Below are 108,917 nucleotides of genomic sequence, written 5' to 3'. Positions count from 1 at the left end.
TTCATCCCTGAGCCCTTTGGACTCCTCCTGGAAACCTCCCTGGCCTGCTGAGTTATTCCTCTTCGTGCTGCCAGCTTGTGCAAACCTCCTTCTATTTAGTTCATTTTGGGTGAATTCTTTAGATTTTTTTATCTTTTTTTTTTTCCCCCCCAATCACAAAGCAACGTGTAAACAACTCCATAGTAACCACTGTAGTACATGAGTCATTTAGCTTTTCTGCCACAGGACATACTCAGTTGTTCTAGCCTACTGTTGTGTTTCCAGATTAAAGGAGGGTTTAGTTGTTGAGACAGTTACTCACAGTTTCCTACTGAGTGTACCGATGTTCATTCTGGCCCTTTTTTGATGGTTTGTATGACTTCTCCCCCGTTAGGTAGATCCTCCACCCCTGCGGGACCTTCCACGCTTGTCATCTGTCCCCTCTGCTGTAAGGTTTAAAACTCCGTGTAAGTTTCTTTTAGCTAATAGCTGCTTTATATTTTGCTTTTGTTGGAGCCCTCCCTCACATCTGGACCCAGTTTCAGAAGGAATTTGAATCACCCACCAAAACTGCCTCTGGTCTCGGGAACTTCCCACACCCGCTTCCCAGCATCCGAGAGCCCACTGGGCTGGAGGTGCCCAAACCCTCCTGCGGGCAGAGGTCCCGACCCAAAACCTCACCTAAAATCCCTGTGGATGAGGAAAAAACTAAACACCCTTTTGCACAGCTCTTGGGTATGTGAGCCCTTGATTTCTCATGTTATAAATTGCAGGGTCATGCCCAGAAGTTTGGTTTAATTAGGATCTGGACTGGAGAGAGGAGGGGATGGGGACTTTGCTTGGATCCTGCTCCGTCCCCAGCTCAGAGACCAGGTCATCGTAGGCGGGGTCTGGCCGGTGGCTGGGGCAGGAGAGCGGCACAGATCTGGTTGCAGGTTGGGGGATCTGGCACTGACACCTGGGGTGCGGTGCCTTCATCGGGCATCACAAGCCACGCTCGGGTTGATCCCCCAGAGCTCTGCTGCAGGTGCTGCGAGCGGGACGCCCCAAATCCCGCTGCTCCCAGCTGCTGCAAGAGCAACCTCAGCAGAACAGGAGGAAAACGCAGGATCTGTAACAACCCTGTGGGTTTTTTCTCTCTGTTTGCGGTGGGGTGGGGAGTGCAGCATCCCCTGGGGTGCTACCAGACCGGGCAGCCTTTAGGGGACATTAAACCAGCCTTCTTGTTAGCACCTGGTCAGCGATCCCCTGGACATAACCTCTTAATCCCCCATGGCCTTTGTGTTGAAGGGCAGCATCAGCAAACATCTGGAGCAGCTCAGCTGGGCTGACCCTGCCATCGGGTCCCTCCAGCCCAGACAGCCTCCGCGCGACGCAGACTTCAGTCCATCCCTCTCCCGTCTAAACCCACATGGCGGCAGAGGGAGCTCTTATGCTTTTTTTTTTTTTTTAAATTAATTAATTAAATAAATAAATAAAAAAACCCAGAGCAAAGAAAGTTTTCTGGAAGGGCTTGTCGGAAACGCCTCCGAGGATCAATCCTGCAATGTGAGAAGCGCCAGGAGCAACCTGCCAGCCCAGCGCCTCCCGTGCGAGCGTGGGACCGCGGTGGGAAGGGTGTCACCTCCCCGGGCATCGCCCCTGGCCGCCCATCCTCCCGCCCCTCGCAGAGGGGTGACAAAGAGGAAAACAATAACCGAAACCACCTCTCCTTCCGTTAGTGCTCCCTCTGAGCTTTCTGGGGCCGAGCGGGGATATAACAGGAACATGATTTCACCACCCTGATGTTACAGGGTGGTGTGAGCAACCGCTTGAGTTGGAAAAAATAAGTAAAAAGCAAATTTATTCCCAGCTGGGTGTGTGTGTGGGACCAGCTGGCTGGGTTGTCTCCTCAAACAGACCTCAGGACCGTCCCGATTCTGGGGGGTAAACTCTGACTTAAAGAAATGCTTCCTAGGAAGCGATTCAGCCCTGCGCCTGGCAGCAGGTGCCTGTGTGTTGGGGGGCACATCGCACCCCGCTGCACCCCTGTGGGTCCAGCGCCCCTCCCCGGGGCGTGGGCTGTGTGTTCCCCGGAGCGGTGCCGTGGTGTGCACTGGGTTTGGGGCGTAGGGATGGACATCCCCGCCAGGTCCCGCTCCTGGTTCGTTAGCTTGGAGCACAGCCTCTTGCTCCAGATCCCAGGGGTCATCCTATTTGCAAGCACCTTGGTGAGGATTTGAATTGGGGCCCCTAAAGCTGGGCAGAGCTGCTCCACATCCACCAGCGTTCAGCGCTCTGGCACCTGCTGAGGTTAGCAAAACTAAACCAAGACGGTTTAGTTTCCCTTCAGAAACCAGAAGGGAATTTTACCATCGGTTTTAGTGGGAGCTGCCAGGTTTAATTTTTGGACACCACGATAAAAATCGTGTCTGCTGCTTCCAGGCTCAACCACCTATCGTCGATGCTTTGAAGCAGCAGCTAAATGCTTTCCAGGCCATTCAAATGATGACATTTTGGGATGATAGGACACAGGGGACAGGACAACCTGGCACTAGTGGCTGCCAGGTCACAGCCCCCAGACCAGGAAGGTGCAGCAGCGTCACGCGGGTGCACTTAACCTGGTCCAGTATAAAGCAAAACAGATCAACCCCCATCTTTTTTGTGGTGGATTCAGCTTTCCTTTGCATGGGCGGGGATGGGGAAGGTGATCCCGTGATCCGTGAACGGGCGGTGCTGAGAGGTAGTGAAGAGCCGGGGCAGCACCTCTCACCCCTCACAGCCCATGCCATGTGCCAGCCCCCTGCTGCGGTGACACTGTGGGGTGCAACGTTGCTCCCCAGCACGTCTGTCCCAGCTGAATGGCTTTCCTCAGCTGACAACCATGGGGCTGCAGTGCCTTTCTGCAGCACAGCCCTGAGCCCGGATCCCCGGAGCACTTGGGAAGGTCATTGGGAAGGTCCTTGGGAAGGACCCGGCTCCCTCAGGTCCTTCCCAAGCCTCCCACTCGCAGCACTGGGTCTGGCTGGTTTTGGTGGTGGGTGAGGAATAGCTGTCACCTGCTCAGTGACATTTCAGTGCAGAGCCACGCTTTCAAATCCCCCACCCCTCATCAGGTCTGCATATCCCCCTGCCATGGCCGGTTCCTACCCACCAACTCCCAAATCCATCATGACCTGGTTTTGCAGTTGCTCCTCATCCCTCGTGCTCCAGGCAAACGGTTCGGCCCCTCTATTCGGGTGGTCTCACCGAGAGACGTCAAGTACAAACATCCCCAGTGTAATTTTTGGCAGCGTCAAAGTTTCTGGCTTCAGATATATCAACAGGACTTGTCATTACATTTAGCTGCTTTCCCCTACCCTCGCTCCCACAAGACCTTGAAGTGCTCTTACATGATTTTAGGATATCCACTAAACAACCAACCTGTTATCCAGGCCTCGGATTTCATTTTTATGAGGTGGGACCGCAGTTTGCACACTGCAGCCTCGCCTGGTTGACATCCTCATCCATGCAGAGCCCCGCAGCACCCTCATCCCCATCCTCATCCTCCACCAGTGTGGCAAACCCTGTGACCCACGCGTGTCTCGTGGCTGCTGCTCGCTCAGGCGTGGGGCCACACGTAGATGTGTGTGTGCAACGCAGGGATTGAGCTTGGTAGGGTTTGGGGGTTTATATTTTTCTTAAGTAGCAAGAAATGATTTCCTCTCCCCTGTGACCTTTTGCCATCCCCTCACATGGACGGCTGTGGATACCAGCACTGATGAAAACAGCGGTACCCTGCCCTCCTCCCACCACTACAGCAACCGGGGTGAACCCTGAATTCTTGGTCTTCCACCCCAAGTTTGAGGTCTCTTTTTTTAGCAGGCATGACACTACATCAGCTGCAGAGGACTTTGCAAGCTTTCCATCCAATTTATGTCAGCGCCACAGGCAGCTTGCTGCCTGTCCCACAGCTCGCTGGCCTTGCTGGGTATTAACGGTACTGGGTGTTTGCACTGATGTTACGTGGAGCCTCGGGTAAGGGACTGGAGCCACCCAGGAGACGTGGTGGGTGAGCAGGGAAGGAGTTGCAATCTCTGGGCTGGGCTGATGCACTTGCTGGCATAGATCTAAGGTGGCTGGAGAGCAGCCTGGGACCTTCTCCGTCCAAAATCCCCATGGGCTGGGATCCCCACTGTCACGTCTTCGCCAGCACCTTTACCACCAGGTGATGACCATCAGGGACAGCCCCCAACTTACAGCTGCTTCAGCTGCTGCAGACACCGAGGTGGAAACTGCAGAGGAGGCTGAGACCCGGAGCTCAACGGACATGTCCTACAGGACAACCTGCAGGGCCATAGGACAACACTGGCAAAAGAAAGAAAATTAATTCCCTTCTCAAAGCTAAAGGAAGGCTGCCCCGTGCCCAAATTTTCAGTGTTTATTGGCACTGTGGTGATGCCTACCAGCTCCAGCCCCAGCCCTGTACAGTGCACGTGGGCACCTCACAAACACTGGAAGTAAAGATGGCTCATGGCCAGAGCAGATAGTGATTCTTGATTGCTTGGACAGGAGGAAGGAGCCCTGCAAGGATTGCAGTTCACAGGAACTTCTTTTTGCAATATTGGTTTGTATCCACATTAAAAATTCAGACTCTCTCTCCCCAGGGCTATTCTTCTTCTTGGAAATAGGTGACTTCATGGCTTGACAGGGATCAGGGGGGCTTTTTCTCCAAAAGAGACGACGACTAGAGAGCTCCGGCATGTCTCACCTGACTGCCTTCCCCAAAACACACAGCAGCAGCACGTATTCTCTGCTTGCAGCCCGATTCCCCCTGGGGAGGGAATAGTGCAGTGGCCAGTTATCCTGCTTTTTACCCTCAACTGAGTGAGATCCTTTCATACAGGAAAATCAGAGCCCCATACCAGAGCCAAACACACCATGTTATTGAGCCCTTGAAATTAAAAGCATCTCAAGCATAAAACTCACCTAGCTGAACTATAAATCAAGCCTCTGCTTTCAGGCAAACCAAGCTTGCATACTTATGAATCACCCCCTCCTTGCTTAATCATTTTGTATTAAGGACAGCTTAAAATGAATGTCCTCAAGTCAAGAAGTCCCTTAAAAATGAGAGTCCAAATGACTAAGGGAGGATTTTACATCTGCATCCAAGTTTGCAAGCAAATATGGGCATTTGTAGGAAGAGCAGTCATCCTCCAAATATTTCTGGAAAAAAAAAAAAAAAAAGCCCAGGCGGGGAATGACTAATGGGAGCGGGCAGGAACAGGCTGATCCGTGCAAGCGCCCGGGCGAGGAGCCTGCAAGGAGTTTGGCTGTAGGTGCCTGGCTCCACCTTGACGTATGCTAATCTGGTTGGGTGAAGGCAGATTTCTCTGGAAATAAAAATTTCCCTGCTTTCCGGTGGCCCTTTGCCAACCGAAGACCTCGGAGAGGAAAGCGTGCAGCAGCCCAGCGCTGCGGCAGTGCTTCGGCTCAAAGGGTTTGTGCTGCGCTGGGGACCGCGACAGTTGGTGGGATTGCAAACGGAGGGTGTCCTCTGCTTCTAAAACACCAAGTCTGCCTCTTTTCTCCTGCTGAGAAAGTCCTTATAAAATATTGGCCGTGCTCAGGACACTCCTGCAGCAGTAAGCAGGAGAAATTCAACTTTCTGCACTTTCTCTGCAGCGAGGTGTTCAGGGGCTGGGATCTCCGTGGGGTTTGGGGACGGGGGAGCTGGCACCCCAGGGCAGTCCCGTAGGGCAGGCGCGAGCAGAGCGCGTCTGACTGTATTCCTCCGTGAGAGCAGGAGAGAGACATTTCATGTCAGAGCAGCACAACACGCCTGCGGCTAACCTGGCGGGTTGCAAAGCCCTTGACGTATCGATGCACGGGAGGGACATGCACCCAGTCCAGATGGAGATTTGCTGGCTCAGAAACTCCTCTTTGCAGGCAGTGCTTGGGTGAACCCGCTGGTGGCAGAGGGCAGGGCTGCCCAGCAATTTGCTCGTGTCTCATGCACGCACCACGCCAAAGCAGGATGTGCCAAACACAGGCCATGGTGACCGGCTGCCCCGCTCCGGCAGCGGCTCGGCCCCGTGCTCGCTCCTCTCCCTGCGGACGCACCCGCCTGGCTGGAGCTTGCTCCGTACGTAATTGCTCCCAGGGAAAGATGGTTTGGGGATAGGTCCGCATCTCTGCCTTGGGTGCTGAAGTTTGGAAGGTGGAGTACACATCGTCCAGGGGATATGTGCCCATTTGGGGCTGGGAGAGCCAGGCAGAGGGCACCCCACAGAACAGGGCTCTGGTGCTACTGTCCCCCCACAGCAGGAGCTTCCCGGCGGCGTGCAGACCCTCGCAGCACTTGATAAAAGCCACTTTCTTCATCTCCTCCTGGCTTTTGTGGCAACTGTAATACCTGACGCCCACAGATAGACACCCTCAGGCATGCAAGGACACAGCAACAGCCCCGAACACACCAGGACAGGGAAGCCCGAGCAGGTGGCACAGGCGTCCGCATGGCACCCGCTGCCCAGACGCCTGCTGTTGGACGCGCACGGATGCACAGAGGCACAACTGGGCGCTGAAAAGCATCCCAGCGTGGATCCCCGCTGGGGTACAGGGCGTGCACCCCACACCCAACACACCCTCCCTGCGTCGGGGCGCGCTCACACGCATGTGCGCGCACACACGTGTACACACACACACACACACGTGCGTTCTCCACAGCAGCACAGTTATTTTTTCGCTCGGCCGTGGCTGCTGTGAATTTTTGAACCAAAGGCAAGGCCTGGGCTCTAGGCTGTCAGCGGATCCTCGGGGAGGTCTAACAGCCTCCAGCTGCAGAGGATGAGCTCAGCACCAGCCGGGCCGAGTGAGCCTCCACCTTTTGCGAGCCCTGGAAGCCAGGATGGAGGTTGCTGTCGTTCTCATCGGGCAGTTTTTCAACTTCAAATGACCTTCACTCCGTTCCTCGCCCGCTCAGACCCTGGGTGCTGCCAAGTGAGAGGGGTTTCGTGGCCATGCCCTGGGCAGCTCTCATGGGTTTGGTATGGATTTCATGGATTTTTGAACTTCAGCAACTGCTGAACTTTGGCTCAGTGCTACCCAAAGGTGCGGAGGCACTGGGATCTTATAAGCCCCAGCTGGGGTGGATAATTGCAGTGCGCAGGCACAGCCCACCTCTGCCTCCTGAGCATCCTCCTCCCGGCCTGGGAGCACCCTCAGACCCAGATGTGAACTCCGCAGCTCAGGTCTCTCCTAGTCTAAATATGTATTCGAAGGAAATTCCAGCTCAGACCCCTCCTGGCAAAGCTCTCTGGCTCTGCTCTTGTGGTTTCAGCACACAGGACCTCTGACTTACAGCTGCAAATATCTTGTAGTTATACAAAAGGAAGCGGCACAGCTAATGTGCATGGGAATTATCCCATGTCCTAAAACTTTGCCGGGCCTGGAAGCCATCTGTGTGACCCTTCCCGGGGTCGGAGGTGAGACATTCCATTTTTCCTGTGTCATTCGGAATAAAAAGCAAAATATTGGCTGGTGCTCGCAGCCCTGCGAGATGCTAAGTACGTGTGTCAGGACGCTGCGAGCTATTTTCTTTAAACATGATTTAGCAATGCGAAAGTGTGTCCAGCGAGCAGCCGCCTGTCCTGCAAACACATGGCTGGGGGATGTGTCACGGTCCTTCAAGGAAAGGGCAAAAGAAAATGAGCACAACTGAAGGGCCGAAACCTTGCAAGTCTGTAGGATGCAGCAGCTGCAAGGGGAAATAGTAACGATCTCAGTGTCTGGAGAGAATTTAAAATGCAGGACGTGGATACAAAACTATTGAAGTGCTGGCTGGACGCTTAACTGCAGTAAGATGTGCAATTTATTGCAATTCATGACATATACTCGCTGGTCCTTGAACAGTATCAGTCATTAGCAACTGGAGTGGCCGGTTTAAATTAACTGATTTAGAATTTAATCTTTTAATTTAAAACAACCCATTGCAGGTGAAGTCAAGCCCACCTAATTTTGACCCTATGGACCGCCCATGAGCATCTCTCGGGACACCCACCCATGGGGGAGACCCGAGGAGTCACAGCAGCCCAGGAGCAGACAGATTTGAGATGTCCAACTTGGGGCAAGACAAACCGCCTCCCAAAGAGCCTGTTTCTCCCCAGTTAGAATAAAATAGAGTAGAATATTACTTCTAATATTTAATTACTCGAGACGGAGCTGCGCGTCTCCTCGCCGCACCTCTCCTTCCCATCAACACAACATAAACCAGGGCACGTCCCGACTTTCCAAGAAAGGTCCTGCCTCTGCTCCCTGCGGTGGGCTTTTTGGGGGAAGAGCTGGCTGGTTGCATGCTTCCACATTGAGGAAGGTCATCATGGGCTCGTTGTGCTGGACCAGCGCCAAAGACACCGAGCTGGAGCCTTTTATCCTGGGTGCTGCCCAAACGTGGGGCAAAAGGGCAGACTTTGCCTTGTACAAGACAAGACAAGAAGTTGACATGACCATGGGTGGAAGCAGTAAGGCCGTGCCAACCGTCACGGGTGATAAAGCTCCTCACCCGTGCTGATGGGCGCTGGGGTCCTTGTTTAAGCCTCCCAAACCTTCTCCCGACCCATCCTTTGGAGATGGCACTGCCAAGATGGGGTGGCGAGTCCCAGACTGGCACTTTCCTCCCGCAAATAAAAAAGTCCAAGCCATGAATCGGGAGAAGGGAGGTGGTTCTGGGCCAGCCTCGTGCTGGGATGTTTCCTACGGGGAATAAATGAGGCAGCGCAAGGAGGAGAGGAGGAAATCACCCTGGAGAGGCGGCTTGTTTACCGCAGCTCATGCTGGTCCCAGACAGGAAAAATGGCCCTTCATTTCCCTCGTCCCCTGGCACACCAGGAGGTTGTTTTGATGTGTCAGGAGAGGTGCTGGGGGCTGTCTGAAGCGCTCATTGAGAGACGCGCGTTTCCATCGCTCCCACCCCACTGAGCAGCCGGGGGTGACTCAGATTTCCTGGAGATGCTCTTATCTCGTCCTGCCCAGCGCTCACTCGGCAGCGAGGGTGAAATAGCAGCCCCTGGAAAGGCTGCCCTCTGCCCTTTCACAGGGTGCTGGAGGTTTCCTGGTTCTGCAGCTCCCACACCTGCCGAGAGCTGGAAAACCCCGGCAGCCGCCGTCGGAGCCCCGGCTCCCCGGGAGGGCTGGGGGCTGCTGCGGCACACCCAGGGCTGCACTGCCCGGTGGGTGGTCAGAGGCTCGGTGCAGGTCTGCGTCCCCAGCTCAGCTTCACCGAGCAAGGAAAGGTCACGTTGAGTTGGGCATGGCTAAATAATCCTACACAGTCCTCGGCAAACCCCTCTGAAAGCTACGGGGCACTTACATGAGTGTGTCATGACACGGACTGCTCTGGCATCACTTTTAACCAAAGTCAAATTAAGACAGAGCTGGGTGTGCAGGGCAGGCACTGGGCAGCTGTCGTGGCTCTGGCAGGGCCGTACTGTTTTGCTGTTCACCTTTGCATTCATGACATTAACCTGTTCTTAGTTCCTGATTCCAGGTTTCCACCCTTTGCTTTTTAATGGCCCGATTAGCAAAATACTCGCCTTGGAGCCCGCAGCCGCCAGCCTCACCCGGTGTCACTTCTTGCCGTGGCGCACGGTGGCCATGGCCACCCGGCACCGCTCTTGCCTGGACACCGCGTTTGCTGCCTTCGAAGGTTGTCTTTTCCTTTGGGGAAAAAAAGGCTGAAGGAAGAGAGAAAAAAATTTAACTTTTTGTCCCAAACAACCAAAACGTGGTGTATTTATTTTTCCCAGCAGTTTTGTTTGTTCTTCTGAATCTCGGTGGGGTTTGAAGATACGGGGGAGGGGAATAGGATAGTTTGGGTGGCTGATGAGAGACAACTGGATGTGCAAGAACAAATTCAGGTCTCCGGTACTACCTGGCAGCATCTGAAAGTCTTTCGTATCTGGTTTCTTATCTGAAATGTACTGGGAATCTTGATGCAATTTCAGCTCTCTGCATCACACAGCTGATGGGCTCCTTGGCCTCTGCAATATCTCCAAATCCCTCATCTTCCTCTCCAGCCTCTAAACGATGTGTTTTCTCCCATATCCGTATTCTCGCTTCGGTATCAGCCTCCCACCCATGTCTACGTGCTGCTCTGCAAAGTTCATCTACAGTAAAATGTGGAAATCAAACCTTTGGCTGAGCCAAGTGGCATTTGCATGCTTTTATCGGAAAGTCTGGGCTTAGTGCATTTTCAGACGGACTTGTCCAGCTGCTGCGTGTGATATATAACTTCTGGGATTTCATCCTCTCGAAGTCCCCTGTCTGCAGGGAAAGCTGTGATTTTGCCACACAGAAGAGAGGCAGCAAGTAGAAAACCAGACATGCTTACTACACCATTATAAGAGCTTTGTTTCCATAATTTTAGGGTTTTTTTCCATATATGCAAAAAAGGCCTTTAATAATGCATAAGTTACTGAAAGTGTGACTTAGCGGCTCGATATGCACACACACAGAGAGCACTTCCAAATGTAATGTTTGATACATTCATGAAGGTCCCAATTCCAACAGAAATTCCAGATACAGCAGTAAGGCAAGACATAGTTCAGATTCGTAAGAGGCAGGTTTGGGCCGGCTTTGGCTCATCGAGCTGGACAGGCCTCCAGATGCTCTCTGGATGGTCTGAGCACCAGGAGTTGGGTTCTCCGGAGCTCTCCAGATGCTCTTGGCCAGCAGACCAGCACGATGACCATGTCTGGCTTTTCCATCGGATCCAGCTGCTCCTTCGCTGCACGCGTGGAAATGATGAAGTCAATCTAGCATGGAGTCAAGGAAACGATCCCACCTCTTTCTAACAAGATCTCATATAATTATCCTTCCACTTAAGATGACTGAGGCTTAGGATGAAAGTTTATTTGATCTTTTCCTTCCCTTCCTCACCCAGTCATCCCACAGCTGACCGGGGTCGTGCCTCCTTCTTTTGCCAAACGGGGTGGCAGGAGGATTTGGGGCGAGGGAGGCAGAAGAGATGCTGCCAAAATGCGGGGCAGGGAGGTGCCTGGCGGTGATGGTGCAGAGTGGTCGGGGGTGCTCGCTCGCTCCACGGCAAGGCCATTTCCCTGCCCTGTTTACCAAGTGTTACGTTACCGTCCAAACCCTCCACGCCCGCAAATCCTGCTAAGCCGGATGGCGATTTCTAACAGGCTCTTTTGGGGAAGAACGGTAAAATATAGCAGGTAAACAGACACGGCTTGGTGCCTTTCCCGCTTGGGTCCAAGCAAAGCAAAGGCCCTTTCCTGCCTTGTGCCCCAGCCTGGGTCGGAGAGGGTCCCTTGGGATTCCCGTCCGTGTGAGTAATAACGCTGGCTCACACGGCGGCTCATATTTTCTTGAGCGCCGGCGAGACTTGGCAGGGCAGCCGTAAATGCTCGGGCTGGTGAAAGGCTCTGTACATCTGCACCGGGATCGGGGCTGCTTTGCTGGCTGGGATGGATGGGCGGCTGGGAGGGCGCGCGGAGCCGCCGCGGGATGCTGGCTCCTCCTCGGCTCGGTGCAACGTGCGGCAGGATGCTGCTATTGCCGCTCGTCTCCTACATCTCCCAGCTCCTCTTCAAGAGCTGAGGAACAGGTCACAGTTTTTAAGCAGCACTCGAAGTATGTGGTTGGGGGTATTGGTGTAAACTGTCCGGCTGTAAGAGCAGTGTGTCTGCAGCTGCCAGGGGGAGCGGCTCCATCGCACCTCATTGCCCTGCAGAAGAGGTGGGAAGGTGTCTCGGGGCTATATTTTTGGGTCTACTTTGAGGTTAGACCGTTTTGTGTCTACTTTGAGGTTAGATATGGCTTTTCCCTGCTTTTTCTCAAAATGATATTGCTGTCCTGCATCTCCCTTGCACGACCCAGGCTACCAGTGAGGTGCTGGTGGAGCCGTGGAGGGTTTCCAGGCCTCCACCGATAGGTAGTTGCCTGTAAAAGGTGGATCTTCCTTCCAAGTCTTCCATTTGCAGTCTGGAGGGCAGAAATTACTTCCGATGCCTCCTCCTGCCTAGGAAAAAAAGTTTCCATCGCGCTGTGGAAATCCCTGCGCCCCAGCTGCTCTCGTGTCACCAGAGCTCCTGGATGGGCAAAGGCTGGAGGGGGACCTGCACCTCCCCGCGGGCTCATGCTTCGGCCACGCTGAGCGGAGAAGCCCTTCACCTGCCTGCACGTCTGCCTTCACTTAAACCACGCTGCTCTTTCCTACGTGCACATCTGCAGTGTCTTCTCTTGGGCACAGGAGGTGATGCTGGAGGTCTGAGATGGAGGTGCAACTACACAGTGAACACCACACTCCGTCCTGCAGCCTCCTTGCTCCCAATTAATCAAAGTAGATACTGAAGACCATTATCATTATATTATTACCCTCATTATTTTCTCATTTTCTTGGATGTTGGGTTTGGTCTCTGTGTTAACAAATGACTACAGGGAGGACGGCAGGACCCTGGGCTGACAGGAGAGCTCAGGCTGTAGGTGGCCTCACTGTATGTCACGATCTGTGGCAACTGCCAGAATTTTGCATTCTGCTTCATGGCTCTTTTTTAATCCGTGGCCAGTTCTTTTCTTTCCTCCCTGTAATGTGACCAGTGTGACATCTGGGCTCCCCGTGCCGTCACTTGTTGGCTTTCCCTGCCACCTGGAGCCCTGCCACGGTCTCCCTGTTCTCCGGCCACTGCGCTCCTGCCCGGGAAGGGGTGACGGTTTCTTACCAGTCACAAGGACGTCAGGAAATCATCCGCCGTGTTGCTCCAAATACTCCCAGTGCACTGGAGACAAGCACCATCCAGACAGGGCAAGGCGTGTGAGAAATGAGTAAAAAAAAAACCCCACCACATACAAAATTTTGTCTTGACCTGGCAGTGTCACCGCTCGGGGGCAGCTTCGGTGTCTCTGATGCCACGTGTGCACGTTCATGTGCTGGGGAGACCTTCAAATGTGGGACTCCAGCCTTGCCCTGTGACCGGAGACCTTCTTTTTGTCAACCCAGCCCAGAGGGGCCTTTTAACCAGACGGAGGAGGAGGAGGAGGAAGGTGGGTGATGGCTGGAAGGGATTTTTTAGGACTATGAATGTCATCAGCTGGACTCCTTTGACTTGCAGCTTTCTCTGATCATGAGACACGATGTCCAGGCTTCAACCACGGCTTCAGTATCGACCCTTTCTAAAGAACTAGGCTGCCTCAGCTCCCTGCCTCAGTTTCCCCAAACAGGGCTACAAGTGTATCTACCTTGCACGAGTATTTTCACAAGGACAGTGTCGTGCTGTACACATTGCCACCGTGCTTTCCCTCTGTCCGGTAAGTCTGGACCACACCAGCATCCCAGCACACCCGCTTTCCTTGCCTGGTGAGACTGCTCGGACACGATGCTGAGCCCGAGAGGTGAGCGGGGAGCCAGCCTGCACGATGAGTGACTTGGAGGCACCTCTACAGGCATTTCCCCACCGGGTCCCTCTCGCTGTGCACAGAATTAGCACCTCTGACTATAAACAATAAATCCTGGAAATTGTTATGTCTCCCTTGCGCATCGCAAAGGCATCTGGAAAGGGCCACAGCCCAGGTGAGAAAGGGTCAGGCTGCGTGACGGATCCGGCTTTGGGGGGACAGGGGTTTAGCGTAAATGATGTGGCAGAGTTTGGCCAGGACAGGCCGGATCTGTGTCACACCAGCAGTGGCTTTGGCTTCCTGCCCTGCCGGAGGCCAGCCCGGAGCCGTAACGAACCGGACTGCCTTCTTGCTGATTTTTTCAGACCAAGGCTGGAGCGCCTCTTCCCAGGGCAGGGGGGGCTGCCAGAGGAAGCGATTATTCATTTCCAGGAACATTTGAACCAGAGAAAGCTCCTGGAAGCCTCCTTAGTGCTTGATGTCAATGTGTTTCCTCAGTACCGTGACTCCTGCATCCGAAGGGGCCGGCGAGCCCTTCTGCATCACTGCCTGGTGCCGCCGGGGCTGCCTGGGCAGCTCCAGGCTGGGCTGATCCCTGGAATAGCACGGGATAACGTCACTCTCCAAAAGTGGCCAGAGGCAGGCGGCTGCAGAGCTGCATGACACCACTCCCACAAGGATGGGCTCTCCCAGGGCAGGGACTGGTCGAGCTAGAGACGATTTCAGGGAGTGTAGATAAGTAACCTGGGTGGACATGTCTTCTCTGAACTCCTCTGCTCCCCCTTACACCAGCACAAACTCTCAGCAGCCGCAGTACCTGTGCCAAGGTGTGTCACAGTTTAACTGCACACTGAAAAAAACCCTCTTTTTGCTTACTCTGGACCTGCATCCTCCTACTTTCATTAATACAACTTTGCAGGACTGAGACCTGGTTTTGTCTGCCGTCACATCTCCCCTCCATGGGCTCCCTTGGTTGCTCCTAATGAGAGCTGTTTCCTTCAGCCACCCCTCTGCTACCGCCTGGCTGGGATGGGGCACCAGTGTCCATGGTGCAGGTGACTCATGGCTTTTTCAGATGCAATAACATCGTCTGATCCTCTGATTCCTTTTCCTCCCCTTTCCCTTTCTCCCCTGGTTTGGGGGAAGCTGGGTGCACCCACCAGCCCTCCTTCTCTCTGTCCCTGCTCCTCCCAGTACAGGGCTGGGACACGTTGGGGCTGGGACAGCAGAAGAAGTGACCTCAGCACTGAAACTCCTGGCTCTGCAGGCAGGGCTCTGCCTGTTGTGTGTTTTCCAAATGTCTCTTTATTTATGATGCTCCGTGACAACAATTACTGTCAGTACCAAAGAGGCTGGGTTGCAGGAGTGCCCGGGTTCCCTACTGCTGGCTGGGGAGAGGGATGAATGTGCCAGAACGTGCCCAGGCGCAGCCACTGGGGATGGGGATGGCTCGCTTAGCCCCAAAACACTGCCCGTCCTGCAAGAGGGGCTGCTCTGGAGCGGCGACCGGCCCAAATCCCTACTCCCGGGGTTGTTTTGGGTGGAATTGCTGGGTTTGGTTGAATTTGCTGGTTTCTGCCTGCTGTCTTTGTGCGCATCCTCCCCATCTCGCCCCACCTCCTACCTCAGTGCCTTCCAGCTCCCACCCTCTGCCTTCCCTGCAGATGTTCCCCTCCTGCTATCTGACTGCAGTCCTCAAGATTACGATTATTAAAATCTGCTGCTAAATAAGATGAAGATGTGCTGTGCCTCCTCCCTAGCCGGCCAAGCCTTCACCCTTCGCTTGAGGACACAGAGGGGCCACACCGCTTCCTTCGGGAGCCCAGGGGTGACCCCTGAGGGAGGGGATGCTGGCAGGGAGGAGGCAGGATCTGTGTGCTGGGCGCAGGATGAGCCCCGGCACCACCAGCTCCTGCCCCATGGGAGAGCTCCGGGGCAGGCAGGGGGGGAGCTGGCAATGCCTGCACAGCTCTGCCTGCGCGGGTGGTCAATCCACCCCTCCCCTTCGTGGACAGGCAGCCCTCTGAGGCTCTCGTGGCACGAGATGCACCATTACACACTTTCCAAACCCGTCTGCTTCTTGCCAGAGGTATTACTCAACCCAGACATACCATGAGCGTCCAAATCCCTTTCCCATGTGCAATCGGGTACGGAATTACACCCGGCTTCCCGCAGGGAGTCCTCACCCACCTGCTGCAGGTGAAAATCAACTGCCTTCAACTGAGCTCTGCGTTTCAGTTAGAAAACATCTATTTTGTGCTTAAAGGCATTTGCAGTGGGGACTGACCTGCTGGGACATCACCGACAGCGTGTGGGGCTGCAGGGGGAAGCGGTCCCCTTCCCGTCCCCTCCCCATCCCCCATCCGCCAGGCAGGGACCGGGAGAGGGGAAGCACAGCAGCTCTGGGCTCAGAGCACACAAATTCATGGCACTGCAGTGGGGAAGGAGGATTAGGGACGGGCTGAAACCCCTGTAACTCCCTGGTGATTGGGCTCTTGCCCAGCCTCCTCCCACAGACTGTCTCTTCTTCTGCAGTTTATCATAAGAAGCAAACTGGAAGCTCTGGGAGGAATGACAAGCTCCCCAAAGCTTTGTGTAAAAGATATCTATGAGGTCAGCCTGTTCTTCCTTCTGCTATTGCAAAACTTTTTCCACTGTGGCTCTTCAGTATAATGCGCAGATGCAGAATTTGTAATGAAATCCACCTCCTGCTTCAGCAGGCTGGAGCTCCCGGTGCCTGGCTGGATATTTTTAAAATATAGGGAGGTAAAAGCAGAATATTTAGAAGTCCTGTGGGTCTGTCAGTTGATACGCAGACAGCAGCAAGCTATGTGCATGCAGGTGATGCTCTGCGGCTGTGCCAGTGCGTGGTACTGCTTGGTGCCCTCAGTGCCCAGTTTGCTGGGGTTGCAAAGACACATTAAAAGCACCAGCTGAGCCGGCATTCAATGGTTAAGAGCAGCAGCCAGCTTTTAAAGGACCTGCCACCAGCTCCCTGTGCCTACGGAGTCAAAGTGCTATCCCAGTGTCAAAACGTAGCAGGGAAGTGTATCAGCTTTGCTTCTCTGTGCATGTTCTTCTGGTTATAGTGGTTTTCCTACACCACCGTCAGCAAATGCCCTTGTGTACCCAATCCTTTCACCTTCTTCTACTACATTTGGCTGTCAGTAAAATAAGAATAATATCCCCTTCTCTCACTTGCTGCTTGATACCTGTACTTAGATTATAAATTCCCTGCGTGGGAGCTGTCTAGCTGCACGTGGTTAATTTGATAAAAATCATGTGTGAATACAAAAGCCGCAGGCAGCACCCACCCAAGTCCCCGTAGCGCCCGTCCCCGACCCCTCGGCCATTGCAGGGGCCGAGCGCGGGTGTCACAAAGCGGGTGCCGAGCAGCATCGCCCTGCCCACCACCGCCGGCAGCTACCTGGGGAGAGGGCAAGGGGAAGGGGCTGCCCCCACGACCCCCTGCCACGTCCCTCGCGGTCACGCCGTGGTGTAACCTGCCGGTGAGAAGTTGTAAGGGGGAATTAAAGACGCTTTCTCTGGTGGGACAGAGGATGGGGGGGAGGCTCAGCCGGAGCCAGGTGAGCTCTCACCAGCGCTTCTGCCTGTGAAAGTGGCAGTGATGCCCAGCTGGGCGCCTGATGCTGCTTCCTAACGCATCTCTGCGTGGGATGCGGCTTCCCCAGATGAGGCTGAATAAAAAAAAAAAAAATAAAAAAAAAAAAAGCAAGTCCCCCTCCCTTCCCTGGGGTCGGGCTCAGTGCAGGCCCTGGCTGTCACCTGCAGCAAGGGATGCTCAGCAGCAAACTCATCCCGGGGACAGCGGTGATGCCCAGCAGCATCGCAGCAAGTGACAGCACGCCGTCCAAATCGAGCAGACACCAGCAGCTTCACCGGCTGCTGGTGAAGGGATTTTACGCTGGGAGTCACAGCCTCTCTCCCTGGCACAGACACGACCCAAGACAAATCAGGAGATGTTAGCAACTGTAGCAGCATTTCCCAGCAGCAATCCTTCCCCAGCTAAAGGCAGGCTTTGATGCTGCCGGTAACCAAGAGCTGCTGGGAGGACAAAAGGTATTTAAAGTGGTTTTCTTCCTGTAAAATAAAATTGTAAAATTTCTTCCCTTTTTTTTTTTTTAATTAAAGGTCATGAAATCGACTGCCAGCCAAAGCGCCTAGGGTTCATGGAATATCTGAGCCAAAATTTGCTTTTTATTCTGGTGTCTAATGAGCAGGTTCTGGTTAACGCTGGGTTTAATGGGAATCCCAAATTTCTGTGAGCCAAAGGAATGAGCTGGGTCAGTGCCTCATGGAGCAGCATCAGTCCCTGGGCACGGGCTCAGAAAATGAGACCGGTTTGGGTTTTTAGGGTTTCTTTTTTTGTTTCGAATCTCAGAGGTATTTCTGGCTGTACCATATCTGATGAACCAAGCCTGTTTGGTCTGAGCGGCTTAACAAGTTCCTGCTATTAATGAAACTTCCCAATCTGTCAGCAAAATAGCGTGTTTGCTGGATGGGGCGAGGGATTTAATTCCAGCTCTTTGGACACCCAGGCAGGTGCGATAACCACTGCGATAACCACTGGATAGACTCATCTGCGTTATCCGTGGGGCAACAGGTACCATAGGCTGGGGAGCGGCTCCAGCGTGTGCATGGGGCCAGCTGTTGTTTTAGGCATTTAACCGGTGTTTCTTTCAGAGGGCTGGATGTGGGTATTGTGTTCACGTTGTGGGAAGGATGATATCCATTGAACTGCGTGTGCAACGTAGGCTGCAGGGACAGAGTCACGGAGGGAGCAGCACCGAAGCGACCAGGACGAATGTTTCTAGCCAAGATATGTAGTTTCTGGAGAGTTGGTGTGGGAGGAGGATGGTGATATGGTATCACCACTGTCACAGGAGTGCGTGTAGGACTTGTGTCAACTGCCCAGAAAAATGCACGCCCTTGTGGGTAGGTAGCTGGGGGACAAAGAAACATTTGGAGAGACAGATGAGCCTGTACAAGGGCCATGCACAGGACAACAGGAATGACTGGAGACATCTAGGCTGATTTTAGGCTTGTTTCCTAAGGAAATGAGCTCTGTGTAAGTGCAGAGTGCCTGCCTCTCCCCCAGCAGCTTTTAAACCAGCTGGCTGATTCAGCTGAAACTCGTCAAAGAAGGAGAAATTCCCCATGAGGTTTAAAATCCCCCTCCCAGGGCGTGCAATGTGGTGGCTGAGGCAGGGCTCAGCTGGTGGCACTGATTGAGGAGGTGGCTTTGGGGGTTAAAAGCAGCTCCACCACCCGGGCTAAATTTCCATCTCTCATTTAAATGGGTGCTCGAGGGGCTTTATGCAGTAATAAGCACCTAGCAATGGCCAGATTTGCTTCTGAGCGTGTCCTGGGCTCGGGTGGCTGCCCCAGCTCAAGCAGGAGCTGCCCTGCTCCTCGCTTGGCTGCTGCATCCAGGTACTGGGGGCTGGGAAAGTGGTGGCAGGGCAGGAGAGGCAGGGCTGGGGACTGGGAGCTGTAAAAATGGGCATGGCTGAGGCTGGGACTGGAAGGGCAGAGCAGGGAACAGGGAAGGAGCCCTAGAGAGGGGAGCGATGAGCTGAGGCTGGGGGAATCGGCAGCGCGGGGAGAGAGTGGGTATTGAAAGGGGAAAATGAGGACTGACTGCAAACCCTGCCTGTATCTGCTGTGCAGCTCCCAGCTTTTGCAATGGGTGAGACTGGGCTTTTGCAGAGGAGTCCCGTGCTTTGCACATTTGTTTTTTTTTGGTGAAGCAAAACCAAGTGCCTTGAGTAAGGGAGAGGGTTGTGGAAAAGCGTGTGCATCAGTGGAGCTGGAGCTCAGCTGGCCTGTGTATGCACAACACTGGGAGGATGGGGGCTTAAACTTACCTCCTCAACTCTAATTCTGGTGTTTTCTTTAAAATGTGTGACTTTGCAACCTGCCTAATGCTATTCAAAAGCAGTGAGCTCTGTGTGAAGTGTCTAATACCCAAAGCCAGATTCAAATCCTTTCAGTCAGGCTCGCACTGACTGACTTCAGGGGCTTTCAGAGCAATCTGAAGCCGGATGGTGTGCGAGGCAGCAGAGAACGGCCGTGCTGTAACATCTCTATAGTAACACAGTGTTTGTTGGCAGCAGAGCAGCTTCCCGCAATCTACTGCTGGCCTGGGTGTTCCTGAGAAAAAAAATAGGGAAAAAAAATGTTTTGGCCACTTAGCATCATGTGACACTATTTTTTTTTTTGTTTGTTTTGTACCCACACCATATATGCAGTGAGAAAAATGGATGCTTTTTTAAAGGAAATCCTGGAGCCTTCAGAGCAGGACACATTTGACCACTTGACGCGGATGGAAACACCTTCTATCAACACCTTCAGGAGCCTGTGCGCAGGTAAGGGCTGCTCAGGGCTGGGCTGGGGGTGCCCTGTGCCGGGGTGATGGGCAGGCTCCTGCTGGCTGCTGACGAGGGCAGGGTTGAAGTGGAGAAAGCCGGAGGATGCCCGCCGTGTGCACCTCCAGTACGGGCATTTCCCTCGTGCTGGTTTCCTGCAAAAACTTTGGGGTTTCTTATTTACAAGCTTAAATATCCACTGGGTTGAAATTTAAACTTGACTGCGGAAATACTAGTGAAGCTACACCTTGACGTCTGTAGCTGGCCGTGTGCTGGGAACTTGTGCTATGTTGTACTAAATTTGAATGTTCAATGTTATGTTTGAACTTGGTTAGTTCTGCTGGGTGCTCTGGGGTCAGTGCTCGCTGCGTGTGTCCTCCAGGACTGGGGGAAACTTTCAGTTCACCCTGGATCCTTGCAGCTCACTTCAGGTGAAGTCAGGAGTTACCTCCTTAGGAAACATGTGATGCGTTCTCTGAAATACCTGAAAATACTAGGATTTTGTTATGGGCAGCTCAGCAAAAAACAGTGAGACTCATTTAAGCTGCTTGTGGCAGGTTGCTTCCCCAGATGTAAATTCCCTCCCCGCTGATCCCCAGCAATTGAGTGTGACTAGTGGCTAATTGCAGCCATTACTGGCTCCGTTCAGGCTGGCTGTTTAAGCTTCGCTGCCTGTGCGATGTCAAGCTGAGGGTGGGGGCCAGGGTGGATGTATTTGCAGCAGGTAACATAAAAATGATTTTCTGCGTAGCTTGGTGTGGTACATGTAGCGTGAACATGGTGATCATTATATTTGACTTTGTGTGTTTTAACCAGCCTCTGCAGAGGCATAAGAGCATACCTGTGGGTGTGTAACGTGCACACTTGCATGTAGGAAGCAAACAAGTTAAGTGATGTTGGAGCCTATAGGATAATTCTTGCTGTTTTGCATTTACCCTCAGTCTTTTCTACCTTCTTGCAGTTATGTATTTACATGGACCTGGTACATCCCTACCTGCTCTTGTGACTTTTACCTGGGGGTGAGAATGTGCCGTAGCACAGCCTCTGTGACTGCACGTCGGGCTGTAGGTTGTAATGTGTGGGTAGAGGAGAGGTGCTTGCGTAGCTAAGAGGGTGCCTGATGCTGCAGGTGGTTCTCGCTGTGCCACAGCCTTGTAGTGTGATCTTGATAGACCGGTGGCTCTCTAGCTGTCGGGACCTTCCTATAATGTTTTCTGCCATCTCTCTGGGTAGTGAATCCCTTGTGTATGCGTCATCTCCCACTGTGTGTGTTCAGCCCCCACATGCCAAGTGCAAAAGCAGCACCACCATCCTGGGCTGCCCTGCTTGTTTTCCAAGCAGGGGTTTGCACCACGAGGGCATTTCCAGCTGCAGAGGTTGATATTTTGGATTAAAAAGCTAGGTGCTATTTTCTCTGCCTGCAGGCTAATGGGTATGTAATAGCTCTGTATAGCTGTACTCCCTCATTAATTTACAAATAGCCAGGGTATTTTTTTGTACGGGTCTTTCAAATAAAGTTTCAAAATTATACAAACAAAAAACCTATGAAATAGGAGGATAAATGGTGCTTAGATGGCCTGTGATTGTCATCTTGGTGTAGGACTGGGAGCTGGCTTGCTGTCCTGATCAAGACACACAGGCATCAAGCTTCTCTGTGCCACCTTTGTAAAGCGGGAGCAGCAGTATTTCCGCATGTGTGCGCTGTGTGGATAGATATACTGAGGGAGACATTGCCCAAGGAGCAATAGTCGGCTCTCGGGTACCTGTTGGTGGCTTACGTGGGCTGCAGGTGACAATGTACCCCGGTGGTGTGCTGTGCTGAGATCCCACCTTGCCCGCTGGCAAGGCTTGTCACCTCTGGGACACTGCTGTGGTCCTTGCATCCCCCCGCGCACCCCTTGCAGCAGTCCAGGCCACCGGCGATGGTGCAGGAAGCCCCAAGGATGCCGAAGCCCGTGTGGCTGCTACTGAGCTGAAGCCACTGCAACTGGCTGATTGCGCGATCCCTGCCTGGTGGTTTGGGTGTCCCTGCCTTGCTTCACTGGGCTGTGAGAAACTTGGCATCCTGATGGGGCTCAATCGTTCTTCATCAGTACAAGTGTGGGACTTGACAACCCCGTGGGATCCCCCAGGCTGGGGCTCAGGGAGGGTTCAGGCTGTCCTGAAGCCAAACAACTTGCCGAGGTGCGGTCCTGCTCCACACATCTTGAGGTGGGTGGGACTGGCTCCCTGCTGACCACTTATTTCCCCTGGTTCCTCCAGCCCTGTCCATGCATCAGCCTGCAGATGTTTCTGCTGCCACCCAGGTGGAAGAGTTATAACAACACCGTCTGCCGTGCTCAGGCTGTGGATTGTAGAAATGCTGCTGTGGGGAAGGGATGCTCCTTATGGCTCTGCTAGTTTTTACTTGGTGAGGTTGAGCTGCTTTACAGCCCTGCTTTAAGGGTGGGGATCACTGCTGCTCCACTTGTAGCTTTGATTTTGTAGACTTGCTTCTTCCCAAGGGATGAGGTGTGTTTCTTGGGGAGCTGCTTTTTACTCCACCAAGTTTTGCTGGCGTCACTGGTCAGCAGTGTTGGAGGAGACAAATGGCATGTGCTGTATGGAGGCAGACAGGCAGATGTGTATGTTATGCACTTGGAGCCCTGCCCAGGGGAACATAGAAAGCAGATGTTGGATTGGTGACCTGCTGGGGAAGCCATGGACCCTCGCTTCCTCCTGTACCTCTGCGGTCTGGCTTTGACAGAGCTGGAGTTAGTAGCTGTGGAGTTCAGCACAGCCCTTGGCTGGTTCGGCTGAAAGGAGTGTCTGTTCACTTAGAAGGTTGTATAGGAGAAAACCAGACAGGAGTCGTGTTAAATAGGAATTGAAGCATGATCAAGAAATTGAGATGCTCTGACTTCTGCTCCCCATTCTTAACTTAGAGCAGCCTCCAGGCTACCTTGTCCTGGGGTGACCATGGGTCGGCTGGAGGTAGCTGGGGTGTTGGGTGCTCCTCTGATAGTCTGTCCTGCCCATCCAGACCCAGCCCCGCTCACTCATTAGACACCACTTGGGGCCAACGTTGGTTATCTGGATTTAGGAGCTAGGCTCTGGTCTTTCTCCATCTACCTGACAGAGCTGGATAAAAGCTGAGGGTTTAGGCCAAATCTTCAGATCTAATTGAACATCAGAGCCAAAGAAAGACCCAAATGGCTGAGATCCTTGGCTGGGCTCCACAAACTTTCTGGACTTCCACTAGCAAAAGAGCAGGAGATATCTGACTCTTTTCCTTTGTATTGTCCTCGGCTGCGTCACCTAACGCTTGCTCACTAGACCATGATAACTGAGCAGTAAGGGTAGTATCTTGCTCAGGACTATGAAAGAGGGTCCTAATTAAACTCTCTACAGGGCCCTGCAGCAGTCTGGGCTGCCGTGTGCACCTGGGTGTGCTGGCAGTGTTCCTGTGGCTGTGCACGGTGTATAACGGCTGCTCTGCAACACAGGACAGCAGTGCCTGCTTTTGCTGCTGCCCTGAGCATCCCCGGTGTGCTTGTGCTGGGGCAAATAAGCAGGGCTGGCCCCAGGGTGTGCCAAAACGGGAGCGCAGCCTGTACACACTACCAAGTGCAGGGAAATAGTGCTGGGCTTCTTGGGTCTGGACTGCCTTCACTTGCTGACTTCAGGGCATGAATATAACTGGAGGAGGAGCTGGTAAAACTGGTCAGAGGAACCTTTCCCTCCCCAGAACACAAGGTCTAGCGATTCCAAGTGTGCTGGGGCCTTGGGCATGTTTACAGCCCAGCTGGGTTGGTGCTGGTGTGGGGTGGCGAGGGTCCCCACGCTGGCTCTGAACACTGCTGCCTGTGTCTGCCTCGGTGGGGTGTGACATTCCCCAGCTCTGGCTCCTGGCTGCAGCTTGGATGTGGCAAAGGAATGGTTTGATGCAGAATAGGGAGGTGTCTGTGTGAGCCTGCTGGCTTTCTGCAGCCTGAAGTTTCTTTGCTCCTAAAAAAAAAAAATAAATAAAGGAATTAATTTTATTCTGTCTTGCCCATAGGCTCTGCTTACTGTTAAATTTACAAAGGGGTTTGATAATGCATGGCTGGAGAGAGGAGACAAAAACAATTGCTACAGGGGAGGCATGATCAGTTTTGCTGAGAAGGAAAGCTTCATAGTACTGGTGTAATTTTTTTTTCCTTTTGGAGTGAGGAACAGCACTATTGTGAAATACAGTCTGGAGAGGATGTTCTGAGGAACTTGTGCCTTTCTTGCTCTAAGCCATATGTGCAGCTGGAACAACTTCAGCCCTGGCTGACTTTCAGGGCAGATTAGGAAAACTAATTGCATCCAAATGCCCTGATTTGGCCCCTCTGAATATGCGGTATCTGAAGTCCAGTGGGTGATTTTGGGGAGCTAAATGCCTCCTGTATAAGGTTGAGTCCCACAGGTTGTGGACTGGATGTGCCTGAGGGTTTGGAAGGGAATTGACTCTGGAAGCCCAGTGTCTCAGAGGGGGCTTAACTTTTTGCTAAGGAAACTCCAACCCAGGGCGTGTCATGGTTGGCAACACAAATCTCTGGATGCTTTTGGAAATAGTGGTCTGTAGTTTCATTTGAGGGCGCCTCTTTTTTTGCAGTCAACCTGCTTTATAAAGTGTTTATGCAAAACATCCCTTTCCTACCAGCTCAGGGAAAGGGCAGCCCTGTGGGGCAGTAGCTATAGCAACTCCTTGGTTTTGTTTTTGGCTTTTACCCTCTTACTTTGCACCTCTCGAAGACCGAGTCTCACTTTCATTTTCTATGAAATGGAGATAATGGCAGAAGTGCTCCCTAGCAAGCAGAGGATGTTGTAAGGCTGAACAGAGCACTGTGGAGGGCTGAGCTGTTCTCCAGGGACGGCTACGCAGGAATTCAAAGTAATATTTTCTTGATCACAAATTAGGAAAAAGAATGCTGTAAGTGATGAATTCAGTGGTGAGCACTCACATTTCTGAAGAAACTTGTGTTACTCGTGTCCCGGCTTCTTTGGCGTTGGTTTTCCTTGCAAATCATATCAAATGCTTCCTTGCAGAAATGTGAGGAATGCAGGAGACTCGCAAGCAAATACCTTGGGGATACTTGTAGAAAAGCAGTACACAATTTTTTAACTGTGGATGACTGATGTGGAGGCTTCAATGTGAGAGCACGTGTGTCCTGCTGGGACCTCTGTCCCAGCTGAGCAGCTGCCTGGTGGCCCCTGTCACACCAGATGGGTCCAGGGCTGAGTCCTGCTGATGGAGCAGCCTGTCTGCAGCAACTCATCTGCAGAAAGGGATTAATGGTTTCCCTGGCGGTTGCTCTATAAATCACCACAAAGCTCTTCAGATCATTTCAGATGTGTTCCTTATACTTATTCTGCACTGCTGGCCAGCTCTAACAGTGCATCCTCCAAGCCTGTGTGTATGTCGGGGGAGTGTGTGAGCACACTTAGCTCTATCCCTGACCTCCTTCTCACCCAGATTAATCTCATGACCTTCAGACTTAAATCTTTTTTCCCCTTATCCATGTAATTCCACAGCATTCAGAAAGTTGCTGCCATCTAAAGGGCACAAAAATGTTGCTCTACAGCTACAAAACTGTGGAGGTGGTGTGCACTGAGTCAGTGTGTCCTGGTTCACAGATGCCTGTGAAGGTCTCTTTGGGATTAGATATGTTCTTCATGCTCTTCTGAGCAAAACCTGTGCCTAATCTCCAGCTTGTGGTTAAAAGCAATGCTGAGTGGCATTGAATTAGTAACCAACTGCCTAAAAGCTTAACCACATGTCACTAAAGTGGTTGGGGGTTTAGTCATTGGCTTTGCGGAACGCCAAGACTGAGTGTGCTTTGGGTTTGTTCATGGGGATCGGAGCTGTGAAGGGTGGTCCTCGGAGCAGGGCTCCAAGTGAGTCTTAGTCAAAGGCAGCACTGGTCTCTGTAGGAGAGCAGGGGATCCACTGATTACAGCAAAGTCTGTATTTGTGGAAAGTCATCAGATTTCTACAGCTTTGTGTGCATAGTTACCAAGCCAAAGGCAAGAGAAAGGCAAGAAGCACAAGCAGACCTTGTGTCCTGAGAAAGCATTTGGTTTGGCTTTTCATGGCTTGTTTGTAGGGCTCGGTGAGGGCTGCTTTCCCTTTCGATGAGATGTGGTCTAAAAATGGAGAGAATTTCCTGTGCTGTGTGAAACTGTTCGTTGACAGAAAGTTTCCATGTCTGCCATCTGGGATAAGGGTCACACAAGTGATGACATTAGTGCTCTGACTCTTTCCTTGTTGTCAAAGCTGTTCACAGCTTCATTTGTTGAAACCGACTTCCCAGCTCCGGATCGTAAAGGAAAAGTTCGGTTAGAGAAAGGCTGCTCAAACACAAAAGCCAGTTCTCTTGGGAGGGTCCTTCTGCTATGCTCCTGTGACGTTATTGATGGATATATGGGCCTGTATTTTGCCTTTTAAGATGGATAAATAAATTGTTCCGTGGTGTGCCGCATCCATCAGCGGCTGCTCAGGCCAGAGGCTTGCTAGCAAGTAGGAAAATGAAGTCATCAAGAGGCTGCTTCAAGTGACCTCAATCACTCGGTTCATTCCAGGAGGCTCCCAAAAAGACAAAACGCACCATAACTTAGCAACCACAACTACTTGAGGGATTTTCTTTCCTGGACTTGTAAAACCTTTATCCTCACGTGCAGACTGCTTCTCCAACAGAAGCACTGCAGGCTCTGGTGGGGGGAAAGCTGTGGTGGGGTGTATGGGGGAAACGAAAACAGAAGCAAGAATCTGCTGCAGCTAAACCACTCCAGAAAGTCATTTGAGTAAATAAATGTGACAATCCATGTGGATAAACTAAGCAACCCATGTGCAAGAGAGGTCTCGCTGCTTATATGCACTGGCCCCTTCCTGAGCTATATTTGGTGGCGGGTCCGTCCAGGGTTTCCTTTTATGCCCTTGCCTTTTGTTCTGCTTGTTTGTTGTTTAGGAGCGAGGGACTGGGGACCTCCGTCTCGGGTCGTCCTGGGTTTCCTGGGGCGGGCCGGGGGGATGTTCTCTTCCCCTGCAAGATTAATTGTACGAAGCCGGTATTTCTGTTCTCAAGGCTAATTTGGCTGGATACTGAACATTCCCGCCTCGCATTTTTTGGCGTGGCAGGCGGGCGTCACAGTCTTGCAGCATCTTCCTGCTAAGAGCAGATGCTATTTCAGCGCCTGGCTCACGTTGCACACCGCATCCAGAACAGCTTGTGGACAGAAAGGCGCGTGCACACACTCTGCTCCTCCTGAACGGCATCTCCGGGGAATGTGGGGCGCGTCGTGGATGTGTGCTGGGCTTTCATAACATGCATGTTTAAGGTAGTTGGGTGGCAAGATGAGCTTGTCCATCCACTCCTGCTCCATTTCAAAGGGCCAGGTTGCTCATGAAGGGCTGGGGTTTGCAACCCTGGGTCCAGCAAAGCCAAAAGCAGGGCTTGAACATCACTGGAGCCAGGATTTTTGCGTACAAAGTAATACTGCTGGCTTGGAGTTGTGGAGATATTTGGACAATGACATGTCCTGTGGGTCTCCAGCTGGAGTGAAGTGCCGCTCAGCGGGAGGCAGTCTGGGGCCATGCAAAACCCCAGCCAGGAGCAAAGGCACGTTGGGGCGAGCATGGGCTGATGTGGCATGCCATGCTCGAGGCATGGTGTCACTTCTCAGGCTGGCAGGGCAGCCCGATCGCTAATCAGTGGAGCTGGCTGGGAAATGTTTTCCTGTGCTAAGGAGAATTTCATGACAAAGTGAAAACAAACTGTGCAGATTTTCCATTTTGAGAGATCATTTTAACTGAAAGGCAAAGTCTTCTGTTCTCTTGCCTGATCAGGTTTTTGATGCAAAGTGGATATTTTCCAGTTGGAGTTTTTAATCTTGTCAAAAAGTCAACAAAGCTGAAAAGCAGATTGATTCCAGCAAAATAGTTTCTAGCTGAAGCTTTTTTCCTCCCAACTCATTTTCAGCCAGCTCAACTCATTATTGCTGTTGAGATTGGATGTTGCCTGATCTGAATGCCTTTGTACAAAAATCTTTTTTCCGTGATTAAAGAGTGGGATGTTAGTTAAAGCAGAAAAAACATAAAGCAGAAGAGTCTCTGTCCTCAGTTATTCAAAACCTGACTAGACAACCCTCAGCAACCTGCTGCAGCTGACTGCTGTGAGGAGGCAGGTTGGAGTAGATGATCTCCAGAGGTGCCTCCAGCCTCAGCAGTTCTGTGAACCACTGCAAATAAAGCAATGTGCTTTAAGACTCAGGGGCTGCCCTGTGAAAGGGAAGTATTGGAAACCACAGAGGCTTGACCTCTTGCTCAGTGAAATTCCTTCTGGCCACCTTGCAAGCACAGCTCCTTCCTGGTATTTCCAAAAGTCTGGAGAAAGTGGACTGTCTTATGGCAAGGTCAGATGTGCTGCAGGGGTTGGGGTCTGCTGGCTGCATGTAGTGTTGCTCCAAAGAGCTTCCAGGCTGGCGAGGCAGGGGAGAAAGGAGAAGGGATGCATGAAAGCTTTGCCTCCTGCTTCTAGCCACGGAGGTGTGGAGGAGCTGATTTTCCTGGCTGTTTCAGTCTTGCAGGAAATCCATGGGAGAGTAGCTCCATCCCTTGGTCTTCACCTGCTGGAAACTCCACAGCTACATGAGGTTCCTTCCTCTCCGAGATGAGTTTATATCCCAAAGCCTTGGCCAGCAGGAGGAAGGTTGCTTGCAGCTGGTCTGCATGCTGCAGCTCAGCTCACCTCCTGGCTGCCAGACTGGCCCTGTTGGTGTAGGACCACAGAGCATTTCATGCTGCCGCCTTCAGTGCCATGTCCTGGTTGTGTGGCAACAGCAGCCAGCACCACCGCTGGGCTGTTGCTGACTGACATAGAATCATTGAGGCTGGAAAAGACCTCTAAGATCATTGAGTCCAACCGTCGACCCAACACCACCATGTCCACTAAACCATGTCCCTAAGTGCCTCATCTACTCGTCTTTTAAATACCTCCAGGGATGGGGACTCCACCACTTCCCTGGGCAGCCTGTTCCAATGTTTAACCACTCTTTCAGTAAAGAAATTTTTCCTTACACCAATCTAAACCTCCCCTGGCGCAACTTGAGGCCATTTCCTCTCGTCCATGGATGGAAGCGTTCCCTTAAGGGAAAGGTGGCCTCTCCCACACTCCCTCTGGGAGTGAGCAGGTATCCCCTGGCTCTCAGACCAAGCTGCTAGGTGAGAAAGATGCTTTCTGTGTTAACTTTTGATCTGATCTTCTCTGTTCGGCATGCAAATGAGAAACCATTCACAGTCAGAAATGGGGATGTCCATTCAAATGGATATTGGAGAGGGTTTTTCTAGCAGCCACTCACAAGCTGTTAGTGGGGACTTGCCAGGGCAATATTTGAGTTGCTGCTGAACAGTTCAGTGTGAACCATTTGTGCTGTCCTCATCAAGCTCCCTTTGAGTGCTCCAGCCAGCACAGGGAGCTCCTCTGGGGTTATCAAGCTGAACTTGGAGTCTGGGTCCAAGCCACCCTGGGAGTCTTGCACCATCCTTTCTAGATTGCTACCCACGTGTGCTGTCCTTTACACTTGTGTTTTGCTGAGTCACGGTATAGTATATCTCGGCAAGGGGGAGATGTGTGGCTTCCCTGAGTAATCTGCTTCCTCTCTGTGAGATGCTGTTGGGACTACAGATAGCAAAATAGGGAGGAAGGTGCAGGGAGGGGGAGAAAGGGGGAGCCCAGACCTTCCTTCTTGTTCCTGTGGGGTGCTGGAACAGTCACAAGCCCAGCAATGCTCAAGTTAACATTACGGCTGTTTCACATGACAAAAAGGCACCACTAAACGGCTGGGTGGACCCCTTGGCATTGCTAGATACTCCTGTGGTGTGCTTCACAGATGTGGAATACGCATGATCTCATCCGGGAGTTTTTTCACAGGAAAGATCGTCTGAATTTAATTGGCCAGATAGAGCTAACTGTGGTTGTGGCATTAGATAACCGAGCGAGCATCAGTAGAAATGACTCTTCAGCAGTTAATGTTGGCTGCCAGCAGGGTCTTACCTATCAAGTTAAGTTTACTGCAGAGGGTAATAGCACAGTAATTAAGGTAAAACAAATATTAGCTTGAAGCTGTGCCTGTAACTTGAATCGCATAGCTCTACTTTTGATGTGAGGCTTGATTGGAAAACCTTATGTTTAATTTGTGTTGCATTAGTCTGATGGCAGCTGGTTTTGTGGGCTGAGTGTGAGCCAGATCTTCTGCTGTCATAAAGCTCTGGCTCCACTAATGCAGCGCTAATTTATGCTGGGTGAGGATCTGGGCCAAGTCTCCTTGCTGTGTTGCTTTAACCTGTATTGTTCAAGCATTTGCTGGGGTGTTGTTTGAGGACAACCAAATAGTAAGGAGACTGTGAGGAGGGAGAAAATACTTTTTTTTTTCTTCCTCTGGGTCAGTGTTTTTTTTTTTCTGTTATAGACAGGCCTGTCTGCAAACAAGGCCAGATCTGTGCCTGGATTTGAGTTTTTGTTGTGCTTCAGCATTTCCCTGGACCTGATTCTGTGTTAAATGTGGGAGAAAATGCCTGGGGCAGAGAAAATGCCTGCCTTCACCGTAGTCAAAATGTACTGGGTTGTCACATAGGATACAGATGCAGAGATGCTCTGGGTGGGCAGCTCTCCTAGGGAAGCAGGTAGAAAGGACCTCTGGGAGCAGCAGTGCATGCCCTGGGGCTTGCCGCTCTCCTGCGCAGCAGCAGTTTCATCACTCCTGAGAAACACAGACTGATGTCGGCTCTAGTTTATGCCTGAGACTCTCCCTATGCAGCCTGCCTGCTTGTGTGACAGCCTCTTCAGCCTTGGCAGAGCCCGGCTGCACAAGACCACAAGCAAGCCTGAGGTTTGCAAATATCCTTCTAAGCACGGGTCTGAGCTGTTTCCCTGGATGAGAGTGGACTTTAGGGGAACATCCTAGTCTTCAACCCCATCTCAGCTTTAAGCTCAGCCTCCAGATTCAGAGCATTAGCCCTGAGGCCGTCTCACCCCCATGGCACATCCTGGGCTTCAACTCAGCTATGGGTAGTACACATGGTATAGCTTTTCCGGAGGCAGCGAGTGGCTTGGTGCAATGTGGATTTGATGCATGACCCCATTCACATGCTGTTGGATGATGAAACTAAGTGGGCTGCTACAGAGTATTTTGGCCATGGTGATTGAGATCCCAGCCTGGAGAGCAACCTGGGAGGTGCTGATCCTCTACCTGGATTTTGGTTTTTGGCTTGCCTTGTCTCAAGTTTTGCCTGGGGCTTCATACCCGTGGAAAGAGAGCAAGTGGTGTGTTGTGAGGGGGAAGCCCTTGCTGAGAAAATCCTCTTTCCCTCGTGTTTAAGTCCTTAACCTGAGTGCAGTGCCTTCGCAGCACTCTTCTGCTGTGGGAATAATGTGAACTTTTGACTCTTTCTGACTAATACTTAAAGCTGCTATCCCTCTCTGCCTGTGCTGCCAGCTTGGTTTCTCTCCCTTCATTTTTGTGACTTCATCTGATCCCAAATCCAGTCCTTGCTGCGTGCAGAGTAACCGTGGTGTGTTTTAACCACAAGCACTGTGTTTTTTACTGCTTGTATGAGTGCTGGAGGTGTTGCTGTGGCAGGATGCCTGGGAGGGCGTTGCAGGTGACTGCATGTTGCAGCCTCCCTGAAGCAAACTAACTCCATATACTTGTGCTCCTTGTGCAAGAGGAGCCCTGCGATGTGGCTGTGACAGCAGGAAGCTCAGCGTTTGCTGCCTAAATATTGACCTGCTTCCTTGGGGAAGGTTTGAAGGAGTCTGCACTGCTAGCTCAGAGCTGCTGGGGTCTTGTACACAAGCTGTGTTCAGAGCAGGCACCCTTGGTGGGACAGGACCCTGTTTGTGCTCTACTCTGGTTACAAGACTTGGAGTGTCACCATTGAGGTGCACGTAAGCCCTGCAGAAGAGACTGGGTGTGACTGCTGGAGAAATCTGGATGGAAAATGTTGCATTGAACTGGTCATCTTGCAGTGAAAAATGACCATCCTTTCAGGGACTGAATGATCCTGGCTGATGTCTTAGGAAAACTGTGGTCATTACTTGTACTTTGGTAGCACTAAGACTCTGGTAGCACTAAGACTCTACTTAGCTCTGATATTCCCCACTGTCAGACACCTGAAGTAGAAACAACAGGGTGATGCTGGATGAAGAAAGCTTGTAATGACTTCTATCAGCTTGTTGCTGATTAAGCAAGAGTGAAATTTGGGGCTGGGGAGCTGGGAGGTGAACAGCTTTCTCTGGAAAGCTTTCCAAAGCATGGCCTCTGGATGTCAGAAATAAGGCACCCCTTGAGAGTGGTCACAGGGTGGCCTTACTCTTCAGTGTGCACCTTGCCACCACGTGTCCTGGTGCTCTCCCTGCTCTGGCGCTTCTGGGTTGCCAGCCAGAGCACTTGAGAAGGTGCCATGGCATTCCTGGGGGATTAATTTGGAGACAACGTGAGAAAGTATAACCCCGCATGACTCGAAAGCCACAAACACCAGGATTTATGGTGGGGTTTCCAGCAAACCTACCACAGGAGTGTCCCATGCCTGTGTTATAACATGTTGGTGGAGGAAAGAAGTGCAGGAAAACTATGAAAGCTCCAACTCTGTATGTTCTGTACATAGGGAATAGCATCTCTGACTTCTCTGGCAAGATTTATATGGGTGAAATTACATGTGTGATTAAGCTTTTTGGAAGATCCAGCTCACAACAAGGTTTGCTGCATTGCTTAGTCAGTGTGAACTGTGGGAGTCTTGCAAGAGTCATTAAAACAGAAGCTGCACTAAAATAACTCCCCAGGCCAGCTCATTTCCAGGCAAAATCATGCTGAGTCAGTGTAGCTCAAACTATATGGTCTCTACAAATGTATTTATTCATGAACACATGAGGCATCCTGGCTCTTAGTCTTTAGAGTAGAGCATCCCGTAGGTCTTCCACGGGGGTTGCTCTAGCTGTGACTCGAGGTGTATGGCTCTACTGCAGTGGGTTTATTTTTATTACCAGGGTGTTTACAAACATGACAATTGAAGTGGGGGGTATGTGAGACCCCAATGTATAGGATAACACTGGGGTGCTTTTAACACAGCTTGGGTTAAGTGGAAACACTGATAGCAAGCCCCCAGACTGCTGGGGTTGGGCTCGATCAGGTGAGATATGAGGGGTGGCAGGTGGGGAAATGCAGCTTGGGAGGATGCTTGTGCTGGGCCAGATTTGTCACTGTGGCCTCAGGAAATGGCCTGCCTGATCTTGCTGTGGGGTGGTGATGGTGGTGGCTCTTCCCTGGTAGAGTAGGGTGGTGTGGGAGGGTGAGGAGCCTCCCTTGAGGCAGCCCACCTCAGTGCTGAGTTGCCAGCTGGAGTTTTTTCCTAGGTCAAGCCCACTGCATTTGTCCAACCAGCAGTGGAAAGACTAGAGGGAAGCCTGGATGGAGAGGAAAACACTGAGGAGCCTCTGTTTCTGTAGAGGTTTCGAAGATGCTTATGGCCATCAGTGCTTTCGGAGCTCCGGAGCAGCACTCGCTGCTATCTCAGCAGTAGCTATCTCTGCTTCGCAGTGGTCAGAGTTAACTTTTTTGAGCCAACAGCTGTTCCAGGCAGCTCCTCTGGAAGGTGCAGTAGGAGGTCAGAGATGCGGGGACGTGATGCTGGCTGCGTCCCTTCCCTGCCACAAACAGCTGTGACTTAATGTTGGGTACTGGGTGGGTTGTTGTATGCTTCTGACTTCTGTTCTACCTCTTAGTGGAAATCTGTATCACGTTTTTGTCTTTGAAAACAAATTTCATAGGTTTTCTTTAAAAGTTGCTTTTTGGGAAGCAAAAAATTAGACTTGCACAAACATGCTTGTATGACAAACTTATTTGTAAATGTGCTCATGAATATTTATGTACATACACACAAAGTTTTGATAACGCTGCTAATTGTTCTGAAAGTCTATTTCTGGTAAAGGCTTCTGTGGGCAAAAAATATTGCCTGGCTTTCCTGTTTGGTCACTGAGGTTCAGTGTGCAATGGCAACATTCCCAAACAGGCACTGTGCATATTCATGAAACTTCATAGAGCTTGCTGTTCCATCCATTTGCATTGTGATAATTAGGTTGTGCATCGGTCTAATCAGCCGTGGATGCTGCTGCGTGGTAGCCTGATGTTACAGCGTGCAAAAGATGAATCTGAATTCCTTGCACCCGTTCCTCACAGCCCTGTGCTTTGTACAGTTTGCACAAGCAAGAAATTAGTGTGTGCTGTATTGCAGGGGTATTGGATTGTGGATAGGGATAGATACTCAAAGCCTGCGGGACGGCAGTATCTGGCCCCCTTCCCTAGTGTGTAGCTTATCCTGAAATAGGCGTTGAAGGCAAATAAAACAGAAGGAGGTTATTCACTCTTTTGGGGCTATAAAGGGTTAACTGCTGCCTGAGCACATAGAGCAGTGTTCTGGAAGTTGAGCAATCTGGGATTTATTAGGGAAACTCAAACTGGGAATTAAGAGAGCTCCAACCAGTAGGGAAGCTTTCTTGGAGGTTTGAAGTGAGTTTTCTTCAAGCTAAGCACTGATTTGAAGTGGCAATGCCCAGAATTTCTTGCAGGGGCCTCCGGGAAGCGGAGGGCAAACAGGCTGATCTGTTTGAACCGTCCCACCAGCTCAGCATGTAACTTTTATTGCTCTGTTGTGTCTCCCTTGCCCGGGCTGACAAAGTGCCCATTGTTCGCCCCGGCACCGCTTCCTCCTCCGCACCCTGTGGAAACTGCAGCCGCTGACTGATGGTGATCTTGTTCCCAGTGGACAAGGCGGTTAAGTCCTCCCTGAGGATGCACAGTGCCCCAAAGGGATCAGAGGCGTAAAATTGGCTGGGGAGATGGCTTATGGCCAGATGTTGGGGACCAGAAAGGGCTCCTCTTCCTTCCCAGTGGAGGTGGCTTTTCTCTACATCTGAGCTTGTTTTCAGAGGTGATCGAGAGTTAAAAGTGAATGGGTGTCCATGGGGAAAAAAGCCTGTGAGGTGGGAGAAATAAAGCACATGAAACTGCGGAGCAAGCTGGTGGGAGCAGGCAGCTGGTGAGGGCTGGATGGTGCTGGGGTGGGTTTTGCCCAGCACGCTGGTGAGAGGGGAAGCGGGTGCTTGGTCCCGGCGTGGTTGGGACCGGTTGCCTCCAAAATGCCTTTATCAGATGTGGCTAGAGATGCGCTCTGTATTTTTGCTTTCCTCCCCCAGAGTCTCACAGTTAACTGGGAAAATATTATTCTGCCAACTCCTCTGCTGCTCTCCCCTGACAGGAGGTCCTTGTGCCCTCCTGCCAGCACGAGCCGGGCTGCTCCGCCACTGGCACAATGCTGCGCTGTTCCTGCGATCTGCCCTCCCCGTGCTCGGTAGGATTATGCACTTTCTGCTGGCACCAGGGGGGTCGCGCTCGGCACTTGCTGCAGGAGAATGATGTTTTTATTTTTTCATGTGTCTTCAGCCTTTTGTACCAGGGCTGTCCTAAAATGACCTTACTGCCCTGGCCATGTGCTATATATGTTCAGGAAGGGGGAAAATGTGGCGGGTCTCCAAATAAACTTGGAAGGTCTCTGTTTCTCCCCTTGCTGCTGAGTGGGTGAGGTGAGGAAATGCCTGTAAACAGCAGGAGTTGCACCATGCACTGGCGTTAATGGGACTTTCATCCTATAAACAGTGGCTGCTGGGTCACGTTGGGCTTATCAGGCATTTCGCTTGCACGGAGGCGTTGCTCTCTTGCTGATGATGGATGTCAGATCTCTTCCCTGTCCCAAGTGCTTTCCAGCAGCACCTATGGCAGTTCGGCTGCCTGCGGAGGACAAGTTCTTCCTATCATCTGTGGGCAGAAAAGTGCCTTGGGGGTGTGAGGAGCTTCAGGATGAGTGAGCAGTGCGGTGAGGTCTGTGCCAAGCTCTGACACAGTCTTTGAGGTGGCCAGGGGTTCACGGAGGGTCAGGTAGCAGGTATGTCCATGTACCTTTATGAACTTGGAGAAATCTCTGTGCTTTTGCCAAGATGAGATGGAGAAGAGCTCTGCTGTGTTGTATAGGCGCCCTGTCCACAGTTGTTTGTGTTTGGCTGGTTGTTTCTGGGCTGGTCCGAGCCCTGTGGGCACTGGTGCAGGAAACATTTTGGGGCAAAACTCTGTAACACTTCCACAAAGAAAATGCTGAGAGGTGTCCTCAGCCCTGTTGGGAACAGCACCCATGAAGCACAGCATGTGTATCGTGGTCCTTGCTGGGACAGGAGCATGTGCACAGAGGGGGAGCTGGGCTGGCCTGGAGGCTGGCGTGGGTTCCATGCCCCTTTTGGGGGATGGCTGAAGCTGGAGACTTGTGTGGGATGATGAGTCCAGGGCAACCTGTCCTGGCTCCCAGGCTGTGGCCTGAAACATGGTATATCAGCTGGATGCAAGATGACAGACTGGAGACCCTCAGCAAAGTGGGTGTGGGAGCTGCAGTCCCCTTTTCAAAAGGGGATACATTCAGCAAATGGCTTCCTGAGGTATTTGCAGCTCCTCTGGGCATGGGTGCAGCTGTGTGAGCCCTGGTCCCTGGTGGGGCACCTCCAGGCTCTGCCCCTCTGGCTGCTGCAAGCAGCAAGAGCTTCTTGGGTGGTAAAGGGTTTGGGGTGGGGTGGTGGTGTGGCAGCAGGGGAGCAGGAGGCAGATGTGGAGCCGCATATGAACATCTTGTCCTTTGCATCCTACTTCATCTGTTGCTTTGGAGCACGGGCCATTGCGTCTCCAAGGGGAAAAAAATGCCCAGAAATTCCACAGACCCTTCAATATCGTTTCTGTTTTACAGCGAGACACAAAAGGTCCCTTTGTGTGAGGGCTGAAAGAAATAGCCCAGTCCCACAGCCTCCCCAAAATCTTAATGTCAACTATTTGCCTCCTTGTGTTTTCACATAAACAAGCACTTTCTCCTGAATATCTGTGCTCTGGCTGCTCCCCCAGCTTGTATTCCCCCTGCTCAGTGGTCCCCGCGGGATGGACAACACGGCCCCCTCGTCCATCTCCTGGCCAGGCTTGTGTGGGTGGAGAGATGCAGGACTGTCTAGGGGGGATGTGGGCCAGAGAGTAGCAAGAAAGGTGACTAAAGCTGGGTTTAGAAAGAAATGAATGGTTTGAGCTGCTTTTAATTCAAGTGACTGCTGGTTGTCTGATAGCAGGGGGCAAGCACTTGCTTACAGATCTGAGCACAACCACAGGGAAGCTGGTGAACTATCCCTGTTCACACCAGCCTGGCCCAGTATTTTGTTCTGCTCTTGCCAGGGCATCACCTATCCTGCTTTGGGGTCAGATGTTCCCCTGGTTTAAGTGACTATCAAGTTAATAGCACTACACAGATCGCAGCAGCTGAGAAACCGCCCCTTCTATTTTAGTTGCTGTTTGTATATACACACTGGAGCATCTCGGGTGTAATGCTGAAGACTTCTATCCTGGAGTCCACCTTTTTTTCTCTTATTCCCTTCCCCTTTATAAGAAGAAAAATTAGAAGTGAAAAAAAGACTATAATGTTGTGTCTGCAAAGTAAAAACAATTTAGTTTCTAAAATGCGAGTGCTAGCAGTGTTCCCGTGGCTATTGTTCATTCAGCTGTGCCGCACGCGTGTGCTGCTCGGTGTTCCTGTTCTCGGCCGCGTAACCTGATATATCACTGGGCGCATTGTAAAACGTGCCCTGTGAAAGCTGGGGGATGCAGTGCCTGCGAGCTGCTGCTGCTGTGGAAACCCTAATTTTTGTTTCTCATGTTCCACTGTCAGTCTTCAAAACTGGGGGTTTTTGGGGGGGGTGGAAGCTGGTCCGGGGAACTGAACTGGATCCTGGGGTTAGGGCGGCGCTTGTTAAGGCAGCTCTGGAGAGAGGTGAGGTGGTGGAGGTGATGTGATCCATGTGGGTTCACGCCTTGCCTCTTCATCTCAGCACCTTTGGTAGTATTTGGGGTGATGTGATGGTACCTGCTGGCTTGGGGCAGGATCTCTGCTAACTGGTCTTGGGCCATTGTAGTTTACCCCATGGTTCAACTTCCACTGGATCCAAAGCCCCTTGGAGGCAATGGATGGGCACCTGTCAATTCCACCTGATGCCAGATCAAGCCCACCCTGGAATAAACAGAAACCCCCCCCCATGTGTCAAGCTATTTGTTTCTTCCATTGCTTTTTCACTGTGGTCCTAGCACCCAGGCAGGGTTTCTCCCCTTCCCTGGGATCTGTCATGGGAATCCTGAGTTCCCAGATCTGCCTTGGTGCCTCTTCTGTTGATCTCTTCCTCCTCCAGCCCTCTCAGTGCCTGTGATCATCTCTATCTTTATCGCACAGCTTCCCAAGTCACATGTATGGGGCGGCGCTTGGGTTGGAAGCAGTTCATGGAGAACTTCAAACAGTAAAATCAGATGAATGAATGAATAAAGGATGGTTTTGTTGCTCTTATCCTTTCATCAGCTTTATTTGGTTCCCAGCAGTTCACTTAGCAATTGCTGTTCCATCTGGCTTCTTGCTGAGGGTGAAACGAAAATCCTGCTGAAGATGAGAGCAAACTGCTGTTGAGCTGTGTAGGACTGGTAAGGCCTGAAGTTGACTTCTGGCAGAGTAGCACTCATTTCTCCATGTTGCTTAAACTGAGAGGTTGAGAAACCTTTGGACAGGAACCTTGGAGGTAGGAAACTCCTGTCCTGAGGATCCCCCAGCAATGCAGGCTAAGCTAAGATTGGAAAATACAGCATTAAGATATGCCCAATGGTGTTTGTCAGCTTTCCTGGAGGGATGGATGTGATCCCCCCTACAGGACACGGGGAAGAGGAAGGGACATCAGCTGCTGATGTCTCGCCAACTTAGACCAGGAGTTTTCAGTGCTATACTTCTATTTGGCTGTAGAAAATAGAAAAATTGGCTGTAGATGCTCCAGTTTGACCGAAAAATCCCATGTCAGTGGAAGATGACATCCCAAGCCCACTGCAGGCAAGACCCTTTCCACCGACTTGGGTGTGCTGTGGACTGGCCTTGTGCTGCAGGAACGCACATGCCCGCGAGCTGCTCGGAAGGGATGTGCTGCACAGGTTCCCACATCCAGAGTGAAGCAAATGTTGCACCTTCTCCCTTCTCCACCCCAGCCTTTGGAGATGTTGGCTCCTGCAGGCCAGCGTACCTCAGCCAAGAATATGGGAACCACATGGCCAAAGCCAAATGAATGGGAACCAGAGGTTGGGGGCCCAGAGCTTGTCAGCAGGGGCTGGCTTAAAAACAAATGAAAGAACAGAGGAAGAAATAGTTCTAATTACTGTGAACTTTTAAAAACACAAAATAAAAGCTTATTATTTCAGAGTTCCCTTTGCAGCATGTAATTTCATTTCCCTCTGTTTGCTTTTACTACTTGCTCTGGGCACTGTCAGAACAGCCTGATTTATAAGTGACAGCTTTGGCTATTTTTCAGGCGAGTCTCTCTAAATATAAGAGTGTGAAAACTGTCCTGCTGCCAGCAGCTCTCTTAGAATTAAAACTCACATGAGTTGTAGCATGAAGCAAAGTGCTGGGTGCTTTATGACTTAAATGTCTTTCATAAAAAGCAACCCTCCCTCCTTTCTCCTGGGATAATTTTTCCTCTTATTACACAGAATATCTCAACCTGTAGTTGGAGAAAATAAAATAAAACAAGCAGTGGCTGTTACCTCGCTGTATCCCTGCTGCCGGTTCCCTTGTGTACTACCAGTAGAGAGTTGTAGATCACAAGGGAGATGTTTATTGACCGAGGGTTTTAACCTTAGACGAAGCTCTATTGCTTTCTTCCCGTCCTGAAGAGGTAAAGAAAATGAGCAAAATGAAGCATAACACAATGGCAGGTATACAGCATAGCCTGCTAACTTTAAGTGAATTGATAATAATGCCTGAAAATTGGGGAAAGCCTTAATTGACAGCCTGAACAAAACTTAGTATGTGCTTTAATGTTCTGGTTAATAAAGAAAAGCTGTGTTCGCTGCATGATGTTACTTCTGTGTGTCTGTTCGTGAACAGTCTCCCTTTTTGCCTGTGGAAGCGCCTGGCTTTGGTGCTGCTTTTTTGGATACAGTGAGAGAAGAATTTGGACCTTTGACTGTCAATGTCTTGAAGCTCAGAAGCATTTGATTTGGATTTAAAGTTGGCCACACATGTCCCCATTCTCATAGGAATCCTAGCTCTTGTTGGTGACTTCTATGCTGAAGTTCTGGTACTGCAGTTTCCATTCAGTGTCTCAAAAGGATCATTGTTTGAGGAAGGGGTCTTTTTAAACCCCACTCTGAAGGGCGCTGCTCTGGTATCCAAACAACCTGAATCTGATTTAATAGCCTGGTTAGACTGAGCTGGCTGGAGGCTCGCGCTGCCAAACCAGCGGGAAGTGACTTGAGTGGGTCCATGGCTCTGGTCTGGCTGCTGCTGATCCAGCAAAGCTGGATAGAGGTGGCAACTTCTTGTGTACAAAGGAGGCTTTTTTTAATTTGATTTCTGGACTGAATGTATTTGCAAATGCTAGGATGCATCTCAGAAATTCTGCTTCTCTGTGATGCTTGTGGGTGAAGGTGGTGAGGCCTTGTGTGGCTGTGGGAAAGGTACGAGAAACTGTCCTCCTCTACCATCCTGTGTTCTGGTGTTGAACTATGGCAGCTCCCAACCAGACCGGAGCCCAGAGAGGCCTCTTGGCTTTCATACTTGGTCACAAGTTGACCCAGAGGGTCTGGAGGACACTGCAGTGGATTCTCTCTGCAGTAACTTGAAGGATGTGAAAAACAGCTGCAGCCATGACCCTATGTACGTGGCACATGGGCGCTCAGGGCCTGGGTCCTTCTGTTGAGGAGAAGAATGGAAACAGGTATCTGGATCTTAAACTCCCAGATGCTGGTAAAGCTTAAGAGGATTTCCAAAGATTAGGACTGGAGTATCTCTGTGAAGTGGCCTGGAGCTGACTCTCCAGAGCAGGTTGGAGAGATTTTAATATTGAGGGGTTTGCAGAGGTCTGCCAGACAATAAATTTCCAGGAAGAATGGTCACAAGTGTAAAATCAGCATCCTCATAAAACACACACTGTATATACATCTGTCTTGAACCTAAGGCTGTCCTCAAATAAACTCCACTTGACATTAAGATGAAAGTCTGGTCAGGTACGAAGTTGGGAAGCTGCAATCTGATCTGAAGCTGCGTTTGCCTTGCAAGCAAGGGGTTCACCTTGCCTGTTATAGAGGATGCCAGGTCTTTACTTGCCTCAAACAGTAGATGTGCTTCTTGGCCCCCATCCTAAAGGGAGCTAGCCGCTCAGCGCAGTCTACCCCACGAGCAAAACGGAGACCCTTGTGCTGCATAGCTGGTCACAGGCTGCTGCTGCCGGCCAGGCTGGGTGGGCGCTGCTGGAGGGTTGCCCATTGCTCAGGAGACTTCAGTCAGTCTCCTGAATTATTCTGTTTAGATACTGTTCCATTGATGACAGTAAAAAAAAAAAAAAATCAAATTTGATCAATGCTGCTTTTGTGGATGAGGTTTTCAAAAACACTCACTCCCACTGAAGTCAATGGGGAATTTTTGGGTTGGATGAATTTTATTTCAGGAGGAAAAAGTTAAGCTAACACAGGGTGTTTTTATAGTCCCATTCTAGATATTACATCCTTCAAGGCCCTCTTTGGAAAGCTTCCAGGTGGGAGATTTTTTTGGTCTTATATTCCAGGGCTGGCACTTTCAGCAAAGGCGCATGAAGTTCAACACTGCAAAACTGAATTTTTCAGAAATGTGTGTGTGTGCTGTAGGGGCCTGGCTCTCATCTCAGGTGCTCTCAGCTGTCCCAAATGAAAGGCAATACTGAGCTGGCTTTATAGTTGCACCTGAGCAGGTGAGGTGCCCTGATACCCTTGGTCTTGTAACTGTTGTTTTTAGCTGTTTTCTGATCTTACTACTTCAGTCAGGTTCTGTCTTTATATTTGGCATTGGCTGCTTATCCTAGGGAAGGGCATAAGTGAATTCAGGCGTGTACTGAGTTTGAGACTCAACAAAAGCACAGGATGGGATGTGGATGGAGAGCCTTGCACAACCTGATCGCCGCTCCTCACAGTGCACCTTCTGCCAAGGATGGACAGCAAGAGCAGATGGTGAAGAACACAAGGTGGAAGCAGAGATGGAAGGGGAATGTGTGGTTTTGGTGGGGGGAAGCCCTGGCACTCATGGCTGCAGGGAGCAGCCAAGCAGGTGGTTGTACTCAGGCTGGTGGTTGTACTTTCCATGTGGAACCATGTTTTCCAGTGGTTAGTCTGCAGGTGGCCGTGCAGCTGGGCTGATGGCTTGTGACAATGGGCTGGGAAGATGTGGTGCGTGGCAGGCCAGACCTGATGCTGAGCTGGTCTCTGTTATCAGGGTACGCTGTGTTAGGGTCAGGTTTGTCACTGGAAACCGCAGTCTGGAGGGAATGTGGAAATCCCAGCGTGGTGCTCCCCGATGCATGCCAGTGAGATCCTGAGCTGGCGTCGTGATGGGAGAGGAGTGTGTTGGAGCACTTCCCATTGGAGTGGTTTGTGAGCAGATATTTCAGTGCGGACAGTTTCAGATAAACCCCAGGCAGGGTTTGCAGAGGCAATGGCAGGCAATAATTCTGTCACTGCAGTGGGAGGAAAGTCGACCCACTTCTGCTCTGGAAAGCCTTTACCAGGACAATCCTGGAGACAGGTCTCACTAGCAGGTGCTTATGAAGCAAAGGAGCTGATACGCTTAGAGGATTCCTGGGGATGTTGCAGAGCCTTTTCTCCCTGGGCTCTGAAATCACTTCCAGGCCAGTAGCCAAGCGCAAGCTGTAAACAACAAATGGTGGCTGATGATCCCATCTCATTTTGCTGAGTTGTTAACTCCAGGCTTTCCCTTGGTATCTTCTCTCCAGTGCTTTGCATTCCCATCTTCAGCTCCCAGTGCTGTTGTGGCATCTGGCTGTCTCCTGTCGTGCTGTCGGTGTGAACTTGGTGTGAAGGAGTCACTTCTGTGGTGGCTTCCACAGGTATGTAATGCAGGAAAAGCTGATGGATCCAGGCTCTGTGGTCAGGGGGATGTTTGTCTTCTCTCCCTGGGGTTTCTCTAGTCCCTGCTGGTTTGGGAAGGGCTAGAGATAAGGTCAGAGGAGAAATGTCTGGGATTTGCATCAGCCTCTGCCTCAGCACTCCAACATGGGCAAATTGGAAGGCAGATCTTGTGGCCTTATTTGAGGTTTTTTCCACCCAAGCACCCCCAGCTACACAGGAAAATTCACCTGGTGGGTATCCAGACTTTATCCTGCCACCAAATGTTCTCACCTCATCAAATATCCAAACTGGGGTTCCTGTCTATCACTGGTTTTTTTTTTCTTACCATTTAGGAAATTCTAAAACCCTTCTATTTTGTTGTCCTGTGAGATGATGCTGTAGCAATTAAGCAACACAGCCGAGCCCAAGGCCCTTTTGAAACCCCAGCCTACACAAATATCACATAAGCAGCAGTATTTATCTAGGATCAAAATAATACTGTGCAAACACTGAAATTATTGGGAGACATGCCTAGTGCATGCACATGTCCTCCTGCTCTGAACTCGTGAGCTTAGCTAGCCTTTTCACAGCAGAAACTCTTTGAGCTGGGAACATCTGGCTTGGTGCAGCAAAGGTAAATGTTCCAACGAAAACACCAGGCGTGCAAGTGAGGTGTGGGCTGGAGCCACATCTCAGCACCGTAACCCTTGTCCTTCCCTGTTTCACCACCCCGTGCTCATTCCTTGCCTTTTCATTGCACAATTGATTGTTTGGGCAAGGGACTCAGCTGGATCTTTTTGTTTGCTCTGCAAAACATGCAGCACATCTTGTTTCATGGCTACATGCAGAAACAGCTAACCATCTCCTTACAGCACGGGCCTCACCTGTGTTAAGCTTGTGTTTGCTTTGTTAGGATCTGGTGCTGCTGGTTTGGCTGTGGCCCTCGCTGTCACCCTCCCCGACCCTCTGGCACCCACCTTGCAGTTTTTCGGTCTGGCCCGGGAACAGGCAGTGAGGTTTTGCCATACCTCTGGGGTGCACGGGTTTCTTTCCACGGGCTTTGTTACTGCTGAATTAAATTTACAACTCAGCCCCGTGCGGTGGCTGGGTGCCCAGGTTTCACTTGGTGTGTTTATTCATCTTACAAAAACCTGAGCTACAGCCTATAGAAGTGGGGAAAAGGGCTCCAGATCAGCTCTTTTTGTGCCTCATTAGTGGTGTTTGGTGCCTGATCCTGCTGTTTTATCCACCGGGCTGCAGCCCTTTAGCTTGTACATATGCCGATGTGTCCTCTGCGGTTGCTGCTCAGAGCAGCTCCTGGTGTGCTGCTTCCTTCTGCCGAGGCTGGGGGTCCCCCGCTGTCCACCCCGGCTCTCCGGAGGATGGGCTGAGCCAGAATTCCCTAGTCATTAGAAACACTTGGACAATAGTTGAATTGTCCTTTAAGAAATTTTTTTTAACCCTCTTGGTTTTTGCTGCGCATTAGCCTGATGAGCTAAATTGTAAAACGCTTCTGTAACAGGGGTTAAAAACTCCAAATAGTGAGTCAGAACAGGCATTTGAAGAGACATAGACTATCTCAGCTTGTCAAAATAAACATTTTGTTTAAGCACAGAGCGTGCCACTGTCTGAAAGCTCATAATTTAAAACAAGACTTTTTTTGGTTTGACTTTTCCCCGATCGTAAAGCTGAGTGTGTATAGCATAGGTATGGAATGGCGTGACTTTACAGCAATGTAATTGCAGTGAAACTTTTTTGGTATGGAAACTTTTTCTGAAAACCTGTCAGGCTGTTTATAAATAGAAACATTGGGAAGAGCCTGGGCTGTCTGTTGGCTGATCATCCCCATAAGCTGCTACCCTGCTGCTGGGCCGTCAGCTCGTGCTTCATGGGGTTGTCCTGGCTGGATCTGCTGACGTCTCCCTCACAGGGAGGGCGGTTGGCTGTTTCTGGAGAGCATGGTTCATGCAGGGGAAGCGAGCAGAGCCCCAACACCCACTCTTGGGATGCAATGAAAGACAGTTATTGTCAGCGGGCGTTAGCAGGAGTGCTGGGTTATAGCCGGGAGTGCAGAGGGGGCCGGGCAGGGGGAGCACAGAGCTCAGTGCCGGCAATGTTCCTGCAGCGCGAGCGCAGCTTACATAAAAGCAAATTCCTGATGCTTTGCACACCCGGAGCCCATCTGGCACCAGCCATGGCACGGACAGAGGCTGCAGGAGCGGTGGCTGTGGTGCAGGTTCCTGGGCTTGAGAGTCTGCGGGATGTGGCTCGGTGCAGAAGCCACTGAAAATGCACTTTTTCCTCCCTCCTTCTGTCCCTACAACTTTAGCAGAAGATAATCTGAAGCAGCATGTTTCTTTAAATGCTCTCATTTAAAACTCTAACTCAGAGCTCCAAACTCTTTGTTCTTAACTTCCACCAGGAGCTCGTGGTGGGACCTTGGGAGAAATACGTGGCTCTGTCCCTGCACGTCCCCAGCTCTGAACACCCAAAGCTGGCATGCTTTTCTGATGAGGACCGTGGGTATTGCAGCTGAATGTCAGAGCCCTAACAAACCCCAGTGTGTTTTTCTTCAGGGCGTTTCCCTGATACGCATCATAGCTTGGTCACAAAGAACTGACCCTCTGCAGGAGAGAGGAGGAGAAAAGAGGCAGAATTATTCCCACTTTGGGAAAGAAAAGAAAATAGTGCACAATGAGAGGTAAGGAGCAGGCTTGCCATCTACACCTGACTGATTTAGGAGCAGGGAGGTGTTTGTGGTGTGGCCAGGTTTGTAAATCCCACCTGAAACAGCTTGCCTCCGACCTCCTCTGTGCTCCTGGCTTGGCTGAGCTTGGGGAGGGGTGACCTCCAGGGACATCTGGTGAACAGGGCTATGGAGGTGACAGGTATTTATTGGCCTTCATGTGTAAAATGGTTCATAAAGCATCTAAGGAATAAGATTTAGCATCATTTTGTGGATCAAGCTTTCCGCATCCGTAAACCAAATAGCCTTGCTCTTTAATAGGACCGTGTTCTGCCTCTGCCCTCCACAGCAGCTGCTTCTTTTCCTTGCCTGTTTTGAGGGCAACTGAGTCACCACCTCCTCTCCTTAGGACTGCTGTGTCCACCACGTGTGCAGGACTCTCAGACCCTAAGTATGGATATCTTAAGTGAAAGCCTGGTTGCAGGATGGTTGTTCCATCTCTCTGTTCTTCCTTCCCTCCTTACCTGCAGGCTGCTGTTCAGAGCTTGCTACAGACCAGTTTTAAACATGCTGTAGCATGGAAGTTTGTCCCTTTGACAGCGATGGACCTTCAGGGGAGCCTTTATCAGCAGGACTTTCCTACCATCTTATCCTAGCTGTTTGTGCTAAGCAAGATTGCTTTTTACTACTTTGACTATCTAGTCATAATTACATTAACTGTTGTACTAGGCAAAGTTAGTGAAAAGTAAAATATTTGAGTCAGAACACTCTGCTTTTGTGCTAGATAACTTTTAAAAGACTAATGACATCTAAGTGAAAACACGCTGGCTTTATAAAAAGTCTTGTATCTACAAATACTAATACTGATGATCTAATTTTTTTCCAAGATCTATTTGAATGCATCTTCCTTTTTGGCATGATTTTTTTTTCCCTTGGATTTTCTGCTTTGAAGTTTCCCTTGGACAGACATCTTCCCAAGGAGGTTCAGTCTAATCCCTCCAGCCACTTCTACCAACTTTGTGCCTTGCTTTGAGGTGCAAGACTCTGAGTGATTAATGGGTTTTGGGCAGAAAGCTGAGACTGGAAAGATCTTCCGTGTGGTCTTGTCCTGCTGTGTGCTATCTTGGCCATTGGTCAGTGCTGCAGAAATGAGAACTGCTGACTTTTTTTTTTCCCCTTTTTTCTTTCCCACTGTGCTTCTTGGTGTAATACTGACCTTCTGCAGCTCCTCCTTGGTCAGTGCAATCACATCCTGTGCTCAAGTATAGAAATAAAGGCACAAAGGCTAGAAGTGATGGACGTCATCTGTATTTCTTGCATGGGTTATTTGAATCTTGATGCTGAGTAGCTACCTGGTATGGCACTGCTGTCCCTTAGCGCTGCCTGGCCCTCCATGGCCATAGCAAAGCCATCACTGATCCCAGCCATGGTCCTTGGCTCCAAAGAGCATCCTTGGTGTCACCGAAGTCATCCTCCTTTCTAACCCTTCCCAGAGAGGGAAGAAGCCAGGAGGTAACTGGCTGTGTTCTCACGGTGTCTGTTTCTTGGGTTCCAGAGTACGCCCTGCCCTCAGCCACCATGGGTCTGCCCGGCCACCTCATCCAGTGCCACCGCCCACAGCCTGCCTACACCACTCACACAGCCCCCGTGGTCAAGATGCTCGTTGAGCAGGATGAGCGGAGGAAGGCTGCATCCAACCGCCCAGCAGAGACAGAGCCAAACAGAGAGCCTCAAGAAGCTGGTTTTGAGGAGGTAACTCAAGTGCTGTCAAAGCTGAGCAGTGGTGGCAGCACCCCCAGGACTGGGAAGGACTCTGTAGGAATGTCCGTGGCTGAGAGGAGTTTGCCATCACCAAGTGTTTGCAATAGGGTTATTTTTGCAAGAAAACCTCCCTTGCATGTGCTACCATATAGTTCCCTGGCACATTCCAGCAAGAAGAAATGATTTGTCCACAGCTAGAAACAAAGAAAAAAGGTGCTCTCAAGTGTTTTCCAGAATGCATTAAACTACAAATGCAAATAGCATTTAACTTTTTGACTCTTTTCCTAAAAGCCCCATTTGAATGAAAGCGGACAACCACAGAAGGTGGTGGTGCTGCATTTTGCGTTTGTCTGCTCTCAGGTCTGGAGAAAACCATAACCTCTTCCTCTTGAACTTGCTTCACATGCGTTGCTAGCTGTTTGCTGCTTTGAAACGCCCCACAAAGGGTGCAGTGCAGAGGCACGGCATGGAGATGCGGATGCCTGCACGCCCACGCAGCCCGGCACACACACACAGGGCCCAGTTCTCTGCTCTCCTGCATCTTGTGACCCCGCTGGCGTTGGTGCTGAGTGCCAGCGGCTGTCGCAGGGATTTGGCTGAGGGTAATGGCCTCTGGGGACTCTCTGTGCCTCTGCATCCACTTGAGATGTTGGGTGACTGGAGGAAAAGTGCGCTGAGAATCACTGTCCCCTCTCCTTGAAGCCATATGTTGCTGAAGGGGCATGGACTGAAAGGGAGAGGAGTTCACAACGAGCATTTCCTTGCACTTTTATCCCTTTTCCCCTGGCTTGTCTGTCCTTGGATTGTGAGGTCTGTTCAAGTTGCATTTACTGGACTCTGCGTATGTATATATCTGACTTGTGTGCATGAAAGCATCACGTACATAATTAAAAGCAGTGCAGCAAAGCTGAACAGTCAGCTGGTAGATGAGTTGCTATTTTTCACTTTTACAGATAGCAGAGGTGCTAAGGTCAAAACTGCTGGGGGGGATGTGATTTTTTTTGCAAGTCCTTAGCCTTATGTGATACAGGAAAGCATGTACTTAGGGTCTCCAGCTGCTGGTGCATGCCAGCTCAGACCCTAGGTGCTGAGGATTGAAACCATTTGCAAAGGCATCACCTCATTATTTGGCTACAAAGGTAGAATCCAGTTTTCTAGGACTGTCTATGGCCACCTTCCTTCATTCAGACCTCCCAACTTGTGCAATGGAGCCTGCAGGCACCTCTGACGGTGTGTCCATCTCTGTTATAAAAGGTCCGTGCTGTGCATCGAGCAAGGCAGGGTTCAAATTGGGCAAAATGCTGAGTGACTACTCAATTAAAAACTATACCAGCCTGCATACCTGAGAGGTGGCTTCTCCATCATGAGCACCTCTCTTTTAGGAGAGCATCTAAAAGGGAGCAGGAGGCTCTGGAGAGGTGGGACGGCGGGCGCCCAGTCTAGCCGTGTGTGCTGGTACCCCCAGTGTGCTCGCCTGCTGGTAGGGCTCTGCTGGGGATATGTGCCCTCACATTTCTCTGGAGTTTCTAACTCTGGCAAATATGGTTGGGAGTTTTTGTCATGAAGACAGCAAGACACCCTCTCCCGCAGGGGTGATCCCTTCTAATTTCAGATTCCACTTCTGCAGGGACTGAAATTGTGTCAGATCATTTCAACATTTAATGCATTGGAAACAGTATTTTCCTTGTGATGGTGGAAAAATATTGCCAAAATTTTTTTCCATCAAAATTAAATTTGCTTGAGGAAGCCATTTGCCCTGGAAAACTTTGCTAAAGTTATAAACAACTTATCTAATAATCCAGGAGTATTTGCTGCTGCGTCTAGTGCGCTGTTCCCAACTGCTGCTGTCAGCTCATGAGATTTTTGGCTGAGATGGGGCCAGCGCCACTCGTCAGCTGAATGCTTTGGGAAACAGTGTTGGGCCTCTGCAGGGAAAAAAAAAAATGTAAAGAATTAGAAAATGCAACAAAGAGAAATTACCGCTTTCTATGGATGTATAAATAAACTTGTTCCCTGCCCTATTTCGAGCCGCGGGTTACTCACACCCCTCGTGCCTGCGCACGCACAGACACAGCACATCACAAGCCCTGTGTTCAGCGGTGCGTCTCGCCTGCCAACCCGCGGCTTTGGTCACAAGCCACGGAACTGGGAAGAAATAAATGAACCTTAGTTTCCAGCTCTTCCCTCTGACTTTTCTGTTTGTTGCGAGGGATCCCGGAGAAGGGACGCGGTGGTGTTGTGTGCTTACCTCCTTGCTGATGCGATGACTACAGAAATAGTTGGGAGCGCCAGCTGGGGCTGTGTCCTGATCGTGGCTGGGGGGGGCTGTGGGCACTGTCCCCCTGCACCCCCTTGGCATCCAGCCTCCTCTGCGGGGTGGCTGCGTGGGGCACCATCTGTAAGGGGGGGGTGGTGATGGCTTCTATTTAATAGCATCTATGTATGTGGTTGCACTAGGACAGTGTCGCGTGGGAGTACTGAAGCAAGTGGAAGAGGTGTAAGATGTGCTGTGAACCACTGTCCGAGCTTCTCGTGGTTACTGGTTTGCTCTGCAATCACATATTCCCAGTGAAGCGGGGGTAAGGCACGGGTTTCTCCCTAGGTTTGCTGTAGGCTACCTCTGCCTGTGCAGAGGATGCTGAAGCAGGTGTGAATTGTATGCGCTTGCACAGCTCGGGGATGGTGAGAAGGAGAACACCCACCTTCCTTCTGGCTGCACAGGGGCTCTACCATGGCTGGGATCTTGTTCGTACCTCTGTGTTAAACCATTTTCGCTATTACACCTCCTCCCTCGGGGAATGGCCTTCTCTTTCTGCAGGTGAAAGACCAGAGTTATTTATAGGCAGTTCTGTGGTGAGAAATGGTACAGAAAAAGGGTTGAAATCATCCCTAGAGCGCCAGAAATGGTAGCTGAGGTGACTGAGAAAACATTTTTGTTTTTCTTTTGCGTGTGCAAGTGTTTGCACATGTGCTCAAACGTGTTAAGAGTTCACTGGGGGAAGGCGTCCCAGGGCATCCCTGCAACAGCGTCTTTCCAGGTGGGGAACCCTGTCCCGTGGTCAGGTCGAGGACCAGTGGAGGCGTTGTGGGCTGCTCTTTGCTCTCCTCTCTTCCTCACTGGATACATTAGCTGTTCTTTTGTCTCGGTTTCTCTAGCTCTGCAGCAGGGACTGTAGTATGTAGTTGGATTGGATTGTGCACGTGCGTTGGAGTTCGGGCACGTTAAAGCTGCCTTGAAAATGTTCTGGCAGTAGAGCTTTCTGTGGCAAAATGGCCAGAGGTGTAAAAGTTTCAAGGAATCGAATGATTTTTATCATTAAAAATAGTTGAAAATTCATAATGTCTTTAGAGAAGGTTGAAGTGCTGCTTCTCCATAATGAATTAGAGTAAAATGGAAACAGGCAAAACCAAGTGTTGCAAAAAGCACTTGTAGGGGGGGAAAAAAAAAAGGGGGGTTGGGGGGGGAAACAAAAGGAAAAAACCAAAAACCAAACATGCTGACTTTGGTAATTCTTAAAATGAATTTTTCAGTAGCTTCATTTCATGGGAAATCTGACTTTTCTGTTGTTGTCACTGAGGATAAAAGGGACCTCTCCAGAGCTGCAAATTCGCAGAATGGTAATTGTGTTTCAGCTTGTACTGCCCACTAGCATTAATAAAATACTTCGAGGGCTCTGTTCAGCTCCAGTTGAAATCAATCACTATTACTTTGGAGCCCCAAGGCACAGCAACGCATGGCGTCAGCGAGCCCGGGGTGCAGCGGAGAAGGGTGTAGGTGGCATTGGGGATGCCAAGAGGGCTCGTCACGTTGGTGAGCTCTGTACTCCAGATGTGCCTTTCGTGAGGCTGAAACCCGTAAAGTAACGGTGTCCTGGGCCCTGCCCTTGGTCTGTAGCCTGGTGCCAGAGGGTTGGATAGGAAAAAGTTTGCTGCGTGGTGCAGGCACAGCTGCAGGGATCCCTGCCCGCGTGCAATGTGCTAGAGCAGGGCAGCGGCATAAGGTTGGATGTGGCACAGGGGAACATCGGGGATCTGAGGATGGGAGGAGATGTAGGGTGTATCTTGGGGGGTGTGTGGAATTGACCCCCCTGCATCTGTCAACAGATGTAGCAGCACCTACTTTTGTGGTTATAATATACAACTGGAGGCCCAGAGTTAATTGCAGCTCTAAATGACTTTTATTATGCTGTGGTTGCTCCTCGCCTGCTGTATTGAAACCAGATGCTCAGGTCATTAAGTAGATATAAGCCAGGTGCTGACTGCCTTATTTAAGCAAAATACAAATTGATTTCCTGCAGGAGTGTGTGGTCATATATATGCCAGCACCCAAGAGTGGGACGAGAAGGCTGGGGAGAATGGTGGCCATCGTGGCTTGGGGGACCTCAAGGTCTTAGTATTGCTTTGGGACTTGGCTGATGGATTGACTGGATGCAAAACTGCTGAGGGTTTGGGGGCAGTTACTGTGCTCCAGAGCCGTTCCCCTGAGCATGTCACCAACGTGTTGCTATATGTTTAGAAAAGTGTCTCTGGATGAGACACCTGCCCTGCTGAAAGGCACATGGATCTGACAGCGTGGCACAAAGGTGACAAACCCTCAGCAGCACGTGGTGTTGATGCTGGGAGGATGCTGCGGTCTAGTCCCTAGATCAGGTCTGTGGTGTGGGCCTCTAGCCCAGTATTGTAACCTCACAAGTGGATCTTTTTGTTGGAGGATTTGTCACTGAGGACCTTTCATCTCAGAGTGCTTTACCATGGTCATGAGCACAGCAGGGAGAAATTAGTTGGTCGTGAACAGAGGGAAGAGTCGCCCAGCTAACACCAAGGTGTTTCCGAAATAGTGTTTCTCAACAATTTTGTGTCTGCATTCACCACTTGACTCATCTGTCATCACGCAGCCGCCTGTGACAGCAGCAGCTCCAGGCGGGGAAGCGCTTGCTGCTGTTACCCTCTGCAAGTGCTCGTGTTTGAGCCCTGGAGGAGCTGAGCTGCTGCCAGCAATTACAGTTACTGGTTCCTGGCTCGTGCCAAACACTGCCAGCAGTGCTCAACCTGTCCTCACCATCCTGCGCAGGTGGAGGGGAGATGCAGCAGATGCCAAGGTGATGGAGCTGTCGGTGCCTGCTGCTCTCTGATCCTTTTGCAGCTCTTCATGAAGCCTGTGGCGAGTGCCACGGGTGTCACAGCCTGCTGCAAACTGCCTTATTTTCACTGGGATGTGGATTTCTTTCCTTAGAGGCAGCTTGGGGTGGGTTCTGTGGGGTTATATGAAACTGAGGGGGAGACTGGTGAGAACTGCTTGCTATTTGGCTGGGAACACTGAACCTGGGTACCTGGAAGCCTCTTGGAGTAGTATCAGACCTCAGGTGAGCCTAGGGCAAAGCTGTGACAGCCTGGACTTGCGCTTTGCTCAGTCATTCTTATTAGAATCAAAGAGCAGTGGAAAACCTGCCATTTTCATGCAAGAATTCCCCCTCCCCAAGCGCTGCTCTGTCTGTTCTCCCAGGCCACAAAGATGCTTTTTTTTTTTTCCCCTGCACCTAGCATTTATGCTGCTGGGTGCAGTTGTGCTGCTCCGGGTCTCAGGAATGACTCTGTCTCAGTAGGAGCTTGGTATGATGTCAATGTTTCGAGTGGGTGAAGCAGAGGAGGCAAAAATAGACATTTAGACATTTTTCCAGTTATGCCTTTTTGAAAAGGAGTATTTATAGCTCGGTGCATAAACACAAGCTCTCTTTGTGAATCCGCTACCAATTGCAACGCAGTGCTCGGCCAGCACGTTACCCCTCAGACCCTTGTGCTCTCAGGCTCAGGACTGATCTAGGCAGCTTTGACCTCCTTGCAGTGGGAGCCTCCGTCTCCCCATTCCATAACACAGTGCTGGAAGCGTTTTCCAGTCTAGGCGTGAAGCACCCGCAAAGATCTCGAGGTGCTTGGGGGCTGGATCCCCTTGTAGCAAGCTGTCCTGGCTCATCTCCAGGGTGTGGATGCAGCACACGGGAGTCTGAGCCACAATTTTGTGATTAACTCTGAAGCATAATGAGGATGGTTATCAGGATCATTTTATCAGGTCACTCATTGCTGCGTGCCAAAGGTCCAAATCACTGCATTTCATTTACCGCCATTTCCCCATCTATGGAATTTGGATAATGGCCTTTAACACACAGCTTAAAGTGCTTTGAGACTTCTTCACAGCAATGCTACCAGAACCACCTCTCAAGGCGGTGACCTCGCTTGCAAGGAGTCTTGGGTCTTGGTTCACATCATGTGCTGTTAAAGCTTTCTAGCTACTATTTTCTCCACTGTTTCAGCAGGAATGGAAGGTCAGATGTACGTGGCAGCTGAAGAGGCTTTCAGAGGCCAGTGCTGGCTCTTCAAAAACTGGTGGTGGTTTTTTTTTTTTCCACGAAGACTGTCCTGCTGCCACTCTGCAAGAAGCACTGGTTATTTTTGGCAACGCTTTTCATTGCACTTGGCAATCTGAACTGCAGGGAGATGGTGCCCTGAAGGGCTTCATCGTGTGATGCTCACCAGAGTGGCTGGAGTTTATATGTTTGCGTTTATGGATCTGTTATACTTTGAATAGCAGCTTGGTGGAGAGTTAATGCTGACTTCTGTGGGAGTGAAACTCCCAGGTCTTTGTGATATGAAAAAAGATGTGTGAGCAGAAAGGTGGGGCTGATAATGTCTAGATGCCATGGGAGTCTCTGCAGGTGGATGGTATTCAGTGCCTTGCAGGATCAGGCTCCTAGGATCTAGGGGGTTTTAACTCTTGCACCTTAGAGCCTTAAAGGCAGGAAAAATAACCCTGATGAGCAACGGGCTGAAAGCCTGGCATACTCTGTGCTTGCTGTGACACGTGGCTCCGAGGGTGTGCCTCCAAAACGTTGCCAGAGATCTCGATCTCGCCTCAAACTATTTTTCATCAAGCCTTGGTCTGATCCCTGGCCTGCTCTCCAAGCTGCTTGAGAGGAACAATAAACTCCATTCCTATGGCTTGTCTCACGCTGCCTAGTTATGTGCCAGCTCATCAGGTTTCCCACGCGGCGCCTGCAGGCTTGTTGCAAGCTCTGAGGTCGGTGCTGCCTTCCTCGCTCGTGCATCCCTGCCCTAGCAGCGAGCGCCTTCGCTGCATCAGCAATGGCATTTTGATTCCTCCCCTGCAGATACAAAGTCTGGAAAGGTTTAGTACACCAGCCCTGTTCGGATTTCCTGAACTTCTCGGGCCTGAGCTCTGCATCGAGCTGTAAGCTCTGGGTGCAGGAAAACTGTCTGGGTGGGTCACAGATGTTATTTGCAGCCTGTGGGTACTGAGGGGTAGCTTGGAAATGCAGTTCCGCCCCCAAAACCCATCCACTCCACTGAAACCAACACTTCTACAGAGGTTTTGCTGTGTTCCTGCTTGTATTCGGGTTCAAGGCTCGTCTGGATATCATAGCATGGAGTGGGGATCGTGGGAAGGAGAGCCCAAATGCTGCAATTCAGTCTGTCCAGGCTGATCATTCTTCTGTTTCTTCTCTCTCCCCGTCCTCCCTATCTCCATCTTTCAGCTGAGCTGCCTGTTAGCACAGCGAGGACAGGAGCAAAGCTTAAAGGCTGGATGAGATTTCCCTGGCTCAAATGTAAGGGCGAATCCCTACGCCTTGTTCTCACAGAACCCCAAGGATAGCCACCTTTAGTTCCTGCCTTCAGTGGGTGGCATCTGCTTCTTCGAGTCCAACCTTACTCCGGCTGTGGGAATTCTGGGTGTGCAATTTGGGTTGAACAAGGGATTTTTCCACTTTTCTTGTAATGGAAATTTCTTACTGGCTAAATGAAACTTAGATGCTTTTTTAAAGTTTTCTTAATGCACAGTAGATGCTTTCTTAAGGGTGTTACAGTTTCTTGTTAGAAATCTGAAAACCACAAACTGATTTTGGTTTGGTTTTGACCACAGATTTTCAATTTTTAAATAGATAAATAAAAGATCTCTTCCCAATGAGCCTGGGGAAGGAAAGCTAGACTTTCTCCTAGATCTTTAGCTCTGCTGGTATGAGACTCAGCATTATCTGTTTAGGAAGAATAGCATTGAAAAAAAAGTAATGCCTCCTCTAGAAAAATGCAGATTATCTGTTGAGCTGAAGGAGCACAGGCTGTGAGCCTGTTCCAGAACTGCAGTCCTTGCTTAGGGGAGAGCTCCCACTCCAGTACTGTTGCTTTTTTTTAAATAGTGATGATTAGGATAATGTGTGAGCAGGTTCAGCTGAAGATTTGTGGCAAGCCTTGTTTGGAGGAGTGTGCATAATGGCTGCCCAGGGCAGGGCTGCAGAAGGGTCTGCCTATCCCACAGTCCTTTCCTTTCACAGCAGATGTAACGCTTGCTCTGCTGGGAGCCAGGAAGATGGATTCTGCTGTGTAGTGGCAAAGCTAGGGATGAAGAGACTGATTTGGTACCATGCAGTAGCATCCTCTGAGATGGGGTGGGCTGGTGGGACTGCCGTGGGCTGAGGAGGTACCAGTCCTCTGCTCCCTGCAGTGTGCAGGAGTGGGGAGCTGCTGCAGCGGGGCTGGAGCTTAAACTGCTGATGGGGCTTGGAGCTTCAAAACACCAGTGGGGAGAGGGAGGAGGCCATCAGATCACTCAGTCCTTGCCTGCAGAGGTGGGACCAGCTGCCCTCATGGGGAATTGCAGTCCCACCTCTCCCCATCCACCTCTGTGCTCTCTGCTTGACTGCACTGACTGCATGCCAGGGGCTAGCGGGGGCTGCACCTGCAGGAAGAAGAGTGGTGGCAATTATATTTTAGCCTGTGGTCCTCTGCATATATGACAGATTACTCTTTACAGTCATCAGGAGCCAGAATCAGACCTGTTGCTCTCCAAACACAACTCCCTAAATGCCAGTGAGATGCTCAAAGCCATGATGGAGGATGACACAAAAGGCAGCAGCTGGGAAAAGTCTTTTGATTTGCCATCAGGGTTGACAACTCTTGCAGGACTCCTACTTTGGGGCGGGGGGAGTGGTTGTGCCCAGACCTCACACGAGGACCTACCAGCCTTTTGGTAGGGTGTGTGGAAGGCCACTCTGCTGAAGCTCTTCTGTGGTCAAAAGATTTCCCCCCTTGGTGCTGGCATCCTGGGCTCCCTTTTAGCAGCCTCAGTAGATAGATGGCATTCCAGCCACCCACAGAAATTATGTTGGCTAAAGGCAGCCAGAAGACCAGGGAGTTTATAAATAAGTCATGTGCCTGTCTGCCGTTGCATCCTACACTTGGTGCTGCAGAGCAGAAAAGAGCTCGTCATATGTTACTTCTGTGCAAGATGCTTTGTCCCTTCATGGTCTTCCCCCAAGGCTGCTCTTTCTTGGTTGTTTGACTATGTTGGACCTCAGAGTTTATGAAATGCTTTAAAAAGAGTAAATGGTGATCTTGCCCACAAAATTCAGTGGAGGTAGCAAGACATCCAGGCCCTTCTTAGAAGTTGCTCTCTGAAGGCATGGCACGGGTTTTAAAGGGAACAGATCCTGCCACTCTCAATCTACAGCCCTGCCCTACGAGCTCAGTAAATTCATCAAAACATGGTATAAACTCTGCTGGGGAGCTGCCAGCCCTGTGTACGTGGCTACAGTAGCAGAGCCTGTGTGCACCAGGATCTCTCTGCATCTCCACACCAAGGAGGTGAACCGTGTGGGTCTGCACGCTGCTGGCAGCCACGGGCAGCAGCAACCACTGCTAGCAATGACCTGGACTGAGAATTTCTTCTCAAAGGGGTCATACCTGAATTTGGGGCCCTTTATAGCAGGGTGACAGCCAAGGCAAGCTCTGATGCTCACCATGTCACTCCTCTGTTTTCTTTCTAGCCATGCGTGGATCTATCGGCACATTTCCTGGAAGATGCTCTAGCAATTAAATTGCCATTGATCTATCCGAGCTGGAAGTGGGCTCCGCTATTAGCTGAGGCTGTTAGCAGGGCCGTGGAGAGCTCAGCATGTTGGAGCTGAAAAATATGCTCGGGGAACAGAAACTCTCTGTGGCCACCCCAGCCGTTCTGGGCTGCTAGCCAGACTCCTTCGGACGGATTAATGGCAAAGTACAATGACGATAACAAGAGCTATCCTTTCCAATGGAGAGCTAATCCGCAGCGAGCAGGGCTCTAGACTTGCTGATTCACTCCCTAATGGATAAATAGGGATGCTTTGCACATACTCCAGTGTCTAGACGAAGCGGGGTGCGCAGGGAAAGGTGCTGCTGCAAAAAGCCGGGCAGTTTGCAGTGGGGCCACGTGGACGTGTGTAAGCACTTCCACTAGAAGCTCTCCTCCCTGGAGGATCTGATAGTGTAATGATGCAGAAATGATAGGGTGAGCCTCTAAAACCTGGGTGATGCAGGAGTCGGAGGAGACAGGCTTGTAGTGGTGGCCTTGAAACCAGGTAACAGCAGTCGTGGTGTTTTGCCTGTCTGCACAACGGTGTGATTGGAGAGGGCCGTTCGCTCGGCAAGTGGGAGCGAGCAGAGGTCACATCGTTCCCCGGGGAGTGGAGGTTATTGCTTGCTTTAATTGTTATGGGAAAGGCTTGCAGAATCCAGTGTACGATGCTTTCTTTTGCATAGGGCTTTGGCTGAAGCTTAGCATGGAAAAATGCATCCTGCTTGGAGAGGCTGGTCCGAGTGGACCCCTGAAGAGCCTCTAGTCAGCGGGATGGGGAGATTTCATAGTGAGTTTGGTGCTTGCAGCCATGCAAACTCTTTCCCCATAATGATACAGGAGGGTGGGTGAAGATTCATGCTTTCCCCTGTCTTTAAAAACTGATTTCCACCCGCGAAAGAGGTTTTGTGGGTGAAGGCAGTCAGTTGAGGAACCCGAGTCTGTTCCTGCCCCTGCAACAGAGTCAGTTCCTCCATCTGGTGTGAGCGTAGCTGGCCTGAGGTGAACCCCAGCTTCATGGAGGCTGGTGGCATTTGGCCTGTCCCCGGTGCAAGTGTCTTTGCTGGGATGTGAGCAGACGCAGCGGTTTGGTGCCTCCTGGGAAAATGGTCAGGCCCAAACTGAGGGAAGGGCCGTTGGTCTGGGGCTTGGTGTGAAACCACGGGGTACCCCAAAGCCTGAGACACATCCTGGGTGTAATTTCCAACTCCTCCTCATTTCTAGGGTATTCAGAGTGGTATTGGTACAAGAACATAACATCCAACAAAATGCAATTTTTGATCTAAATATCTGTTTTATGGGGGAAAAACAAAATGGTTTTAATTAAAGCCAAAGCTCAGTGGGATACTCTTCACTGCAGATGGCCGTTACTCCTCTAGTGACATTCCTGGTGTGGTCACGCTCAGCTTGGCCATGCAGAACAGCTCTAGGTCTCACTTGCCTTTGTGCTGACTTTAACCTTAAGCAGCTCCATTTACCAAGCTGCCGAGGACCCATCAGCTTCTGATCCAGCCTCCTGCTTTGCTGTCTGCAGGTGGGCTGGCCCGGGGCTGAGCAGGCAGAGCTGGCAGGAAGACATGGCAGCAGTTTCTCCAGCCAGGGACTGAGAGGTGGGATTTGAAGTAGGTGGAGAGTGAGTCTTCATGCAGAAGTGAACTTCATTCCAAAATTTGGCCAGACCCTTTGCTTCCAACACTGCAAATAAGGCAGATCAATGATTCTGAAACAGAAGGTAAAAATTATGGGTTTGATCCTTTGAAGATAGCTCCCCTGGCTTTGTTCCAGCCTCTCAGTTTGCACTGCAGCTGATGCGCTCCATGCTGTGGGCTCCCGCCAGGATTAAAAGCATCCTGCTGAAGAGCTCGGAGCAAAGGGGTTCTGGCTGATGTGTTTGTTCTGGTGTCAAACCCCCTTGGGCCTGACCCTGCAGCCTGGCTCACATTAAGACTGAGCTCCCCCAGCCCCATGGGTTGGGCTGGGGTCTGCTTGATTGGTTCATGTGGAGAGCTAGGGATGTCCTAGGCTGGGGACATCAAGGTTGCTGCACATTAATGTTCTTGAGGTGTTAGCTATATAGTCAGTAAACCCCAGCCATAGCCTTGTGAAACTGAGAAAAGACCAGAGGTAGGTGGAGGAAGAACCAGAGCCTGTGGCTAAGGACAGGACAGAATAGGAAAAACTGTTTAACCCTTCCTTGACTGCATTTGGCTCGTGAAAGCAGCTCGGTTGCTCCCTGGTCTTAGGCTGGCATAAACTAACCTTGTTAAAAAAAGCAGAGATAACGAGGGCTGAGGGTTATCTAATAAAAGATGAAAGAGCAGAGACAAACCATGTCCCTGCAAGGGAAATGCCTCGATTTTTTGAGGCTGCCAGCATCTCTTGGGGCTCAGAGCAGCAGGTGAGGGCTGGGCAGGAGGGTGAGCTTCTGCACTTGGAGCTTGGCTTTTCAGAGCCTGAGACTTGCAAACATGGGGACTGGAGGAGGCACTCGCAGCATTGGGCTTTCATGGCCTCGTGTACTGGAGTGATCTGGGTAGTGACCCAGGCGGCGGAGGTTGATGTGGGGCTAAGCCCCAGGCCAGCTCGGTGGTCAGCCTCTGCCTGCGTAGCTGGGATCAACAGGGGGCCAGGCAATAGGTGGAATTTAAGATGTCTATATTTAATTTTTAATTATCTCTTATTATCCCCCCCAAAAGAAACTTATTTTATTTGATCTGTCTTAAAGGTCAAGGTGTGCAGGCTGTGCTATCGAACAGACACCTGGCAGGAGCTATGCAAAGTTTCCTTTCGGTGCCCCGAGACGCACCAGGTTAATGCACATGGGAAATGCTCATTCCTGACAGTCACAGCAGCTCTCGGTGCCTCTCCTATCTGTTTATCTGCCAGCATTTACGCTGCGTTTGTAGCTGTGGGGATTTTTTCCGAGGTGTGGAAAGAAGCCCATGTCCTGCAGGGTGCAGCTGCCCCAGCAGTGGGATGGGGCTCCAGGACTGCTGGATCCGGCCTTGCTGAGATGGGTAATGCGAAGCGGGGGCTGTCACGCCTCTCTGCCTGCTCTTCCCTTTGGCCAGCTCTGCTCAACAGTGCAGTGCTAGTGTGAGGGTTGGGATGTGAGGAGCATCTGGGGATCAGACCTTGTATCGCTTCAGAGCAATACCTGTAAAGGTTTGTGATACATAAAGCTGGTATTAAATTCATTGCAACAGCTCAGCTACTCCTGTAAGTCTCGGTTTCTCCCACGTGTGCCCCCATTGCTACAGGCAGGAGTACAGCAATGGGCTCTCCAGGACAGCCCCTAACACTGTGCTATGGTCCCTCTCCTGCCTGGACACGTCCCCGAGTTCTTTTTCTCTCCTGCAGTTTCCTGCTGCTCTCCCAGCCGGTCTTTCACTTTCTCTTTTGTTTTCATACAGGTCCCTCCATCCCACCACCCTTAGGTTTGCCCAAGCCTGTGCTCGTGCTCCTGCAGCTCTGCAGGTGCTGGTGGCACTCCTGGGAGCAACTCTGTGGCAGTTTTGAGTGCTAAGATGCCCTGCCTGCTGTGCTCCCCGGGCACGGCACCCCAGGACGGGGACTAGGGCTGCATAGGAAGAGATTTTTTTCCCAACTACTGTATTTCCCTACAACTCAGTTTCTTTTCCTGCAGCAGGAGAGGCTGAGACTGGTACAAGTTTTCTGATGAAGAAGTAGAGCCAAAAAGTAGAGAGGGAGCCCTGCCTGGGAGGGACAGCCCCACAGTGAACTTCTGCCCCCAATCCCACCGCAGGCAGGAGAAACCTTTCTTCAAAGTTATGTCGGAAGAGGGACATGCTGAGGAGAAGTTTCACTTCTTCAAACAGCCGGGTTTTGGACAATTTCCAAATGAGTTCTGGTGATGAATAAGCACTTTCGCCCTGGAAAACTCTTCCTCCCCCTCCCTGTAACAGCGCAGTCCTCCAAGACTAATGGCCACATTGCCTGAATTCCAGGCGAGCCACCTCGCCTTCCCTCCCCATCCCTTCGGTGCACCGTTGCCCAGGGCTGACGCAGTTTTTCTTGGGGACAGAGGTCTCCTGGAGGCTATGGGTGCCTCACCCCAGGCAGAAGGACCCTCTGCAAGCTCCCAGCCAAAAGCCACTGCATGTTTTCTAACATTTGTCTTGGTGGGGTTGCACCTCTGGTCTTGTGGCTGGTGACCAGCTGGGATCATGCTGAGTGCAGCTGCTTTTATAATTTGACTGAGGTCATCTTAGATGGGGTTGTGTTGCCCGCTCCTTTCCTTTGCGGCAAACCAGGGGTTTCCCACTGGTGTCAGCAAGGGTGTGGGTATCCTAACAGCATCAAGTCCAATATCTCCTGCCCAGGGCTTTTCCCTGACCCTCCAGGATGACTGAATATCTTCCCCATAGCAACCTCTGGCTATTAAGGAGGTATTTCAAAGGAGGCTCTCTGCGTCCCGTTTGCAGCATCTCACTCTGCTATTGTCCAGGCATGACAGCAACATACTTGCAGAAGTTTTGCTAGGGCTGGTTGGTTTGCAAGGTGGTTGGTGTTTCCTGGGCCTTTCAGGCTCCAGCCCTCTGCCTTTCCTCCCTTCTCTTTCCCTTTTGCCTCTTCATTTTTTTTAATTTTAATCTTTTTTTTTTGCATCTGAGGTCTAAAAGGGTGACTCCAAGCTGAGGAAAGCTTGCAAGGACATAATCCAGGCCTTCAGAAAGAGCAGTCATTAAACATCTACGTGCAGCTTCCCCTAAAAGATGTAACAGGCATTGCATTAAGAGGTGGGGTAAAGCGGAATATCCATAGAGCAATATAGCTCTAATTATACCGAGGCTAAAAATGGACAGGAAAACACTCCCAGGGAGTCAGTCCCTGCCGCAAGTCCCAGCAGATAATTGGGTTTGTTGTGGCATGCCTTGAGCATTAATGTTTAAGGGATATTTTGGACCGGGAACTGGGAACCAATCCCAGCGTGCCGTAGCCTTTATGAGAACTCCTGGCAAGCGCTCGCTCTTCTCGAACACAAAATATTTGCAAGTCCTGCTGAGCTGCCTTCCCGTGGGGAGCGGCGGTGAGGACACCAGGCTGCGTGCGTGGATACGATCCGCTGGGCTGGACGGGGCTCTACGAGCACCCAGCCCGCGTGGGTCATTCACCGTAGGCTTACGGAGCCAAATGCTGGAGGTTTTCTCTCTGAAATGCAATCTCCTTATGAAACATGGTTTGTGCGGTGGGGGCTGGTTTTCCTGCCATGACCTGCTAAATGGCAGGGTTTGATCTACGCAGTGGGCTGGGGAGCAGGCTACGAGCGGAGGAGGAAAAGGGACAAATAGTGTGGACTTACCAAGTGTCTCCTCTGCCCTTGCCCTGGCTGAGGTCCTGCTGTGGTGAAGAGATTTGTGTACCAAACACTCTAGACTCTCACTTCATATTAATTTGGGAAAAAAAAGCATGTCTAAATCTCAAAAACAGGCTCCTTAAATCCTCCTAAATCCCTTCTGAAAGTGGGTCTGGGGTTCTTCTGTCACTGGTGGGGTGACTTCTCTTCCTTTCCTTTGGCTGTCTGCACGTCTCGGGTGGCTCTGCAGAGAGGGAGAGCAGGCGCCTCTGCTCTGAGACAGGTAAAAATGACTTGTCTTCGAAAGGGGTTGAAGCTGGGGATGAATGCCCCACTTGGGTGTTTGTTGGGTTTTTTTTCAATCTGATCTGAAACAAGGATCCCAATTTTGGCCAGCGGTTGGATCCAAACACAGGCTCCGTTTCAGAGCTGTCCCCGAGAGCATCCCCGGTTTTGCTCAGTGGAAAACTCGTTAGCGACGTGTTTGAATGAGGCTCTGTTAAGACACAAACGTTTCAGAAACCAGCAAAGCCCCGTTGGGTTATACAGGATTTCATGATGCTACATAAACACCCAAGAGGGCGAGTGGGCAAGCTGGTGGGTGGTGCTGCCGGTGCGTAGCTGCCGAGTGCGGCTCTGTGCAGCCTTTGCTGTTTTTCCTGTTACCCTTTTAGACTTCCTGAAGCGCTCGTTGCTGTGGCAGCAAGGGCAGTTTGGGCTGCAGAGTTTGTGAATGAGCACTTTGGTGAGGAACGGGAGGGCGGGAGAGCCCGGGCGGGCTGTGCACGCGTAGTGCGGGCAGGTGTCGTGCTGCCTCCGCCGCAGCCCTGCCAGCCCCGCAGCCTCCCCGCTGTTCCCCCTCCAGGCTGCTCCCAAGCAGCTCTTCCGATGCGGGGGGGGGGGGGGGGTGGGGGGGTCTGTCCAGTTTGTTTCTCATTTTGGGCTTTGACCTCGTGCCTCCATGGTTTTGCTTTCAGATTCCAACCAACTTGGATAAATTTGTTTTCCAGGCTTTTTTCCCCCCCAAAGTTTCCTCATGTTAAAGGGAACAGAACCTGGGTCTGAATTCTTTGCTTTCCCAAACGGTTAGTCTCATATTGACTTAAGCGCAAATATGCTCTCTGCAATCCAATGTAAAGATCTGCGGAGCCAACAGCTCCTTCAAAGTGCTTTGCGGTGTTAAAATGAAGCACTAGACCCAGCGTCCTGCCCTGGTACTTGTGAGCAGCTGCTCATGATCCCGAAGCCACTGAACACCAGCCCCGTGTCAGAATAGGTCATCGGTGCTCCTTGTGTAACTGCACTCATCAGCTGAGCGAGGCTGATGCATCAACTGGAACAGAGCATGAGAAGTGAAGCTTCTTTCCCTTGCGGTGGGCTCTGCATCGTGCCGAGGGCTGCTCGGGGCCGTGTCAGCCTGGTTTGCTGATGGCAGGTTTGCGTTTCTGTGCTTGGCTGCTCTCGGCAGCGTTCGCCTCTGGCCCTGGCAGCGCTGAGCACGTTGGTCACATTACCCCGACCTTCTCACGTTACAGGGCTTTTTTTCCCTGGAAGCTATAAAAAGCCTGTAGTGAAATTAAAACCACAACGTAGCTCCTGACTTTGCTGGAGGGACATTTCTTTTCCTTTATAAATGGAGCGGAGGATGAGGAGAAGGGATGTGTGTGGCGGTGCAAGGAAGTCTGTGTGTGTGCATCAGAGGGAACGAAGGCTGCTGGGGCCGCGTCCGTCCACCCTTGTTTGACTCCTACCCTCTCACCACCAACTCCCCAGGGAACCATGTCTCCTACTTAGCAAAGTGTCTAAAGTTAGGTGAGACAAATTTGGACCACTGAGTCATTTAAGACCACACTTCAAGTGTCACATAAGCAGAGACCTTCAGAGGTACTCCTGGGTGGATATTCTCCAGCCATGCTTCCCTGGGCTTGAGGCATTGCTGGTCCAAATTTGACTGTATCTGCAGGATATTTATGAGCAGAAGGGGCCCCTGCCTGTGTGGGATGGTTTGTCACAACTTCTGTGTATCTTCTGATGCCTCCCTCTTTCCCTTCCCCTCTGCTGATGTTTGTCTGTCGCAGAGGTATGTGCAGATGCACGTGTTCACGTGTTGTGGACCAGCTCCGGGAATGCGATGCAGAGCCCTCGGGACTCCCCAGCCCGCTGGCTGTGAGAGCCCCCCACCATCTCGAGATGGCCTTAGTGAGCTGGAGTGGGGATGGCAGGCACGCTATTAATAAGGCAGAGCATGTAAGGAAGATGTCCGTTGGTGGAAATAGCAATGGAGAATATAGGAATAGGAGTCATGTCTGCCAAGAGAGTGGTGGGATGCCTTGCTGAGTCCCATGAATTCCAATGTATTTAAATTGGTGGTGTCTCTTGAAAATAAGCCAAAAAAACCTGAAGTTGAATTGTTGAAAAAGTTTACTAAGATTATTTTTTTACCCCTTTGGAAAATGTCAATTTCTTGAAATCTCTCTGACCTGGAAACACTTTTGTCCAGAAGGTTTCTGAATTTGAGTAGACTGTCAGAGAGGTAGAGATGGACACCCACTGGTCAGACTGGCCTTGGGACAGGAGCTGCGCCCAGGTGTACCCAGCTCTATGTCCTTTGAGCTGAGGTCTGCCATGCCCACCTTCATGAGATGTCCACGTTGCCCTTAGCTGTTCCTGGGAGGGATGGTGAGAAGGCCTGAAAAGGGTGAAAGATGTCCCAGATTTCACAAAAACCCTGGAACAAAACCAAGCCTGGGAACCTCATTTTGTTCCCACAAATTACTGTTTCTCAAGCTGTCGGAGTTGCAACACCATGAGATGACCGGGTTCAGGAGGGAAGGACCGCAGATCCCCCTGGTCCACAGTGCTGGGGAAAGATGGGGATTGCCCAAGTAGGAGAATCTCCTGGAGCTGCCTGGCTGCTTCATGGGTAACGCCTTGCCCCAAGGGATGCCGCAGCACCCTCTCATCTTCCCCTTGTCTCAGCTCTTGTTTCTTCCTGGGCTGGCAGGACATGGAGGTGGCAGATTTTTCTCACTTCTTTGCAGATCCTCTTTGCCACCTCCTTTGCCCAGCTGTGACCTCTCATTGGTGGCATGTATCCCTCTGCTCCCTGGAGCACGCTGTACTTTGCACCTGTTGTTCCAGCTGTGTCCTGCTAGCACAACCCAAGGCACAGCTTCATGAATCACCACCCGGCCCGTTGCGTGGAATGAATTTAACTGTCGCCATCCGTCGCAGGGAGACATGACCTTTTGAGGAGGCTTTGTGGGTGGGTAGCGATGCCCTGCAGGGAATGGCATGCCCTGCTGGCACTCCGGTGCATGCTGTGCCTTCTGGCTTCAAACCCCTGGACACCTCCGGGAGCTCTTGCTGCTCCTGGCGTCTCCGTTCCCATTGCTGCAAGCGTGGCAGAGGGAAACCTCATGTCTGGCAGTGCAGGACTTATCTGTGCATCCTGTATGGGGCCAGGGCCAGCTGGGGTGAGAGATTATGGTGCAAGTTGTCTGCTGGGAAATGCAGAACACTGCATCTTGTGCATTTCTGTACAGGCTTTTCACTCAAAAATAATTCCCAGCCTTGCTAAGCCATGCATCTCCTTCCCACAGAAAGTAGAAGTCTGCAGTGGAGATCTTGTGACAGTAATTTGCCTCTGGCTGTGGCCTTGGTTACATCCTCTGAGCACCGCCAGCAGTAGCCTAGCTGTGCAAGTGCTGTTGCTTGCTCCCGTGTGAACCTGCCTTCACGCCCGCCTCCTCTGTTAGCGAATGCCACCACGGGCCGGAGGCCATTGGCCTAAAATCGGTCCCTAAAGCAGAGGGCATGTGGAAAATTCAGGTGACAATCAAATGGGAAAGACAGCAACTAAATGTTCAAGAAATATGGGTATCACTTGGTATAGCTGGGTCCTACAGCAACGTGCTGCATAGGACTGCCTGGGCTTCCAGCTGGAAAACCTGGGTAACGCATGGGATACAATAACTTATTTAGACAATAAATACTGGTTCTTCAAGATGTACCCAGGGAACAGGGTGGATGCTCTCCACCCTTTTACTCCTTTTCTCTTCGAGAGCCTGAATCAGTACAGGCTGTGCCCTCATCAGCTTGCAGGTAGCCCCTCATTGCTGCATCTGCTCTTGAAGCCAAGGCCTCAAAGGCTGGTTCCGCACAAGCTGCAGCCCCCGGGTTGCAATACCGGCAGTGTTACAGCTGTTATAAAATACAGTATACCCGCACTCATGTTCACGTATTTGATTTTTCTACTTCTAAAGAAGGGAGGAGAAGTGAATAACAAGGGGTAACGTGAATGCAAACGTGTTGTTCTTGATCATGAGGGCAAACCTGTGTGGACACAGCCTTTTGTAAAGTCTGGGGTGGAAGTGAAAGATACTTCTTTTAATTAAATATCAGTGCTTTTCAATTGCAATTTAAATTTTGGAAAGGGTCTCTCTTTTCAGTAGTCTGAAGGTAAGGACGTTGTTGTCTCCAGTGTTGTGGGATTTCTAGTGGGCAGGTTGTGCTTCTGGGGCCATTCTTGGTGCTGGAGAAATCTAACCTTCTCTGAGCTGTGCTTTTTCTTTCCATCACATCACTTTTGGGCTCTGTTTTTGCTTAGGACCTGGGTGATCTGGGGAAGGGGTGTGTAGATGGGCAGAGAGGAGCTGAAGGACAAGGGACAGAGCCTCAGAAGTTGAGACCCATCTTATTTGTGTCTTTTCACTTGTGGCATCCAAGGGCTTGTTGTCCCGCTATGCTCCACTAAACCTTTTAATCTGGTTTTTCTTTCTTTTTTCCTATAAAAAGTTTCGAGAGGGTCAACTGGAAATATCCCATCATGGTATGGGGGGTCTGGAGAAGTCCTCAGATGCTTCAGGGGACCTCCAAGCGGCAGATGTTTTGAAGAGCCATTACTGAACCAGTTCCTCGGCATGGAGCTAGGGGGAGGTACCGTCTTTCAGATGAGATAAAACCAAAATCCTTGTGACCCTTAAGTTCTAAGATGCTTTTTACAAGAATAGAGATGTTAAGACCGTTTTTATGGCCAAATGCTTGTACACCTTCCCAGTAATTTTGGTCCCAGCTATCGGTGTCCTGTAGCATTGTAACACCTGCTGCTTCTTCCCCAGAGATGTCTGTGGCTTCTTTAGCATTGTGTGGTTGTTGCAGGAGAGATACTATATTCAGTATCTTTCAAGCAATTCAGGAACCCTTGGGACGAGAGGCATTAATTATGTAAATGACAGTGGCGGGGCATTTTCATGGACAGGAGCAAGTGATTCACTGAGGAGTTCCCTTCTGTATCGCCCACGTGTGCTGCTCTAGTTCCTGCTCTGGCTTCCTTATGTCAAGTGAAAGGGTTGGTCTGACAGCAAAAAGGCTTGGAAAAAATCCATCTTGGGGGGGAACTCCCACACTGGTGCAGGATGGAGATGCCATACCTGGCACTGTGCCCCATGCCCAGCCTGGCTGGCAGGGAAGGCACGTTGTGGTGGCCAGTGCTTGCCTGTAGGCAACTCCTCCTGATCCTGTTGTGGCCTTCTGAGCAGATAAGGGCAAGCAGATGCAGAATTGAGATTATTTTCTTGGCCCAAAACATGCGGAGTCCGAGATTCCCTCTAGAAATGCAAAATCTTTTGCTTTTGCCTCAGTGCAGTTTCATTTTCGTCTCTGCAGGAGAACAGTGATTAAAACCATTAGCACAAAGCATTTAGAAGATGTTGCCATGAACCATAGAAGAACCAACACTTAATACATTATTCCCATCATCCCTCTGAAATGAAAGCATCTCCCAACTGGTATTGTACTGCTGTCCTAACGTCTCATCACCTTGCTCTTGCAGACAGCTAGTTTTGATGTGTCGGAGTTTCTTTGCAAGCATGGAGATGCGAGGAAGTGACTTGAGTGTGCAGGCGGTGGGAAATGGACCACGAGCTCCCGTGGGGGCTGTATGGGTGTGAGATGCACTGGGCTGGAGCATTGGTGCTGGGGGGGAGCAGTTGTAAGTGGGCGCGATGGGAGAGGTGGCCACAGCACGCTTGGCTGAGCGGGGAGGGCAGCCCTGAAGACCAGGACTCAATGTGCAGTCACCTTGGGACTCCCCCACTCTGGGTGGTTGTTGTTGTTTCCTCTTTCCCCTGGTAAAAGTAATTTTCCTCCAGAAACCTGCATTTCACCATATGTGTGTTCTTAACCACATGCATGTGATGAAGAAAACCAGAGGTGTTACGTGTTACAGCCTAATTCATGGGGCCTTATTTTTGTTGGGCTGCTGCTCCACACCTAAGGCTTCTTGGCTTTGATTTTCTCTTTCATGAATCGGGTCTCGCGGGAGGAAACTGTTGGATAATACAACCATTTGTTTTGGCAGTTGCCGGCGGGTGCCGGCCCTCCAGCCTTCCTGAATATGTACTCAGATGCGAACTGCTCAGCCCAAAGGGTCGGCAGGGCCTTGATCTTCAACCTTAATAAAAAGCCGGTCAAAATAACAATAAGCAAAGGAACAAGTTTGCTGGTGTTTGCTGTGCTCTGCCAGCTCTGAAATGCAGACAGAGGCCAGAAACGAGCCACCTCCTCCAAGGGAGACCTTGTCTCCAAAGTTGAGGTTCCTCACGCCTCGAGGTCTACCACTGCCTAACCCCGCAGCCAGGACACGGTGTTTGGCCTCTGCTCAGGAGGGAGCCTTTGCCCATGGGCTGCCTGCATCACTTTGCAATAGCTACAAAGCCATGCTGAGCGTTTTTTGGTAGCAAATACAGAAAACGCCGTAATTTCTCATGACCCCCGGTTCATAAGAAAGCTGGGTCCTGTCTGTGTGGATAGGATCAAATCCTTTTGTAAACAGTTGTCGTCATTATTACTCTGAGCCCTGTTATCACAGTATCAGACAGCAGAAGCCTATAACAGGGTCCTTCCCCCAACCCCAGTCTCTGTGCAAGACTGACTTCGGCATGCCCAAGCACAATGAGCTGTAAGGGGAAAGTATTTCATCTAACCAACCCTGCAAGAACAGAAATCTCCTCCAGAGAAATCTCACCTGTCCTAGCTTCCTCTGCCCTGCACGCTGCAAAAAAGACACCTAAACTTTATTAAAGACATTTGGAGTTACCATCCCTAATCTTCTTGCAGCCCTTTGTGGGATGGATGCGGCATCTCCCGTGCTCCTACCCTGCAGCACCAGGGATGGGGGTAACGGGGACAACTCGCAGTTGTTTTAAGAAGCGGAGGTCTGTCGGCACGAGCTGTGAGTCTCCCTGAGATGCTGCATGACTAAGACTTTTATAGCACTGCCCACAACTCAAGAGAGGGTTTTAGGGCTAATGAACTAAAGGTAAAATATTTAGACGCTTCCCTCCCAGGCAGGGTGCCTGGAGGGGCTGGCCAAGGCCACGTGCTGTCCTGGCGAATGGGTGGCTGTGCACGAGCTGATCCTTGCTGGCAGCGGTGGCGTTTGTGTTGCCGATCGTAATGCAGGAGAGCTCCCCGGGGAGCGCCAGTGCCTTCGGTGCAACCCGTGCCCTTCCCTTGGCACACGCCGGGAGCGTCACCGCACCGGCTGCAGTACCCTGGTCACACAGGAGGGGCTGGGATTTATGCTTGGGCTCCGTCTCCGATTATCACTTTGCAAGGCTGATAGCAATAGATAAGATTACAATTATTCCCCCCCCCCCCAAACTATTCTATCTGGGAGGTTTCTGTTGGGTTTGGGGTACTGATCCCATAGACGGCATGCATGCTATCGTTGTGCTGCTTTTGTACGGAGATGAAAATAATTGGATTCAGCCATTCAAAATAACGTTATTAGCTACAGAAAAATCAGTTAGTTAAATGTGAATATTATTCCATTAGAAAATGTTTTCATCAAAAATTATTTGGGGGGGAGCTGAAGAGATGTAAGGTTTAAGTCAGAAGAAAGCTCACAATTTCTTTCTTCTTTCTCTGTGTTTTTTTCCCTGCTTATTTATCTGCGGAGGTTTTTTAAAGATGTTTTAACTGTGTTGCACAAAGGCCACTCTAGAAAGCCCTGGTGCAGTTAGCTGAAAAACCCTAGTATTGACTCTGATGGTGCAAGGTAGGGCCCAAGGCAACTCTGCCAATTCTTATTAGAGCCTTTTCGCCCCTGTCAGACCCGGACTGACGCTCACTGACAACATTGGAGCTAAACACAATTTTGACAGAAACCATTAGTGCAAAATACGCAGAGTTCAGCAAGCTGCTTCCGAATCTGCAGCAGCTTTTGGGACTGGGTTCCTCTTACTTCTGGACTTGTCTCTGCCCCCATTTGCATTTTGGTCAGCTGGAAAGGGCTTGCACAAAAATCTGCTTGCTGGCAGTGCAACGCCCACACGCAGCTTCGAATAACATCGATTCAGATACTAATTGCAGGCAGCTTGCTGCCTGCCAGGGTACTGCCTGCTGCAATTGCAGCCCTGTCATGGATGGCAAAGTAGAGTGTAAGTGAATTGGGGAAAGCAAGAACGTAATTAAATAAAATTGATGGCACAATTAGATCTGATCTGCGTGAGTGGAGTTCTGGATGCCAGCCTGGCTCCCAAGGCTGTGCTTTGGGTGCTGAGCCCCTTTTGTCAGCACACAAGAACCCACCTGAAAAACGAGGGTGCAAAAAGGGGTGTGCATGTGTGTGCTATGGCCATCACAGACCACCTTCCTTTAAAGGTAGTTTAATTTTTTTCCCCTAAACAGGGAAATACTGTTGTTGCATGACTAAATAGCTCCACGCGTGGATCCCCAGCCTTACCTTTAGATGTCACCCACTGTGTGAACACCTGAGACACACCTACGGGGACAGCGTTGTTCTGCTTCCGTACGTCAGTATTAGACAAACTTCCCTCCTTGACAACTATTTTAAGGTCAATGTGTTTCTTATGCCGCATATGGGATTCACTCGTGAGTGATGGCCACTACCCCAGGCAGCAGTGGCTGCACAGGACCTGTAAAGGTCCCAAAGCCTGGGAAGGTCCAAACCCCTTTGAAATAACCTTCAGCTTCCCGGTGGTGATGGTGGTTGTTAAGCTTTGGTGCAGCGAGGGCTTTAAAGGCAGGTTAGAGACAACGCTGTTAAAGTGATGCTCCCGTGTAGCTGGTTGAAATGCGGGTGACGTTTCGGGGCTGCAGCTGTGCCTGCAGGAGAAGGCTTTCCCTGTGGCAGATGTATGCTGGGCAGCATGCAGGGGCTGCTTTCATTCCTCCTATGAAAGACCGATGTCGGGGACTACTTGGCGCAGCCCAGGTGATGCCCTCGTATCCAGGTTGACCTTAGTGCCACCTTGGGTCGGCAGAGACGTTTCAGCCTATCTCTGCCACGGCGGGATATGTGAATCACGTAGGAACGGCTAGGGTGCATCTCCATGAGCATTACCGAGGGCCCTGCCCTTGCTGACACCCTCCGGCTTTCTCTCATTTTGCTTGTGACACACTACAGTCGTCCCTGGAAGAGGTCGTGGCTGGAAGCCAGGGTGACATCGGGCACCGTGTGGGACTGCTGGGGTGGAGCCGTGAGCCCTGCTCCCTGTGCCCTCACCCTGCTGACGTTGTACATCTGAGTACCTTGAAGAAGCTGTGTCAATGCAAGACGTGTCTGCTTTTGCTCTGGAGACAGAGATCTCTCCCTGTATAAAGCGGGAATCGTGCTGCTGATCTGCTGGAGGGCTGCTGCGGAGAAGGACGGGCAAAGAGTGACACTGGGCTTACCAGTGTCTGCATTTTCGGGTGGGTTGAGGGGTGGATGTGTGCTTGGCACTCGGTTGTGTGTGCATCAGAGGGGAGGGCGGCACAGGGTTTGCACCTCACAGTGGAAGAAAAACCCCTTTTTTTCAGTAATACTCCAGATAAGTAGAAGCCAAATATGTGTCTTTTTAACCGGAGCCTCTTCAGTTATATTAGGAGTTTGGGCTTTATAATATTTTCCACTCTGAAGTGCATTTCTACGTGCTTTCCGTTGGGGATTCCTAAATGCTCTGCAGACGATCTCTCTCCAGCCTCTTGAGGCAGGGCGCTGTGTTAGCAGCTCAGAAACCCCCTGACCTTTTGCCTGATCTCATCTCTGCAAGCAGCTCCGCTTACACCGGAGACTGGTTCTGCTGGGCACAGTGGGAGTCCCGCTGTGTTTGTCGTCAAATAGATGGGTCGAGTGCATGGCAGGATTGGGACCTCCTACACCCATCAGATTAAGCAGCGCACTGTGCTCGTGGGAAGATGCTGCCTTATACGATGACGTTAAATGCACAGAGGGAAGAATTATTTCTGATTTAGTCATCTCAGAGCTGGATGTCTCATCCACGTTACCCTTTTGGACTCACTTTATAGTCACTGGAAGGAGACTGGTACCTGTATCCATTTCTTAGATGCCTAGTAGATGTCTCCTGGTGGACACTACCAGGACGGGAGAGGTTGGGGACTGGGCCACCAGCTGACACATGAGGCTTCACTGTGGGTGGCCCAAGGTAGGAGAGAGAACCAAAACCGAGGGCTGGCTAGGCAGGGCCCCATCCCAGGGGCAGAGCCCTGTCCCTATGGAGCCCGGTGCCATCCCTCCCTCCCTGGCACGGCTGTGGATGCTCCCCCACGCTTTGCCGCCATGTCCTCCTTGCATTCCCAGAGTTGTTTCACTGGCAGAGGCAGCATCCCAAGCCTCCTTTCGGGACGCCGTCCGTCATCCCCCCCACTGGCCTGGGTGTCTCAGCAGGAGCGTGGGGCTGGAGGCTGGGACAAGGGATGCCTCTTCTCTCGGGCCACGGGGCTCTGCAGGAATGCACTAATTGCTGCTGGAACAAAAGCCGCTTCTGTGCGGTGCTGTGCACGGCTGTGCTGATCCTTCCCAGGCCCTGCGTGAACGCTCCCAGCGGTTTCTGCCCTATGCTCTGCACATACTCCTAGCGTGTTTGTAAAGGACTTAGATATCTTTTCTCATGCTGTTCTACTTAAAAGGCATATTTGGGGCATGCCAAGAGCTCGCCTGGAAAAAGTTTCTTCTCTTCTTTTCAAATGCAGAAAGCTGTTCGCTCAAATCTACCCTGAATTAACGTTACCGGAAATTTCAAGAGGTTTTCTTAAGAAAAAATACCTTGTGCTCCCCAACTATTTACTGCTGTCATGTTTACCAGGCTTCCTGGTGTCTGATGATTCAGCAGCACTCCTTGCTCTTTCATATATTTTTTTTTACCTGTGGTTTTTGCTGAGGCAGTGTTATTTCCCTTATCTCCGTGCCAGTGCGTTTGGGCGGGTCGCTGTGCCTCTCCTCCCTGCTCCGTGGCCCGGTGGAGATTAGACGCAGCAGGTAGGGCTGTGTGTGCTCTGAGCAATGGCACAAGCATCCCACAGCTGTGATTTCCCCAGGACCGTGGAGCACTTCAGCAGCCTGTTTTAATCCCCCAACCCCACTGCTCGGGGCAGCAGGGAGCAATTTAGTGGCAACTTTCCAGAAATTAAAGGATGCAAAGAGAAGTTAGGGCAATGCAGCAGCTCTTCCCAGGAAAAAGGAGCAAAACTGTGTGCGGGTTGTAGCAAGAAGGACAGTTTAAGTCGCTCTGGGAGGTTTGTGCCAAGCACGTTGGATGTGGCTCCCTTCCCAAACGCTCAGATTTTTGTATTGTGGTTCAAAAAGTAGAAGGCGTTGGTTGCAGAAAGCCGCATATATGGAAATAAAGTGAGTGCGTGCAGGAACCGGAGAGCCGGCCCAGGGGTACGTGGGCTGGCGGCTCGGCCGGTGCACCCGCGCCTGCAGGGCTACTGCGAGGGGACGGGAAAGGGGTGGCCGCGCTGTGCAGGCAGAGGCATCTCTGGGGAGGTGGCTGTGCTTAGACAACAGAAGAAAACTTCTTGATATGGATGAGCCCTCTCTGTGCCAGACACACCATCCTGGGGCTCTCAGAGTCCCCCAGATGTCCTGCATAAATCTCTCACCGCCAGTCCCTTTTGCCAGGACGTGTGTCCTCGCGGCGGGGAGGAGGGAGGGACAAGGTGATGCACCCTTTTGTTTCTATGTTTAAAAATCCATCAAGCCAAGGCAGGGGCCGGGCAGCCGTGGCACGGGGAGTGCTCTGCTAGAAATGTTTGTGCATTGTTCCTGAAGAGCAGGCAGAGAGGAGCTCAGCCAGGGCGAAACTCCTCTTTGCACAAGAGGCAAAAGTGACATTGGCTCTAGCATTGCTCCCAAGCCCTTACAGTGTGTTTTGTACGTATGCTGGCACTTTATGGGCCCTCAAAATAAGCTGTCTCTAGTCCTGAGATTAGGCTTTATTGCAGGTGGGGCTCATAGCAACGTCTCTAGCTGTGTTTGCCTAACAATGTCTGTCGTGTTTTTATTTTATTATAATCTTGCTGAAGTGCGGCCATTAGCTTTTACATTTTTCATGCTGTGTGTCAGCTCCCTTTTCTCTTTTTGGAAGCTTTCCAGGGAAGGGTTTAGCTGCTGGGAAGAGCAGGGCTGGGGCACTGCCCCTCGTACGTCCGATCACGTCGCCTTTCAGCAAGCTCCCTGGCACCACAGTGTGCGGCCCTGACTGCTTCCGAGTGAAGTTCTGTGCCAATATTTCTATTTTCATAGGTTGCTTATAAAAACCTTGGACATTGCACTCCTCACCTGGTTAAGAGCCATGCCTGAGTTTGCAGTGCCGCCCCCCTCGGCGTTGCAGCCCCGCTGGGGCTGTGCTGTTGGTTGCTTTGGGTGATGCAGGCATCTTTCTGCGTGCAGAAAGGCAGAGGCTGCTTTTATCCTGCCTTTGCTGCAAAATGTGGTTTTCCTAGAGGCAGTGCAGGATTGGTCCCTGCCTTGTACTCCATCCTTGTCTCCATTTTTGGGCTGGCTGGTCACCGAGCTCACCTATGCGGGCAGTGTGTCCCTTTAAGCTGGCATAGCGCTGCCGCATTTGGGCTGCACCCAAATCAACCCACCCTTGGAGAGTGGCTCCCGGTTCTCCTTTCCCTAGGATTAACACAGGAATGTCTGTCAGTAGCTGGAATAAGCTGCAGAAAACCAAACCCATGCTTAGTTCCTGCAAAAGATAAAGATTTAGCCGCAGGCTGAGAAGGAAGATCTCCCGTGGCCGGGGAAGGGGCAGAGCGGACACGTCAGTGGGATGGATGGATGGGTTGTACGGCAGGGCTGTTCCTGGAAGGCACCAGCCTGGCCTGGCTTCACTCAACCTGACCCTGACAAATGCAGCCTGATGTAATTTGCTTTTTTTTAAGTGCAAGGTCTGGATCTCGCTATTAGGGAGCTTTACAAATGGCTGAGGCTGACAGGCAGACACACAGGTCACCACTGAGCCGTCAAGCCCAGGGGAGAGCATGTAGCACATTAGCTGGTGAGAGGGTCCCAAGGCAGTGTCTCTGCTGAGCTCTGCGCCGTTGGTGCCTGGCTGGTTCGGTGATGCTCAGCGCAGGGCGCCGGGGTCTGGCATCCTCCGGCAAAATCCTGTCTGGCCCCGGCGCAGCCCAGGGGAGGGTGTGGAGCTGCCTTGCGGCTTTCCCCATCCCGTGCACTGGCTGTTGTACAGGTGCTTTTGGAAACGTCATCCTTGTTTTTTCACGGGAAGTTGGTCGTCTCGTTGCAGATGAGACCCACGTTGTCGTCACAGGCAATGGGCTGCCAGGGGTAAAATACACTTGAAAGGCAGCTTGTTTTGGAGGCGGTGAAAAAAGGTAGCTCTCTGAGTGCCAAGTAGCAATAGTTGCTGGAAGAAAAGAGCATTTTTGTTGTTGCAAAATGGCCTGTAATGCATAGGTCAGTGCGGGATGTTAGGGCCCTCATGGGAGAGGGCAAGGGCAGGAAGGGCTGTGCTGCCCTGCAGAAACAAGCCCCAAGGGCCCACCTGAGCCCTGAAGGAGACACTGAGATACGTCCTGGCACCCTCAAAAGATTTGCCCTTCTCTCTTGTCCGTGGTGTGTTTCCAACAAAGCGGTATTTGCTACTGAAAACCCTTTGAAGGCAGAGAGAGCACCGAGCACCGGCTGCTGTAGAGCAAACAAAAGTGGCGTTTTCAGTCATTGCAACTAATTAGTCTGCAGTCCCGCTCCGTTCAGAGGTGGCTTTCATCATCTTTTGTATCCTCAGGATCCCAACGTGCAGCAAATCCCCTTCACTGACTGTGCTCTTTCTGCACTCCCTTTTTTTTCCATGTCTCCTTGTGAAATCAAAGTATTCAAAAGACCTTGTGGGTGTGTATATCTATCTATATATCTATATATCCATATTTCTCATCACGTTGCATCCAGCACAGTCAAGTCACGTAAAAGGCCTATTGCGTGTTTTGTTGGTATAGAGAAGTAGAGATTTTGCCCGTCAAACCCAGCAGAAGTTAGTTATTTTTAATCCAGAGCAGCCCATGGAGAAGTGAATGGGGATGAAATTGCTCTGAGCCTCTCAGTAGCCTTTTTGTGCCAACTTTCAGGATTGGAGTATGAGGTTGGAAAAACATGGTCTCAGTTTCTGTCTTTGTTGCTTATCTGTTGGCACAGCATTTTAACATCAGCAAATAAAAGATAGGTGAGAGTGTTTTGGGGATGAGTAGGATGGGAGTATCTCAGTTATTAAAGCCACTGCAAAATTATTCTCAGTATAATTTTCCATATGAAAATGCAGGTTAATTGAACTTGAGCCATGTAGTAGAAATGTGCTGATTCCAACAACATTTTCCAGCAGCAAAAAGAAGTTGAAATATTTTGTTTGGACAGTTTCAAAACTCCAGCAGAAGCAGAATGTTTCTGTTCTGTCACTTAAATTAATTTCATGTAATGTAGGCCGTAAATTTTAATATTATATTGTCTTTATAGATTATATAATTCCACGCGCATGTAGTGCATAATTTAAGAAATGCATAGGAACGAAAGGAATAATGAAAAGAGTCACTGAAGTGAAACATTGTAATGGCCCTAAATTGATTGCTGGGAGGAAATGTTTCTTGGCAAACACAAGAATTCTAGCTTTTTATGCAGAATCAGAATCAATCTCTCCCTTAAAGTCAGGATTTCCCAAGTAATGGAAATTGCAGCTCCCAGCTAGCTCAGCGCAGGATGTAGTCTGCGTTAATTATTCATCGGAGTCAGATATAATATGAGATAACTTAGAGGAAACCTGGGATAACGCCACTGCTTTAAAGTCATGTCACATCCCCAGGCTGGCCGGGGACACGGAGCAAAGGAGGATGCCGGGCTCTCGGCGCCTGGGGATGGACAGGCTCCTCCGACGGACGGTCGTGGTCTGCTGGTGGAAGGGGCGGTGGGTGTTTCAGACCCTGCGGGGCTGGAGGACGCCGCAGCTCTGTGTGTGTCCACAGAGACCCAATTTGAATGCTACAAAACCCTGACGTGGGCTGAAGAGCCCAAGACCTCGTCGTGGCTCTTGGCTCTGCCTTGTAAAGGTTCAGCCTGCGGCTGCTAAAGCAATAACGGGGCTGCTGCTGCCAGAAGCCAGGATCAGCTTTCACTTGCTTCGTTTAGCAAAATACTGAAATCCTTATAGAGTGTGCGTGCGTGCGTACGAGTGAGGTAGCAGCAGTCCGTGCTGGTTTGCACGGGGGACCCCCGGGGAAGATGGTGGTTACTCTCCTCGGCTGAACATCGTCCAGTGATGGGGAGCACGCAGGAGGCACCTACAGCCTCAGCGTGCTCGTCCTGCACTGGGTCTCTCCAGCACCCGATGAGAAAGAGGCAAAAATTGCTGCATTGGTATTGCTGTTAGAAAGGGAAAACATGGAGGAGGGTAGGAGTGAGAGCCCAGGGCCCCCCTGGTACTGCGCAGTGCCGCGGCTTCGCTGGGGCCATGCAAGCCCTGGCTGCCACGTTGCAGGTCAGTGCTGAGCCGGCTGCGCAGGGATCGGAGGAGGCTTCTGTGGAGGAAACACAGCAGTGTGATACAGCCCCCGTGCAAATAGAGCTGCTTCCTTGGTCCAAAGCTTGCTGCCTCTAAGTTTATGCCATGTAATTTCATCTAGCTATTTCAAAGGAAGGTTTCGCTACGAGATAATTTGATTTTCTGGTGAGCACTGAGATGTTTGGGTTTGTTCCTTTCAAGCCCCTGGATCTTGGAGTCCTGTGGCTACCTCAGCATCTCAGCTGCTGTATAAAACCAGCAACCTTTCCAGGTCCTCGGGATGATAGACTTGAAAGGCGAGGTGAATACATATTACTTTATACAGTTTTCCAGAAATCTTACTGCATTGTTACCTGTGAAAAGCCACATTTATTTTGGCATTCGAGACACCTTTGAACATCTACCGTGCAGCCCTCTGGCAACCTGTAGCCCTGGGGGAAACATGCATTAGGGAGGAAATGTGCATTTCATCCTCGGTTTAAGCTTTGAGTGTTGTTATGTAGGAGGAACAGAGTTGCCTTATTGCCCCAGGATGGGGTAGGAGAGCCCGGAGGCTGCGGTGCCTCAGCCTGGGATGGCGTGGTCCAGCCTGGAGGCAAAAGCGGTCGGTGGGAATCTTTCCTCCAACCTCCTGCCCGATCTCTGCAGGGGGCAGGGGACCCGTGCTGGGGCAGCAAACACTGCCGTAAAGCAGAGAGATGTCCCCAGGGTCTGCTCCCAGCTCTGCCTGGGAGCTGCTGCTATCAGATTCACCCACTCGCAAGCAATTCCTGGTCCAGGAGTGATAATTGCATGAGAACTTTTCTCATAATTCCGCAACAAACTTGTATTCACCTTGAAAAAATAGCATCTTTTGCATCAGCAGTACCTTCCCAAAAACATTTCAAGGAGGAAAACAACTTTGGGTTTCTAATAAAGGTCTCCAACATCAGCTGAGCAGGTTTTATTTTAACTTTTCTTCTCCACAAAAGTTTCCCTTGTGTCCAAAAGCCGTTTTCTGTCAAAAAAGGTTTTGATGGAAAATATTTTACTAAATCTATTCAGAGCTGACCCAAAGCATTGCCAAGGAAGAGGGAAGGAATAAACCCCAGAGCAGCTACTTGGCACATTAAAGGAAATATCGCCCGACTTCCCAGAGCCTCAGGAGGGTGGTTGGGTGGTGCCCGCGGCTCCTGGTACATCACAGCCCCCGGTAAATGTTAAGCTAACAAATAAAACTGCATCACTCAGCAGCCAGAATATAGCCTTCAAACTGGGGTGAAGCTTTCTAAATATCTTTTGGCATGTTTTCTTTAAAGGAAGGAAGGATCTTAATTCCAGCATTCCAACCCAAAATAGACGTCTCTAAGAATAGCCCTTCCCCGTCGTGGGGCAGGATGCCATCAGGAGGAAAAAGGGTCGGGGGAAACAAGAAGTGCTTTCCCTAAATAGCCAGGCTGCAATTGCGAAGTGATGGGTTTCAACTCTGACCGCGGGTGATCGCCCCCGGAGCATCCAAGCCCATTGAGGTGGCTCAGAGCTGTCGACGGCCCCTTGGACCGGGGACCAGAGCGGCTCACCGGCTCCTTGGGTTGATGGAGCCGTTCCTTAGAGACTTGGCGGCTGCCCTGCAGTGGCTGCAGGCATGCATTGGCGTCCTCCACCCCGCTGCCGTCAGAGCCCGTCGCACGGCCGGGGAGGGTGCACACCCGCAGTGCTGCATCCCGGAGCAAGGAGAGGATGCCCCAGCCGTGCTCGGTGTGTCCTGGCAGAGAGAAGCGAAGGCGTCCCGTGGAAAAAATGAGGTTGGGTGGCGTGACCTACTGAAGTCTCTTCCACTGTGAGTTATCCTGTGATCAGGTGCTACCAAGCTGGAAGGCTTTTGTGCATGGCTGTGCGCGTCTGGGGTAGGGAGGACTCTTGTTCCCATCTCTTTTGGTTTAAAAAGTGCAATGCTGGAGTACCCCAGGCCCCACGAAGCTCAACAAGAGATTGGATGGATGGAGTCTGTAGTCCCATCCCCTTTTCCCTAGAAAATATAGGTTTGCATCATTTGAACAGTTTTGACTTTAATATTCCCCTTTTGGGGTCACATTTTCTATGCAAATATGAGGTTTAGAGAGGAATCTCAGAGCGAGAGATGAGTTTCTCATATAGCCTTATGGCCCCAGGAATTGTGGCTTTAAGAAAAATACTAATTTTCATGGAAGTCCTAATGAAACAATAAAAACTGACAGCACAGGCAGGTCCTTCCACCCTCATTTCCTTTCTTTCAATGCTGGCAGTGGAATTTTAATCTTGTTTATAAAAAACACCCTCAGATGCTAAGAGCTTAACATTGCCTGGAGGTGCAAGCTGCATCTTCCCAGTTCCTATATATTGTACCTGTTCCCGGTACATTCCTCCTAGAGCTGTGTTTGAAGCTTTTCTCTGTGCGACGTTGGTGTTGCATTTGGATTGAGCTTTTCCCCAGAAGTCAATAGTCACCTTTTCCCCTGGTGCTACTCAACACTAAATAGCACAATTCCAAGTTTTTCAGGAGCATGCGTCAGACCTTAAATATCATATCGGCTTTACAGAATCGCATCTTTAGTTTAAAAACAACATTTTGGGGGCTGCCATGTGCCTGGTGGAGGGTGTCATTTGTCTCCTAGTTCCTGTCCACAGGACAAGTGTCTCCATGTGAGCTGGTTGTGCAGACTCCCTTGGCCCAGAAACAGGCGCTTTTGGGGCAGAATCACTCCCTGCCGTGATGGTATTAAATGTAGAAGAAAGTGAATGAACTGCCTCTGCTTTTATAGCCCAGCTTTACAACTGAGATGATTTATGTATTCAGGTGGATTGAAAAATGTTGGCCTATAACCAGGCAAAACCCGCTGGGTTTGGCCAATTACTCGCTTTGTATTTTGGGCCCTTCTCAAATAAAATTCAAGGTGGGTGTAACGAAACCACAAAAACCCAAATCTGAAAGATAGCTTGCACAAAACCCTGAAGAGCCCCCAGGAGCTGAATCTCATGCTCCGGAAAGAGGGAAAAATAATAAGGTGGAAAAATGTGAGCTCCACCAGGCTGCAAACCTGAAACCCTTCGGCGCTTGTTTGCGAAAAATCAAGCCAAGGAGCCGAGCTCCTGCCAAAATTTCCGCTGCGGGAAGGGCTGGTCCAGCCCGAGCTGCCTCCTTCCTGCTGCTTGCACACACCGAGGGATAAACCCTCTGCAGAGACAAGAAAGGAAAAAACACTTCCACCGAGATACGGCTTCAAACACGCCTCCGCGAGTCCACGCCGCGCGCCCGTCGGCGGAGGAGGTCCACCCTCACCGGTGGGTCCTGGGGCTGCAGCTTTCTGCTCCACGTGGATGCAAAGGTCTCCTTTTAGTGGCACAAACGGCCCTTTGGGGCATCTTTGCTCAGGGTGCCGGTGGCGAGGGTGACGCCAGCTGGAGTTTGCTGTGCCAAAGGAATAAGTGCTGCCCTTGGAGCAGCCAAAGGTTTTTGATCCACGAGATGCTCCTGCCCTTGTTTTCAGACCCAGCTGCCAAAGCGTGTTTGGGAAAACAAGGACATGAAAGTGCCAGGTTATCTCCTTCGATTTCCACCCCTCACCTTCTTTTCTGTTTTTTTGGAATCATCTCCAGGGGATCAATCAGTTTTACCTCTATATGTCTCCCTTGCAGATCACCCAGAAGATAAAATAAAAAATCCAGGGCCAGCGCATGCGGTCAGAGGGAGCAGAGCCGTATGGCAGCGGGGCGGCCACGGCACGTACGCCCGGCTCTTGCTGTCACCAAGCCACCCACCCTTCATTTTTCCCCTGCTCTGAGCATAGTTTTATTCACCGATGCCTCTGTTGTACTCGGGAATCTCTCTGCTCTCCTGAGCTCCTGAAAAACATCCCTCCTCGCCCTCCAGGTGGGATAACGCAGTGCTCGTGGTCTCCAGCCTCACACAAGCCCATCTGCAGGCAGAGCTGTAGCCTGCAAAGCAATAGGTAAATTATTTATTTCCCAGTATTTGTGTCTCTCTTCCTTATATTTTGTCCCTGAAAGCGGGCGCGAAGGGCTTCTTCGCAACAGAGTACGTGGCCCCGCACTCCTGCGCTGGGTTTTTAGAGCTACTTAGCTCAGGATAAACATTTTTTTTGCTCTAGCCTGGAAGTCTCTTTTTAAGGAGTCGCTGCCCGTAGCTCCAGCCCCGGCAGATATTGCTGCTAAACCAGCATCGCTGAGAAACCTCCCGCAGGTCTTGCTGCGCTCAGACGAGCAGTGGCCCCGCTGAAAGCCCTGAGTTTTGTTGCTGGTTTCTCAAGCGTTACTGGTCTCTCTAGGTGCTCCCGCTTCTATAGTCGTTAGTGATTGCAGACGGTCGAGGGCAGGCACATCACGAAATCGTTTCTTGGCAAAGGGTGGGAAAATGCAAATTTCCTGGCGTACTTTTCCAGCTTTCATGATTTATTGCAAATCTCTTCTGGTTATTATTTGCTTCATTACTTTTATCTGGTTTTATCTGTTTTCATTGTTCTAAGGTGAAACCAGGGTGTTTTGTTTTGCTTCGTATAGCTGACGGGCGAAGGTAGATCGTGTTCTGGCTCGGGCTCACCAGCACCAGGGTCCCTCCTGCCCGCCCTCAGGTTCATTTGTGTGATGAGTTTCTGGGTGCGGGACATCTTTGTCCAACTCTTTCTTTCTGAGGACTGTTGGTGACGCTGGGAAAGCCCAGCCCGGCTTTCAGGTCACAGGAAAAGCTGCCGTGGAGCGGGTGCAAAACAGCAAGCAAGAGGCTGCATTGTTAGCATCAGTTACCTGTGTCCTGCTACTCGGAGAGACTTGTATCTCTGTTCGTGCTGCGTGGTATCAGGCAGAAAGCATTTATGTGCAGGTTTCTTGGTACAGGTTAGAAAAAAAAAAAAAATGGTTGAAGAACAGAATGGGTGATGTCTACCATACAGCCAGTCTGTGTTGGGTAGGGGATGAGTCCCCGCTTGCAAAATCTCTATTTAGTTGAGCAGCGAGGACTGAAGGACCTGTGCAGCAGGTACGCCACTGAGGCTCCAGCACCAGAATAGGAGCCTGGAGAAAAGGAGGCTGAGGGGAGACCTCATCGCTCTCCACAACTCCCTGAAAGGAGGTTGTAGTGAGGTGGGTGTCGGTCTCTTCTCCCAAGTAACAAGCGATAGGACAAGAGGAAATGGCCTCAAGTTGCGGCAGGGGAGGTTTAGATTGGACGTGAGGAAAAATTTCTTTACTGAAAGAGTGGTTAAGCATTGGAACAGGCTGCCCAGGGAAGTGGTTGAGTCCCCATCCCTGGACGTATTTAAAAGATGAGTAGATGAGGCGCTTAGGGACATGGTTTAGTGGGCATGGTGGTGTTGGGTTGACGGTTGGACTCGATGATCTTAGAGGTCTTTTCCAACCTCAATGATTCTATGATTCCATGAGGATACCCTCACGATTCCTCCGTGGTGTGCAGATACCTGGCATAGCTTCCCTCGTCTACCTTGGGGAGGTACCTGGACAAAGGGGCTTTGGGGTCATTGTAGATCTTTTCATGCACCAGCCAGTTGTCCGAAGGAATTTACCCCGGAGCAAACCCCTGGGGATAGGTTTTGCAGAGCTCCCTGCAGCTGCAGCAGAACAAATCCTGCTGCACACCCACAGACCAACAGAGAGGTGGCTTTGGGGAATTTGTGGCAATAAGGAGCCCTGTCCTCGGGTCGGTGGCACCTGTGTGTAAAGCACATGGGCTGTGTCTCTGGGGAGGCTGCTCATTCCCCGACTGTCTTCACCCCCCTCCGTGTCCCAGGACTGATGCAAAGCGTTTGTGCCTTGTATTATAATTGTGTAAGGCGAGATTCAGGAATAAGCCACGGGACTTAGAGGAAAACTGAGAGGCTGGCACATCACTTTTGGGGATGCAGGTGAAAATCCCAGCTGTCGACTCAAACCCCAAACCAAAATGGCCCGTAGGTGCCTTTTGGAGCAAACCTTTATGAGGGTTCAGTGTGCAGAAACCTCAATGACTTTCATCCTCTTACCTATTAGTCTGAGCGACATTCATCTCTCCAAGACATGCCAGAATTAACCTTTTACTGAAGGCTGCTCAGGAAACAATCAGAAAACACCTTTTGCTTAAACTGCTTGAAAATGTTTGCCACTTGCAGGGCACCCATTGATTCAGCCCTGCTTTTCCATTTTCTTTAGCAGGCACCGTGTACTCCATCTGGCGAAGTGGACCACAGTGTTCCAAGGATAAAAATTACATGTAATATGAGATAAAGTATCAGGCAAAATGTTTACGTAATGAAATCTTAATGATAGTTCTAAAGGTCTGCGGTGGGGCATGGCAGAAAAGAAACGCTCCTCTTGCTGGCTTGTCACAGGGGGGACAGCTGCACGACAAAAGACACTCGCAGGGGTAGGAAAAAAGGGGGTTTTATTAGGAAATTTGATCTGCCCTTTCTAGCAAAAAAAAAAATCTACCAAATGATATCAAGTAATTTAGGGGATCTAATCTGATCGCAGCTGTCTTAATTATTTGTCAGCTTTACATGGAAATGGTTTCCCTTTGTTTTGAAGTAGTAAACACCCTCCGTAATCCTCAAACCCCAGCGGCTGCTGATGTATGGAAACCAGAGCGCGATGCTGACCCAAACCACCGAGGGCCCTGAGCGTCACAGGCTGCAGCTGGGAGCGGGGCCAAATTCATCCCATACTTCGCTGGCGGATCCATCTCTGGCATCCTGGCTGGGGCTGGGACAGCTATAAGGGCCAGTCACAAATGTGGTAAGAAAGCCAAATTTTCTGAAAGGAAAAGACGGTTCAGATTCAGGCTCCAATTCCAGCCTAATGTTTGGCTAAGCGAGGTAGGCTGCTTTGTTGTCCTTATACAACAACTAAACGTAGTTGGAGTTTTTCATACCGAAATAGCTCTTAAATTACATGTACTTTATGCTTATGAGGGCTCTCAGTGGCCAAATCTGATAAAAGGAAATTTTGCCTGGAGTTAGACAATCCCTTGAGTGATCCTGAATAATAAGTGATACTGAAATGTGGAATTACTGCTTTATTTTTAGCAGAAGTAACTCCGTAGGTGATATCTTTGCAGAAGTGTTAAAATCAGTCAAGAACAATCTGGGTGGTGTTTTAAAATAAATTGTAGTCACAAGCACTTAGCGTGTTCTGTGTGTATGTTAGGGACAGACCAGCCAAGGCCGCCTGTATTTTGGAAAGTTCAAATAAAAGCAACCGGTATCTCAGTTGTTGTGTTTTGGCTGCAGTCCTCTGAGGTCCCCTGGGCAGATGTATGGGGATGGAGCAGAGCAGGTGTTCCCTCTGCTTTTTCTCGTCTGCGTACTCAAGCCTGAATAGCTGATTGTATCCTAAGCCCAACGAGGGAGAGGGCACGGGAGAAAGGATGGGGCGAGCACTGGCCAACTTCTCCCCCTGGCCTGGGGGGGGAGTCAGGTCACCGCACACCCACGTCTCACCTTGTTTATCGAGAATATTTTTCCCCTGAGCTGGCTGTATTTTTCCCGACCTGGCTGTACCACGTGTATCATAGCGGAGCCTTGCTCACGGCTCAGCTGCAGGGTGTTGCTGCTGCAGAAACAGAACGGATGCGCTCCGGGAGCTTAAATGCAACACCAAGTGGCTCCCGATGCTGCGCCCAGCAGGTTCGCTGCAACCATTCCTGCAAGGAACGTTTGCTGAGTATTTACTGAGGTAACTGTGCACTGGGAGATGTTTTTCTTTCCCCCTGAGCTGGATCAGTGCGACAGTGGGGAAGGGTACCGCAGACCTCTCCAGCCCCTCGCTAGCACCGCACTGCACTGATGGAAGTGCTTACATGGACCTCTCTCTTCTGGAGGTCCAGCAGCCTCAGGGGGGTAGCTGGTCTGTTGGGATTATTTGGTATTATTTCCCCATGTAGGCAAGCCCTACAGCCCAGGAATCAGGGGCTTTTCTGCAGCAAAGACTCGTCTCCAGTCGTGTCCTTCTGAGCGGCAGCAAAAGGCAAGCGAGGGCTTGTGCCACGGGATGGTGCAGAGGTGCGTCCCTCCTTTGCACAAGTTTTCTGCCACGGGGAAAAGTATTTATATGACCATGGAAAGAGCACCCTGGCAGTGCTGCAAGGGGAGCTGAAAAGTGAGGAGATATTTGGTTTCTTCTTCCTTTTTAAAAGCAATTTCCATGAAGGCTGGCTTTTTTTTCCAGATGAGCTTTCTGGGCAGTTCCACAGCGGGACTGCATTCAGCCTTCGCTGTTTCCTGAGGAGGCAGAAGCTGAGGTTGTTCCTATCGGCTCTGCAGACTTTGTGATCTTTTTGCTGTCTGTGAAATAGTAGCCTGAATACGATGACAGAGAAAAAAAAAAATACAATAACTCCTCTCTCCCCTTTCCAACCCAAGCCCTTGCCAAAGCAATAAAAAACTTTAAACAATAGCCAGTCATGACATAAACCAGTCCTTGAGCGGCCTGCCAAAATTCACCTCAAGAAAGCAGGTCCAAAAATAAACACTAACCTATAAAAAGCCCCACAGACTTAAAGATAGTCTTCTCATTGTGCTAATTGCTTTCACATCTGGCTCAGCAGTGAGGAGTGTATACGAGCATGGAGAGGCCACCAATAACTCACTCCAGCTAAGCGCAAAAGCATGTGCGTAGCATCAGTCACGCGAGCCATCTATTTCTAACTAAGCAGATCTCAGATGCTGGGGCTCAAATTTAAGTTTGTGTTTAAATTGCACTGAAATAATGGGGCTGGTTGTGATGTTAATAAACAGCACATGGTTAAATGCTTTCACGGGTGGGATATTTCAAGGCAAATATAGAGAAACTGGTTTCATTTCCCTTTTTCCCCCTCCATCAGTTACCGGACCACAGTGCCGTCAGCTCTGAACAGTTTTTGCCTGGCCTCCTCCTTGGAAAGAAGTCAGCCCCCGGGGTGGTCGGAAGGTTGTACCTTTGATAAATCAAGGGCTACAGCAAGATGGGACATACAAAGGAAAACTAGCTGGGGACGGTTTCGTAAGGCCTTTTCTGCGTGCCAAGGAGGTGACCCCAAAATGTGGCCTTGTGTGAACTTGGTTGGAAGAACAAAACTCCCGTCAGGCTCCTGGCAGGTCCCAGGGAGCCAGAGATGTGGTGTGATGCTCTGCATCCTCTGCTCTGGGCATGCATTCATCTTTTTTCATGCCGATGTCTAGACTTTTATATGACTGTGAATCAGTGGGTGTGCATGGGACTGTCTCCTGCTTGCTTGTACGCCTATTTGTTTGCGTAGTTGATTGAATTTTATGGTGTGAGCAACCTCTTTGCTTGTTGGATGCAATTTAAAGCACACCTCCCCTACAGCCTTGGACTTTGCAGTGGGGCCAATATAGAGCGCAAAATCCAGACCCCCCCTCTGCAAGCCCATGGTGTATTGAAGTGGCTACACGGAGGCTGTGCCTGAAATCACTGGGTTTTTTTATTTTTGATAGTTCCTTGGGCACCGCTGAGAACATCACCAGTAAATTATGCCATTTTCTGAGATGGCAATTGCTGTGATTACATGAGTTATCTGTGTCTTAACCTTGTGGATGCGCAGAGCAGCCTGCCCTGAGCGTCTGTGGTTTGGTGGTTGTGACTCATCATCAGAGCTCAAGGAGGGATTTGTAATGATTTATTCATGCCATGTTTATTGTTTGGAAAGCTCAATCAAACGCTACGATGGTTAGAATGAATAATTCATCTGCCAGTCTACTTTTTGATCTCTTTATTGGTTTTTCCCTTCGTAAGAGCCTCATGGTCGGAGGTGAAGATTACCTTAGTCCAGAGGTAATTTTCCACGCTTGATATCTTTGGAACCCAAAACTTCAAGAGTAGATTTTCAGTAGGTCTGGCCTTGCTGAAGGACTAGGGGTGTTTTCAAGATAGTACGGGTTCATCTGCCCTGGGTCAGTTAGACGTCCAAGTCCAGGTATTGCTCTGAGCATCTCTGATGGGACACAAAAGAAATGTACCTTCCCTTGCACCGTTTGCATAATCCTAAAAAAAACCACCTAAGATAGTTCAGATAATGGCCTCTGGAGAGGCCCATTTTTTCCTACTGACTGTAAAGGAAAATTATTTAGGTTGCAATGTCTAAACTTAGGTGAGGTGACTCCCATTCAGCATGTCCCCCACGGGCCAAACTGGGGCAAGTGGCCTGCTATTGCATGTCATGTGTAGCTCCTGAGCTCCAGGGCGATTTTGTGTGAGGACAGAGGTATGTCAGCGTAAAACGGCATTTGCGTCTCCACACAGCGGGTCTCGCTGGTTTAACTCTATCATTTTCCCAGTGCCTTTGAGAAATTGGGTGAAATGTCTTCCTGTAGACAGGAGCCGGTCCCTCGGCTCTGAGGCAAGGCTGGAGGTGGGACGTGCTCACTCCATCAGGACGAGGGTACGAGAGGGGTGGGAATGGCCACCCCTGCCTTTGCACCAGGGTAATGAGGGGGTGGTGGGCAGGACAGGCCAGAGGTTTTGCTTTGCCTCCCCTCGCTGCAGCCTGCCCTTGTCCGCTTGCAGTTTGCTCAAACGTATCCCCTGAGTTTATTGATAGAAAAGTCAGGGTGGAAAAGGAGATGTGAACTTTGTCAGAAAACGCAGGTTCTGGGAAAACAATCGCTAACCCCCTCAAGAATGTTAAAAAAAAAAAAAAGCACGTGAAACACATACATAAGGAATGATTCACTTGCGTAACTGTCACTGATTTGTGCAAAATATTTGGATTGTTGCTCGTGCCTCTTTCAGGGCAACAGGATACCTACAGCACGCTTCCACCGCAGAGAAAGGAAAGGTTTCACAACACGCGTTTTTAACAGTTTTTCTATGAATAGCTCCTGTGTCAGAACTGAGCGCAGGAGGGGACTGCACATGCTGACGTGCTGACAACGCGAGGTGGTTTCTCAAGCCCTCGCCAACACGTGCAGAGAGTCCCCAGCTGCATTGCAGCATTAACTGTGGGCTGATTCTTCCCCACCTTACGCTACATTTACTCCAGTACAGGCTCATGGACATCCCAGAGGTCATCCCATGTTAAACCAGAGCAAGGGAGAGGAGTCCTGCTGCGGCAACCTGTTGATGGGCTGCGTTTTTGTAGCCATTTAAGGATACCAAGGAAGTGACTCAAATGAGTTGGAATTAACCATAAATTTGAATTTGGCGTTGCCCCTTATTTATACGAGGGTATTTGCCCTGCTGGGGCTCAGCTGTCCGCCTGCAGAAGACAGCCAGTGCCTGCCAGCAGATTGGGACGCTGGGTTTTCTAAGTAGTCCGGCCAGCAGGATGGTGGCACTTCCAGGTGCTGCACGGGGCCGTGGAGGAGCCGGCACAAACACTTGAGCTTCTCCAACCGTGGAAAAAAGGGCACAAGCTCTTCAAGGGGCTGTTGGCAGAGGAAGGGAGAGCCCCAGATGATCTCTGGCGGCTGCCCGTGTCCAAAGCTGGCTCTTTCTCCTTGCCAACCTGCTCAGCCTCCTCCCTCCCTCCTCCAGGTTCCGTGTCCAGCCCCCCCAGCCGCCCTCCTGCTAGTCCCAGCCCCCAGTGTGGCAGCGGGGGGCTCACTGACGGCCGTAACCATCTTTTTCCACTGGCCACATGCAGAGATCAAAGCAGCCCAGGCCTCACCTCGAGAGTCCTTGGCCCTCCGTGTTTTATGGTCAACTCAATTTTCACCAGAATGTGGGAAACCCAGTAAAACCCTGGAAAGTCTCACGCGTTTCCTGGCCAGGTGGAGCCTGCCGCAGGACCGTGCCAGCGGCTGCAGCTGCGCGTGCAGCTCGTCCCTAAGAGCCAGCCTTGGTTTCATAAATAGATAAAATCTCGAAGCCTGTTTGAATCCCTAAAGTAGTCCTGGGCCAGACGGGAGCGTGTGCTGCCTGCGAGCATCCTTGTCCTTCGGCGTGACAGCACAAGGATGCACCACACACAGTTTAATTTTTTTTAATTCTCCCATGAATTAAGGCAACTTTTGAAAATTATTCTGCTATTGAATGGACAGTTGATCCCTTTCAGGCAGGTACGGTGTTTATAGGAGAGAGAGGAATATTCAAAAGTGGTGTAAAACTCTGTGACTGGGCAATGTTATGGGTACATGTAGACTCATGACGGATGCTATAAAAGATCTGGATCTGGGTATTTTCAGAAGGATAGCTTATGATGCAGCGTAATGCTATATTAATAGACAGCGAGAATGTAGAGCTGCGACAGAAAGATTGACAGCTTTTGGCAGTAGATTTTGTACTTAGGCATCTAAACATATCCCTTGAAATTCCAGTTTAGTCAAACAGGCGAACCTGGGCTGATGTGCTAAAGATTGGCACCCCTGTTTAATACCAGCCTCGCGTTGTCACCCTTGTTTTTCTTGTTTGATTCTGAGCTAAAATGGTCGAGACTTTGGGACAAACTCTGTTCTCAAGCATCCATCAAAACTGGATATGCCCTGCCAGAGCTGGGGTGGTAGTTTTGTAATTTTAGTGGATTTACTGCTGTTGGAGTTGTAGTCACAATTAAGGGACATGGTTTAATTACTTGAGTAAGTGAAGGTGATGTGAACAGTCCACTTAATTTGGTGTGGTACCCAGAGCACGAGGGATTTGGGGACCATTTACTGCATGCAGTTGATAACTTCTTGCTCGAGAGTCACATAGCTTGTTTTACCCGTGCCAGTTTTCTGTGCCTTTGCAGCTTTTTAGGTACGTCATTAGCCCTCACTTGAAAAGCCACTCCAGACGCTACGGCGGGGCCAAAGCTTCATTGATTTTGATGTCCCCTGCTGTCCCTCTGCATCGCAGTGCTCATGGGTGCTTCCCCAGAAAGTCCCTGGTCTGTGTGCTTTGCAGAGCACCCGTGGGCCATTTACAGTATTATCTAATTATTATTGCTTAATTTAGCAAATACTTCAAAAATGGTGTGGTTATCTACAACAATTAGCGGTGTCCTTCGTCGTGCAGTGATTCATCTGAACAAAATTAGCTTTGGTCAGGGAGTGAGAGCAAGTGTAGATGGAGGCTGGGAGCGTGCGAGGACCAGAGAGCAGGGCTGGTCCAAGGGCGTGTGCGTGTCCTGCCGAGGGGCAGAGGTTGGCTTGCTTTAGTTGAAATTAATTTATCTCGTTTAGCTACAGAAAAGCAACTTGTGTGCTGAGCCTTTTATTTCAGTTTGATTAAGTTGATTCTTCACCCGGCTAAAGCAAGACGTGTGTTTAAAGTGAAATCAAAGCGTGCTAAACTTTGTATACATGGAACAGTTTGAGTTATCTTTTATGTCAGATCTTTGGCAGCAGAGGCATGGCTTTCTCGCGGAGGCCAGCTCCGTGTGTGTGCACAGAACGCAGGAGCGGTGGGGCAGGGTGTCACCACACTCACGAGAAGCTGTAAAACGTTTTGGTGCAGTCTCAGTCTGCAGATGCAATAGCTGGGAAAACAAGAAGAAACTGAAAAAGGCTGTGATAATGCAGATGTATCGGCTTGAATATTTGATGAACCATCCGCATTGCTGACGGTTAATCCAAAGCGGTAAAATGAAGTAAATGAAAATGTTTCCTCTGGATAAAGTGGGACACAGAGGTCCTCACAGCAGGCTTGGTGGGCATTTTCAAAAGTTGGAGAAAAACCTCCTTGGGTTAGCCAGAGCGGCTGTGCTAACCGCCGGCACTACCGGGCTCCTCCTCTTTCAGTGCCTTTTCTCAGTTTAAAGCCTGAAATAACTGGGAAAGGGCCCTCTCCCAGGAAACATTCCCCATGTCACTGGGTGATTGGTGCACGATGCCACGGTGCTGTGTGAGACTGTGCCGTGGTGGGGCTCCCGGGGTCACCGTGCATCTCCTCACCTGGGGTGCCGTCACCCCCACCCCGGTGTACCCCTGCCTGCCCCAGAGAGGCCTCCGCTCGGCCACGGGGCTGGCCTGGGAGCACCAGTGCTGGCACCGGGTTGCCCAGTGAGGACACTGGTTTGCCCATGGGTAGCACTTGGTTGCCCAGGGGTGGCACTAGGGTGCCCAAGGGCTGTACTGGGTTGCCCATCGAGGACGCGGGGGGGTTGTCCAGGGACAGGATCAAGCTGCCCAGCAAAGGCACTAAGTTATACAGAGTCTGCACTGAGTTGCCCAGGGGTGGCACGGGGTTGCCCACCGAGGGCACTGAGTTCATAGGATCATAGAATGTCTCAAGTTGGAAGGGATCCATAAGGATCATCATGTCCAACTCCCTGCTCCTTGCAGGATTACCTAAAACTAAATCATACGACTAAGAGCGTTGTCCAGCTGCTCAACAGTTGCCCAACAGCTGCACCTGGTTGCCCAGGGGCTGCACAAAGTTGCCCAGTGAGGGCAGTAGGTTGTCCAGGGCAGGAACTAGGAAGCCATGTGAGGGTATTTTCTTGCCCAGGGGTGTCACCGGGTTGCCTATTGAGAGCACTGGGTTGCCCAAAGTCTGCATCAGGTTGCCATAGCGGCTGCAGGGAGTTGCCCGGGCAGAACCCTGAGAACCCTGCGCCCGTGGCAACGCTCCCCTGGTCCTGTGTCACTGACACAGCACCGGGGATGCTGCAGCACCTGCCGGTGCTGCCACCAAGCCCGACAGCACAGCGGCGAGTAGCAGCCTTCCCGGGCACCCCCACACCCCCAGAGCACACCCCACACCCAGGCAGCTAAGGGTGAGTATGTACTTCAAGTGGGAGGGGAGGACTAAAAAAGCAGGTATTTCTCCTAATCACCCCTAATATCTCTTATATCATCCAAATGTACCCAAACTAAGTGGTCAGGGGCTCCAGTTGTATGACCAAGTTCAGGGGTGGCAGAAAGTGTCAACCTGGGATGGCTTATCCCGAGGGGGATGCAGGGGTATTTATTTCAGCTGGAAATGCAGGGAAAGGTAACCCCCGTCCATTCCCAAGTTTTTTTCCTCCCTTTCTTAAATGTCTGTCAGTATCTGAAAGGGAGTAACTTATTTGCAGGGGTGGGAGCCAGGAAAGCCATCTCCCACCCTCTGAATGCTGTTTCTCAGGTATAAATAAGTGGCAGAGAGCTAGGGAAAGTGCAGTCGTTTATCCCTAGCAGGGACAAAAGGGCTGAAGTGACTGGTTTGTGGGAACCGGCACACACAGTGGTTTTTGTTGGACCTGAGCACAGACATTTCGTCCTCGGTTCTGCCAAACTGGCTCGGAGGGTCGTGTTTGCAAAAGTTTTTTTGCTAAATTTGAGGGTGTGATTTTCCCGCTGCCTGTCCCACAGCCTCTTCGGCCAGGCTGGATCCTGGGGCGAGACTCGGTGCCCGCAGCTATGCTGCTTTCAAGTCAGGTACTGGGGCAGCCCATGCCAGCATGGCCAAAATTGGGCAAAGCTTGAAAATACAGTCCTCAAAGTTCAATGATTTCCCAGCTGCAAGCTGTGCACTTTTCCCCTCTGACTCATCCCTATTTTTCTCCGATTTGCCCTAGCTAAAGGACCTGTTATTCTCCTGCATTCGCTATTTATTTAATAGCTGCATTTTGAGACACTGTCCATCTGAATGCATCAAACCGTTACAGGCACGGGTGACACAAAAAGTCTCTTAGGTCACCTGTCCCCATAGCTAGATGTTGGAAAACGTGCAGTTTAACGAATTGTGTGGTCTGCTCATCACCTGGCGCAAACGGGCACGGCTCCGAGAGAGTCAATGGGCTGTGAGCGTCTGGCATTAAAGAGGGTTACCACGGGTGTACAGTAACAGCAGCTCACAGGCAGAGCCTGCCTGTCTCCGTGTGCCTCCCATCAATTGCCTTTCAAGCTTTCCAGTAGGAAACCATGACTCCTCGGTCCTGCCCTTGTGTAGAGAGAGGCGTTCCTTGTTGCAGAGGTGACTAAAATGAAAGAAACTCTCTTTCCCAAGGGTTTTATGGTTTTAAAAATAAGTCAGCCTCTCTCAGCTCGCCTACACATGCAAATTGATCAGGGTAGCCCAGGAGGAGCAATTAAACCTCGAGTCATGTGATTGCTTGTGTGGACGCTTTGTTCTAGAATAAAAGCAAGTTTATTTCGTGCAAACATCCCATTTTTAAAGGAATAAAGTTGATTTCATGCTGTCATAAATGAGATTTAGCACATGCTTCATGTCAAACCCCACTCCCATCCAGGGATCTTGCAGTGCACTGGTGTCCTAATCTTTCACTGGGGCTCTGAGTCAGGTTGGGAGCAGTGGGCTGGGACGGTGTTAGGGGAAGGACACGTCCCTGCAACGCTGCAGCTGGCTACAACAGCCATAGGGACTTATTCCTGCCAGTGGGTGACACTTGTAACCTTCCAAGAGCTTCATACCGAGCACAACATACCCTCCTGAGTGCCCTCAGATTAGGTGTGTTAGGTACATTTGGTGGCCTTCTGCATTATGTTACTGACAACCTCAATCTGAAAAGAGCAATAGCATCTGCAGTGCTGTATGCAGTTATTAGTAGCAAAATCTGCCTGTGTGGCCATTCCTCCTAGGGTTACTGCAAGGCTGGCGTTTACGAGCTGCTCTGAAAAGACACTGTGGGATATCTCCTTTCCAAGCGCATTTATTTTACATCGGGTGAGCCATAGGCTTTTTTTTCCTTTGCAAGTCAAGAGATGGCTGTTCTTTTTAGGTTGAAATAGGTGGGGGTTTTTCAAATTTGTATGTAGTCCTGCAAAGCTCAGCTCACCTGCAGCCTCGTCACTCGAGCATTTAATGTAAGTGAAGATAGAGATGATGAGGATGGAGTCCCTCGCACACAAAGTGTGCTGGGTTGGTAGCAGCTGTGTGTCCAAAGCTATTGGGGCCGGTAATGGAACTTTTAAAGAGAAAATTACATCTGGAGTACTATAAGATCAGCAGATATGCCGGCCAAAAGAAACACGAACAGCAGAGAATCAGCAACTACAGTTTCACTGGATTGACAGATTTAAGGAAAATGAAGGCATAACATCTGTCATTCTCCTTAGCAGCCATGATTTGTTTCTCTCCACATCTCAAGACCTGACGCTAGATACTAACAACAAAGTCAAACCCTTATATATACAAATGCTTGGGATGCTGTCAGAAGGGATTTGCTTTCGAGAGTTTTAGGCCTGTACAGGCGATGTGTGGGTGCTGTGTGCATCGCTGTTTGTATTATAAGTTGCATGTGTCGCTGTAAGAAATAACGCAAGTGCAGGAGCTTACTGAGTGAGGTTGTCACCTTCTGTCTCCTTTGTGCAGGACACGTACCTGAATAGCAGCATTCAAAAATGGAGCTGGTTGGTTCTCCCTTAACAGCAACGTACGCCCATCCAAGATCAACACCTACCAAGTTTCTGCCTGCCATCAGCACCATGGCTTCAAGCTATAAGAACCGTTTTCCTTACTACCCCTTGCGTCAGAGCTTCAGCCTCCCCTGGATGCCCAGCGCCTACTATAAAGCAGCTGCCATCAACCCAACTTTGGCTCCCTTTTCCAAAAGCTCCCAGGGGTTAACCTCCAGCAAGATGCTTCCTTTTGTTTCCAACAGAACAAACCTCTTCACCTGGTACACCCCTGACGACTGGTACAGGTCCAACCTGACCAACTACAAAGAGTCGGAGGTGTCCCGGCACAACGCAGAGCGTCTGAGAGTCGATACCTCCCGCATGATTCAGGATAAATATCAGCAGACAAAGAAAACACAACTAGAAAGCACCAAAAACCTGGGAGAACGTGTCAATGATATTGAATTTTGGAGATCGGAACTCTGCCATGAGCTGGATGAGATGATGGGGGAGACCAACGCACTCACAGACATGAAGAAAAGACTGGAAAGAGCCTTGGCCGAGACAGAGGCCCCTCTCCAGGTAAGCACCGTGTCCAGTGGGCTACAAGCTGTAGCCTACTGCTGAAACATCTGCAGCCATTCAGACGTCTAATTAAGTTTCATTACAGCTCTGTAACATCTAGAAAGTTTTTATTAAGAGACCATTAGTTAAGTTAGTAATAAACAAATCCCTTGCCATCTGCTGCATTCCCTCTCAGCACATGCTGAGCACATCAGAACAGTATTTGCTTAACCAAATATTTTTATAAGCGGTATACCCAAAATCCTGGTTTGGGAGACAAAAGCCCATGTCTTACTACGAGGCTCTGGCAAGGTCAGCATCAAGCCTGACACAGGTCCCTGCATTCAGCTGTGGTTGCACCAGGGACACGTGTGCTCCCTCATGTTGATTTAATGCTGATGTTGCAGCTCGGCTGCTCGTTGTCAGCTAAACCAGCTGCCCTGGGCACTTTTTTCCCCGTGCTGCTCTCTCTGTGCCCACCTATAATTTCTTTTCTCTTACATTACTTGAGATGGGGACCATCCCTATAGGGAACCCTGCCCCTGCAGCCAGCAGTGATGGCATGTCCCCAACAGGTTGCTCAGGAGTGCTTGCTTCACCGGGAGAAGAGGATGGGCATCGACCTAGTCCATGACAACGTGGAGAAACAGCTCTTCACAGTAAGTTTGGGCAACATAGATCATGTGTTAAAGCTATTTTTACCTCAACTGCCCTAAACAGGTTTTGCAGCTCTGTTCCCTAACTGGCTCCTTAGTGCTGGTGAGGTGCTAAACTCCTCAAACCCCCAAAACCTGCTGGGCCAGGGGACGTTCCCCCACGCAGGAGCATGCCCATGTGGTGTGGGTAAGACTTGCCCTTACAGAGAAAGGAATAGCTGAAAATCAGCTGTGTGTTTGTGTGGCATATCAGGGCCCTCTGTCCCTCTTCAAGCAGTTTGTGAGACTGTCCTGCCTTTCAGAGCCCCCCTGGAACAAGATCTATACGTATCTATACCACATACACACGATATAGCTATATATCTATATCACATGCATGTATCTATATATATATATCACATGCAGATTTGGAGAAGGCAGCACATGCCTGACAGCTTGTCTGGTTTTCCCAACTATATTAGTTGGTCTAATAAAAGATATTACATCTACCTCCAGCTTTGCTTTGCTCAGAGCAGCGAGGCCGCAGTAGGACTGCCACGATGTGTGCTTAGGCAATGTATTTTATAGGAATCATAAAAACGTGCACTCCTGCCTGCCTTTATACAGTCTGCTTTAAATTATGAACAAAAAGCAAACGCGACGAGAGTCGGCACAGAAGATGGGATCCTAACGCAGGGTACAGTGACATACAATCACAGCAAAGGCATCGTGAAACTGGGAAGGAAATCGCAGCCCCTGGGACTGTGAAGCCACTGCTCCGTTAGAATATTTTTTCTTATGAGTCAGGCCCTAAAAAATTAGATTAGTTTAAAGGTCATGAGATTTTAGGAAAATAATCAGAGCTGGTATCTCCATAATGGCATTTTGGATTTTAAGTGTTTAGGACACATTTAGGCTGTCCTTTTCAGTTGGCTCCTGCAGACAGGAGGGCTTAAAAATTACTGGATTTGAAGCACTAATCACCTGCCCCCAGTAGCTGGGGCTTCACAAACGTAACAGATTTGTGTTGAAGTCAAGTGAGCTGAGAGCAACACGTGCCTTCCTCCTGTGGAGCTGAATGTTTCTTAGAAACGCCTGGGGATTTACACCAAAGTAAAGCCCATCTCCTCTTGTACCATATGGATGGGATTTTTCCTGGGGAGGAGAACATTTTGGGAGCAAAAAGGGCAGATGCTGATTTGGGAATGGGGGTGTGTAGCGCTGCTGGTCCAGGGAACCACTATGCCTGTTCATACCAGGTCAGGATCTGTCCCTGTCCATGCAGTAGAACTAACCAGCACTTGACACTGATGTCAAGATGAAAAAACACTTATCAACCCACCCTGAAAGGGAATGCAAAGGCCACGGCTGCGGCCACAGCACCCTTCTGTCCCAGCTCGGTCGCTGCACGCAGGCTCAGCTGCACAAGCGAGTGCGCTGGGGTTGGGGGGCACTTTCTCCACTCCCTGCCTGTTTGCTTTGGGCAGAAAGACAAGCAGGCAAGTTCTTGCTGTGTGCAGGGTTGGAGAGGTCCGAGGGGACGAGTGTGACCACGATGATTGAGTGTGGACACTGACAGGGTCATGTTTTGCCTTTGCCCAGGAAGTCGATGTCATCAGGTCATGCCAGGAGAGGATGCAGCAGTGCCTGGATACGGCGAAAGCCCAGCTCGCGTAAGGAGGAGCTCCTTATCTCATGCCGTAGGGCTGATGTGCATTTGCAGTTGTGATGTCAACCCCCAGCAGACCCCCACCTCTACCCGCACCCCGCAGGTGGAAAACCCATGCAGGCTCCATGGGAAGCGGGCAGTGATGCTCGTGGGAGGACATAGCTGCCTGGGCAGGAGCTGCAGGGAAGCGGGATGGGGAGGAAGCCGTTCCACCCATACATCTCCACCGATGGCTGTTGCTTGTGTGTTGAAGGTCCAACAGGGTGGCCCAGCATGAGCTGGAGAGGGACCTGGTCAACAAGCAGGCGGCCCACCGCATCGACGACAAGTGCCACCACCTGAGGAACACCTCCGACGGCATCAGCTACTACCGAGGGGTGGAGCGGGTCGATGCCACGTGAGTGCATGCCGGGCGGCACGTGAGCACTGAGCCTTCCCCGGGATGCACGGTGCCTCTCCCTGGCAGGGAGCTGGTTGTCCCCAGCCCACTCTAAAGGCGTGTGTCCCTGCATGGCACATCCATCCTGCCTGGAGACGCCCACCTCGGAGGGGCCATTTCTCTCCGCTCACCATAAAGGGAGCACAACTCTCTGCTTTCAGCTGGATGCCAAACATCCAGAGGGTGAAAACAAGTCCCACCAAATTAAACATTATATCAGAGTTCAAAGATCAGCCTGAAAATGAATTCAGTTCAGCACCTCTGCACAGCTCATTAAGTTTATGCATATTTTCAATGATGTGTCAGTGCTCGCCTGAGTGCTCTTCATTGACATAAAGTCTGAGGGGTTCACCCCAGCATGGAGAGGGCCTGTCAGGGAGCCGAAATGACACAGAAGATAAAGAAATAGAGAGCATGGTCCTGGGATAGAGTTCAGCTGCTTTCGGATGTCAGGAATTCAGCTCGGGGTCTACAGTAAATGAATGGTGACCTAAACCAGCTCTCGCAGAGATGTGCCCTAAGTGGCAAAGGGCTAAGGGAATAAATCTGCTTCTCACACAGACGCATGCAGTTTATGGAGGGGCATAGATTGATTCAATTTTTCTAATGTTTGAATAATTATTCACAGTAGAGCTCAGACATATTTAGACAGGCAAATGAATTGCAAAGGATTGATGCTAAAATTCAGAGGGGGGTAAAATGTGCCGAGGATCAGCATGTTTTAAATGGAGCTTATGTGGTATTTAAGTCTTTTGTTGACCTTGTTCTGGACTACTGCACAGGCGTGAACTTCATCCTGAATGCACACATAGGGAATCGAATATTATCTAATGCTCGTTCAGTTTAGTATGAAACTGAGATAAGTTATGAGCAAAATGAATTGACTGCAATCTGTGCGTTGTCATGAAGCTGTGAATCACTTGGCACTTAAATGCCTCAAACGTGTAAATGTGGGGTCTGATTAAAATCTCTATTTTTTCTGGGTAAATCTTTTGTTCGTCTGAGCTTTCATAAGTATCATAGTTGTCTTCATGAACATGTCTTCATTTGATAAGCATTACTGAACAAAGGGTGTCCAGATGTTTCACTTTCATGTGGTCAAATTAAGAGCGTAGATTCCCATTAAGGCTGTGCTTAATCCACGCTGCTCCCCGGCAGGGGCCATGCCTGCCCACGTCCATCTTCAGCAGCACGGGCTTACCGAGGGCCTCTCCTTTCTCCCCCGCAGGATCTCGGTGCCGGAGTCGTGGGCCAAGTTCACGGACGACAACATCCTCTGCTCCCAGAGCGAACGGGCGGCCTCCGCCAAGCTGCGGGACAACATCGAAAACCTGCTGGTGGTGACGGCCAACGAGATGTGGCGCCAGTTCAATGGGGTGAACGTCGCCTTCACCAACCGCATCGCCGAGACAGCCGACGCCAAGAGCAAGATTCAGACCCACCTGGCCAAGGTAGCCCGACCCCCTCCCTTTCGGTGTGACGCTGTCACTTCCCCGTGACACCTCCGCAGTGGGACCCTCCACGCAGACCTGGCCCAAGCAGAGGAACGGTCGCCGCAAGAAGCTGGTTATAGTATCATTTTCTGTTTGAAACTCAAAGCACTTGGGACTTTCTTCTTGGAGCAGGATGAGTTGGCGCTGAAATTTCATCTCAAGGGATACTGTGTTTTGCTAGTGCCGTCCCAGCTGACAGCCTGGCAGCGCAGGGATTTCCAGCAGAAAACGCCAATGCTGGTTGCATCTCCTGGTAGTTACTTCAGAAGCGCTGGCTGCCCTGCAGAAAGTCTTTGCTGGGCCTCTGCTGGGGTGCCTGGCGGGGAGTTTGCAGGCTCGCTTCTCCTCCAAGGACATGCTTTCAGTCTCAGTGCTCTGTGTTTGCTGCACGTATGGTATCCGTGTGTTTGCCCTGCCAAGCAGAGATCAGTGACGGGCACCTGGCTTGGACTGGAGGGTCTCATGGAAAGCTTCCTGAAGAGTGCTCGACACAGTATTGATTAAGTGAGCGGAGACTGGGCTTGCAGCACTGCGGGCTGATGCCACATCCTTAAATGAGGATCCATTAAAAACCTTCTCTCTATTAGTTGCTATTGACGGATGATCAGTTCCTGCAAGCAGTAATTTTGGGAAGCTTGTAATTCAATACATCCGTCACTGCTCCAAAACCTCCTCTGATGTGAGAGCAACAGCAAAGGGAGGCTTTTCCCTGAAGAGAAATTGCCGCTGGATCTGTGCCTTGACATGTGGCAGAGTGACAGTGGTCTGAGCCCAGGGTCTGCTTATTAAACTTGTTTTTTTCTGCAGACAGACAGGAGAAAAGGGAAATGATGTGGTCACTTGAGAATATATTTTTTTAATTTATGCGTGTGTTTCTTTTTCACACCAGACACTGCAGGAAATCTTCCAGATCGAGATGAACATAGAAGCCATCCGAAAAGCCATTAGGGACAAAGGGCCTCCATTAAAAGTGGCTCAGACCCGGCTGGACGAGCGCACGCGGAGACCAAACGTGGAGCTGTGCCGGGACACTGCCCAGCTCCGGTAAGGCAGGAGCGCAGGGCCCGCAGGGTCCTCGAGGAGTCACGGGTGGTAGCACTCAGGAGCATCACTGGATGACAAAATTAATCTTTTTTTTTTTTCCTAAATAGTCCTTCCATAAGTGCGCTGATATAATCAAAAGCAATGAGCAGGTGTCTCAGCCTTTGGGTGCTGGGAGAGCTCTGCACCCACGAAGGGGGCTGTACACTGTGGCCGGGTACAGCCCGATGCCACCCCATGAGGGGCTGGATTTTTCCCACTTGGGTAAACCTCGTCTTCTCTCCTGCCTGCTTCCCGGCGGTTGGATGTGCTGTTTTGATGGATAAGGCCTTTACTCTCCGACAGGCTCGTGTTGAGAGCACTTAGCTCCTTCCTTTTTGGTAACTGCAAGAAAAGGTGCGCCATATGGAGAAGCAGTAAGGGCTGTCCTCTCCTCCCCTCCCCTGGGGACACTGTAAATCCTTTCCAAGGACATAGTGAGCTCTTTGGGATTGCACCCCAAGGGGCTGTGGAGGAGCAGGCTGCCCTGAGTGCCCAGCAGCACCCCCTGCGAGGCACCCCGCACCTCACACCTCCTCCTGGGAGCCCTCTGGGCATGACTCCATGTGAAGCCTTTTAAAAGCAATTTAAACCCAGCCCCAGAACCTGTTTAGCATCTCGCACGCCATTGTTTTTTCCATCCTCCACTTGTTTCACATTCACTTTCAACCTCTCCCAGCTGTCCTGTTTTGCTGTGTGTGCATCCGTGGGTGTGTGGAGGACCCCTGCACGGGGAAATCCAGGAGGGTGAACCAACAAACCCGCAAAACCAAACGGGAACTTGAAACCACAGTTGCTCATCCCTCTTCTCAGTGGCACGAGCTGCTCTGGGAGATGCGGCTGAGCATTGCCGAAGCCTTAGAGCAGACTTAAGCATGCCTCCCCGCTGAGGTCCGGAGGAGCTCTGCCCTCAGCTTTCCCATGCATCTGCCAGAAACGGGGGGTCCAAGTTAGTCTGAGCACGCTGAAGGGGGAAATCCTGTGCCCAAAAGGCCCGTCAGCAACACCATGCTAGAAACCACCCCATGATGGGACTGTTAATGGGGGTTTCTTGCTGTTTTCCAGCCTTGTCAACGAGGTCCACGAAATCGATGAGATGATCCAGAGCCTTCAGCAGCGGCTGAGGGATGCTGAGGACACGCTGCAAATGCTGGTTCGTGCCAAGTCGGTCTTGGAACATGACCTGGCCGTCAAAGCCAACTCGCTCTTCATCGACCAGGAGAAGTGCATGGGGATGCGCAAGACCTTTCCCAGCACCGTGCGGCTGGTGGGTTATGTTTAGGCTGGGCTCAGCTGAACTCACGGTATCTGTTGCGGGAGGTATTCCCAGTTTTGCTTGGATGCATTCCCAGTTTTGCTAAGATGCTTTGAAAATACACGATTAGACTTTCAGTTCCCGACGAAAGCCCTGAGTAGAAATTAAACAATCACTTTGTGTGTAACATGGTCTACCAGGATTTTTTTTTTCTCCTTTTTTTTTTCTCTTTCCACTGCTCTTTCACAGTGTGCCAGAGAGTAGCTGAAAATACCTCGTGTGCGACTAAGAGTAAATCCACCCATGGGGATTCATTCCTACCCTTTTAATCTGTGATTTTAGGAGAAAAACTGTCGTGTCTTCCTCCTTTTGAGTCTGTCTGATGTGGAAAAGCACAAGGGGAAGTAAAGTCAGTTGTTAGAGTAATTAGCTGTTGAAATCCATAATGTATTTTTAATGGTGCAGCAGAAGAAACACAAACTAACCCGTAAAGCCTTGCAGCGTGTTCTGTTCCTAAATAGAAAAACTTGCATTTTAAGCTGATTTCTAATGATAATTTTCTTGCTTTTGAAAAATTTTAAATGTCATCTAAAATGTCAGTGCTGGGGTCTTAAAACAAGGAAGTACTTTCGACTAGCTAATTGAAGAAAATGCTGTGGTTTTAATTTTGGTGAGTATGGATTGGTTCCTAATTTAACCTCTTGCATGTAGTTTGTTGGTGGAAGTACCAAAGCACTTTGAAGATAAAGAAACGAATCGGTCCTTAAGTCAGCCACCCTGACTGCCATGGTACCTGCTCTCTTGCTGTAAATCAGACCTATTTTACCAAGTATTTGAATTTTCAGAGGGATAATTCTTTAATCAATCTGAGGTTCAGTATGAAAGTCTCTTTCCAAATTGTCTCCTTAGACTCGTGTGTCACTTAGACACTCTTGAATCTTTTAACCTAAGCAGAGTTGAGCTCAGCCTAAAGCCTGCAGGCACCAAGATCCCAAAGGAGGAGAAGCTCAAGTCCCTTCTCCTCCCTCGGGAATCCAGGGCATGGACCTCTTGGCCCAGGGTGGGGGCTCTCGGGAGCTGTGAGCATCGTTTCTTGTCTCGCGTCCCCAGGTGACTCCACCTCAAAGCACGGGTCCAGACAGACCTGCCTGCCCTCCCCGCTCTCCCAGGGGCAGCCCCCGAGAGCTGTAACCTGCGCCGAGGTCCTGCCCTGGTCTCAGCATCTTGGCAGGATCTCTCTTCACAGCAGCAGCCCTGAACAGGAAGCAATTGTCTTTTTAACCTTTTTTTTTTTTTTTTACTAGCACTTTTGTTTCATGGAGACTAAAAATAGGTTTCCTCTACTTTGTGTGTATCCTGGAGCCAGAGCCCGTCGGAGACAGCAGCCGCTGTTTCTAAAGAGAATATACAACTGTAAGCAGGAAAAACTGTCCAGCTCATCGCACCTTCCCTTTCTCCACCTATCTCCCTCCCCAAAATAAGTCGATGGCATGCTGAACTCATAGGGACTTCCAGTTTTTGTTAGCATCCTCGCTAGCCTTCGTGCTGCTTTGTGCTGTTGCTCTCCCCGTGTTCCTTTACTGAAGACTTTCACAAACCCTGGTGATTTTGGCTGCTCTGCTGTTTTGAAGCCCCGCTCCAGATGGCTGGTTTTCAGGCAGAGCTGCCTGTTTTCTTTTTTGAGAGATGGGCACCGTGAATTTGTCCCCAGCTGAGCACTGGGAAGTGGAGGCACCCATAGTCCCTTTCTGAAAGGCTCATGCTTTTAAGTAACTTGAGCGAAGCCCTGGCATCAGTGACAGCTTCACATTCATTTCACTCCCACCTTCATTTTTGAGTCACATAAAAAAAACTATCTGAGCTCCATTTTGCTATGAGGGCACGCTGATAACGGTCAGCACTCAAAGTCTCCTATTTTCTCCAATTTTGCTTTCAGAGCGCCGTGAACACTCATCTTTCCCACTAGCCCAACTCCTTTAAGGCTTTCTCCTAATTGACAGTGTTTATGTGGTGTCGCAATTATCCGACTCTAAATTTTATCTTGCCGTCCTACCCTCTCGATGCTTCTTTACACAATATTGGCAATTCATTTCTTTCCTCCATTTGAGCCATGACCAGAGGAATTTCAGTTGCAGCTTCTCTAATTTCTTTCAAAATACTTTCCGCTTTCCTGCAGCAGATTTCCCAGACATTAGAGAATTGCCAGGTCCCTTTGGGGTTTCATTCTCTCCACACCAGTTTTCCTTAAGTCGACAATATTGATGTTACTTCTGCTGGTAGCTGATACTCTAAAATCCCCCCCAAGCAGTTTGATCGTCTAATCCTATGTGTGCTTCAGTTTAAGTCTTCCCCCCCCCCCCCTCACAGTGTGTCCTATGTGCATTCCATGACAGGAGCCAGCCCTGCCACAAAACTCCTGTAAAAAGGGTCTCTGGGGAGAGAGTTTTGGGTGACATTCCAATAGACGCGTGGCTTGTGGCAGGGTCTCCTGCACAGAGATGGATTTGCCTCCCGTGACTGAGCTGCTGGTGAGTAAAGCTGCTCGGTTCAACCGCTGCAGGGTTGGTTTTGGGGTTGCAGCCGAGCAGTCTCTCTCTTTGATGTATACCAGGGGCATTAAACAACTGTCCTGCCTTCCTGCTTCTGATGTGCGAGATGCCTTTGCTTTCGTACCCTTAAAAGATTTGCTTTCACAGATCAGTTCTAAATAGTGTCCCCATCTGCCTCAGCTGCCTGATGTGACGTTTCCTTTCTTTAAATGCCTTCAGTCTGAAGAACGATGTGCCTGCTTTTATTGCTGTTTATTGCTGGTTTATTGTTGGCTTTATCAGCCAAGTTGCTGAGAAAGTTTGTGGAAATTCCTTTGCATCCCACAGCCATATTCCCACCCTCCTGCATCATTCCAATAAACCCTGCAGAGCCGGGTTTGTAAACTAATTGTTTACTGGCTGGAGGAAAGAAAATAAATTAATAAAACCAGGACAGCGTTGCTTCATGCAAGCTAAGCTTCGTGTCAGTCCAGGGTCCAGCTGAACAGTCAAGGCCAGTCTGTCAAGAAGCTATTCAGAAAGGAGGCTTGGGTGCTTTTGTTGTCTAAGAAAAGAAAAATCGTTGAATGTCCTGGAGGAGTCTGATATGAATTTGGGTGAAATGAAAGCTTGCCAAAAAACATGCTAACAGTATATTGCATAACTAATGCAGATTATTATGCTCGAGGGAGAGAGAATTCCCAAAACAGCATCAGCAGTCAGAAAAAAACCCAAACTCATTGTTATTATGGGAAAAAAAAAAAAAGAGAAGACTTTGGCAAAATGCTAAGGAAAAATTGGGCAGTGTAGGATCATAGGAATGGCTGTGCTGGCTCGGATCAAGGTCCAGCAAGCCCCAGATTCAGCCTCTGACAGAGTCAACGGGAGATGCTTAGATAAAAGCACCAGAACAAGGCAAGCACCCTGTGATACTTTCCCAGTCTACTTTCCCAGCTTCCAGCAATTAGTATCTCAAGGACTTCCTGAGCTGACAGGGCTGTCCTTGAATTTAATATCCCCCGATGGATTTGTTTCACATGATCTTGTTCCAGTTGTTCTTCGAGCCCGTGCAGACTTGCAGCATCCACTGTGTCCCTCAGCAGGGGGCTGCAGGGGACAAGAGCATCATCGTGCTCAGAGCACCGGCGGTCACTTTCGGGACCCTGGAGGAGACAAAAAAGGGGCCAGACTTAGGACTGCTGAAGCCAAAAGTCTAAAACTCAATAGCTCAGGAAAAAAGGTAGCTCAAAGCTGTTTCAGATCTGCATCCTCTGTAGGTTCCACACAGGAGCTCGCAGAGGGTTGGCTCCGTTTCGATGCTGTCAGCATGCAGGAGATGAGCACGAATCACAATTTCTGAAAGTATCTGAGTATGTCCTGAGTCAAGTCCCAGCTGGGAACCTTGGTTGGTTTTTTTGGCTTTTGGAATCAGTGGGTAAATTTTGGTTTCATTGAAGCCAGTGGGATTTTTCTCCAGCCTGTCTCTATCAGTGATGACAACTGGCTTGGAGTTGGAAGTAAAAAGCTGGATGAAGTTGGTTTTTGGGCATGAATGCAGACAGGACTAAAATATTTTATAAATTCTTCTTGGTTTGGTGGAAGACAAATGTCAGGAAAAGTAAGTAAATATCTCCAAGATGTATTAGACCTCTTGTTTTAGAAGTTTGCTGAATTTAAATGTCTCCCCTTCCATTTTTTTCTGCTTGAAATGGCTTTTCAGATAGCCACTCCACCCATTTTATCAGAAAAAGTAAAAACCACTCTCTCAGTGCGTTTTGATCCAAACAGCATTTTGCACTGGAGAAAAGGCCCGTTCCTCTCGCAGCCCTGCCGTGGGGTAGCTGTGTGGCTCAGTAACCCGCAGTGGCACCCCTTCCCGGGGCACGGCGCCCGCCGCCTCCCCGGCCGCCCGGCTGAGACCCAGCTGCACTCGGTGCACAGCTCCGTGTGCTGGGGAAAGGGCAAGATCCTGGCAGCCCTCTGAGCCCCGCTCTTGCTGCCAGCTGGGGACATGCTCTCAAGGTGGAGAGCCTTCCCCCAGCCCTTCAGCTGGAGATACTTATTTAGATAGTTATTTCTCTCTGTGTATACGTATTTTTATATATATATATATATATGTGTGTTGTTTGGGAGAGCACTATAGGTTCTCCTTAAAATGCAAGTCGAACCTCCTTTTCCTAGTTGCACAGTTGTTTGAAAACAGGATTTTTTGCCCCATTGTTCTGTTCCCAGCCCCACGTGAGCCGCGGCTCGCTGATGGCAGTGCAGATTTCTGCCCCTTCCCCTTTGCATTTCAAACCCTCCGTTGCTAATGGCCTTAATCACCAGGGCAGGGAACAGGAAGCGAGTCCCTAAAATCGTGATGACAGAGTGAAGACTTGGGGTTAAACAAGTTCATCCACCAGAAGACATACAGAGAAAATCTTGTCTTTTTGTGTAGTTTGAAAATGCTTGTTTTGAGAGTGGTTTCATTCACCTGGCCTGGGGAAGGGGATGGTGTACGTGTACGCTGGACCGATGGCGGCAGAGCCTGTGATGTGCTGGTTCAGGTGATGCTGCAGACACAGTTAAACGAGGCTTAGACCCTTTTCAGCGAAGTCCTCGGTCTGTCACTGCCTTGTCAGATTAGCATCTGAGCCCCTTACAGTGATATAAAAACCACTTTCCCTCCTAAATTCTCATTATTTTATTCTAGAAATTCAAGCTGAAGCATTGTAAGAATTTAAAGTGATCCCACGGAATGGATTCAAAGTGAGAAATCCACATTTTTTTTTACCCAGTGTTTATACAACCTGTCAATCTTACAGTATTCCCAGCACAGCCTGTGGCGAATCTTGTTTGTACACAAAACATTTTTCAAATTTATTGTGGCGCCTGCTTGTGTTTAGGCGGTGACCGCTGCTAGCCACACTCGGATGGAGGCTGAGCTGGGGAAGCCGGGCAGCTTTCGAGCCCCTTGATGGGGAGCACGGTGCTATTCCCTGGCCTGTGCTGGGTCGGGTGGGTGGTGCCATCTCTCCAGCAAAACCCCAAGGGCTCTGCCGTGAACATCCTCACTTCCTCGCCTCCTCTCCTCCTGGCCCAGACAGCCGCCATCCGGCACCTCCGGTCGATGGAAGGCGCGAAAAGGGGCTTTGCCTCCAGCACTTTCATCTGAACTCACTGCGCTCCCTGGAGCAGTGCGGTCCCCCATCACCAGAGCTGCCGTGATAGCACGTGCTCAGCAGATGTTTTTCCAAAGCCCCACTCCATTTGGATGAGGCACCTTTCCAAGAAGTTTTTGAGGAGCACAGGAGCGATGTGCTCTTCTCTCTGGGCTTCCTCCACAGTTTCTAATCCGCAACTCTCAGCCAAAACAGGCTTCATTACCCGCAGGCTACTCTTTTCCCTGATCTGAGTTTCAGATATTTCTCCTGTGCTTAAAAAGCTGCTTTTGGCACCATTTTCAGAACTGGAGCCGAGGTGGTTTTGCTCTCCCACATTCATGCAGGAGCTTGGGTGCAGCATGCGACGCCTACACCTCCTGGCTGCCTTTCACCGCTGTGCATCTCCCCGCTCTGCTTTTGGGGGAACAGGTCAGATAATTTATCCAGAGACACAGCAGCCAAGATCTCAGACCTACAAACCCGAATCAGAAGATCGTCTCTAACGGCAGGTTAGATCGCAGTCCCCGGGGACAAGACCCTTCTCGCTCTGTGCTTGCGCAGCCCCCAGCGCGGTGGCTCCTCTGAAAGCGGCTCTGAAAGCAGTGCAGACGCTCAACCCACAGAGGCAAG

At 50.5% G+C, this 108,917-nt stretch overlaps 1 protein-coding gene across 3 annotated transcripts; it reads left to right on the top strand.

The window, feature by feature from the left end:
• Positions 1-18,780: 18,780 nt before the first annotated feature.
• TEKT3 (tektin 3) lies at positions 18,781-102,794 on the top strand. 3 transcript variants are annotated; one of them, XM_076353613.1, is made up of 9 exons: positions 18,781-18,801; positions 19,620-19,736; positions 95,453-96,060; positions 96,618-96,701; positions 98,280-98,350; positions 98,600-98,743; positions 100,014-100,236; positions 101,168-101,322; positions 102,424-102,794. In XM_076353613.1, the coding sequence occupies exons 3-9, from the start codon at positions 95,482-95,484 to the stop codon at positions 102,638-102,640; spliced, it is 1,473 nt and encodes a 490-aa protein (XP_076209728.1). In that variant the 5' UTR covers positions 18,781-18,801; positions 19,620-19,736; positions 95,453-95,481; the 3' UTR covers positions 102,641-102,794. The 3 variants fall into 3 exon arrangements, with proteins under 3 accessions (XP_076209728.1, XP_076209729.1, XP_076209730.1); XM_076353614.1 differs by lacking the exons at positions 18,781-18,801; positions 19,620-19,736 and adding an exon at positions 47,150-47,208; XM_076353615.1 differs by lacking the exons at positions 18,781-18,801; positions 19,620-19,736 and adding an exon at positions 80,012-80,075.
• Positions 102,795-108,917: the final 6,123 nt, after the last annotated feature.

Source organism: Aptenodytes patagonicus, chromosome 16 (genome assembly GCF_965638725.1).
Source record: "Aptenodytes patagonicus chromosome 16, bAptPat1.pri.cur, whole genome shotgun sequence".
NCBI lineage: Eukaryota > Metazoa > Chordata > Aves > Sphenisciformes > Spheniscidae > Aptenodytes > Aptenodytes patagonicus.
The sequence above is the reverse complement of the archived record's forward strand: the minus strand, read 5'-3'. Positions and strand labels throughout refer to the sequence as shown.

Bases quoted from the DNA above. Each gene is read 5' to 3' on its own strand.
- TEKT3 (XM_076353613.1), top strand. From the start codon at position 95,482: ATGGAGCTGGTTGGTTCTCCCTTAACAGCAACGTACGCCCATCCAAGA. The intron at 100,237-101,167 runs GTAGCCCGACCC...TTTTCACACCAG, and splicing joins TTCAGACCCACCTGGCCAAG to ACACTGCAGGAAATCTTCCA. The intron at 101,323-102,423 runs GTAAGGCAGGAG...GCTGTTTTCCAG, and splicing joins CGGGACACTGCCCAGCTCCG to CCTTGTCAACGAGGTCCACG.